General features: G+C 42.8%; 1 protein-coding gene across 2 annotated transcripts; it reads right to left on the bottom strand.

The window, feature by feature from the left end:
- Positions 1-3,561: 3,561 nt before the first annotated feature.
- NEDD9 (neural precursor cell expressed, developmentally down-regulated 9) lies at positions 3,562-81,467 on the bottom strand. 2 transcript variants are annotated; one of them, XM_074871957.1, is made up of 7 exons: positions 81,295-81,467; positions 26,665-27,105; positions 10,973-11,074; positions 9,663-9,764; positions 8,000-9,223; positions 7,573-7,662; positions 3,562-6,214 (listed from the first exon to the last, which is right to left on the bottom strand). In XM_074871957.1, exons 1-7 carry the CDS (start codon positions 81,295-81,297, stop codon positions 5,705-5,707), a joined length of 2,472 nt encoding a protein of 823 aa, XP_074728058.1. In that variant the 5' UTR covers positions 81,298-81,467; the 3' UTR covers positions 3,562-5,704. The 2 variants fall into 2 exon arrangements, with proteins under 2 accessions (XP_074728058.1, XP_074728051.1); XM_074871950.1 differs by lacking the exon at positions 81,295-81,467 and adding an exon at positions 43,911-43,983.
- Between the last annotated feature and the right edge of the window lie 40,429 nt (positions 81,468-121,896).

Raw genomic sequence — 121,896 nt, 5'->3', positions numbered from 1 at the left:
TGCTGCTGCTGCTTGTGCCGCAAAGCCGAGGCAGAGCGTTGCAGATGAGATGAGCTTTATATATCTCCTGTAGACCCAATACTTTGTGCTCCCCCGTGCTGTTTTTGCTGTAGTCAGCTTCATGTATCAAGTTGCTGCGTGTACAGAAAAAGATACCGTGTCTCTTGGTGTTCAGTGGAGAAAAAGAAACCCCTGTCAGGGAGGCGATGTGTAGGCAGCTGCAGCAGTGCTCCTTGGGCGCAGGTTTCCCAGGCGCTGGGCTTCGCTCTTGGCAGGGACTCGGAGCACTCATGGAGATGGAGGGGACAATAGCAACAAGGTGGACTCCTATGAAGAATGTTGACTTGATGGACTTTGCTTGTGGGGATGCAGGGCCAGAAGCTAAACCCAGAGAGGTGCAGAAAGAAGAAAGCAAACTGCAGATCCACTCTGGGTTGAGCCTATCCCAATACTGTCTGCAGAAAAGACAAAATTGAAGCACAGACTTGTATGAGGAGGTTGCTATTGCAAATTACACCCCAGGAGAGGTGGGAAAAAGTCATGTTCTGCTCAGCATTGCCTCTCCCTTGAAACATTTCAGCTTCTGCTCAGAAATCCATGACAACTGTGAGCCAAGACCATGTTGCTGTAGACATGGGGTTTATCAGGAGGCATAAGGAGCTTTTGTCTCCTTGCTTCTTGCCATGGATCTGCCAACTCCTGATTTTCCTGCTGCCCTGCAAGGCTGAAGAGGAGAGCTCTGCAACAGCCAGCAGTGTGCATGCCCAGCCATGCTCTGATGTTTTGACCTGACACTGCCCTTGTTAGTCCTTTGCTCTGGGAGGCCATCCCAAAGTGGTCCTAGGCACTGACCTGGAAGGTGGTGAGATGAAGAGCACCCTGCTCTGAACCCAGCAGCTCCCCAGAGGCACAAAGCAATGCTCTGGGAAGGTGTCTCCTCTGAGGTCAGGCTGCTGACTGATTATTTCATGCCCTGTGTAACTCACAGGCATCAAAGACTACATATTTGGTTTTTGAATGGAGATTGATGTACTTATGTTTCCTAATTGATTCCAACAGCCGGCAGCATGTCCAGTGTAATCAGGCCTTGGCAATGATGTGAACTGCACTCCAAATTTAGCTCTAATTTAATCAAAGTAAAATTGCCTCTGGGCAGTTCATTGGAGGGAAACTGAGGTGGTATGAGTTACTATGAGTCTGTGGCCAGCCCTCATGCTAGCTGTCAGGCAGTTAAGTTTCATGTCACTCCTCCTCTCTCTAAAGTCAGCATGTTTATGATAAGGCTGGATTAGATGTTTCTCCTGCAGCTGTTCGCTTTATCCAGGTACTCTCAAGCCTGGATTCAACGTCCTCTTTGAGTCAGAAGAACTTTTGGGAGGACTTTGCAGTGCTAGATATAACTGTAGATTTACTCTGATATCGAAAACCACACAGCTATATCCAGGGCTCCTCAGACAGAGAAAGCTGTCTTAGGTGGAATTCGGGTGCAAAAGAAATCATTAAAAATAATCTGGACAGTCCATCTCTGAGATTGAAAAATCTTCTAGCAGAAAAAGGGCTCTGTTGATTTAAGAGTGATGCGTATATGTGGCTTTTGAAAATGCCAGCGTAACAGGTTAAGATGAAATGAAAAGGCATGTTTCAGAGTTGGGAGGAATGCTCTGTGTTGTCCTCTGAGACTGGCAAGACCCCATCTTTGCCCTGGAAATGTTCCTGTCTAAACATGGACTAATGCTGTGAACATTGTGAGAGGAAAAATGGGCAAGGAAGGGCTAAGAACTACCTTTGGTGAAATCCTATGACTTTCTAAAGCCTTCTGATTGAGACCAAGGCATGTTAAAATGGAGCAGGCAGGCTGGAAGTGGGGTTCAACAGGGAAAACCTGGATTTGGAGCAGAACAGCTACAGATGCTTGGCTTGTGGGCAGAAGGAAGGTGCTGCTGGTGTAGCGCGATACTCTGAAGACCACTAGCAGTAGATGTGGGAGGGACATTTCTGAAATGTAACCCAGATGTACACGTCGGAGAGTGCCAAAAGCTCTGGGGTCTAGAAATTACAGGTGATGTGAAGGTGCTGGGGTGTAACGTAGCATCATGCGATGGTGTGGGAATTTGGTTTCCTTCACCGGTGTTGGCTTTGCTGCAATGGCAGACAGTGGCTTTGCCAAGATGGCAGCAATGCACAGCTGATGAAAACAGAAGTTGTGCAGCCCTGGCCTGCAAGAAATGGTTGAGGTAGCAGCAGGGGTTGTGCAGTATGGGGTGCAATGACATATGTCCTGTCATGTACCAGTATGAATTGATAATTTCTCTAAAATCTGCCCTCTTCAAGGGTGGCTTTTGTCTCTCCACTTTCTCCTTCACTCATCACCCTGGAAGAGAAAGGGAGCATTTTTCTAATTAATATGAATTAGTATTTATTTAATGTCTGGAGTAAGGAGCCAAGTGTGTTCTGCATTTGCCACTAGTGTGAGGCAAACTTTTTTCCTACGCTGGACACCAGACAGTCATTTCACACTGGCCATCAATTGGTTGCCAAACAGCAGCAGTTTCTTGGCAACTGCGTGGGGACACTGTGGCTCAGGGAGGAGAACGAAGAGGCTCTGGTTTCTATTCTGAACCATTTTGGTTGTCCAGTCCCTCCTTTGTTGTTAGCTGACCTTTTTAAATTTAGCAGAGGAACAAAATGGAGCATGCTGGGGAAGCAGCCCTGCATCACCGGCTGCCCCCTTGTGAGGACACAATGAGCCAGACCAGGCACTTTGCTCTCGAGGTTTTCATGGCACTTCCGCTCCCCAGCAGGAACGTCTCTCGTTGGCAGCCGAGAACTGGCATAAGCACAGAGTCACCCCCAGGCTTTTTCTCCCCTTGCACACCCAGGGTGTTCGACAGGAGGTAGGGCAATGCCTCGGCAACAGCGAAATGGGAAAGTAACTTTTGGAAAAGACTCCGTGATCCTTAAAGCCTCATGGTTGTTTCAGATGGAACCCAGTCCCAGATAATGCTCAGCTTGTCACGTAGCAGAAGAGGGGTGCTCTTACCACTGGGCTGGGGGGAAAGGATGGCTACATGGAGCAAAGTTGCTCTTCCAGTTCCTGCTGGACCGCGGCCTCACCGGTGAGTGCAGGCCAGAACGGGTGGACAGTCTGTGTCCCGTCGCCTCGCCTTCTCGTGGGACTGTGTTGAGAGGAGCTGCCCCGTTCGCCTCAAGGACCCCTGCTCCTGCCATGATAAGGGGATGCAGCTCGCACAGCAGGAACAGACACCGGAAAGGAGGCAGGAGCGCAGCCCGGTGCACTGTAGACCCTGATGGTCGTATTTCGGACTTGACGCCTTGTATAGTTGAGTTGGATAAATGCTTCACCTGCTTCTGGGCGGGCAGAGAAATTGTCTGTCCCTTCTCTTATACCCTCACATTCTCACTTCAAGCTGTAAGCACTGATCAGTGGAAAGTGAACTCCTCATTTTAGAATAGCTGTGATAGTACTAGCAAGCAGCAATATTTCCTTTTATTATGCTTAGAGGACTCTGAAAACAAGCAAAAATGAGACCAAGAGCTGCCTTTTTTTATGTAAAAAAACCTAGTCATTTAATCATTTCAAAATTACTCTCTACAAGACAGCAAACTATAATACAGGCTTGCAATAAAGGTTCTCTTTTTGAGAGCTTAAACTAACATAACCACTAAGCTTCAAAACGCGTTTTCTCTTTCTAAGAGTATACAGTCAGAAAAATGGACACGGAAAACCAAAAGAGTCTCAAACATCCCACTAGTACAAAACAGGTTAAACATGGACTGCTTGTCAGCAACCGGTTATCAGCTATGATAGTGTAACTGTCCTTTCTGGGTGTTACGTCAGAGCCAAGCCCTGGAGCTGATTCTGAGCCAGCTGAGGTCATGCTGGCTCCCGCTGCCCTTCCAGAAACATTCTGTAGGCTCTGGAAGCGACGTTATGGTAGCTGAAAGCAGTCTTCACTCTGAGACAATACATTAAGGCTGCAAGACTTCATACGCTGCTGAAATGGTTTTGTTATCTAAGACAACAAATCCCAGTTCCATACGGCATGTGTTCAGATACAAACTGGGAAAGTGAGAAATTAGGCAGAAGTGCCTGTTTTCTAGGTGCTGCTGATCTCACAACTGCTTATTTACCAGTGTTCTGCTTGCTGATCCAAATGCTCTGACCACACCAACATGTGACAACCCTGAATTATCCAAGGGCAGTACTGCTTCTGCTTTAAAAATGCCAGAATCACCTGGAATTTACCAGAGTTATTGCTTGCTTTTACAGCATGGCTTTTAGTCTGAGGACCACAGGAAAATGGTGTTCTGTGACTTTTTTTTTTTTTAGGGGGTTCACTAAAGGCAGTGAAGACAAATAAGCTTCTATGTCTTTTGAAGCAGACAGCATACATTATGTTTCTAAAGGAGTCTACCACTCTGCTAACAATTTTTAAGGGTCTCAATTGAAAATTACTGGGTAGGACTATGTGTATGTACTGATGGAAAGGCCCCGTTAAAACAGGAGGTCATTTTTGGCAACAGGGTAGTGCAGAAAGACCAGCACCTATGCAACAGAATTTGGAAAAAAAACCCAATAGTTGAATGAAAGTCAGAATTGAAGTAGATGCAATTAATTCCAAGAATACATCCTAGAAAAATAAGTGCTATTAAACCTTGTATATGCTATAGAGATGTTTAAATATCTGTTATTTCAAATTAAGCTGTTTTCTTTCCATGCAAATTACAATTTGTATGTTAATCCCTCTGGAAGGGACTGGTATTTTGAGACACTGCTCATCTGCATCCTCAGTGATGAGCGTGGTGGATCCTGGGATGCTCTCAGGATAACTCGGAGTCCATGAACAACAAGGCTTTCGAGCCTGACTGTTAAACTTAATTGCCAAAGCAAGGACATACATGGTAAACATGTATGAATTTACATCACTGGGAATCCATCCACGTTTTGAAATCCCATGATGCACAATTAGAAACAGCAAAATTTGAATGCCAGAAGATATTAAATACATACAACTCTGCCTTCCTCCTTAGAAGGTTCTGCTTCTTGCACGGCCTAAGAATGCTTTTCTCCCAAATGCTGTACACTTTGCTTGATGTGTTGCTTGTTGCAGTTGCACATACATGCTGGTCAGAATGATCAAATGCTGTACATAACAAAGTAACATCAAGAGGAGAGTTAAATTTCATGGAATTAACCTATAGAAAGTAATTTCTAAGAAGGGAATGGAGTTCTATGAGAACCATTACACTTGCTTCATGGATTGCTACAAGTAGGTTTCACAACCAAGTCCATGTGCCAAAATCCAGATGGAATGAAAATCAAGATGGAGTGCAGCATCCAGTTAACAAATATACTGAGAAAACAGGCAGTATATACAAAATACATGCACTGTTTACCCGACGCGTAATTTTTAAGGTGCTTAATTGATGTTTAGGGAATGTAGCAATATATACATATATGCAGTGTATACAACTCTAAATGTGTATTAGAAATATAATACAGAACCACATATATTCCCAGATCCCTGATTTCATTAGATTCTCTAATGCATAAGTATGTATTTAAAATATTTCATAAAAAATATCTAAAAAAAAAAAAAATTAATGATAACATTTACAAAAAAATAGCTCCAGTTCGTTTGCTTTTCTGTTTTGCTGCTCATGGGTTGGATTCCAGCGGGTTTCATAAGGATGCCATCTGGACCAGCGAGAGTTTGAACAACTGTGCGTGACGCGACAGCTCTGTTACCCGGTCCACCATCTTCTGCAGGGCTGCTGTGTTGGGGTAATGCAAGGCAGCCATCTTGGTAGCCAGAACAACACTCTTCAGCAGTTCACACAACTGGTTGCTGGAGTTCATCATTTTGTTGCGTATGTCCTGAGTCGTCACTTGCCTCGTGAGCGTGTCCCCGATGAACACAAGTTTGTGAGCGCTCAAAATGACAAATTTGCTGTGAGCCACAAAGATCCGGGGGGGCTGAGAAGTGTTGACACAACTGAAAAAGGCATCAATGGCGTTTAGGAGGGAGTTGAAGTGAGTCTCGCATTGGTCAGAATAGAATAAAAGCAGCTGGCTGTCACGGGAGGTGGCAGTGCTGTTTGCAGTCTGGAGAGCTTGAGGTGGCTTCCATTTTGAGATGTCGTTCTCTACTGGCTTTGTGATTTCTTGCTCCAGACGTTGAAACTGATTGATCTGAAAGGCAAATAAAAAGGCTCTCTTCAAAGAACATTCTCGTAAGACATTATGTATTACAACTTCACTTTATGCCTCAGGACACTCCCAGGTATCCTAGATTGACCTTATGCTAAATAAAAAGTAGTACATATATTTTTTTCTAAGATCTTTTATTTTGGAGAGTGAGGGGTAATCAAGTACTTTGGTTACCATAAATCCAAATACGCAGAGTTCAGAAGAGAAAAACATCTACAATACTTTTTTTTTTTTAAAAAAAAGCAAAAAGACTGTTGCTCATTTGGAATACTCTGAAATGACAAGTGAGAGAGATGGATCCAAGTGGCAATGACTCCTACACAATCTTTAAAAAGCTGCCATCTCTGTGGGATTTTGAGATGACAAACCTTTAACTCTCACCTCCACATTGCTTGTACAATTTTCTGCCATACAATACAGCAACAACATATTGAAGAATTAATATGAGGGCAAAGTGACAGCCTTCTACCTTATATGACCTACTTGTCTAGCATTTTAAGTGATGTTAAGCACAGTATGTAAGTTGACAGTATTGACGTTCGCTGATGTGCAAGTGGCATGTGTATTCAGTGTAGTCAAGTGATTAAGGCACTGTGTTGCAGGTCAGGAAAGCCAAGTTCTCCAGCTGGCTGTGACTGACCCACTGTGAGACGTTGCAGATGTCTGTGTCTCCTCTGTGGTAAACTTCTGGTGATAGAGACTGCTTTTTATTATACGTATGGACTGGGCCCACCACAATGGTGCATTGTATAAAAAATTAATTAGTTTCTTCAACTGAGATGCTTGGAAATTGTTTTCAAGGGGTTTATTCCTGTCACAAGAGATGTTGTTTTAAACACTGAGAGCTGTGGCTGTGCTTCCACTCAATTACAAAGTGGCAACAAGGAAATGAACAGGGCAGCGAGGGTGATCTTCAGAACAGCTACTTTGCAGTAAACACAATTTCTTTGGCATAAGCAATCGCTGACACATATGCACAGGGCCAGGAAGGTGCTAAAATCCTGATGCTCACCATTTCCCATTTGGAGCATCACAGTGCGTGTCCTTGATCTTTGCCTTGATAAATCCATTAATGGTGGAGCCCGATGGGCACAAATCCCCCTTGGAAAGAAACTAACCTAGAGCCACTGTTTAGCCAAGACCTCACACCTGCCGTCTTCACCATCTAGCACCTGGGACTTTCCAACTGCGTGTGCTGGCACTGGGGCACACCTCACAGCCATGATGCTAGCAGCTGCACACTGCTAAGGGAAGGGCCCCTCCTGCTTTATTCGACCGGTGCTCCCTACGTGCAAGGAACACCGCATTTCAGTGTGATTATTGCACCTGAGTGAACATACCTGATGGTGCTCTAGCTCCAGTTTGCTCTGCTTGATGATATTTTCTTTTTCTAGCAGCTCCTTCTGTTGCCTTTCAAACTCTTCTTTCCCCTGTTTTGCATAACATAAGACACTGTGTTAAATCAAAACCGCCCCTGAGCTAAATGACAACTCGTAAGTCAAATAACAGGCTTCTTTATATTGGCTTTTTCACTGATAGTGCACCACTAAGAGTATAGAGAAGAAAAGGACAGTGTGGCAGAGCAAAAGGCTATTGTTATTATGTATGCAACAGTCCTATTTGAGAGGAAGTAATCACCCTGGTGAAATTACTCCTGAATATGTATTAGTGTGACAATCCAATTGCTACTTTCCTGCAAACAGCTTCTGCAAAAACCAGACAGCTCTTACTTGGCCTTGTGCAGAACAAGGTGTTAGGTTTACCTACCTGCAGGTGAACATAATCATAGTCATCCATCCAGCTCTTTTCTGAGCTCTCACTGGTGGTACTGTGAGGGTGCTGACCTTTACTCAGGAGCGGAGGAAGGGAACTGCAGTGGTTCTGTGCTTTTTCTCCGTGACGCTGCATATGAGGGTTGTCATATACATAGTCGGGAGCGTTCATGATACTCTCTGGTACATTTTTGAAACGTGAGCTGCTCAATGTCTGTTTGAAAAGCACCTCTGCATTGACACTGATGGTAGTGGTCAGTTGCTTGGCATCGTCCGGGACTGTCCTTGCCACCATAACAAACCGATCCAGGTCATCACACTTGTTCTGCAGTCTGTTGACAGCTAGAACGTTCAAAGACCAGTTGTAGCTGTTCAAGTCGTGACTGGTTTGGGTAAGGATCTGGTAAGAGTCCTCCAGCCTTTGCACCTCTCTCTTCATTTTGTTAAGGAGGCTGAACTCAGGGAGGCAGGAAGCATTGGCCGCTGATCCTTTTGCAAACTGGAGGTACTCCAGCAGCGACTGCTCTACCTTATCCACAGCAGTGTGAATTTCATTGATGTGTTTTTCCATATATCCATAAGACCGCCAGTCTGCTGTAATGAAGGCCATGAGGTTATTAACAGCCATCTCCACCATCTGCTGGAGGCGATAAAGCCTCTCTATAGCAGTGTCTGGATCAAGGATTAGTCTTTTGTCCTGTGCAGTTGATGCTGAGAAAGAAGAGTCTTTGGATGTTGTTGAAGATGTGGACATGTTACTCCTTGTGCTTCCTGTGCTGGAGAAAGATAACCTATTTATCCCATCAGTCACATCCTGTAAGCCTTTAGTGTCTTGGAGGACTGGTGGTGGCACATCATATACACCTTCTCTTCCTTCTGGGATGAGATTTTCACTGAGTCCTGTCTGTTGTCCTGGGAATGCAACTCCCCTTGGGGTATCATAAACATCCTTCTGAGGTGCAATTTGCTGTCCAAGAAAATGGTTTTGATGGTTCATAGGGATGTCATAAACATTCTGTTTCTGTGGCGCTCCATCTGGCAATAAGAGGCTCTCAGGAGAAAATTTATTAAGTTCTTTCCCAGTTGCTTTGGTGATGGGAGGAGGTATATCATATACTCCTTCTGGTCTTACACTGTGGCCCACTGCAGATGAAAAATCCTGCAAATTTTCCCTCAGGCCTGTATCATCTCGGCATGCAGATGGAGGTGTAGCATAGACCTGAATCACAGAAAGCAAACCATGAAACCTTTGGCTAGAATAGCAAAATATTTTCCATCTTCCATATGGCTTATAAAATGCTGGGATGGCAGATCTACCATTGACTTTCCTGGAGTCAGCTACTTATCCTGAGTTTGACTGAGCATCAGTTTTAATATCTCACTTTTTAACATTCATCCTCATGCAGGTTCTCATAAGTAGCAAAATCCAAAAAGGCAGCATGCTGACACAATATAATGTAGGTCTAATTAGCAATTCACGCTCCATAACATTAATAATTTTGATGCAGTGCTTCACTTTATCAGTTTTAACAGTTTAAAAATCTAAGGAAATCTTTAAAGTACTGAATCTCCTTTTTATTCATGATCACAGATGAACTCTTGTTTAAACATGTCTTTGGTCAAACACAAAAATCTTGTCAAAACAGTGTAATGCTTACCCCTTTGGCAGGTGGTATGTCATAGACTCCTAAAGCTTTTGCTTCTCCCATGGGAACTGGAAGTGCAGGCCCCTTAACTGATGTGGGGGGAATGTCATATATCTAAAGAAAGAATACACTGGTTACAGAAACAAGTCACCTCAGGAAAGTTCTGATCTCAGATGTGTTTTCTTGGTTTCCGTGTCTCCTCTCAATCAGCCTGAAGATAATCAGAGCTCTTCAACTTCATTTCATATGGGAGAGCTGCTTGGATTTGCCTGGCATTTCGGACAGGTAGGAGGAAATGCACTTTGCTAGGTCCCCTCTGGGCAACTGTGTGAACAACAGGCTGGAGAGATAAAGTCACAGCTGACTTTTATCCTGAGAGTTAAATCAAGGCCAGTCTATTACAGATACCTATTGGGGTGAACAGGGGACCAGTATATTTGTGCGACCAGAAGTGATCACACCCTTACTGATAGAGATTAGAGGGGTTGAGGAATAAGCTTGTACTAGTACACACTAAACTCTCTGAAATTAAGGCTGCCCCTGTCAGCATCGCCTATCTGCTTTATCAGGTGCAAGCATGAGCTGTCGTACTAGCAGAGAGTACAGCTGTCAGATGTTTCCAGCGTCCCACACGGTGGCAGGTCCTACGTTACAGTGGGTTCCGCGTGTGATCTGAGGCCACTGTCTGAATGTCTCTTAACCCAGACTTGGCAACAGGTCCAGCCATTCGGTGTCAGTCTGTGTTATGTACTGGTGGGCTTCAAGGCTGTTCCCTAGAGGAGCTGCTCTGTCAAAGAGCCATGGTGAGATGCAGGGTTGTTGAGTTACAGGTCCTGCAAGCATCCACTCTAGATGTCTGTGGTCTTGGGGATTGAATGCTAAGGGTGTTCCCCAGAACAAAGATATATTTCAAGTTCAGTGACATGGTGCAGTAGATATGTGGCGAAAACAACTCCCTGCATAGTAGCTGTTCATCTAGGCGATAATTTTACCCTTTCTGAGTGAATTACTGTCAACTATGCAACAACAAAGTAAGGGGAAAATAAATTGTTCCCAGGCAGCAAGTTTATTCTGTTTAGATATACCCTTTGATCAAAACACAGAAAACAAATGGGACTTCTGCGTTTGGTGTGCTGCCAACTCTTAGTCAACATCAAATACAACTTTGAAATACTTCTGCGCTCTGTGAATAAGCCACAGCATCTAATTAAAACATATTTTCTCTCTGAAATGAGAGAACTTGCTTTGCTCATAACCTTCTGGTAGAAATTCATCACCTTTTGTGCCCTATCAGTGCTGTTGGCAGTTTTATTGGTACCTACCCCTTGGAGAGGGCGAACAGGGGGGATATCGTAGGTATCCTTCTGGTATTTGGAAGGGAATTCATAAACATAACCTTGTCCTGACCTGACTGGAGTTATTACCTGTGGGATAAAAGAAAAAGAGGAAACATAAGTCTCTGAGGATTTTGGCATGTTCTCTCTGTAACTGCACAGGGTATAAACAATCCAGTACTATTAACATTCACGCTTTATGTGGCAATGTTAGTAACACAAATCTACATATACTTCTGACAGTTGAACATTGCAAAATGACTGTTAGTAGTTACAAATGCACCATCTTTTCTTTCCAGACCAGTTCTGACACAGCTGCTTGCTAGTGCTACAGTACCTTCTGTTTGTCAAGCACAGATTCCCCAGCAGGTCTAAGAGAGCTTGGTCCCTTCTTCTCATTGAGCGCCCATTAGCACAGACCACACGAGGTGATGGTTACACCACCCGCTCACCGAGATCTGGGCTATCTACACGCTGATCCTGCTGAGGTGTTGAGTATTCCCACTTACTGACAGAGGCTTAAAATACTACGTTTGGGCTCTGGAAGCCTACCCCTTTGCTCCTGGAGGTATTTCTCACTTACTCCAGCAGGATGTCGCGCATTATTGTGCTCCACAGCACAACATCCTGGATAACTGAGTGTGAGCTGTGGCTTTGGAAATTCTTTACATAGAAAGGCCACGTGTAAACCTTCCAAAGTGGGACATTCAATTTTGCTATGTCTGTTTGGTTTGTCTATATTAGCAGCTAAGAGATAGGAAATATTAAGCCATTCTTCAAGTACATAATGCAAGAACAGCCTCTGAAAAAAAAAAGCTTAGAATTTACATTTTTTGTCATTTTCTAAACCATTAACTACCATAATGACTTCAAATAAAATCTGGTGAAAAATAAATACCTTATGTCTTGGACAGCATCTGCACGGCAGAATTTCAGTACAGCATGATATAAAAAATGTTACCTAACCCCACGAAAGAGCTGGGTTTACAGTGGAAATGCTGACATCTTAACCTCTGCTGGTGCTATTTAGCTCTAACCAAAAAATATAAATACCGTAACCCAAAGGCATAAAATGGCAAATTACATAGGCCCGTGTAAGATGTGGCTTTTTACTCAGCTGGGAAGAATTCTGTACCAGAGCTACCTAACTGTCTTTAGAAATGTGTGCAAGACATACAACAGAGTTTCTGCCCAAATGCTCAGTAAAGATCCTTTAACAGTTTTTGCTGTAAGGAATCCTAGCATCCTGGCCAGATTTCACCGTGAGTTCTGCTTGACAACTTGTCTGCAGGGCAAGTCCCTGATGCTAACCTGCTACCCCCTCTCTGCTATGTTAACACCACAGCCTTTCCTTCTTTTTACTTTCTGCCCAAATATTGCTGTGTAATCTCTGGCCCTGTACCATGAAACAATCGCTGGATTTCCCCCCTGAGGTGACTGCCATACCAGCATACAGTACAGGTCTGATTCAATGTCAGTAGCCCAAGGCCTGGTAGCGCTGGCCACTGCACTGCCTGCCCGTGCCCTCAGTGAGGGAGGAACACCCGCGCCTGGCAGGAGGGGAAGACAGCAGCTTTTGCAGCTGCTTTTCCTTGAATTAGCATCAGAGGACAGGAACTGGAAGCAATACAGTCTCCAGAGTGCTGGGTCAGTTTGCTGCCTATGAGAGAAGCTGAACTCGGTATGGGGTTTATTTTATTTATTTTTCACCTCTTAAGGGCTTATATACATAAGAGTTTTTTTAAAAGAATCTAAAAATTTAGTGAATTTAGGACAGACCATGCCTCTCTCACAGAGACACCTACCGCATTGTAAAAGGTACCTATAGACAAAACTTTTAATAAAGCTCTCCCTTAAGTTACTGGAAACTTTCCATAATGGATCACTCCAAACATTATCCCTCCCAGGCCACTTTCATGTAATACTGGGATTATTTTGTTTGCCTGAGAAGCTTCTAACTTGTGTCAATACCAGTTCTTCATGCTTTTTCTGACAGTGTGAGCTAGTGATCAGACTAGCACAGTTCACTGTATATTTTTTGCAGTTTTATTTTTTTTTTCTTCAGTTGGGTGCTGCTAGTCAAATGCTTTCCACCCAAGTCAGGAACAGAAGGATTTGGTTTTAAGCAATGTTTACTCAGAAGTTCCTTCCAGGGGCTCCAAAATTACAACCATGGCATTGCTTCAACAATGAGTCATTGGGTGTTTAAAAATGATCCCCCGGGAGAACAGACAATGCACAGTGAAAACAAAGGGCTGTTTCCTGGGCATCCCATCTCCATGAAGGCACTAGGCTGCTTGCTAATATGCCGGGAAACTGCTTGACCGTCCCAGACAAAAAACCGACTGTTCACGGCAGGCAGCCAGAGGTCCCCCACCAGCCCTGGAAGCAGGGAGGACCGGTGCACCACTGCAGTTCGTCTCTGCTTTACCTGCTCACCATTTCCCAGTCAGACAAGGTGGGAGTCAGGCTGTGTCAGGCTCCAAAAACCCTTGCTCAGTCGTGGTCTACTCCAGAAGCTGAACTCTATCCTAAATCCAGAGCAGGAGTAAAATTTGACCAGATCTCCTCCAGGCCTCAGATATGTGTTCCTTCTTACAATCCTGCCCACGGAGGCAATGTATGGCACCCCTGGTAGAAGCTTTATGGCACCTCAGTTCTCCAAGGTTTGCACAGCACTTCAGAGAAGCGCCTTTACGCAGGCTCGCAATAACTGTCCTACCCATCTCATGCCTAAGCTCATTCAGGATACAAGACACCACCACTCTCTCCTTGCTCCATTAGAGAATTAACTTCCATGAGCAAACTCAAAGTCACAGGTCTCAAATATAAAAAAATATATATTAAAAAAAGGAGTTGAGCACAGGTAATAAGGCACAGAATCACAGGTTAGACAAGACCTTTAAGATCATAGAGTACAACCGTAAACCTAACACTGCCAAGTCCACCACTAAATCATGTCCCTAAGCATGCATAAGTAAAACCACTTGCTCTTGTTGTTAGAGGTAAACATGATACTTTGCTTGTGTAGAAAGAAGCCCTGGTGGCAGAGCAGATGATATCCTTACACCGTGGAGCCTGGAACATAAGTGGAGGAGAAGCTGTGCTCATGCCCAGTATTTACAGAAAGATTCTCCCTCACTGTGCATACAGGAGTATTATGCAGCTACAGTTATTCTTGTAGCTCATCTTGAGAGGCCTTTCCCATTTTTCAAAAAAGGCTGACATACCAGATGCTATATGAAAGGTTTACAGTCCTACACGGCTGCTGCTTTTATTTACTGTGCTGTGATACAATCCTAAATAACTACACTAAAGCTAGACTGGCCAGATAAAGGAAGCCAGTTTCACTCAGCGCTGCAGGACTTTCTTTATCATTGTATCTTGACACTTTCGCTCTTTCCCAGGCTTGACTAACATGAAGTTAATGGCCAAGCAGAGTCACTCCTTTATCTGGGTGAAACAAACCCCAGCTCTGGGTGCTTCCGGCTGTTGTCAAAGGAGGTGAGAGGTTAAAACATGAAGTGTCTGATTCTGGGTATTCATCAGTACAGCCTGCCTACATGGGTGACTGCAGACAGAAGACCTGAGCTGTCTGCAAGGCTGTGCTTAGTAGTGCACTCTACTTAAGGTGGCATTTATTTTCCAAATAAAAATGCATCAGAGGCTTTTATATCTGCTCCTTCTCAGGCATCTGAAAAAGCCATACAAAAGACAGAAAATAGGGCTTTAAGAAACCCAGCAGCACCCAAGGTTTGTTGGTAACATGAAAGACAACTTTCTTCTCATAGTGACTCAGGTATATTTTCCCATGTGGAGGATTATTATCCAGCAACAAGTTCTGAGTGATTTAGTCATAAAATCCTCTACAAATGCTGATCTGGTCTGCACTCAGTACAAGAACGTTTCCTGTCGTACCTTCACTTGCTCTTCCCTTCCAACATGTTTCACAAGGTTAAACGTGCCTCTGGACTGTTTCTAGTTATTTCAGAACAGAAGCAGCAAATCACCAAAACACATCTTGAGTGAACATTTTGTAACAGTAATTAAAAGAAAACCCATGCTACCTGACATAGTGAAAATGAGGAACATTTGTCCCCAAGACATGACCTCACATGGGAAGCCAGGCCATGTAGTCTGTAGGAGGAAGAGGGAGGTAGCTGGGTAGGTGAAGTAAGAAAGGTACCAAACCTAGTGTTTTCAGAAGTAACTTTTGATTTTGGGTATTCATCCATAAATAAATTAAATGAACTTGCTGATTCTGAATGGGATGCTCAGCCCTTTCAACACATTGTTGAAGCATTTTTTATGAATTTGAATGTTCGATGGCAGTTTAGTTTTGAAGATGGACTTCAGAAGGAAGGAGGTGGATGCAAAAGAAAAGTTCCCCTTCTTCCACTAACAGGGATAGCAGCCCCGTCTAGTACTTGGGAATTTATTTCCTAACAAATGTCACTAAACTTCAGACCTCATGAGGATTCTTTTTCCTTTTACCTCTTCTCTTTTAAGAATGCCTGTGGTCATCCAAGTTTAAATAATCCTGCATTTCAAACCAGCAATTTTCCTTGTTTACACGTTAAAGGAAACAGATGGTGTTCCCACAAACTATCTAGCCCAACATTCTCAAAACATTGTTAACCACTTAATCCATGCAGAGCAACTAGCGGGGACCAGGTCTGGCTCTGGTGAAACATGTAATGAGCCTACTTCAAACTTTCAATACTGCAAAACAAAGAGAATTGAGCAGAAAGTTTGTTCTGTTCTTGCTGAAGACCAAGCTCTTCCAAAAGCAATTACTTGGGACTTTTCCATGCCAATGGCATGTTCCTAACCAAGAAAAAGAGCTGAATGTGCATGTACTTTGCAAAATATCCAGTCCTGTGGTTCAATAAATCCCTCTTCCTTAAATATAAGGAAAAAAACTCCATTCTATTTCTTACAGGATTAAAATGGACATTAGGCTGCAATAGAGAACATTCCTAACTAAGGCAGCAACAAGACAGTTTTTGTGCTTATAGCGGATGCAAAATACTGTAGTTTACATTGTTTAACAAGGTCAAAGAGCAAATAAACCTACTGAAGCCAACAGAATTACTCTGAATTTATAGCAGCACTGTGGAGCGCGGAATTCAGCCTGTGCCCATGAACAGCAATGCTTGATATGCAGAATGATGGGAAACAAGCTTCACCAGGTGAGAGAACTGAAGCAGAGGTATGTTGCACCTCTGCAACACCTTGTCCCAGCAAAACCATGGGCAGACAGGGGAGCTGAAAAGGGCAGCCTGCTATTCCCAGCATGGCCTCTTAACCCCAAGACCCTACTGACTGCTTTTAAAATAGATCAGTGCTTTTTGGAGGTGGAAAATAAGATGCACGTGACATAAATTTTATATGTTTATTTTCAATCTGGATGAAGAATTGTATTAAAATATATTTCCTCCCATGATGCTCTCTTCACCCCATGGGTAACTCTCAGCAGTTGATGAGCTCCTGCCATCAACTGCTGCTAATCTCACCTGTCAGTCCTGTGCCTATTAAAATCAGCTGTAGCTCACCCTGGGAAGAGTCCTGCCCTGGAGGAGGTCAAGTGGTGGTGTGTAAAATGAGGTTGTGATAAAGCTTGGATAAGGGAAAAATGAATCAAAACGTAAGTAAAGGAAAAAGAACAAATTTGTTTTCTGTTGTAAAGTATTTCTGTAAATTTAATACAAAACTCTTTGTTGTTGAAATTCTGTTCCTAAGGCTCTTAGGCAGATATACAGTGGCTACCTGGGCTTTCTTAGGCTTGTAAGGAGAATGAAATAGCCAAAGAGAATATGGGGAAATTTTAAGAGAGAGCATTAAGAGAAAAAAATAAAAAAACCTAGTCCCTACTCTCCTGAACTCCTAGTCCTTTGGAAGGCAGTGGCAGGAGCCATTGAACGATGCTGGATCAGGCAGTGAGCCACCTCTTGGCCCTTTCTGTTTTGCTGTATGTACTTAGGAAGCTAGGTGTGTTTCCTTACATGTTTTTTCTTGTGAAAGGTTCTGTGGCTAAGTTGAACTGCAAGAAGGTTGTGTTAAAGAATAGAGTCTCTAAGGTAATCTGGTATTTGAAAGAACCTGGCTGGCTGGCTAAAACTCTGTCCTTCTTGCAGAAAGTACATCGTTTCCTCTCCTGTCTTTTGCAAGCTGCATCAAGATTTCCAGTGACTGATAATGAATTTCCTGACAGTAATACCTATTGTATCACTCAGTATTGTCTGCTGTAAAAAAAAAAAAAAAAAAAAAAAAAGGCAAAAATGTTTTTATGAAGCAGTAGCCTTGACTTACTTATTTGCTATATACTATGACATACAATGTGTTGCCCAGCTGTTGGTGAGTAAAAAATTGGGGTTTCATTCTCACGTGTGCTAAGGATACTAGTTCTTATAAATGCTTATTTTTGTTAAGTTGCTATAGGTCTTAGGTTTATGGAATCATAACACTTTAACCTAAATAATGTATGAACATTAGACCACTATAAAATGCTCTAGTGGAGTATTTTCTGCCAAGACTGAACTGTTGGAGAGCTTTTGATCAAGGCTCACAAGCTGAAAGAGGGGAGGAAACTTATAGAAGTGTTTCTTCTAATGCACCAGGCTTGTAGCTGCAACTCTGAGTTGTTTCTAGTGCTATGAGCCCAAACATTTTTGCAAGGCAAGAGGAAATCAATAGAAATGACTATTCTTTTCCCTGGGCTGAGTTATCACTTCTACTGCATGGCGGAAAGAAATGTGGTATCAACACGCATAGTGACACCGCTCCTTGTCTTTGATCGGGTGTTCCCCAGTGAATTTTCTGAGAAGTAAGATTCAAGATGTGTGAAGATAAGGATATATGACAAGCACTACCCTGATACAGAACTGATTCATAGTTCTTGATGTTTCCATCTTTAAAATACCTGCTTATTTTCTTCTATGCTTTATGTCCGTATGTTGCCCAAGACTTTTATATACCTATGAAGATCTGCTTTGCTGCTGTAACTGTACATGCTCTCAGGGCTAAAGCATGTCCGGATGTCACTGATCCATGGTGCACTGAATTAAAAATGCTTAACTTTGCAGGCTCAGGGATTTAAACAAACTTTTAAATGTGGCTGTGAAATGCCTCACCAGTAGATGCCCAGTCTTAAAAAAATGCCCCCATGGTATTCTAATGCAAATAGCAACAAGTAATGAAAATGGGTGTTAACACTTTTCTCCTTTTGAGATCATATTATTTCAACCACACTTATGCAAGTTTGGGTTTGTGAGTCTTGAAGATGTAGCGCAGAAGTTGTGAAATCGATTTAAAATAAAAAAATGTAAAATCACATGCTGGCCTTGATTCAGACCCTCAACTGCTGGTGATACAGGTATAGGGTATATAGCCAACTCCTTTGCAGCTAGCCTAATCCTGACTCTTCAACTTATGGTCTGAACCTTTCCATTAACCAGCACACAAAACAGATTCATTACAGTATTTTTCAGTTTTGTATTTTTCCTAAATCTAAAGTGCAGGTTTATTGTCTTTCCAAACAACTTTTTTTTTTTGTTAAATCTATGGTGTTACATAAATGACCTAAGCTCCAAATAACATAAAATGACAGGCCTGTATTAAGTGTAGTGGAATGGTGCTGACTTGCGTGAGCTGTAGTTTTGGATTATTGTGTTTAATTTTTGCTTGCTCCTGGTGTTCATGATCATAAACTAAATGCAGATACAAATGTCCATCTCTCTACAGACCTTACTGAATGAGCAGTGCAAGGCACAAAAAAGCTCAACAACTTTGTCACTGACAAAATTTTACTGTTTTTATTCTTTTTTTTTAATGATGGTTTCGTGACCTGATCTTGCTCTCGCTCACATCAGCTCTAGGGCTTTCTGCCAGTTGTGTTATGAGCAACACTTCTGCTTGCTTCAGTGGAACAGACTTGGTGCTGGCTGGCCTTGAATTGCAAGGCTGACTGGGAAGGGGTATTTCCTAGGTTCTGGTGGAGTCATTCTTGCTTATAAAATGTGATTAAAAAGAGTCAAACCAACACTTCTGAGGATGTCCCATTTTTTGAGAGGAAGAGAACAAGAGGGATGAACAAAACATACCCGTTATTATTAAATTATCAGCATTTTTAAGAGAAGTGTGAAAGAGGGTACTTGTCCAATACTCTCACTAAGAGTTTTGCCAGTGCCATACCCATGACAATTAGTCATTTTTAGACAGTGACATCACCATTTCTGCATATGTTGGCCAACAGGGCTAATGAGCTGACACGTTACAGTACTGGTGATAGAACAGGCATGTACTCTGAAACAAATGTATGTGGATGGATCTTAGGGAGAAACAAAATCCCCAAATTACTGTGTGTCAAGTTCTTCTAGTAGAGAAATATGTTTATCTGATAAAGCATTCTCTGGAAACCCATGATTAAATTTGAGCTGGAGTTTTGATTAATGACAAGTGTGTGGTGAAACTTGGCACCTCAGTGTTTTGATATCTTTACCCATGATAAATACTTAAAGCAGCGTCTTCCTTTGGCCATCCCGGTCTGTCTAGTCTTACCACTTTAAAAAGGTTGTTCTGCAAAGAACCATTTGGCAAACACTCGCCTGTTTTCTATGCTGGTAATACTATGACTGCCTCGTCTCAAAGACAGAAGCCTAATGAAGAAACGAAGAAAAAGGATGAGGAGATGAGGTGCTGGGACAGGTAGGGCAGAGCGTGGTCTTGCTGTTGTGAATGACATAAAAGACTAAAGGCTCACAAACAAGTTTGGTTCAGTCCAACAACTCATTTTAATTCTTTTGAGGAGCTTCATCTTATTTCTGTTATTTCTTCCCCCCTATATTTAATTCTTAGATGGAAAGTTGCAAGGGGGGAGGGTGGGGAAGCCTCATTTGGGAATTGTTGAAGTAGGGTATTTCCATGACTTCTTGTTTTCCTTCAAATGTTTCCTTTCTTCCTTTAAAACATTTCTCAGAACAGATCATTCCCTTTCAACAGTGTCAGTTTTGGTGAATTGGCATTTCCAAGTAGGCAAAAAAGAAAAATGGTTGAGATTGGCAATGCTTAAAGAGTTTCAAGTCTGTCAGAGTGCTCTTGGAGGTATGCTTGGGCAGAAACAATGGAAGTGTCCCTGAATCATTTAGGTTGGAAACCATGTTGCTCTGAGAGAAGTAGGCAATGAAAACCTTCCATCAGGAAGAAGCTTTATTTAATTTGATTTGTAGAGGTTCTCTGGCTCACAAGCTATATTCTGGCTCTGTTTTTGTATGGGTTTCTCAAGGCAGCTGTACAGGCAAGTGTTCCTATTAACTGGTGTTCAGATTAAGCATAGCTTGCTTTGGCAAGTTTATGGAAGGTGTATAGGCACCTCTTAAACTGATATAAACTCCATCCTTAATTGTCTGCTGCATCTATATAATAATTATACCAGACCTCAGTCAGGACTGATTATGCACATAAAAAAGTAGTGATGATAAAACCCCATGGAAATATGTTGGTGTCTTTTAAGGGTTAGGGATGGACTTTCTTATGGAAGGTTTCTGTCTCCTAAGAACTTAACTACATGAATTTCACTGATTCTATTCTAACAATCTGGTTTGGGAAAAAGCTTAATTTAGATTCTCTTTTTTAAAAAAACTGATGTAATATTACCATGGCTATTCAAAAAAGAAAAATTGAAACATGTTATGCCAGACATGTGCAATGATGATATTCTGATGCTAATTAGTCTTCATTCAAAACAAAATATCTACAAAATCATAGAATACCTGCAAAGCCTTTAGATTTCAATAGAACTGTTTTCTGACTGTCAGCAATCAGTCTTCATCTATCCATTTCCTATCTCCAGAAACCACACTTCCTCCTTATAAGATTCATTTTTTGAATAATTGGTTTTCTACTCACGTTTCTGTAAAATGCTCCACTGCTGTACTTAGGTTTTAGTACTTACAGGGAAATTTAGATTACCCATTAGTGTTCTGTTAGTGTGCTTTTTAGATGTAACCAAAGGTCCAGTTAGGTTTCTAACCACCAAGAAAGAACCCGTAAGCTCGCATTTTTATTATTATTCTTTTTTTAGCTAAGGCTTGATCCTGCACTTGTGCCTGTGCAGGCAGATTAGTGTCCCTGGGGACCTCAGTTGTTGGATGAGATTGCAGGACTGGCCTTTTTTCTGGTACTACAGGGAAAAATGCATGCCTCTGGTCTACAAATAGAACTGATTAAAGAGAGCCCTGTGCTTAGGAAGAAACAGGGAGTAATGTTGAGCTCATATATTTGCTCAGCCTAATAAAATGCAGTCTTTTTCTCAAAATACTTCTCTACAGATCACATCAGTGACTAACTACTGCTTACTCTGACTCGTGGATGAGAGTTTATTCACTCAGTGGTTTTCATGGAGACCACTGAGGATAGATTAACTGCACAGGCTTTTTATCAGTAAAATGCCTTTTCTCCTATTAATGTCACATGGAAAGTTACAAGTGAAACTTTCGAGTCTAAGGAAAAGGCTGTGTGCTGTTTTACCACTGAGTTGGCATTTAATTTGAGGGAATTTCATCCTTTAGAGTGCACTTTCTGAAACAGAGCTCCAAGTGTTGAGGTATGTGTTGCCATTCCTGCTGCACTCGGCAAATTTGCTGTGTGTTCAGCACTTTTAGCACACAAGCAACATTTTGTTACAAAGGATACAAATCCGCAAAGTAGAATTTGTAATGTGAAAGCAGAATAGGGACTATAAAATGATTGTTTGGGACATTTAAGTGAACCACATTGCAGGAAGCTGTGGTATTTCAGTCTTGAGGGTAAACAGGGACATTATTCTATCTTGGAATGTAAATACATTTTGCCAACAAACTACAAAATACTAGATATGCTTCTGTTCTTTTTAATGACAAAATATATCTGCCACAGAACTCTTTACTATGCTTAATGTATGTCTCTTCTTACTTGCCTGTTTTCACATTTATGAAGTACTAATATGAAGGCAGGCTTATTTCTGGAACAAACGTTATATGCAGCCATTTGTTTCCTACCAGCTAAGACAGTACTCGTTTAATTGGAAGGAAAAACGTCATACTGTGGCTAACTGGCTTATGCTACTGAAGTCTGTGCCAGAACTGTCAGGGTGGTGCTGCTTGTGGGGTGGTGTTTCCATTTTCTCATGGATTCAACCAACATGACTCTAACATAAATAAAGACCAGGGAAAAAAAGGTTCCTTTAGCTGTGGCTTACACAAACCTCCTGCTGAAGGCAGTGACCTCTTGAAAAAGGTGGAGATTGCAGGATGGCAGGGTGTGAAACCCTTGATCTGTCAAGGGCATGTTTATACTTGGAAATAGGCCAGGGATGTCCATTTGTGAATATGAGTTCCTTCCTTATTCCGCTTTATCCACTTTTAAAAGGTGGCTAAATCTGAATATTTCCTGAACTGTAAAGTTCTAGTTCAAACAGACCAACAAACAGAAAAGCTGACTGTGTTCCAAGCTGGCATTAATCTCTATTTGCCCAAGTTAGTCCATGCCTTGTGGGAGTTGTAGTTCAGGGCTGGTAAGCCCTCCAGTGCAGCCTCTTCCCTGGTTGAACAGCTGTGGTGTATCAGCCTCATACTCTGTTTTGTGCTGATTTCCCTTGATCAAAGGTTCTCCTGAATGCTACTGGTTCCTACAGAAAGCTTTCAGAATTTGTCAAAACTGTTTTCTAACAAGGAAACGTTTCCCTTAAATTTTTTGGCCAATGCTATTTTGAGGATAGCAGGGACAACACAACAGATCAGTTGGGGGAAATGCTGAACCAGAAAAAGTGTTTAAATTAGTGGTGACTTTTTTTACCTGTAGTTTTCCCTAGTTTAAGGCTCATGTGTGAACTAATGATTAATCACTTATGCAAAAGAGACTTTATGCTTTGACAGCACCGTTCCCAAAGGATGTTCACAAAGCAGTCTGTACAGAATGAGTTCCCTTATAATTACCCCACATATTTTGCAGATGAGATTGCTGAGGTGCAAAAAAACCACTCAAGACTATGCAGAAGACTGTGGCAAGGATAAAACCCAGGTTTCCTGAATGCCAGATTTGTTTGAAGGTTCCTTCTCTTTGCTGATTGCAGCAAAAGAGAGTAAGTTTGAAATCGGAGCACAGAAAGGAGGAATAAATTCTAAGATACAGCTTTCATATCATTATTCTCCTTCAGACACTCTTCACACTTCAGGGTGTTACCATTTCCTGACTAAACTTGCAGCACAGCTATAAAAGCTTGGGGCTAACCAAAGCTAATTTTAAACCATCCCTCATTATCTCTGTCATTTGTAGGGTGAGTTTTAGAAGGTGGTATTTTTATTTGATAGAAGTAGCAGATACAGCTCTGTTGTCAACAACTACCTTGGCCAGAATCATTCATCATTATAATTACCTGCCTCAGGACTCCTTTTTGACTTGCTTTGACTTTCTGGCTAACGAGATGCGCGTTACCTCAGCACAGCTTTATAACAAGCCTGCTGTTGATTTACTGTTGCTTGAGGCTAGACAATTCTTGCCTGACAGCAGTTCCTAAGCTTTGCCTGTAAAACTTGCATGGCAGCCAAACCACACATTTACACAAAGAAAACAGGCAAACGTGCACAGAAATGGATAGGATATAAACTGCTGCTGGTCCTGCTTAGAGTGGCGTCTAGAGGACACAGTCTTCTCTAGCTACTGCTACCAGAAGGGAGAAGGCTTACATGCAGGATGGCCTCGTAGCAAAACCCTTCAGCATCCTTAAAACTGCCAAAACACACAGCTTGCTAACCAGCTGTTTCTGCTGCTGGAAGAAGGCAGAGTGGCTCCATTAAGCCATGGGGGCAGGTGTCACAAGTCTGAGAAGAGATTCATCATTTCCTAAGTCAAAGCAAAGATTCCCAAAATCAAATCTTCAGGATTTACAGCATTCCTTAATACTAAGGATTGTTTTTACTAATCCCTAGAGGAGGATTTGGAGGACAGACTGTTTCCTCAGACAAAGGAGACAAGTGCTAAAGTGCTTCCCCGTACTTAGGCTCTTCTTTCACAGAGACATTGGCAGATAGTTGCAGCTGTAGCAGTAAAAAGCAATTTTGCAAGGTTGAGATGATGAAGGATGGAGTACCTTTTACCTCAGACTCCCTTACTAATAACCCTACAGTTCTCCCTAGTCTACTACCATAGTTTCAATCCCAGTGGGCTCTTTTCAGTGTAGAATTGAGCAATTCCAAGGGACTAGACATGTCTGCCTCTGATCAAAGCAGGACGCTGCCATGAGGTTTGCCACCTAGCAAGCCTGCTGGTAATACATAGTGAATCCTGAGACTCGGGGCTCTTGGGTGAAATTTAAAGTCAAGACTAAAGCGATCCTCTCCTAAGTAACAAGAATTGGCTAGTGCTAAGCATGTTGGTAGCTGCTTTGAGGGTAAAATGCTTTACAAAGGTGTGTGTAGTTTATGCTACAGTTGGTAGCGTAGCCATTTGGTTTTTATACAACATAGCTGACCTGTCATAGGTTGCAAGGAATTAAATGAAACTAGTTATAAGCCAGTCAAATAAATGGTCTTGATTTTTCTAAACAAGGTGACTTGAATTCAGAAAAATGTATATTCAAGCTTGCTGAAAAATTTCTAGGCAGAAACTTGGAGAAAACAGGTGCTTTAGTGACTCTGATTTTTGCATCTCAACAAGAAGTTTGCATGTAAATTAGAACAGAGATTTCAGTTTCTCAGTGTATCTAGGATTTTAACACAGTCCCTGGAGCAACCAGGTTTCTGCACAATGTCCTGTTAGTTTCAGTGGAGCTGGAGAGAGTGGAGGGAGGGAGAAGAGACTTCACATGCAATTGGAGAATTTTTTCCTCTCAGGCTTAGACTGTGCAGAGTACACACACGCTTGCCTTATGCTAAGTAAACTATGCTAGCGGTCATTTAGGCAGGTCAGGTCCTAAAATTAAAGTACATAGCACTTATTCCAAGGTAGTATCCTGGGCTTCCCAACAGACTTCAGTGCAGCTCTGCAGTATGGCGCATCTCCTGCGGCCCAAGCTGGCTACCTGAGGCATCTCTGCACCATGCTGTAATGTTTCATGCAGACATACACTAAAATGTGATCTCTTCTGTGCTGTCCCATCAATAGGCTATTTACCAGGTGTTCACTAACTACCTTGGAGGGTATCTAGAGGCTACTGTGGGCAAGTGAACTATACTGCCCCAGAAAAAAATTTTACTTTATCTAGCCTACAGGGAAAGGAGAAAAGGAGAGAAAAGATGTTAGCTTTTTCAAGAAAACCCACAAAATTGCTCCAGCAAAGCTTCTATCTCTACCTGTGCAGCAAGTGCAGTTTTCTCATTTTATCTACCTGCGCACCATACAAAGCATAATTGTGGAAAAGCTGAGAAAACAAACCTCTTTATAACTTGACTTGGAATGATATCACAGATCTTTTTCTCTTGCTCAGAGGAAAAAAAAATTTCCTTGATAAGCATAACGGATGAAATTGTAACAAGGAAATAAAAGCATTAGAAGATGTCTTCCAAAGGCCTGATGTGAAAAAGTCTGAGTTGGGGGTGAGGCAGGGGAAAAACCTGAAACAGACTCTCTTGCCAATCTAAATTAGGAGATGAAAGTTTAAACCAGTCAGGAACTTCCTGACAGAGACATCATCTGCTCATGTAACTTGGATATAAATACTGTGCTTTAAGCTCTAAAGGTAAGGAGGATGCTAATAGCTGGAACTGTTGAGCTGAGAATGGAGGGACTGTAGGAACATTTTTGGCTTGGCAATAAGGGGTCTGGAAGGCCAGGAGAATCTCCTTCCTCCCTCAGGTACCTTCCTTACCCCTTTTCAGCCACCAAGGCACTCTGTGACACCAGGGTACGAAGCAGGTACCCTGTGAAGGTAAAATGAGGGAGTGACAGGAGATGGGGAGAGCCTGAGAGGGACAGCAGGAATAAGGGGGGACCCACATAATGCAACATCTCTCACTGGAGCCTTGGGAGCTCTCAGCTGGTGCCATAATGGCTGCATCATGGAGCTGTTGCAGCTCCCACTTTCAATCAAGAAATTTACATGTAGATAAATATCAAATGCACCCTTACAAACTTTAGGTTTCGTCTTAAAACATCGCTCATTATCATCATCCTCTTGCTCCCTCACTCTTCCAAGTACGGCCCTTGCAACATCAATCATTGCTTTCTCTTTGTAGTTTAGACCCACTGGGACTTCTCCAGCAAGGCAGTACATCATTTTTAATTAAATGAAAATTACTTGGGCAGATGATGTAACTGTTCATTAATTTGTGGGAGAGTTAATCTTCCTGCAGCAACTATCTTTTGAGCATATAATGCAAGAGCACCAGAAGCCAGATGTGCTTCAGCCTCCCTGGAGAGCCTGTGAGGACACAGGATCACATACTTCCCCTCACCTTTAGCAGCTGTGGTAGCACAGCTCCAAAATGCTCTACTGTGCATCTCAGTTGCAAATTAAGGAAGCCATTAAGAAGTGGGCCTTTCTTTTCCTCTCACAGCAGTAAAGTTATTGCTGTAACTTTATACAGTTTATATTTATCCTTCCTATGTCTTAAGTCCACAGCCTATCACTAGACATTAACCACTTCACTGATGGTCAGCACAAGTGACCTGCTTTGCAGCTATGAGATGAAAGTAAATGCACTCACCTTGTTAGTCAGAGCTGGACCGTCAATACATCGCTGTGTGGAGGGTGGCACCTGGTAAATATCTTGTCCCACTACACCATGACCAGTGGGTATTTGGTAAATTCCCTGATTCAGATGGGAAGGTGGCACTTGGTAGACGGGGTCCCGTGCTGAGGCATGTGAGCTTGGTACTTGGTACATCTTTTGCTGGTTGAAGGATTGATGCATCAATCCTGAATTGGACATATCCTGGCCAGAAGGACTGTCCTGTACCACTGGCCCTATCAGGAGTTTCACACGGTTGCCTGGAACGATGCCTTGCCGGCCGTGTAAGGAGCAGAGCCACCATCCTTCAAGACCTTCAGTATTCTGTTCTATCACCGTCAAAATGTCTCCTTTGCGGAAGGCCAACTCTTCTGCACATTCAGGGACGTTATCATAGAGGGCTCTTGCCATAAGATTCTGTGGAGAAAGAAGGGTAAGAAAAACAAATAAGCTGGAGTTTTTCTAAAACTTCAAACACATTCTAGGTGGAGGAAAAATAAGAACTGAATTTGGAAGTGTGCAGGAAATCAAAATAACATGGAAAATAATACAGCACAAGATTCCTCTGTCCTGAGTTGGAGAAATGAGAGGTTTATGCATTAGCAACACTGCTAATGAGAACTTTTCCAGTAATACTAGGTCAGATAGAAGCTCTTTATATGGTCTGTTCACCTGAACAGACAGGAAGTCAGGAGAATTCTGCTCTTGACATTAAGATGTTCTTCCTGTGAATGGGGACATTGACTTCCCTATAAATGTGCTACAGCTAGCTAGCTGATATTTAAAATAAAACTTGAACAAGACTCTCAGGGACTTAATCCAGAGCAGTTGTTTCACAGAATCACAGAATCGTCTAGGTTGGAAAAGACCTTGAAGATCATCCAGTCCAACCATTAACCTAACATTGACAGTTCCCAACTACACCAGATCCCTCAGCGCTATGTCGACCCTACTCTTAAACACCTCCAGGGATGGGGACTCCACCACCTCCCTGGGCAGCCCATTCCAACGCCTAACAATCCGTTCTGTAAAGAATTGCTTCCTAATATCTAGTCTAAACCTTCCCTGGTGCAACTTGAGGCTGCTTCCAAACATTTTACATTTGCAGGGTCCCGAAAGACTTTCCACTAGAGGTGCAGATCCCATTAATGTAAAGACAGTGGGATGACTTTTCTTAGCTGTCACCTGCAGGCTCCTTAAAGTCAGGGATCTGTAGACCACCTGAAGGGAAGAACTGGTCTAAAATACAAATTGACAAAATGTCACAGTTTTTGAACTACAATGCTCACATTGGTATGTAGCTCTATGCCTTCTCATTCTTTCTGTAACCTTCCTTGGTGGCACAGCACAGCACACCACTAGCTTAATTAGGTAGAAAGCTTCCTCCACCCACTGCCTCAAAACCACCACCACCAAAAAAAAAAAACCAACCTCAAAGGACAAGGTTCCTCAGAGTCCTGCTCTCTGCAGAAAGATCTTAAATAATGTGCCCATTGACCCCAGCTGGAGTTGTGCCTTTGCCGTGGGGAAAGCTGTATCACTCTACGTGGGCCTGTCCTTATGTCAAAGACCGTTAAGAATTTAGGTACCAAACGTTACCATAGAGTGCATCTATGTGTAACTTGGGAGGAGTCTAAGGACAGCCAAGAGGTGTCTTTGACCTGTGTCAACATAGTTTAAGCATGCTTATATGCATTTTAGTCGATTATGTCAAGCAGAGCAGTAACATTAACATAGGGAACTTCACACAAGTCTACTCCTGAGTGTTCGCCTAGTGTTTCAGGCAGGCTTTGCAGCTTGCCCTGACCTCTGTTTTGTTGTGGCTATGCTACTAGCAGTACTGCTGCTAAGTTCTATGCCAACTCCGAGTTGATGCAAGATTGTGGTCTGTGAGGTACAGATGTGTTACTAACAAGTGCCACTTCCTCTCATGGAATGCATTGGCTCCCCTCCCTCTTTCTTTGCAGGCTGGTATGGCACATCCAGTCCTGAATAACTGGCCAAGCTTAGGCATTCAATGGAAAGTAGGCAGGCTGTCTGTACTGACATTCTTGGATCCCTCGCAAAGGCCGAGTACATCTAATTTCTTGGCTCTGGTGACATTTCCAAATGCGTTGGCAACAACTGCTCCATACTTGCTTGTTTTTTGGTGAGTGCAGTCAGCATTGACTGTTATAAACTAATTGTAAGCACTTGAAAAAATATAGGGAGCCCTGGATCTGGAGCATTCTAGCTGAAGTATTTGGATGCAGTACACGAACTGAAATGGTGCTAATCCTCTGCAAGATAGGATATGCAGCTGTCTTGAAGACTTATCTTCCCTCTGTTAAAGATATAGTGTCAAGTACAGTTTAGTGGTTTTATCTGTCATATTTATCCTCCTTGGATGTATCAAAACTTTTTTCTTATCCCACACTTGTTATATCTTTTCCCATTGAAACACACTGATGTTTTCCCATCATCTCTATGCTTCAAGACAGCAGACTTCAATTTGACCTTGTTCAGTTCAACTTTTCTCAAGCGTAGCATATGGCCAGGAGGTTGTATGAAGGGCTGAGATGTGGATGGAGAAAGGGTAAACTCAAGATGTCACATAAAAGGTAGATGAACATGCTTTTCCCAAGACATGTAGTGTTGAAATGGGGTGCATGAGATCAGTTTTCTCTACTCTGAATGGGGAATCAGCTTTTAAAGGTGAGTAACACTGGCTTTGCCTTTCATCAGCATCATTAGTGAGGTCAGTATAAATTAAGCTTTGGCTTGGAAAAGCAGGACTGCCATTTTGAACTCCCATGTAAACAGTGGCACTGGGGCCCACCACTCTCTCTGATGTACGTCTACTCAGCTCATCAGTCAGCAACACTAAGAAATTAGAATAGAGATAAAGCAGGGAGCAATTTTGTCCATCCCTTGGCAGAACTGTAAAACTGTTCTTTAGCATGGTCAAAACCAGTGGTCTCTTCTTGAACACTACATCTGTGCTCTTGCTGTGTTGACCTGGCTGCTCAACTGAGTCCAAGGAGCTCAGAAAAGAAAGTTCCTGCCTAGTCTGAATATTCAAGTTAATATCTTTTTTTTTTTATATCCCTTTCTAATGTGTCTTTCACAGAAGAAATCTATGAATGTGACTAGCTCAGCCTGTCCAACTGACTATTTAAAGGAGGCTTTAGCAGAGAATGCCGTTTAAAGAAGGGGGAAGATTACAGGGGCTGGGCACAAAACAAGCAGGCTAAATCAAAGATAAATGCGTATTCTTCTATACTTCAGTGATTAAAGGTATTTGAAAAGCCTGATTAGCTTCTACAGCAAAGCAATTCTCAGAACAAAGCTGGAATGGTGGTAGAATTAGAGCAGATAAAAGTTCCCATGTGAAGTTTTTTCCATTGCTCATTATCTCTGTCCCAGTGACCTTCTCACCACCTGGCATGCAGCATGTTAATACTTTCTGGATGTGCTTCAAGACCTTCTTCGCTCCAAACAGCTTCAGATTCTCCTTGTCAGTGTTAACTCAGGCACCAGTATGTGAATTACACTAATTGGTTGCCACTTGTTTCACAGCAGTTTCCCCAAGGCCTTTTAAATAGCCCAGAGCCATGCCACCAGCATCAGTCACTGATGGAGCAGTGAAGCAGGCAAAATGTTCCTACAAATAAGCACCGGGATCAGAAACACTAAGCCTTTTGCTGTAGTCAGCAACACGGGCACTGTTCCTGCTAAGCAAACCTTCTGTGTTTTTAGCATTTCTCTGACTGCATTCTTCCTTCATGGGATTTCTTAATACAAGCTTTAGGAACAGTGTCACAGTTGCTTTCATTAGTCAGCAGTCAGTCTTGAGAAAAATGAAACTGTCACCACAGAAGATCATTGGGAAATCTTTTGAAAACCATAGAGGTACCTTTAACTTGCTGTGGTGATCAAGATGGTAGGCCTCTACTTTTTCACTCACAGAAAGAAGTCCTGATCATAGATACCCCTCAATGCTTGTGGGCTTTATCTAGACCGATTTGACAAATTAGCAGAATTTTTGGATGCTGTGGGCATCACAACCCATGTCTTGCAACACTCCCTCTCGTTGGTCTCATCAGCTCAGAGACTGGGGAGGGTTATCTGGAATTAACTGGATTTGCTCCTAGAGGCATAGATCTGTCTGTCGCTCATCCATCTGAAATAAGCACTAACATCTGATATGAGAAGGCAAAGGCACAGCAGTGACCCTTTTTGTATGACTAAGTGCTAAAGAAACCTTGGCCATTTCCTAAACAAACTGGCAATAGAGAAAGGGCTGATGAGAAACTTGGTGCTCGTCTTCGCAACTGGCAAGTTGCACAGAAGTCCCTTTATATTTCTAATACAAAGAGAAAAAAGGAGGGCAACAGATGTGGAGCTACAAATTCAAGTTCTGTAATGGCAGGGGAGGAATTATCTGATACTAAACAGGGAAAACAGTTTGCTATAGAAATCAGCTGCACTTCATAAAATGGACTGGCAGCTACCACTTTCTTTTAATAAGATTAAGGATGAAAACCTCTATTGCTCTCCTTGGGTCCCATTAATTTAACTACATGATAGGTGCAGTGGTGCTCTCCTCAGAATCTGAAAGTACCTTTGGCCTATATACAGCTCCATTCACCTGAGCTCTCAGTGTTACAGCAGCCATACTTCAATTAGTAAGTGTTTCTCTACAACTAATGGTTGACTGGAAAGATTCAGTACAGCTTTTGTATCCCCCAGCCTTACTAGCAGTACTGGGATGTTTGGAAGTCAAAGCCAGGGTCAGGTCCTCACTGTGTTAATACTCCGTACAGGCAAAACAAAAAAACCCCCACATTTGTTCTCAAGAAGCTTAAATTCCTCTTAACCTTGGACTCTTGAGTGCAATAGAAAGTATCTTCTGTAAAATCACTGAAAAAAAGGAAGTTTTTCAGTCTTCTGTTAAATAAAGTGCTATCCCAGTCATCAGCAGGTCAAAGTGAAAGGGAGTCTGACCCTAATGACTGCTGCCTGGGGATTTTAGCTGGAACATTGCTGCAGGAAAGGCTCAGCAGACATGATGCCTTGTGTCAGAGACTCTGTCAAAAAGAAGTAAAACTGAAATGGATACTCTCTAGATTAACTGCAGATTACATTGCCCATGGTCCCAACTTTCTACATTGGTTGAGACAAAAGTAAAGCTTTCAAGCTCTCTCTAGGTAAAGTGAACCTGGGATTTGAAACGTCTATCTGAATTTTCCTTTAATGCCAGTTGCAAATGCATTAGATAAACCCTGGAAAGGTGCAATTCTTATTCTCTGCACACCTTAGATTTTTCTCTCTTTTGCATCCAGGATGCATGTCCTACTAAAAGCTGACAGAGAGCAAAAGATCCTGCCCTGAAGGATGTCAGCTGTTCTACTTACAGAACCTGAAAGAGAAAAAAAAAAAACCTCTATAAACTATTTTTCTTCTCAGATGCTGAAGAAATTACTGGCCAAATTCAGATGCATAAATGTGGTCTACTATACAACAGTCAAAGGTGTCTACTCTCTCCTTAGCCTGCTGCAATTGATGGTTGACATGTCTGCAGCTGAATAAAGACACACGAAAATACTTTGAAGAATATGATCAGTTTTGGCTAGCCTTCCCTGCACTGAAGGGAACTCAGAATTCCGCCACTTGTGGTTTGGAGAATTAAAAGGTTGATTGATTGTTGATGAGGCTGTGGCAGAGGAGGGAAGAGACAAGAGTTAGAGTGGTGGAAACATCTACTCTTTCTGTTAGAGTAAACACGTTCAAGTGACGTGGGTAACAAGAGCGTGTGAGGTGCCCACAGCCATGGAAGCAAACATAGGAATAATAAATGACATGCTATGAGATTAAATACAATGGATTCTTTAAGGGCTGAGTGTCGTGGTGCCAAACTCCCAGAGCAGGGCTGCTGACTTGACTCCTCAGCCAACTCTGCAATGAATGAACGCTCAAGGAAAAGGTTCAACCAACCATAAGCTCAAAGAATTTCAGTTGCTTCCCTCAGAGATGCAATATGAGGATGTTCCAGAGCATGCAGGCTTGTGGATACTGATCCCTGCTCTGTGCTTAACTGGTGGGGTGTTTTGTTTTGTTCTGCTTTGTCTTGTTTTTAAGTATTGCTTCCTATGTGGAGAGTTTATGTGTAAATAGAACTAGGGAAATCACCTCTGCTCTTAAGTGAAAAAGGGTGGAACCCCTTTTTTCTATTATTGGACAAACTTTCTTAAAACAGCAAATGGCTTCTCTTCTACGTTTAGCTAGCATAGAAGGAAGGAAGAGAGGAACAAAGGAAGGAAAGGTGGGGGGACACACCCCAAAGAAGTGTCTGTACACAAACCAGTAGTTTCATTTTGGTTGGATCACTTTTAATTATCCATCACATAATATTTTAATACAGATTCCCCTGTCTTTTAGGTTTCTTTAAAATGAATCACTGCCATTCCCAAGTAAGCTTAAGCATTTATGTACCCCTATATGGTTGCAGTAGGCCTAATAGTAATGATTTGCCTGTGAGACTGAAGAACCAATATGAAAACCCAGAAAAGAGTGAGTTTTATTCTGAGAGAAAGTTTGACTACAAGCAGTACTGGTAGAAGAGAGGGAAGTTTGTGCTCTGTGCCTTCTGACAGAAGGGCTTCAGTGCAAGAGTCACTGGACAGTTTAAACATTGGTGCTTTTTAGCTCCTATCTCCTTTTCTATTTTTTACTGTCACGGCCCCTGAAATAAAGAATTTATTGCGCTGTGTTTGCAAGGAAAGAAGCTATCAAGGCACAGTAGGTAATATGTCTATAACAAGCAACTTTTCATGAAAGCTACTTAATACAAGTTGACAGAGGTGACTGAATAAGCCTTGAGCGTTGTCTGTTGCTGGTCTCCTCGAACCTGGAAGAAGGCCATGTAAAAAGCAAAGGAAGTACCTGGTACACATAAAGCTGCACCGTCACATTCTTAGACATGTCCTTGGTCCCTGTGTGCACTGACATGGGGCATGGACTACAAAATGGTGCCTTGCTGCTTGGCTATAACAGCCCTCACGTGTGCAGACCTGTAATGGCTAATCACCAGCAACAAGCTGCGTGCAGGTACTTACTTTTTATCTTAAGTTGATAGCTACATACAGGAGGCAGGAAGTGTTACCACAGCACGTACAAAAGAGCTCACTACCAGGGTGTTCCAGTTACCGCAACTTCGGCAGGAGGACTCTGAAAGGCTCTGAGCATTTTGTTCAGCTGTGGGTCTGCCCACTGGCTCTGGGAACCGTGAGCTTCCTTGGCTCACAGCTATTGACAAAAGAGGGAGCCTGGTTGCAAATGCTCAGCATAGTAATGTTTCAGTTCACTCTTACAGGCAAAGCTCACAGTTCCACTTTTCAGGCACTCTCTTGCTTTCTTCCACCAAAAAAACCCAAGTTTTCTGGTCAAGCGTTGCTAGTCCAAATAATTACAAGTCCTGCTGGATGGAAATTAAAGCAGTTTTCCACGCACAGATTTGGAAGGCTGGCTTTACAGCTAATGAGAGCGCTATGAGGTAACAGCCTGAGCAGATCCCTAAGGAGGACAGGTCTTAATCCACCCTAAGTATCCTTGCACTCTGGTCCTGTGCATCTCTGGAACAGAGGCTGTCAGTCATGCTAAAGTATGCCAAGCTGCCTGGAGGCTGTGATGTGGAAAACCTTGGGTCTGCAGAGGAGAAAGGCAAGTGTCTTATTTCAGTGTTCCACAGAGCTGTCCCAGCCCCTCTGTCTGGCCTTAGAGGTCTGAATTTCAGAATTTGTTCTGCCTGGGGTTTTTTTGGTAGTGTGACCAGTTACACAGAAAGTTAAGGATGAAAAATGGGAATGTCTCCCCTTACTGGATCATACCTGGATAAGTCTTATCTTAGTCTTAGGGTTATGGCTGTCATGCTCTTGATATATTCACCGTCAGTTCTTGCAGGCACATTATTTACCCAGCAGAGATGGCAGGCAGGCAGCAAGCAGAGCGACTGGGGCCTGGGCATTTCGCACTCCTGCTCAAGATGCTGATGCGGTTCATCAGTTCACCCAAAATGTAACATAAACATGTGAGAGATGGAAGGCTCTCTGGTCTGCGAACATTATTTGTTTCGGTGTAGCTGTTCCACTTTAAGGAAATAGGAGATATTTGTGTATCCTGGTTTTTTTGTAAGCAGTCTGCAAAGTACTTTAAGAAACTGAGGCACAGTGGTGAAGCTGCAACTCAGGAAGGAATCCAGACACGTGAATTCAAAAGCAGGAATTAGGAGGGTAGAAAAGGTGAGGGAAGTAAAAAAGGAGAAATGCAAAAATGAAGGTTAGAGCAAAAGATCCTAACTGAAGCTTTGGCCTGTGTGAATAAAATACTTCATTGTTCTGCACTGACACTTCAAACTGGGTGAGTTGAAAGTTTTCTGGCTCTGTATCTATACAGTGATAACTCTACATTGGCTAAAAGGACAATAAACTAGGCTTCATCTCTTCATTTGGAAGATATTCTTTTGTCTCTTGAGTTTTGTGTTTTGGCTTGGCTGGTTTTATTTTATTTTAGTTAGAGGGGAGGTGAGGTGTGGGGGTGCTGCTTTGCTTTCATGGGCATTACAAAGGCAACCAAAGAAATAGAATTTGAGGTCAGATGGTAAATAAGGAGTTGATTTACCCCTTCTGTTTCTGATGCAGTGAAGGATGGATGTATTCTATCACAAACACCATTTAAATCACCCAAAACGTCTGAGGCACTCAGTGAGCTTGTAGGAGCAGTTTAAGAGAAGTGACAACTCCCTTTTACTACATAGCAACCTTCTGTTTGGAGTCTGTGCAGTGAGATGCAACAGGTCATAGCTATGCTAGAAATGGGCATATATGTGAGGTAATGCTCTTTGCTCAGCCCCGGGGATCACCCTTGAGGTTAATGCACCCTGCTGCGGTGTTGTCAGACCACCCACCTTGTTTTGCAGCTACTGTAGAAGACTGATACGATTTGCAGTGAAGCAGCGTAGTGATCCACTGATGACACATCCTGATCTTACTTCCCTGCCCTCTGAGTTTCTGGGGTTTTACGGGAGTGCTGAAATACCATTTTCTATGCTCTTTCTGGGAATGCAAACCACATCGCCTGACTTACCTTCAAGACCTATTAATATTTTGGGAAATTCCACCACACCTAACTCGCAAAGCTTTCTGTGTATGTTTTACCCTCATAAACAGTTTCCTTTCCCCCCCACCCAAAGAAGGGTGTGATCTAGTTCCACGACTTTAAAAGGCCTTTTCAAATCTGTCTGAGGGCTGTGTGCCTTCTGTGACATCAATGGGAGGGGGGGGAGATAAAGGAATAAATAAAGCATGCAAACAATAGCCTTAGAGTAAATATGATCTCACTGTGATTAAACCGCACTATATCAAAATCAAAAAGCAGATGGAAAACCTGACCTCTTTCCCTCAGGCAAGCAATTAAAAACTTAATGAAAGGAGATCGGATGTTGAATGCTTAAGAATTGAAGGAGCAGAGCAGAAGGGGGGAAAAAAAGAAGATGGAAAGAAAGAATCTTGAAATGTGTGTTTTGAGTTCTCAGTTTTCCATTTTCTGGCATTGGCAAGCAGTTTTCTCCCAAAGTTTCCTAAAAAAAAAGCCCCTCCTCCCAAATTTAACCCTTCTCTGTGCAGTTCTGGGGAAACAATCACAACTTGACTGTCATGAAACCATAGCTGTGTACATATAGGACCTCAGAATTGTCACCAACTTATTTCCATCTGTCTTCAGCTTTGGAAAGTATTTTTTAATTTTATTTTTTTTTAAAGCTAGAACTTAGCTGAACTGGGACACATTCTTCTTCCCCCAAGTTTCCCCAAAAATTCTCCACAGAAGGGAAAGCCACCCTTCTCAGCCACTTCAGTGTCATCATCTGGGATACTACACAGCAGCTGCAACTTGGGGTACCCTACAAGCCCAGCTTACTGAAAAAAACCAAGCTTGGGACCTTGTGTTTCCAGGCTCCTACCAGCCCTCAGCCGGCTGCTGCGGAGACAGGCAGCAAGTTGCCTGTGAATCAGACACACTTCCAGGGGAGGAGGGCTTGGCTGGCAGATGAGGCTTGCCAGGTCCAGTCAGGGTCTTCTCCATACCACAGGGCAGCAGCCAGAAGTCAACAAGCCTCCCAGAGCAGCTCTGTTTTGGCAAGCTGACATTTTCTAGGAAAGCGTACACCGGCAAAGGGAGAGGGAGAGCATGTGGGTGCGTTTTAACCAGTTATAGTTACTATGTTTAGTCTCAGATTGAAACACAACTTCAGCTGTATTCTTGATCGCATGAGAGATTAGTTTGTGCAGTTTCTGGGCTGCGAACAAGATAAAGCAGTATAAGCAGGGAGGGAAAAAAAAGAGAAGATATCATCTGCTTGTAAACTAGGCCCTTCTATAACAGTAAAAATTGGTTTATTACCCTAAGTGTTTTAACTGGATGTAAAGTCCACAGGACAAGGGCATTCATGACCCTACCTACTGCAAGCTGTAAGTTAAGCAGAGTGCACACTTCCAGTTGGTTTGTACATAACCCTTTGGATCAGAAAATTCCTTTGAAAGAGAATCACTGAGTTTTCATGGTCTGTTATTTTCCCTCCCTGCCCTCAACTAAGCAGGACATTCATTGGAGGAATTAAGATTTACTCCTGGGATCCTTCAGCATTTTCTAAGATTTGTTGTCACCAAATGATTCACAGTACTGCTATTGCTAAAATTTTCAACCTTGCTGTGAATGAGGCCTGCTTAAGAAAGGGTTTCCGATGCGCTGACTGCATTCCTGTAGAGTAAATCCGTTCTTATTACTCTTCCTTTTCCGGGCAGGCTAATCCACTCTGACTGTGAATGAAGTGTTTTTAAAACAAACACAAAAATAGAAAGGCAAGAATGGGCCTCATCCCTACAGAGAAAAAAAATATACATTTTTTGTCATGCTATGCACTTGTGTTTCTAGAACTGCAAACTATAGCTTTAGCAGTCCTGTTTCTTGTCAAACGCAGGCTACGTCCAAATCTACTGTGGAAAAATGAACTCCTTAACTTTAAGACAGTTTCCACTACTGTAATGTCTAGACCAAAAGGCAAAAGAAAAAGGTCACTTGCCAAGAGCAGCCTGTGATAAACAGGCAGCAATATTCAAGGGCTGTACTTCTAGCTGCTGTAGAGTGACCCAACTTCACTGATACTGAGAGCTGCACGCATTTACAGGCAGCAAGGGGGGTACCTCTAAATGCAGCTTTACTCAACAGTAGCCTGACTTAACAAATACTGCTGAATAATATTGCCATAAATATTATTTTGTAGTACAGTACCAGAGGACTGTCTGATCAATTCTACTGAAGACCTAGCATAAAGCATCTTTCAGGCGTCAGAGTACTGTAACAGGTAAATATATCCATTGCTTTCATGGATGCTCAGAGAGCACATATTATGTAAAGAAGCATCTTGAAAAGTGGCTTGCACATTTACCATTCCAAATGTCACTGAATGCGGGCTCCTAGAGAGGTGTGTGGACTTGAATATCTCAAGAAGTTCAGCTACTTGTCTCCATCAAGTGCAGCCAGAAATGAGAATAGTAGAAGATAAGGGTTCTCCACAATCGTGGCAGCTAAGGCAGACACCTGTGCATGCTCCTCTTAAGCGCTTATATCGCTTTAAAAATGAAATTAAACTTTAGATCTTGGAGACAGGCAGGTTCCTAATTCCCATTGGTATGAATGGGATTTAAATACTTAAATGTCTGTGATAAGCTAGTCCAAATAAAATAAGCAAAACAAAAGTGGCTTTACCTAGGCTCCTAAGAGACGTATGCCCATCTATCGTATGCAGAAGACATTCCCATGCCCCAACATCTTTGATAACAGCAACATGACAAGGAGGAAGCCCTGTGCTCCAGTCACGGTTTTCTTCTTTTTGTATGCACAGAGACACAAGGTTGTTTGCTGTTTCCAGGTACTGAGAGAACATCCTCTTCTCCTGTACTTCTGTGCAAGAAGAGGCCCTCATGCTTGGCTGAGGACTACCATAAGCGCAAGCTCTTTGCAAGAGGACGAATAGGTTTCTTGTCTCCTACTGTTTCTAAAGTTGGCCAGAGTAGCCAGTAGGTTTACTGTTCCAGTAGTGGGGCATGGTGGTGTGACTCAGGAGGATTGACTCATTCCAACTGGTCACTGGATGCACCTTGACTTGCTGCAATGACTCTGTTATTTGTAATGGAGCACAGACAGTTCAATAATATAAACTTTTCCTGAGCCACCCCACACATGAGTTCAATGTTCAGTGATAAGATATCAGTGCAAGTTTAATTTCTTCTAACTCCACTTGTACTTGAGATCGTAAGATTCCAGAGGTAAGTCGGTGCGTGCTTTTAAGAATTGTGCCCAACACTTAACAAGTTCACAGTAACGCTTCATAAGACTTCTCCAAAGTCTGGCCTGTATTCTGCAAAATGCCAGTTATCAGCTTAGAAGGGCTGCAGAACTCTCCTGAAACGTACTTTCATTTTTCCTTTGCAGAAGATGTTTCCATAAAGTCTCACTATTAGGGCAGTTCTCCTGCTCTCTGATCTGGTAGGTCCCCCTCTGATATCAGGTCGGTCTTTCGAATAGTATGGCACTGCTTTGGAATGACTAATGTTGAGTCAAGGTTCCCCAAGGCAAAGTAATAGTCTAATGTGACTGCAACCTTAGCATGATCTTAAAAGCATGAGTAAAACTCCCAGATTAGTATCCAGTGCCTCTTGTACCATCTAGGGTCAAACTGAATCGCAACGATAAAAAAATATAAGGAAGACTGTTCATCTGGCAGCTCTGCTTCCCCATGATATACTAAGAACTACTGGACAGAGACAGATTAGGCTACCAATTTCTTGATGAAATAGATTTTACAGCTACATTACTCAGGAACAGCTGTTAGCATAAAAACAGAAGTTTAGAAATCATGCAAAAACCTGCATGCTGTTAGCTGTAATGCTTTGTGATGGCTCTTCTTCCTCTGAAACAAGTCCTGTAATGTCCCTAAACCTCAGCACCTCCCCCTGTGAAACAGAATTAACAGCACCTTGCTATTCTACCAAACCTTTGGGAGGGCAAACAAATTCTGTTGTAGGAATTTCTCAAATACCCTGAGGTATTGAGGCAATTACCTCTATTAAGCATACAAATACATACTTGACCCAAAATTGGAGGCTTATAAGCAGTACATAAGTTGGAGCGGGTGGGGGAGTGGCCCACAGAGACCACATGGGGAAGAGTGGCAATCTCAGAATGACCACAGCCCTCCAAGCTTTGGGAAGGAGACAGTCCTACTGCTACATCTCACTAATGCTGCTGCTGATTTAGGCCTGACCCTGCTAGACTTCTGCCACCTCCCTCCATATGCACACAGAAGAGAGAAGAATCATGGAACTTCTATTGCAAATTCACGATGGTTACAGAGGTGGCACAAACTTGGACTGTTTTTCCCTTTGTTGGTTTGTTCCTCTAGTATTACCTTTTACAAGGTTTTACAGTTCCTATTTAGTTCTAAGTTTGATTGTCACCCTGTGATTGCTGAGACACCAAAAAAAAGGAGAACAAAGAGGAGTGTAAGGAATAAATGAAATGGAATTCGGTTAGTAAAGTACAGGCAGTTCTTTTCCCTTTACATGGCCCAACGCTCAGAGTCTTTCATTGCCAGGGTTACAAGCAGCTTTTCACAAGCATTTCTGGTTGGGAATATAGTATTTCTTCCCAGTGACACTATTTTGTTTGTCTTGGCGTGCAGGCATTGTAATCAAGTCTATATATTACAGGACTGTGCCTTAGCACAAATGGCAGGCATTTCAAACCCTATTTACTTAGGTTTCTTCCTTGCCCAAAAAATTATCTAAAAATAGATAATCAGGACCTCATACTTTACATCTACGTCACTGCTTTTCGCTTAAATGAGGTAAGGAATGTAGCAATTTTTTTTCCTCTCCTCTTTCACTAACTGTTTGGATCTCTTAGTAAACAGATAAGTCCCCCTTTCTCCTTCCCCTCTTTTTTTTTTTGTCTTGCTTGTGAACAGCCAATAAGCTACAAAAGCCTTGTTATGATAATGTCTTCTCCTTTTTGCTTCTGTCACACTTTCATTGCCTGAGATAAGGGCATTGGAATTGCTGGCCAGATACATCCTCTCCCATCCACGTTCTTCTCTGATCAAGGTAACCCCCTGGTATTTCTGTTCCTACCTATAGTACATTTCAGCTGTAACTGCTTCATCCTTGGAATCACAGTCCGGGTTTGGTTTCAGGAAGGGTTGATCCTACCTTCTGGACTGCAGAATACTGGAATGGCATCCTGTGAGAACTTGACAGGATGCAGTTTTGTGGTACATGGAGCTCTAGCACAAAAAGGATGCTGTGGTCATTAAATGAAAAACCGGGGTGTTGCCATAATACAACCTGCACCATTTCTGAAAGTAGCTTTTAGAAAAGTAGGACTAATAAATGCTCACAACTAACATGTAAGTACTTGTTATGCTCAACGTTTCCTATCCTTCCATGGCTCAGAATAACTTCTGGGTTCTCCAATATTTAACTAGTACATGAATGGTATAACAGGACCTAACCTGAGGTCAAATTTGCTTTAAACAGGCTCATCTTGACTGAAATTCACACAGTGCACAAAAGATAGAAGTGTAGAGACATATATAAGGTAAAATTCTGAACTTGCTTAAATCCACAGGGATTTTCCCAGTGGCTTTCAGAGGATTTAGACCTGAGTATTATGTTGGAAGAATGTTTAAAGAGTGGGATGGACAATAAAAGAAGCTTATGTGAAAGAAGAGAGAGAACAAGTTTTTGAAATGTTTATGAGTGGTAAAAAGGGTAGACTGAGTAGCAGAAAGGCTTTCTAGACAAGAAAAGACCTTGGGTTTAGTCACACTGAAAGTGAAGCCACGAGTGATGGAGAGATGTACTCAGGGTCGCACACATGAGTCAGTTCCTGTTCTGTCCAACTCTTAATACTCTAAATAAACTCTAATAAGCATCTCAATCATTTCATTAAATGAGGCCTTATCCTACAGACTATCAGTATAAAAGTAAAGAATGACAGGCCCAAATATAACACCAAGAGTAGTTAAATAGACCCAACTCTGCACCTGGAAGCTAAGTCACCTCTGAAGTGATAGTATGTCCCAAGGCAGGCCATGAGCACACTCTGTTCCTTTATTTTCTGTATACAATAAAAACTACAGGACTTTTGTCTTCCTATAGAAAAATAAAAGAAAGACAGAAAATAAAGAAAATAGGAGACTAAATGAACAGTTATTTTCTTTATATGTTACTCCAGGGATAAGAAACAGATCTAAGGATGTTTGTCCTAGTTAAACAGTGTAAGTAACTACTTCACATTTCCCAGGGAAAGTAAACACCCTAGTCTGACAAGAAGGTTTTTGAGGCCAAAACCCTCAGTCTTTTTTTTTTTTTTTTTTTTTAATGGCTTGTCCTTTCTTTGTCTAGCTTTCTCTGTCTAGAATTACATAATCAGAAACCCAAACCTAAATGTTCATTCCAACCAGACAGGGCAAAGAAAACTATAGAGCAGGGAAGACTTCCCCCTTTTGAGCCACCTTATTGGTTCTTGCAGTGCCACTGGGCTACATAGGAAGCAGTATCTCCTTGAAGCAGAGGATGGATAGATGGCAACACAAGAAGTTGGGAAGCTGTATAATTATGCAGGACCATTATTTTGCCACTGGAATACAAGTGTCACTTAGCCATGGGCAGCTGGAAAGCAGTTCATGAGTTCTGGACTGAGATGCTGCTCTTCTACCCCCAAGTGCCTCATGTTTTGTGGCGAGAGTCACAGCTTCTCTAAGCAGGTATAAAGTCTACCTGAACTGATCTGAGGGGGAGTAGAAAGGGACAGATAAATTTGATCTCAGACTTCAAATCAGTCAGTTGTTTTGAGACAGAATTAAAAAAAAAGAGGCCATCAGATCCAGATCAAAATTTTCAAAGTCATGGAGCATTTTGTCTATCTATATCTTACACAATTTCTTTTTCCTGGTTATTCTTAACCACCATGAGGTGGAGAAACTGGCAGCAGCTTTGGAAACTTAACTCTGACCCTTCCTTAAGTTTGGGTACGTGAAATCCTGAAAGCTTGGGCTGAGCTCCGAGATAAATGGAAAAGCACGAAAATCTGTGTATATTTACCTAGGTATCACTCGCACATCTCAATCTGGCTGAGGTTTATAAGCCTTAAACGTTACAGCATCAGGGCTCTTTTACACTACACTGCCTAAATTCAGCAAGAAGGACTTTACTTTCAAAGCAAGTTAGTCTCCAAGTAAGTATATAACGTGTGACATTTCCAAATCACCTTTTTATTGATGCTGAAGTTATTTTTGGCAGAGGAAGGAAAATTTTTTCCTTGCCTCCCCCTTTTTTTTCCAATCACACAAGATTATGGTATGTCTGTACAGTAATCTAATGCCCTGTGGGCAATTCAGCACCTTGCCCAGACGTTTTTAAGTAGAGTAATACTAGGATGAAAGCTTCCATTTGTGTCTTCCGGGAAGAAAAACCTCTGGTAAAAGGTTAAGCTAAAATCACTTATTTAACATGGAAAAGGGGGCTACCCGTTTTTTAAAATATACAGTTGTGTTGGTTTTTTTTTCCCTGCTTGTGACCCATCAAACCGACCGCCCTGAAAAACTGTCCTGTGGTAACGAGACGTTGACAAAAGGCTGGAAAAGGGGTGCATTCCACCACGGCGAGAAGCAGCGATACCTGTCCCAAAGCGATGCTGGGCACGACGTACAAACCCGTCTTTCCCGAACCACCGGGCTCATCCCGTCACCAAGCGCCACCGCAAGCGGGAGAGGCGCGGAGCCACCGGGCGCGGGGGGGAAACCCCTTCCCCCCCCCCCCCACCGCGAACACCCCAGAGCACCGGAGGGGTCTCCGCGGACTTGCCCCCCGCGTTTCCCCCCTCCCCGAACACCTTCCTTGAGGCTCTGCACCTGGAGACAGCACAGAGCGGCAGGGGAGGCGAGCGGAGGCCTGGCCGGGCCAACGGCTGCACCCGCTTGCCCTGAGGGGAGCCCCGAGCCGCCCGCCCGCGCTGCGGCCCCTCAGCGAAGGCTGCCCGGTTGCCGCCAGGGAAGCCGCTGATAAGCCGGTGAGACTGGGAACGCCCGACCCAGACCCAGACCCAGACCCGGGACGGCGGCTCACCTTGTACTTCATGGCTGCGGAGCGCTGAGGGGGCCGGCGGGGAAGCTCCGCCGCCTCCCGCCGCTCTCGGTGCCCCGCCGCCCGTCCCGCCGCCAGGATACCCCGCTCATTTGCATAGCGCATCCCCCATTGGCCACGCTGGGGCGGGGGGTCAGGGTGGGCCCGCCCAGGCCCCGCCCCCTGCCTGCCCCCCCGCCCCGCCTGTAGTGCCGGTGGCGGCGCGCGCCGGGGCCGTTAGCGCGGCGGTGCTGAGGGGAGCGGGCCCGGGCGTGGGCCCGGCGGGGGGAGCGGCTCCCCGCTGCCGTGTAGCGGGAGAGAAATCCCCGCAGCGAGCGAGGGCTGACGGCCCGGCGTCCTGTGATCCGCTGGCTCACCACCACCACCCCCCGTGCCGTTTCAAAGCCGCTCACCTCGAGGTCTCCGCATAAAACGGACGCTCGGAACAAAAGGCCTTCTGTCTAACGCCCCCGCCCCGGCTGCTGCCTCCTGTGCTGGGGGATTTCTGGGCCTGTCGAGCTTCAAAGCGCCCAGGCTGTCGGTGAAGGCAGCTCTGGGAAGAGGCACCAAAAATGCCCCTCACAGCCTAGCCCGGGCCGGGGCCTGCCCCGCCGGCCGGGCTGCGCAGCGGTCCGTGCCTGCTGCTAAACCGCCTGGTGCTAAACCTTCTCCGACCATCCCTTCCAGTCACCTTTTTCGTGTGCAGCTTTTGGTGGAGTTGAATACATCACGTTGCTCCATTCTGGTCTTTACAATCGATTTTTGTTCTTGTTTGTCCGCAAAAGATGATCTTTTAGCTATCGCCTCTTGAATCAAAACACCGAGGGTTCACTTTGCCTGAGAAAGCCTGCTGTTTAAACACCAGTTAGGTACCAGGGGCTAAGATGGCTTTAGTGATCTAGAGGTGTCCATTATAAAGAGTGACCATGGCAAATAAGGATTATTTAGAAGAGAGTAATAATTAACTCTCATATCTCGGGGGCAGGGAAGAGCGGGGAAAATAAATGTGTGGTGATTCTCCATGCATTTTAAGTCAGACCCTTTAATCAGGCATGATTAATATGGTGCACATAATAGGAATCTTTGTGTATGGGACATACTCCAGCTTGTTTAGATGAACAGGAAATAAATTCTCTCCTTTTCACCCGAGTTGGATCTTACCCAACATTTCTAGGTCGCAGATGGACTCAAAGACTATTTCTAGTGGCCTAAGGAAAAACAGTAAAGAATAATCTTGTACTACCAGATTACAAACATAACTTCATTCCATAGTACAGTGATATCCTTAAATTCTCATGTGACTAATCCTCTAGAGAGGGATCCTATTGCTAAAATGGCTTCATGGCTTCTAAAGAATGTCATACTTCTATCTGCAATCTCCTTCGTTCTCTAGTTTCAGTGTAAAATAAGTGGCTGTGCTATACAAATTTACTAAATGAATGCAAAAATTGTTTTTTTTCTATACAGTCTTCTTGGCTGCACAATAGTTCATCAGTATGAGTCCCTGTCAGTACAAAAGTTGTCTGAGTTATTAGTGAGAAAAGTGAGCTTCTGCTCTCTGCAGTGCAGAGCACGCCACTGTGACTGGGCTCCCTATGCAGTGCTATAGTTTCACTGGCTATAACCCCTCGTAGGAGTTTTTCTCTGGGTTTTTCTTTCCGCTTTTGTTGTTGCTGTTGATTCTTCTGATTTTCCAAGAAGATACTTGTAGCATAATATTTTACATGCACTGAGTTTGGGGCAGCATTGTTTTAAGTGTAGCATCAAAATAAATGTGGGTAGTTTGAAGAGAATAAAGCTCGTTTGTATGCTGTGTCCTTAGACACTTTATTTAAGAAAATAATTCTTCCCGTGATTATGCATAACCAGCTTACTATTAGGAAAGTGCAAATCTCTTTGGAGCGTTTCTTAACTGTAGAGTTTGACCTTTGGTTTTCTTTTTGTGTGTTTTTGCCCTTCATACTCCAAGGATAAAAATTTCTCCTGGGAGGAGAACGTTTCTCCCAAGTACAGAGGATGCAATGGCTAAAGGATTAGCATGGTATTGGACTACCATCCAGATCCTGTTCCCTGAATAAACTCTGTATAATCTCTTTATGTGGCACCACTGTCACGAAGATAAATGCATGAAAGATTGTAAACCCCCATTAATAAGAACCAGATATGTATCAGAGATAAAAATAAGAAAAGTAGAATCACATTTCTGACTTCACCTATGTTTAAATGCAGAGTGCATCTGGTTTCCAGTTATCCCACCAGTAGTGATACTTTTCACGTAATTGGTGTTTTTCCTTTCTCAGAATGCTTTACAATCACATTATGAAACCTAAGCACATTTAAAAAGCTGTGCCTTCTGCTTTTGTTTTAGCTTGCATTGCTTTTAATGTACGTAAAATGTCCCTGACCAATCTTAATATGAGGTAACAGATGTGTTAATGTAAAATTCTAGTTGGATTGTTCCCTTGTATGTATTGTTTTGCCTTTATCGCTCTCCATAACTCATATTAAACCTCTTAATTAGATGCCACTGGAATGACATTTTGGGCACAAAAACACAAAGTCTATCGGTGTTGATAGCTATACTTTACAATTCTGAAGAAGCAGATACAAGACTTGGTATTTTACAGGGAGAAAAGGAGATTGCCATTGCACACCACGTCCTCAGTGAAGTCCCACTGCTCATTTTGCTCACGCACCCTCCCTCCTCCTCTCTCACCTACTCCATTTACCGTCTTAGGTTTTCTTTGCACTTTGAGGGGGTTTTTAATTTCCCCAAGGATGAAATACTCCCGCTTAGTGCAACACTTCTAGCAGATCTAGCAGCGTGGTGGAGCTCCCCAATCTATCAGAATATCAGGAATTAGATATACCTTGAAAGAGAGATTTGTAAATAAGATCCTCTAACCTTGACGCGTTACTGTAAGAAGTCAGGATTGTGGTAAGCACGCATTTGTGGTTAGTGCAAGCACTTTGCTTTTCCTTATGACCTTGTCGACTGCTGTGCCTTTGCTATATAATATTGTGTTTCAGGCATAGTCTAGGAAAGTTTTGCGTTGGTTGCCTTGGATAATGAGCTCAATTATACAATGGAACATGCTGATGAGGAAGCCAAGACCTGGCATTACTGATGTCTGTGTTGTAGAGGCAACTTGAGCTATATCGCCAGGATTTATAACTACAGGGTCCTATTGAAGTTCTCAGGAGGGTAATTCATGTAATGTGTCTTTTTGCTTCACAGCACAGCAATGGCTTGATTCACCGCCTCATATTTTATGCTGCTCCAATTCCAGTGGAGTAGCAAATGGGTTCTGTGACTTCGTCTTGTGCCTGCTTCAATGGCTTTTGTTTGTTTCTTTGCTTTTGCCAAGGGCAATTAATATTACTCTCTGCTCAGTTGGGCAACCTACTGCTTGTCTCCTACTCTCATACACCATCTTGGGGAGCTTATCGCTTGCTTTATTTCTCGCCACACCAATGGTCTGGGTCTTCGCGGTGCCCTGCTGATTGCCAGTTCTGGCGTATTTGGGGGGCGGCAGCCAGTGAAATGGTAGGGCAGCCAAAAGGACTGCTCGTCAGCCAGGCTCTGTGGCTTGCCCGCCACGACTCTCAGTACATAACATGAAACGGAGCTGTCGGCTGGGCTGGGAAGGGAATACCCACTGGAGCAAATCAGCCAGCTATCACCCAGTGACAATTGATAGGAGAAGAACACAAGATAGATATCCTGCTCTGAAAGGTTACTCAAACAAAAATCCCTTGTTCCTGTTTCCCCATGACACAACCTGAGAAAAGAGAGACACAGCAGAGTGTCTCCCTCACAGTTGAGAGAGTCTTTTCAGGAAGGGTCTGTGAGCTCTGTGTTTGGGGAACACTGACCTATCTTTTTTTTTTTTTCCTTGCACAAAGCCCTAACTATTCTTTGGATAATATTGTGTGACATCTGCATCACTTCTTGCTGTGATACTTAGCCAGGGGATTGAGATTAAATTTAATTTAGTTATAGTGCTGCTGCACTTTATGAGCAAAGGAGTCGTAATTAGCCTTGGTCCTGCCACCTCTGTAACGCTACCCAGACTGGTTCAGCGGGTATGCAGTGGATGGAATTTCTTCAGTATAGAATGGTTTTGTACACACTCAGAGTGGTGGAATTTGCTTGCTTGGACAAATCTGCTAAAAAAGATGAAACACTGCTGTTTCCTGAAAAGAACGTTAAGAAAAATTCACCACTGACGTGGGCAGGCTTCTGTGTCTGTCTGCGCAGAAAGGCCCCTCTCCCACCTCACTAGGAGATAATGAGAAAAAGATTTCATTCTCACCCAAAGAAGGAAATATTTTGCATTTCAGCAAACCAAAACAAAGTCTGCTCTGGTTTTTTTTTGACCAGGGATGGAAATCTTTGCAAGCAAGCAGTTTATTCCATTTAACAGTAACAGAAGTCTGTCCTGGCAGATGGAGGGGTGGGTAGTGATCACTGTAGCAGTCAGGTTTAAATGCAAGGGTCAAATTGTGAGAACAAAAATTGTTAATAGAAGTATCTTTTTAAATTTGACTGTCCTTTCCCATTCTACCTAAGACACCTCTTAACCACAGAGCTGGTTCACTTGCCTTGCTCTAGAATTCCACATTTCCTTTGATATATATGAACTAATCTTATAGGCATCCCACCTCCTTTCATGATAAAGCACAAAAGCTGTTCATGTTCTCAAGAAGGGCATTTTATGCAGTGTTTCTTCAGGAATCGCTCATTTAACTTTGTAAGTCAACCATCAAGGCCCTGTTTAGTGACCCGCCTTCAGATAAAGGGAATAAATGCAGCTCCCTCTGTCCTCTCTGTTTTGCTTCAAATGCCAGCCAGAAAGAAACATACTGGTGTCCTCCCACCCAAAAAGTTTTGAAAGTGAATCTGGCCTTTGTTAGTTTGAGAAATCATGGAAGGTAGTTGGAGTTTAGATATTCTGGCACTGGCTATCCCTGAGCCATCAGCCTGACCCAATGAATAAAACCTGAAAAGTCTGTTCAGTTTTAAAAAACAAAAAAGGAGGAAAACAAATACTGCTACAATTTTCACTTGTTATGAGAAGCAGGCGTTTGCCTTCTCAGGGGGAAATGGACATGGGAAAGGAAAACAGTGGAATCACTATTAAAACAGCATGACCCATCTCACACTGGAGAAAGGAAAGGAGAGAACAGAAAATCAAAATCTCTGGTCCAATGCGGCGTACTAACTGCAGATGAAGATGGAAAAGAATCTCTTTTCCAGCTGCAGCACAGCAGCTACCCAGCCATGCAGCTGGTGTAGAGCACACAGGTCAGGGGGACTTCATGTTCTCAGCAGCGTTGGAAGGAGTTTGTGGAAGACAGCAGCAGTCATAGCTGAGCTGCCCCGTGCACTTTGCAAAGCCGAGGCAAGTAAAAGTTCTGCGAACTTGAGATGTGCTCTGGTGCAGATAACATTGGTGCATTGGGTAGGAGAGATGGCAGAAGCCACTGGCTTCAAGATGGGTGTCGGGCTGTGGCAGACTGGGTCCCCAGCGCTTGCCTGCCCATGAACTGGTGGTGTTGGGAGGGCAAGAGGAACATGAACAATACGGGGAAGACTGGAGAGGGGAAGGAATGTCAGGATGGAACACGCAGTGGCCTATTCCTTCCTGAGATACTGTCAAAGGCTTATTCATTTTCCAAACAAACAAACCAGTCTAACAGTCGTGCTCGCAGAATCCACTCCTTTATTTTCCCCTCCGGCAATGAATATTTTTAATACATGGGTTAAAAAATACAGGCTTGCTTCCAGACGTGTGGCATGCATGCCATTCAACCTACTGATGCCAAAAGAGGGGGGTTTTTTGTTTTTCTTAAGAAAAGCTGAGAAATAGCACAACTATGGAGTCTGCAAAGGGCTTCTGTTCTCTCTGGTTCACAATTGTGCAGATGAAATATGATAAATGTAATACAGGGAGGTTGCTCAAGAGGAAATGTATGTTTAGACATCACAGCTCGTTTGAGATGAAAGGAATCCAGAATTGGAACCGGAATTGCCTCAGATGAGAAACTTAGGCACAAAGCTTAGGCATGTTAAGCTTTTCATGCAGTCATAAGAAGTCATAGTGCTGGCATCCAAAAGTTCAGGTCTTTACCTGAACTTTCTATTTGAACTTCCCCTGGTTTGGGCAAAACTCTGGAGCTGAGATTTTATCCATGTGGATCACGTTATTCCACCAGGTATTAAAATCGTTAAAATAGGAGTGAATTGAGTAAGGTTTTTATTTTCTTGTTGGTTTTGGGTCAGGTGGGGTTTTGTTCTGGAGGAGGCCAACCAGCCCACAACAGCACTATGATCCCAGATTGGAAACACCCCAGGCTCTTTTGAATACATGCGTCTGTCATACTAGGTTTGTGGGAGCGAAGTCCTGACTCAAATAGCACATAACCCACCCGCAAAGGAGTTCCTTCATAAAAGCAGGAGTGTGAGTGTGGACAATTAAGTGGTCCAGAGGAAAAAGGTTCACTTTCCTGTGACATCCTGTTTGATGTCTAGAAGGATAAGGTTTTCTAGACTAGCATCAGTAAGGTTTTTTTCTCAGCAGTTGCGATCTCTCTCGCCTCCACACATGCACACACGGAGTAATATGCAGTGATTTCCATCCCCAGAAGCTCTGTCCTGAATGTGGTAGTGCACAGTTCTGCTCTTTCCAGTCTCTGGTGCCCTGCTTCTGCCTGCTCTTCCTGCCTGCCTCTCCTTCCCCTCCTCCTGCCTTTCCAGTCCTGCAGTTAACAGGGTGGAGGCCGCCACTTCCAAACACACATGCCAGCACTTTCCTCTGTATTTGTGTGGAAGGAGGTTGTACAGAGACATGAGCTACAAAACGGTGTATAAAGAGGGGTGTGCGTTGAAGTCCTTACACATCTACTAGATGGATTTAAATACTGTATCAAAATGCTTGAAATCCCATGAATCCTCTGAGCAGAGCATTTCTGCATCTTAGCCCCATCTCAGGGAGCCAGGAAACCGTTGTCTAAACACTCTCCCCTTCACCCTGATTTGCAAAATGCACACCATTTTAACTTGGCAAAAACTCAAAACTGACCCTAAAATACTGTCTCTCCTGACTAAATTATCTGGCAGTTTTACATCATCCAAGAAATCGTCCTGTGACTGGACTAGTCAACTGTGTCCATTTTGCTTGCAAAGTCTGTTATTTTTGTTCTCTCTGATTTTAGGAACATTTTGTTGCATATCTCCCATGCTTCTTTTAGTAAAGGTAATCTGCTGTTTTTTTATTTTATATCCTCATGTTTTCCCTCTCACCAGTAACTCTTTCATAGCACCAAAAGCATTTCTTCCTGGTAGGGACAGCAGCTTGGTTGTTGTCCAGTAGCCAGCAGCCGATTCTTTCCAGTGGGAGGAGGGGAAGCAAAAATGGAAATGCAATAAAATGCAAATTAGGGATTTAAAAAAAAAAAAAATCAATCCAAAGAGGAAATTCCTGATTTGCCTTTACCACCGATCTTCCCATGAAGTCCCATCCTGGAGGTGTTTTGGATCTTGAGGAATTTCAGGGAAACTTGCTTCTTTTGGAGGTGTTTGGAGGGAAGATACATGATAGGAAAACAATGACCTTTTTCTCTCTTTCGTCTCAGCCAGATCTGTGGAGGTCAGATGATATCCATAACAACAGAGAATGGCACGTGAAATGTCTCACACTGACTTATTTTTCTCTTCTTTGGGTATTGGTGTTTAAGCTCTCATCTCATACTCAGTGTAAATTTGCATCTCCACAGAACTGCCAAAAATGGTTATCTTTGCTGCCATATAAATCTGTTTATGGTCTACTCTCCCAAAATCATTCTTTAAAGGAAAATGACTGATTTCCAAACCCCTCCTCCTCTTCTGTTATTTTTAACAAGCACTTCAGTCTGATGTCGTTTAAAGAAAAGATCATTGCATTACTGCGTGTTGCAGGACTCTCAGGAAACAATACTAGAAGAGAAGGAACGTGGGAACTCTGTTCCCTCTCTTTTCCATTGCTATCGTGTGCAAACTCTGAATGCTTCCAGCAATGGGGTAGCCAAAGACGGGGTGAAAAGGACAGAGCATGTTCCCATTGGCAAAGCTTCCCTCCACTTCACTGGGACCAGGATTTGGCCCACGCCACGTAACATCCCGAGCCTTGGCTTTGACTTAATTGGCTCCTGATAGTAGACTGTCTCTGCTGAGGGAGGCAGTGCTTGCAGATAACTTGGCTCTCATGAGTAGCCACAGTATCTCACAAGTTACTCTTCTGCTTGCTTCAGTCTGTATGCTTACACTTGCACAGCTGATAAAAGCACCAGCCTTGGGATCACATGAAAAGAAGGCTCCACGCAACCCTTTGCTGGTCTCTCCTTAAACACCTACATTCTCTTCTCTGTCTGCCCTTTCCCTCACATCCCAGTTGACTCATAGTGTTTGCTGTTGAAGTCTGATGAGGACTTGAGTCATAGTGTTGACACAAGGATTTGACTCCTCACCTCCTCAGAGTTCAGTCCTGTCTGGGAACTGTAAAGATCTGTCTCCATGCATACTCATGGCTTTTGAGGAGGGGCTTAGTTAATTTGTTGTGCCATAAGGTCCTGGAGAATGTATGTCTGGAAGTCATGGCTAAAAATCCCTGGGAGTGTCAGGGTACTGGAGAGGCTCTCCTTTAAAGTCTTGAGATAGAGTGTGTTGGCTCTGGCTCTCTAGACAGTAAGTAGGCACTGTAAAAGGACCTTAGTCATGCTTTCAGAAGTAAAGCACTGTAGCACACCGTACTGAATGCAGCTGCTGTGGGATGGGTCCACAGTAGCTATTCCAGAAGTTGTTGCTTCCAGTGAAAGACCATGGTATGGATGAGTGTTTGCCCAAAAAGAAGACATGAGGGCTGTACGTATGCAATCCCCTCTCCCCAGAACATAAGCAGTTGTCTGAAATTACTGTCTAGTGGTATAAACGCTGTTTCAGAAACATGAAAGTCAAAGATGTGCTGGGAGAGTAGGTTTCAGGTGTATATGTGTAGATAGGGTCAAAAGGTTTGGACTAAAGCTTGTAGAGTAAGCTCCTTAGAGTGGTTATATAATTTCATTTTCCTCATTTCTCAGAGATGGATCTTCTGGTGCAGAGATCAAAAGTGGGAAAGCATAAGAAATGCAAGGTCCCAAATGCTGACTCCTGACCTAAGCACACGAGTGAAAGAAGAGTCTCTTGGACCAAGTTGCATTTGTAGGAGCTGTAAACATCATGGGGAGGAAGAGAGGGAGCTATTTATTTGAATTTGTGGGAAAAGGGAAAGAGGGCAAGAAAAGGAAGATGGATAGAGGAATAGACTATTATTAATCAAAATAATGAGAGATAAATAGTCAGGGGCATTAGGGATACAAAGCACCACACACCGTATGTGGATCAGCACAGATTATAGCCTTTTCTGTCTTTTGAGAAATCTGTTCTCCTCCTTACTTTGATATTTAAAACATTCTACACTTGATAAATAACAAAAAATATGGTTCTTAAAGACTAAACCACATTCTGGTAGCAGCCAAGATAACTTTATGAAGACAGACAAACTTGTGTGAAATTAAAAAATATATATATCACGCTAGAAAGTTATGTAAGATTCTATTTTAAAATCATCTGGTCCTAATTTACTAAATTTACTGCCTCAGAGCTAATGCCAAACTGCTACATTTGATTTATAGAAATACTTTAGCACATTTTTCCATCAGGCTATTGTAGAGTATATTTACTGCCTTTTTATTATTGTTAAAAAGGCAGACTTCTTTAAAGGAAAGGAACATTTTGGAAGAGCTTATTGATAGTTTCTCACAGGATGCCAGGAGACATGCAGATAGTAAACAATGCTGTGTGCTTAGGAACATTCCACTCGATTTTCAACTCCTTCACCATCTTTTTTTTCTTTGTAATTGAACAAAGTGATCCATCTGGTAAATAGATGTTTGAAAATGTCCAGTTTGTGCCAAACCACTTTTCTTAATGTTCTTAAAGCACAGACTACATTTTTTTCAAGCAAATATTTAAACAGCAGCCGTACTGTGATGCATTGCTAACCATTAAAAAAACACACACTAAACCCAGACAGCAGGCAGGGGGGAGTCAGGGTGGAAGAAAGCTTAACAAATATTCCATTAAAAATCTATCTAAAAATATCATGCTAAACAACCCCCCTTCCCCTTTCTCTCCCTGACAAGGGTTTCCAAATGGGAAATGACTGCTAGGGAGTAGAACCTGTGCCCTGTGTTCAGCAGAGTGATTGAACACATGCTTAACTTTACACACATGCTTAAGTCCTCCCTTATTCATCTGTATGTGTGTGATTCACTGAACTGGGTCCTTGATGAGTCTCTGTCCGCTTCCGCAACAGAATTGTGTTTCACAAACCTAATCTCCTTCTACGACAGGGCGACCTGCTTATTGGATGAGGGAAAGGCTATGAATGTTGTCTACCTTGACTTTAGTAAGGCCTTTGACACCATTTCCCACAGCATTCTCCTGGCAAAACTGGCTGCTCGAGGCTTGGATGGGCACACGCTTTGCTGGGTAAAAAACTGGCTGGATGGCTGGGCCCAAAGAGTTGTGGTGAACAGAGTTAAATCCAATTGGTGGCCGGTCACGAGTGGTGTCCCCCAGGGCTCGGTTTTGGGGCCACTCCTGTTTAACAGCTTTATTGATGACCTAGACGAGGGGATCGAGTGCACCCTCAGTAAGTTTGCAGATGACACCAAGTTGGGTGGGAGTGTTGATCTGCTCGAGGGTAGGGAGGCTCTGCAGAGAGATCTGGACAGGCTGGAGCGATGGGCTAAGGCCAACTGTAGGAGTTTCAATAAGGCCAAATGCCGGGTGCTGCACTTGGGCCACAACAACCCCCAGCAGCGCTACAGGCTTGGGGAGGAGTGGCTGGAGAGCTGCCAGTCAGAGAGGGACCTGGGGGTGTTGATTGACAGCTGGCTGAACATGAGCCAGCAGTGTGCCCAGGTGGCCAAGAAGGCCAATGGTATCCTGGCTTGCAGCAGGGACAGGGAAGTGATCTTGCCCCTGTACTCAGCACTGGTGAGGCCACACCTCGATTACTGTGTTCAGTTTTGGGCCCCTCACTACAAAAAGGACATTGAATTACTCGAGCGTGTCCAGAGAAGGGCAACGAAGCTGGTGAAGGGTCTGGAGCACATGTCGTAGAGGAGCGGCTGAGGGAACTGGGGTTGTTTAGTCTGGAGAAGAGGAGGCTGAGGGGAGACCTCATCACCCTCTACAGCTACCTGAAAGGAGGTTGCAGAGAGCTGGGGATGAGCCTCTTTAACCAAGTAACAAGCGATAGGTAATGGCCTCAAGTTGCGCCAAGGAAGGTTTAGATATTAGGAAGCATTTCTTTACAGAACGGGTTGTTAGGCGTTGGAATGGGCTGCCCAGGGCAGTGGTGGAGTCTCCATCCCTGGAGGTGTTTAAGAGTCGGGTTGACATAGCGTTGAGGGATATGGTGTAGTTGGGAACTGTCAGTGTTATGTTAATGGTTGGACTGGATGATCTTCAGGGTCTTTTCTGACCTATATGATTCTGTGATTCCAGAAGAGTTATGTTTTTCAAGACCTTGAGAAGTCATTGTAGCTTTTTTTCTCCTGCATCCATCTCCTGTTGAATTTACCAGATGCAATGAGTTCTCAAATTTATGGATATTAAATAGAGCTCTTGTTCAGGCCTTTCCCTAATTTTTATTCATCTCTGTATACTGATCTTCTGAACCCAGAAATGCCAAAATACCACAAGCAGAGGGAATTTTTCTGGTATTTTCAGCTTGAGTGGAAGTAGGTGGTATTAGACAGCCCGTCTTCTTCTGTGGTAAACTCAGACTAGTTCAGATCTAATATAGCAGTCATACCAATACATCTTCTCCAAAAGTCCCCATGCAGTTACCTGAAACTTGTATCGTCTTCTTTCATTTTGATACCTCTCTTTCCTTGTCCATCTGTACAACTGTCCTCTGTTGAATCTTAGATTCAAGTTCAGTTTCCTGAAGTCAAGCAACGAACTAGCCAACTTCAAGGACTTTAACTTCAGCCCTGCTTTGAGTCCATAAATTCCCACCCATTTTAAATCCCAAATCTCTGAATAATTTTGAAGCTCAAGGGTTGGATATTTTTTGCCTTGATACAGCAAGGCATCAGACTCTTAATGCCAGCTTCAAAAAAAAAGCATCAGTGCTTTTAAAAAGTGTCTGTTCTCAATAGCAGTACTTCCAGATGAGTCAGGTTTGCATAGCTGAAGAGGCTGTTACTTCAGTAAAAGAATGAGAGGGTGTAATCCCAATCTTAGCAAAGCTGACTCAAGGGTAGCTGTGAGTCCACGATATCATATTTAGTCTCATGATACAGAAGACTTAGTCAGCTATCCCAGTCTCACAGTGCCAAGGCAAAATTGATGTCTATTTTGTATCCATGAATGTCTTGTCACTTTGTCTGCTTGTAACATCCCAAGATTTTAGGGCATTTCAGTTTTGTGAAACAGGTTACTAGGCTGTTGTGGGTTTTGTAGTTGTTGCTATGGTTGTTGGTTGTTGGAGAAGGCCCATCAGAAAAGGAGGACTGTGTGTGCTGCCCAAAATGAAAGGTTCCCTGCAGCTCATCAAGTACAAATACACCGAATCTTCTCAAATGCTTCTGTGAGATGAGAGCCACTCATGAAGAAATGGACTGACATGAAAGGGAAGGAGGGTAAAAGCGTCGCAGCTGGGAAAAGAAATGATTCAGCGCTGTATTTTGTGGGCTGGCATTTGTGTAAAGTTGTAAATGTTCTATGTTCTGCTCTGGAAAGGAGATAACAGCGCAAAAGAAGCAAAGCGCTAAAGTCTAAATTTAATTTGACACACCATGAAAATGAGACAATTGTGTGCTAGCTGGTTGAGGTCCAGAGATGTCACCTCCCATTACTATCATTTGTTGAGTGGTTGCCAACATTTGTCCATTTTCACAGTCCCATCAGTGCTATAGAAGAATATTTCTTGGACTCCTGGCAGTCTGAGGAAGAGTGGAGCTTTGTTTTTCGGGAGCTAATCCCCTTAAAGCACTTCCTCTTCCCATTGGAGTGAGGTTTTCTTAATGCTTTTTTGTTTTGTTTTGTTTTGTTTTGTTTTAATGACCAGTGCTCTTGGGGCTGTTTCCAGGTCTCCCTGAAAGGTCAGGTCTGCTTTTCTCTTTGCTTGCCATTCATACGGTGAGTAGCAAGTGCTCCCCCTGCTCCCTTCCCTCACGCCTTGAGGTTCTCTGTTTGCTGACCTCAGTTCTCTTCTTCGAGGTTGACAGTGGTTATTTCATTATTTCACTTTTTAGAAAAATTAAATTAGTTCCTTAAAAACTTGTGCATTTATATCCCTTTTTGCTGTTTATCACTACTTCACCCAAATATCTGGGTAAATAAAAAGTGCGTCTGCATCTTTCAGCCTTTTCTTTGCACAGTGATAGAGTGAAAGATCTGATGCAGAGAGGAATTTTTTCCACCTGCATCTCTGGAGAGCTTTCAGCTCTGCTTTAATGTTTGCCTTTGTTGTTTTCTCTTGCAGGGTTTGTTCAGCATTTCAGAAAACAAAACCAAACATGCATGTAATGTTTCTATAGTCATAGTTCTAGACTTCAGATGTATTGTGTGTAAGCAGGTGTTCTTGTATAATCTAAAATATGTCAGGCATGCCATTTTTATAGATATGTATGATATAACTACTTAATTAAACTAGCCATACATCCTAAAGACTGTATCTGTCTTTGATTCTTTCAAGATCTTGGTGGTGTTGAGAACCCCCAAGCTATAACTGGAGCTGCTCAGTTTTATGAGTGAATACTGGCTCTTGGGACCAGTCTAGTTGATAAAGCCTATGTTGAAGTAGGTGACAGTTGCATTTGTATGTGTAGGGTAATAATTCTCACTTACTACATATAGATGACTTCATACAGATTAATTCTACATGCTCACCATGAATGATGTTGTTAGATACAAAAAAATCTGTTGGGGTATGAGAAAATTTAACATAAAAGTGAGTCCAGCCTTCAAAGCAGCAACTACCTCCTCTCTAATCAAGGGCCTGTCTTTTTATAACATTATTAAGTTCCAAAGTTCAGACAGATAGCTCATATGAGCTGGATGAATTTTGCTTCCTTCTTGCTCCATTACTTATTTACAAACAGTTTGTGCTATTTCTCAGGTTGGCTGTTTTATTTTCAAAATAATTTGGGTTTTTTTTGCTCATATCATGGCTCCATTTCTTTAGAAATGTAATCTCTTGGGTTTTTTTTCCTTGCTATTCATAACTCTATTCCCCTTCAAGATTTCAAAAATGAATTGATTGCAGACAGTGCCACTTTTGGACCAGATGAGGTTAGAAAACAAGGGCTGAGGTGCTAATATGAACCTGTCTCTGCACCACAATGACAGCTGACATGAGAAAAGGAGTACTGGAAAAGAAGTTGGTTCATTTAGCTGTGTTCTTTAGCAGAGGAAAATAAGGGAAGGATTACATACATTATAGTCTGTCAATGGTTTATTGACCACATTGTGGTTGAATTTTGGTTAAAAGAACATATTCCAGTGTTTAAATATATATTGACCTAGAACTATATATGACAGAGATGTAATACACCTGTTTGATCATGTAGTCGCTTGCATTTAAGAAAATTTTCTGCCTCCTCCACTATAGGTCTTTCCCTGGTGTATGTGGGGTGTGGCAACAATCTCTGAACTGCTGGCTGTTCTTTGAGATGGAGTAGTAGTATCATCAGTATTTTGCAGGAAGGAAAACTAAAGCACTTGGTGATTTTCTCATGATCACACAATAAGTGCAAAACAGCTGAGGTACAGACAGCCATCAGCTGATTGGCAGAGGGAGAATTGGCTGCTTGACTGCGACAACATTGCTTAAAAGGGGAGCACAGACATTGCGCAGTGAGGCTGCTGTATCTTCACTGAATTTCCCCCATTATATCCTTGGCTGTGTTGTAATGCTACAAATAACACCTAGGTGGATTTCTTTTTCCGTTTCTTGAGCCTGTATCATTCTTCTCCTCAAAAATCAGTGGTTTGGAGGTTGGTTCATTCAGGCATGTGAATGTTCGAGGGCTAGATTTTCAAAAGTAAATGTGGGTCTACCAGGGATGGGAGTGGGTTGCCTGAGCATAGCGTCTATGGACAGATCTATCTTAGGGTATCCCAGCTGACATATTGTTTTGCTGATTAAGGACACCAATTAAACTCGGACACCAGAGTGAAAAGAGTAGGCGTATTTTACTGGTGAAAACCAAATAATGTAACAGTGTAATACAGAAAACATGCAATAAGAAAAAAGCAGAGTAGTGCACTTAAAGCAACAAACAGGAAAATACAGGGTAATGCATCAAATCATTACTACACGAGAGAGAGAACAGTGATTAAGAGAGATACATCACCACTTGCATATATCACCATCATCCAGATCCGCAGACACTGGGGAGCCCCAGTTACAGCGAGGATTTGGAGAGCCTGTCCCGGCAAGTGGGAAATCCTACGCGGTGCATCCACCCATAGGTGAGGCAACCAAAGTCGCTGCAAACGGGCCCAGCCTTATATACTAGAGATCGACAAGCCAGAATAGCTGGCACCTTTGTTTTGAGCGGAAAATTTCTGGTTTCATTCTCCTGTTGGATTCCAGCCAAAGCTTGGCCAGGGCTCGGGGGGAGAACCAAGGGAATTTCTAACAAAGCCAAATACTTGGGTTCTCAGCCTTGAACAAGGCTGCGAAATGAAAGTTGAATACATTCTCTCCTCACTACTGATTATATTTTGTCTTTCACTAGCGAGTTTACATATTTTATTAATGACTACATGCTAAGTTAGCAGCTTCAGCTTGGGGCCTGTTGTTCAGGCTGCAGTATTTCAATGCTTTAGCACTTTTTACACCAGCATAAGTGGGTTGTTATAACTTAGTACAATACCTACTAGCACAATGGTTATCAGTTATAAAATATACAGGATTCATCTATAGGTCAACTCTGGCTTGGGCCTGTTGTTCAAGCCTTAGCACTTCACATATAGCTGCAACTCCAGGAAAGCAGCGGTATCCCATAGGTCCTATTGCATTATATCCACCCTTGCATAGGTGGTTGAGAGTTGGGTGCCTCAGGCTTTTGAATCCAGCCCCTGAACATTTGTTGGGATCATGGCCAAGATACCCAAACGTCCTGGCTCAGCAAAGCTGAGCTGGAGTTTGAGACCTGTATCTCCTCCATCCACATATGCATTTCTTCTGGCAGAAACCAGACATGCTCAGGAGAAAACATAAAATAATAATCATCACATCTTCAGAATATGTTTGAGCTGTTTCCAGGTAAAATTTTGGTCCAGGAATTCTGGGAGCAGGAGAGATTTGGTAGTCAGAGTAATAGTAGTAGAAAAATCTGGGCCAGTTTCCGATCCCTAAGGTTCAGCCAAGTGAAAATTCATCCATTGTGAAATTGTCACAGCCTGCTTGCTTAGGTGGCCGCGACCTCTGCCACTTTTGTCCTTTAAATACAAACTAGCCTCTTCCCTGGTCCAGCAAGGAACAGAAAATGATTCATGACAGTCAAGCATCTCAGTGCTAAAAGCAACCAGTAAGCTTTTCCCAGGACTTCTGAAAAGCCTGTTCATTTGATGGAATGCACACAGAAGGCAAAGACACAGTAGAGGGAAGCTACTCTTTTCAGTTGTTTTCTGTTTCTACTAATCTGTGCCATACTTAAAGACCCCTAAATCCATTACTGATTCAGTAACTTCTGCACCAATATCCTGCTCTCTGCACCAGCAGTCTAGCTACCTTACTAGCTGCAGCAACAAAATGTGTCTTTCTGTTTTTTTAGAGTAAAATCACACCTCACACTGGCAGTTTCTAGGTCATATGTTCACATTCAGAAAGGATGTGGTTTTCCTGTTCTGTAGGTTGCAACACAGAGCTGCACCAAAATGGACTCTGAGAAAGCTTGCTGTGTAGTGCCAGCTGTGACAAATGCTTCAGCATTATTCCTCACAAAAGGGTGAAACCCACTGTTGTTGTCTTCTGAACTGCAGCTAGCCTGCTGGGAAGGCTGGACTCAGGTTTAACTTGCATGCTGGGCACAGTAGGACAATAGGACAATAACTAGAAGGACAGGGGATGAATGGAGACATTCAGCGCAATGATTCTCACCCAAGTGCTTGGTAAAACTGGCCCTTACTTACTCTTTGCTTTGGCTTCTGCTCATGTTGAAGGTGCCACCACAGTACATCTGGACTCTTTCATCCTCTGTGGCAGGTACCTATCTAGACTTTGCATCCTGACTTGACTCCATATCCACAAAGCTGCACTATACAAGGAATCCTTATGTGCCACCTTTTTGCTTGCCAAACATCTGCTAAGTCCTTGTCAGTGCTTAAGAGGTCTAGTCTGAGCCCTCCAGCTTTGGAGTCTGCAAAGGGCCTCACTGTGCTCGCGGGAGCTAGTTTCTGTAACCAGTTCTCATTCAGTTACAAGAGGCTTAGCAGACTTCCCAAAAGCATGGAAGAAATGTAAGTGGGGACATCTGCTCCTCGAGCCAAGTGATGGGGAAACACGGGTGGAGTGGTTCCTCTGAAGCTTCTTCCAAAAGGTCTACACATTTCTAGGAACACAGGGCTAGTTTGGCAGGGACTGGCTGTGTCACTTGAAGAAGCTTCACGTATTCACTCAACCCTGCTAAATGTTGTAACATTGTAACATGGAAAATACTGTCTTTAGTTTTTGCTGGCAGGCAGTCATGGTTCATCATCAGTGCATTTGTATCTTCAGGGAGGGATACACTCGTCTTTGCTGGCAGCTCAGCAGTCTGTGGGTCTTTATGCATGAGTACCAAAGGTTCTCTGTCCTCCTTCCTGACATATTTGCTAATAAATTGAGAAGAAAAAAGGCTCACTGCATTAATGTCATTCCTCCACTCGCTGCCAAGCAGTGGACACCTCTTGTGCTAGGTGCCAAGGACAGCCCTGATGTGACTAGGAGATGTACACAGCTGTGCAATTAAAACATCCACCCACATCCTGGGAGCATTTGCCATACTCGCTGCTGTAGGCCAGAGGGCCTGTGCCTGCTAATGCTCCTTGGCAAATCTGTAGCAGCACTACATTTGACAGAAATGGAACTGCTGAACATACTCAGCATGGAGTTCTTTACTGCTAGCACTGAAATCATGTCTCCATCTTTCTTCTCCTTTAGAGAGTAAAAAAAATTAGCTTTATAATCTAAAATCCCTCAAAATCATGGTTTGAAACTGCTACCAAAGAAAAGTTTTAAGGAAATATTTGCCCACCTATTAGTAAACTGATCTTTAAAGACAAGCTTTTGATACTACTGCATAATTCCTGGTCTCCAACCCCATAATGAAAAAAAGCAACCCTTCTCTAAAACCACCACCTGTCTATAAATTATGATTTAATTTTAAGGAAAAGCTGATATTAAAATAACAAGACCAATTCTATGTATTACATTTTAATAATCTTCCAGACCATCTCATTTATGCTGAAGTGGCTTCCCTTTTTCTCAAAGGAAATTGTGTAGAGCCTAATCATGCATAGGTTAGGTTCTTTTTCCCGAGTATGTTTTAAGTGTGAAACATGGGCTTCACAACAACTTGCTTTTGGTCTTGATTTCATCTGGGTTTTTAATGGGATGCACAATGATGTCAAAATGGCTTCTGACCTAAACAACTCATCATTCTGGTATGGCTGGAGACTGTACGTTGTGACTTAAGAGACAGTAGTTGCTGGTGGATCTCAGATATCTTCTCACTCTTCTAACAGAAGGTAACGTTTTACATACAGAAGACGTTACTGCAAAATTTCAGCCCATATTGAAAAAAACCCTGAGTCAAGACAGACATAGTAGTGTAGGGGACTGCAAAAGCAAAAGACTATCTCAGGGCATGTTTGCAGTAACCCAAAGGAACTAGATACATTCTCCAACTCTTTTTTATTTCAGACAGCCTCAGGTCTGTGGAATCATTCATAACATTCAACAATGGAAAGTTTCTACAATCTTGCATTAGTTGAATTTTCACAGGACATCTTCCAAAACTACCCATGGCAGTATGCAATATTTATATCTAATCTAACATTTACACCCCCCTTCTGCAACTGTGCAGCTTCTTCCTGGAACGGTGAAATTGCTTCAAGGTGGCTCCCACTCATGAGTGGATCTTGTGGTTAATGTGCCAGGCCCCCAGTTTAAGAGGGAGGCAGTTTGGTGCACTAGCATGTGAGCGTCTCTTTTCTCTCTAATATAATTCTCTAAGTTCAAAGAATACCAAGCACAGATGAAAATGGCCCTGACCTTTCCACTAAGCCAGCAGTGTTGTTCCATTTTTGCGCTCTAGTAAGCAGTTCTAACAGCCTGAAGCCCACCTGATTCTATGTACGTTTAGCTGTGTTTTGTTCTGTTGATAGTGTAATTTATTTCACATTGAACAAAGGGTGCTAGGGGAACTGGATGCTCTTCCACTTGAATAGCACTCTCAGGATCTGCTCCCAAGTTGTTCTTGTCTCTGCATGTTTTCTGAACACCTACGTTTCAAATTTTTCCTACCAGCCTGGCTTGTAAATAAGTGGTGATGACTGCAGCAGGTCTTGGAGAAGTCTTATGGATGTCCATAGGCAAAATTATTAAAACTATCTCTATTCTACTTTATTTGTGAAGTATCATAACTGATTTCAATGATACTACTCATCAACCGAGGTGTTTTCAGTCAGAATAACAAAGTATTTGATTCTGTACCTTCTAAAAAGGATTCCTGCTTTCAGTAATCTAGTTTCTAATTATAATGGATCTTAAAATGTGTGCATATGTGCAAATTATATCCCCATGTTAAGATACTAATTTTACAGTTTATCCTGTTTGCAGCTGATATGGTAAAACATTCCTCTGCTTTTTAAATACCATAAATGTATCTCCACACAGTCAGTAAGTACTGACTGCATGCTTCATGCAAAGCACTGGTATTTCTTTACTCATGTTGGGTAATATCATTCATCTTAAATTGTCTATCTCCTTTCATAAGTCCAACTGAGAAGTAAATATTCTGGTTGAGAAAGAGTAACCAAGTCTGACCCAAGCACCTGTGTTGATTAATGTAGTATGTAATTTTGCAGCAAGCACCTCAAAGAAGAAGGAGTGAAATTAATTTGACATGTTTAATTCCTATTTTATGCCATATTACATTGATTATTGAAAGGTTGAGTTGAAGATTCCAAATTAAAAGGTATCCTCCTCAGTAAGGAAAAGAAATGGCTAAAAATTCTTTGGTTTTTTTAAACAACAACCCCTAGAACTTGATTTATCTGAAATATAAATAAAGCCCCACTTGTTGTCAAGTGCAGACTGAAGAGTGAGCAAAAAAATGTCAGGCTTGTCCCTCGGCTTAGCGCAATTCATCCTAGTTCCACTGATTTGAATGGCTTGACACACATCTTCACTAACCAAGGATCTGGCCTTTAGAAGTGGCTGTGTGAAATGACCTCTACTTTCACAGTATTCAAGACTGACTATCCATTCATTTGAACTGGATTAAGGTCCAGTGTCTTTCTACTAGATTGCAATAGATACCAGACCTCTAGCGCATGCTGCTTCCCACCTTTCAATTGCCTCTACTTAAAGATTCAAGAAAAAAATCTTCTCTTTCTTTTCCCTTCTACTTCCATTTAGATCTTTGACTTCTGCAGTTGTTGCTAGTCCTCTGCAAAAGGACAAAAATCAGATGGTGTTTACCCAGTTGTTTCTGGTCAGAAGTTGTCTCTAGTCCTTGATGGAATGGGCTTCTGGGTGGCTACCGAGAAAAATTTGTCCCTTGCCCCCTTTCTGAAAGTTGCGCCTATGAATCTTTCCATCATTCTAGTTCAGTATTTAAAAAAGCAGTAAATGGATGGGGAGAAATTTAACCTGATCCCCTTCTGGGTGATAGAACAAAGGAAGATCTGGAAATGTCAAGATCATCACCATTTTCCCTCTGTAGGTTTTCTTTAAAGCTAAGAAGTTGTTTGCTGAAAGTCATTGTCCTACCTTCTCATGCTTCTTCAAAAAGTGTTTTAGAATTGCAATTAACCCAGCGAAAATTGCGTATTAAGGAATTTGGGAATTTCCCCTTGCCTCTGCAGGTGTTTTTAGAATGGCAAGCCTTCATTTCTCCTGGAATATGAAACACTCATATCCAACTGCTACATAGTGTTGGGAATATATCTATATTGTGTTGTTCCTCTATGCAGATATGTAAATGCTGCTATTTGAGGACACAAAACTGTTTAATTTGGTATACCTTAAGATATTTTTCTATGAGCTAACTTAACCTTATAGAAATTACCTATTTCCTCCTTTGCTATTGAAGGAAGCCTTTAAGACAATGCAGAAAAATATTTCCTCTTCTGCTCCCTGCTATATCTATGAATATTGTATTTCCTATTAATGTTGTCCCCTTATATTGAAAACGCAGGCAGATAGGGTAGGAAATAGCATTCACATAGCTCCTTACGAGAGCCTAGCTAGTGATGGCAGTGTTTCGGATTTTTGGTATAGGAAACCAAACGAACATAGTATCCTGAGGTTAGTGACACAATGGCAACTAAGTTCTGTGTATTCAAAATGACCTGTATACTGCAGGTAATGATACTGAGGCAGACCGAACAAAAAAACCTGTGCTTTTCTACATGAAATTGCTTCAGTTTTGCTGGCAGAGATTTTAAAACAAAGCCAGATGACCTTTCTTTCAATGTAATTATTTAGTTTCTGGGAAGAGAAACAATATGCTTGTATTTGGGGGTATTTCTACCTGATTGCTCTCATTTTTCTCTCAGCACAAAAAGAAGGTGAAAATGTGGGGTTTCTAAGTCTGAGCAAGTACCCCATTTCTAGTTGTGAAAAGAGAACGGATGTTGTGTGAAAGGGTTTTATTCCCTTTGTCTTCTAAGATTTTAAACATATTTTCCTTCATTTTTAAATGACACAATAAAACCTCTATAATACCTGGGGGTTTTCCTCTTTTTTCTTTTTTCTTTTTTTTTAACATGTAGAGAAATGTAAGCTCTTGATCTACTTCTCTCTCTTCCAGGGAGCGCTTGCACTGTTAGAAGCTCTCATTCCTCTAGGCCAATCTTTTTATGAGTGTCCATCACTGTAAACACCATCCACTAGAAGACTGAAAACTTCATGTTTATTGATCATCATAGCTTTGCTTATAGCTGAAGCAGTCTAGTAATTCACATTAACAAAACAAGATTAAAGCTCTGTCCTACTACCTAGCAGAACAGTTCTTGCTCTCTCAGGTAGTGCTGTAAAGGACCTATGTCTGTTGTGAATAAAACCTTGTCTAAAATTCAGGCTGCCATAAAGGAGGTAGCTAGAAGCATTTGCAGGACACCGTAATATCTGGAACTCATCCACAGAAATGCAATGAAGTATTTTAAAATACATATGAATCTTCCAAATCTTTGGAAATCTGAGCAGTTTGCTTTGAGAATACCCATAAATTAGATATCTCCCAGACCTGCAAACCACATCTGTTGCCAGAGTTTAATCCCAAATACCAAAAGTGCAGAAAGAAGCTTGCTCATAAAGTATGCAGGGCTACTCCTGTGTGCTGATAGATCATCTACTTTTGCAAAGTCCCTGACAAATCCCCAAAATTTTCAATATGCAGAATCAACTTACATCTGCATAACTGCTACAAAGGGGATTTCTGCATAGCAAAGAAGTGGTTTTCTTGGTGGTATTTTTTTATGTACACCAAGGACTTCACAGGCATCTCACTGGGTTAGACTCTGGAGGAGCTATCAGCCTTAGCTCCCTGAAAGTCAAGAGTCATGAGTTTCTTAAGTTCAGGTAAATGGTCATCCATGCACATGGTGAAGTTTTCTAAAAAACATATACATCTACACTCACAGACTGTTATCCCTTAAGCTCTCATTTCATTAGGAAATCAGGCATACACCCCCCCACACACAGGTGAACAGACATACAGATAAACATTTTGTAGATTGATTTAAGAATCAGTTTGACAAGTTTACCAAACTGTACTGGTCCCTGAAGTCCTATTTCGTCCTCTTGCACATTTACATAAGCTGCATTGGTAGCTGACTTTCAGAACTAAATGCAAGGGAATATGTGTGGTTGCTCTAATGCTTTCAACATACATGTAATTGCAAATCTCTGCTTCTCTATGTGTTAACTGGTCTTGTGGGTTTGGTAGCACTTTTGCTAACTTCTATTTGTGCAGCTGAAAATCTCTCCTCTTCCTGCACAATCAAGTTCTGACCATTAAAATCAGAACCCAACAAAAAAGGTCAGTGTTTAACAACCATCCGTTATAGAAGATGTCCACATGTTGTTTCCTATTCCCTCCCTAGATAACAAGCATGGATTTTTAGGTACTTTTTGGCTGACAGTTAAGACATGTTCATCGTATAGTTTGTGTCTGTATTCAAGTACTTTGAATCTCAGCTTGACTGCTTTTATGTGATTTCTTCTGTAAGGAAATAAGGGTTAGACTTTTCCATCAGTTTCTCAAGAATAAGCTCATTCTTCTGTTGCTGCTGGTGTATATGACTATTTATATTGTGCTGAGGTAGGACCGAGTTAGACTGTTCAACTAATGTTTAGTTCCTTGGATCCTTCCAGCAAGTAAGATGTGCAATTCCTCAACTATTCAGTAGGATAACATTATGAAATCATATATTTGTTTTACCAGCCAGCAGATAAAATTACAGCTCTCCCTGTGCTCTGGAATGTCATTGTGGTGGCCTCTTTTACAAGTTTTGTCAGCTTAAATAAAACAAATACCCTACTCATTTGCCTTAGGTTACAAAACAACAACTAGGCATTTACTGTTGTTATAGGGAACCATAATTATTATCAATTACTAAGTATGCAAACGTATTTTGTATACTCAATGGATTTAGACCTATTTTCATTCCAGTCTAATTAGAAAGCTACATGGTAATCTTCAGCCTCAGGCTTTTCCTACCCATTCTTGAGTGACTGCTTAACTTATCCCTTCAAAATAAACAAGGAGCTGCCACATCCACAGCAAATCTCCAAAAGGAGGCCCCATACACAGTGACACAGCATTAAGAGATTACTTTTTTTTTTTAGCAATTCCCTTCTATTTTGCTTTGAAAAATTGTCTACTACTAGCTTCAATGGGAAGATTTAACTCTGAAATTCAATTTCAGTATTTCTAGACCAAGTTAGTATTTTCTTTCATACATGCTAGGAAAGGAAGAAAACAAATTTGAAGCAAAGACTAGTTAATTGACTATCAAGCAAAAAAGATAAATTCTGGGAGTATAAAGTACTGAAGCAGCTATCTGAACGAGGTTATAGGCTCTCCTTTCTCATATGCCTTCCAGAGCATGTTAAATAAACATATGTTGGGGTTAGCTTAGGGATATCACACCCTGACTGTGAGCAAAAAATTATATTAGGTGATCCCATAAGGTCTCTTTCAGCCCTAGTTTTCTAAGATTAAATTCAAATTAGACAGGAGCCTGAGCTGTGTGGGTCACTGAACTTAATCTATTACTGCTAGAAATCAGGGTGCCCACCCTGAAAGATAAGAGCAGACCCTCCATTTGAGAACTGTGCTGCTGTAGGAGGAAGTAGACATGGAGATGAAAGGTTGCTGGCAGTACATCTCCAGGATGGAGGCAGGGAGCAACGCCGATCACAATGGGTCACTCTCCTGGCTTCTGGGACTGGCAAGGTATTAGAGGGAGAGTTCAAAGGGAGTCTGCACACTCTTCCTTCAGGAAGACAAAGAACTGGCTGAAAGAAGAGGGTTTCTAAGTTTTGGGTCTCTTACTCCCTGCTGGGACTTGGTGAGCGTCTTTGATGTTAAATGAATATTTGCTGGAAGGTAGCTTGATGCTGAGCTTCCACATCCCAGCTGAGCATCCAACTTGCTGGGTTATTGATCTACCCTCTCACTTCCTGTGTTGTCTCTGTCCCAGTTTAGGTGAGGGAACAGAGTAAAATAAGTCCATCTAGTGAGACAGTGGGAGGACCACTCCACGGTAACGTGTAACATAGTGGCTAAGGCAGCCTCCTAGGAGTTTGAGAACCCATTGTCAAGTGCCTGTTTCACATCAGGTTTGAACTCTCGCTTCTGGTGTTCCAGAAATAAGATTCAGCCATTGGGCGTCTTTCTAAGAGAGAGGCATAGTCCTCGTAGCCTCTTCCTGGGCATGGGTTTCGGTTGGGTGTCATAAACAAGCCTGCTGTAGGACCAGTATTTAACATGTATTAGGTACAAAACAGTTTGGAGCTGAATGAAAGAGAAAATGAGAGTCAGTGTCTGCAGGCTGAGGTCTGAGTTCTCAGGGTGAAAACCACAGGCTTTGTGCAGAACATGTCAATTGGGCACCTAAACCATCCACACAAATCTCATCCCATCAAACTGTGGTGTTTGTTTACGTTTATAATTATGGTTATATTTATATTTTAGAGGGAAACGAAAACAAGCCTCTTTACCAGAAGAGAATAGTTCATTGCACAAAGAATATTTCTGTCAGGAAGAAGGGACCCCATATGATAGAGATGGTCACACCACCTGATGTGCAGCCAGGAGGTGTTTGATACCACAGCAATGATGCCTCCATGAGAATTCGGGTAGTTTAGAACAGAAGTTTCAAGCTTCAGCAAAGGGCAGGTAAGCATATATATCCTCATGTTCGCTGTTGTGTGTGTGACAGCACAGGTATTTTAGCCACAGGATGGATATGCTTTTTGATTATGGGAGAAGCCAGAGCTGCTTGTGTCCATTTACAAGGTTAGGTAGCCTGACTCTGGCAAACAATCTGGCTCTATTTCTCTGCATCATGTTAATATTTCTACTCTGGGATATACAGTGACTTTAGGACCTCAGAAAGAGCTTGTTTGTGCAAATTACCAAGCAAATCAATGGTATGTGCATTCCAAGGGCTCATAACTCAGGCAGAAAGAAAAAAAAAATCATCAAATTGCTCAAAGGAACTTGTTTAGGGTGGCAATTTCCTTGCCATATTTCAGCTCTCTGTCTCCAGCTATTCAAGCTGTCTAAAATAAATCACTGTCTTTTTTTTTGCCTTTTTTTTCCCCTGAACAATGGGGGAAATGTGATCAGTTTGTTTGTGCTAACTCTTTTTTTTGTTTTTAATTCTCCTTTTCCATAAAACCAAACAAAACCTGTGACTGTTTCCGTTGACAACTCCACCCTAAGACCTAAACATGCAAAAACTTTCAGTGGGCTTAAAGTAGTGTTTTAACCAGGAGAAGTCAAAATAGCTTAGCTGTTTTACCCACCACTGGAATGTAACACAAGCTATGTACACAGACCAGGCCTCACTTATTAAAAAACATCAATAAGAAGACCCATTTCCCTCTTTAGAAGCTACGGATTTCATCCTACGTCAGAAAGATGCTGAGTCCAGACTCCTGTTAGGTGGCCTCATCCCAGACAGTGGTGAGCCCGTATAAAATCACAACCACTTGTGGGGTTTTTTTTGCCAAAGCTGAATATATTTCCCTTTGAAGTACTGGTGGTGAGGAGCATGTTTTTTTATGCATGGTGTTAACCCCAGTTCAAAATTTTAAGTCCTTTTTCATACTAAAATAAGAAATTGTGTCCATGAGAGCTTGAGACTGGCTTTTTAACTACAGGCTGCAACTCTTTTTTTCTCAAATGAAATAAATGCTCTGCTTGGGAGCAGGAGACCAAAAGGATGTTTCTAAGCTAAAAGGCAGGCAGAATAAGCTTGGCTTGTCACCAAGTTGCACTGAATTTGACAAATGAAATTTCATTAGAAGTGCAGGGGCGGTTTTGAAACTGCCAGTAAATAACTGTTTCCCCAGAGTCTCACACTTTTTCCAGAGTCTATTTACTCTTCGGACTCCATTCTGCCAGGGACGATATTTTAAAAGCAAAAACCAGAACTAAGCGTCAAGAGTTAGAAGTTAGTAGATAATAAAGGTCAAACATATTTTTTTCCAGGAGCTACTGGAATTTATGCCATTATTTTATCTTTTCTTCCTCCCTTGTGCTTTCTCTCACAGTTTTTACCACTAATGGGTCCAAGCCAAGGCCATGAATCTAAACAAATTCAGGGGTGGTTCCAGAGCTAAATTGTGTAGCTAACCATTTTCTCTCCAACGACCTGAAGCAAACCCCTGTGCCCATCACCCTGTGCTCTGAAATGCTTGGAGCTGTTTCAGACCTGGATCTGAACTTCATGGGTGATGACTCTCTCTAGTCATCATGCTTCAGTAATTCAAAATATAAATTAAATGCACATCATCATTCATCCCACCAAACCACATATGTGTATGAAGTACTTTTGGTCTCTCATGGCATTACAAAACCATGAAGTATCTCTTCTCCTGCTTGTTACTGAGCAAAGAAAAAGGGTTCTTTGTTTTGTTTCTTGCTGCTTCTGTAAGGAAGGTTTTCTACCCTTTCTGGCTCGGGGATGTAGAACACTTCCATTTCCAAACAGGAGGCTCTATCATGGCAGTTTGTGTTTTCTGTAAGGATTAGCTGTTGAAGTTATTCTTCTGTATCACCCCTTGCTGCTCCTCAGCTGGAATGTGCGCTGGAGTAGCCCTGACAATTCAGCTTCTTTTGCTCTGAAGCCAAGGCAGGAGGTCCAGTGATGGTCCAAAGTATGGGACCATAGCTTTCCTGCACAGATGCTAGCACTTGTGACTGACTGAGACTGGCTCGATGGACGACCCAAGCTCTTTTCATACGAGGCTTCCCCCTCATGACACAGTCTGTATCTCTTCTTTCAAACGGCACTCTGAAGGACACCTGCTTCTGAAAACACATATATCTATATCTGTGTCTCTTTGGTTTTAGACACAATGTTGATCATGTGTAGAAATGTTTTGCAAGTGAGCTCTTTCCTTCCCTGCACTCATTTTCTGTTTTCTAGAACATTAATTAGAACTTCAAAAAAAATCACTGATAACCCAGTTGTCTTGCCACTGCTCTTAGTAGAAGATAATCCTAGATGACCTTCCACAAATCCCTTTTAATTAGCCTCTTTCCCAGAGTGTGCCATGCCAGCAGATGATTAATACATTAATCTTACTGTATTTGCACCTGATTCTTTATTCTTTCTTTACAGATGGAGTTTTATTTTGAGGTCCCATGAAGTTTTAGGTCACGATCATCTACTGTAAAATCTATTCTCACCCTTAGAGAGTCTAGTCACATTTTGGGGAGGATGGAGTGGATTATCTAAAATAAAATCTTGCAGATGATATTGCACAAAACACCACATACAATTGCACACAGCAACAATGCTGCCAGCAGTCCCGCTGCTGGCAAAGAACAAAAATTGTCTCTCATGAAATCTGAATTTACAAGTTGATTGTAATGGTATTGAACAACCTAACAAATGCCATGCCATTGTACAAGCTCACACAGGAGGCAGTGCTAACACATTTGTTAATGGTACTAAATTGTGTAGATTGTGACATCGGATATACTTTTTGGTCTTGAGAAATAAGAATTTATTTATGCTGCTTTTTATTGAGGAATGATAGAAAATGGTTCACATGAGAAAAAATTCCCATTAAGGCACTTGATATTCACCATTGTACTGGATAGAAAGTAACTCTGTGAAAGAAAAATCAGGGGGATTTAGTTGAGCTAACTAGATTTGCTGGAAAATATGTCCTGCATATCACCTGCTGCAAATTTGATCTGAATTTGGGTCATCAGTCAGATATTAGACTGAAATGTAACATAACATTAGGGAGGCTCAGCAGAACATTGAGCTTTGTATTTAAAATAGTACAATCTATGTCAGGCATTAACTACATCAGCTGCTATATACGGCACTATGGAAAGCCTTTTGCAGCTGGACTCAGTGACTCTCTGAAAATATTTTCCCTGAAACTTTCTGCTGGGGGAAAAAAGGTAAAGAAATAGGTAAGTACACTTTTGCCATCTCTGGGCTTTATGAAGGTATCACTTCATGGATGGTCATGGGGAGTGTGAGGAGGGCATGGTTCAGGGTAGCGATTGGTCATGTGAACCATGGGGAGTCTGGAAGGAGGATCTATCAATCTCCTTCAGTCGAATTTATCTGTCCCAGTGGTAATCTGGTCACCAGCAGGTATTTGATGGCTTTATGGTAGGCGTGGGTTAGAAGCCACTGGAAGGCCTATAAATTTTCAGACTTGAAGCATGAGCTGACATGTAACTGACAGAGGTTAGGGACAAGCTTCTCCTTTGGGGAAACTGCTGGGTTATTTCTCTCTTAGCAAGGCGGCTGGTTTTACATCAAAATCAGCACATGGATTAGATGGACAATTAGTTGTCTCAAACACGGTGGTTCCTGTGTACTCCGGCCATCAGGCTGGGTAGGGAAGCTCTGTCAGATGGTGAAAGCACACTATAAAGAGATCTGCCAATAACTTCTTACAATAGCTGTATATATACCATACAGTTAAATGCTGAGAATCAGGTCCTGCAAGACCCTATCAGTGCTGTGGTTTGCTGAAGTTCCTCGTAAATGGAAAGTATGCCACACCTTGCAGAATGGGAACCTGGGGTACCTGCCATTTGAGTGTAGCAAAGGGGAAAAGCCAGAAACAGGGAAATCTGATGGCAAACAAATCTGAGAGACTTTCAGCAGTGGTATTTTGCACCATTCCCCACTACGTTCTGGGAGCCAGTAAAGATTTCTGAAGATATTTGCTTGATAGAACACCCAGTGCCTGTTTTAATTAGCTTGGTCTCATTTTTAATAGGTACCAGCTGAAAATTTTCAGTGGGATCTCACATGCATTTCAGTATTAATGCAGAAAGATCGGCCCGACAGAGTTTGAGCTTGCATCCTCATTATTGCCGGCGTAGTTCCATGGGTCTGGTCTGATGCAGCACAGAGGGAGCGGCAGGACCCAGCCAAATTAAACTTTGCAGGTTGGGGCTATCTTTTGAGTTTCACTTAAAAGACGTCAAAACTTATAAAGGCTGTTTAGGTTCCTTTTCACTCATCTCTGTTCAAGGCTGCTGAGGTCTTCTGTTGAAAGCAAGTAATGATTGCCTGTGGTGGATAGCTTTTCTGTTAAGAGATTAGTTAAAGCATGTCAGCAATCTTTGACTGATAGCAGACAAACCAAACTCCTCTCATGTTGCCTCACACAGAGCCTTTAAGTCTTGCTGACATGCCTGGAGTTGAAAAAGCCAACTATGAGCTGTGATAATAGCTTGTAAACACAGAGTATGGCCACACCTTACAGTGTCTACAGCCTAAGGGAACAGATCTGCTAACCTATATCTGCCCTTAAATGCTAGGAAACAAATCATTGGTAATAAAATACAATGGCTGTTCTCCATCTGCAATCAATTTCTGTTTAACTAATGAAGTTAAGTAGAAAATAGCCACAGACATCTCTTGTTATGTTCTTGAATAAACAATGGCTGTAGCTCAGACGCTTTGTTAACAAGGAGAGAAGCAGCCATCAGTTACTTTTCCAGGTGTCAATAGCAGCTAGGGTTTGTATAGCTGTGGTTAGACAGGAATGGCCCATGTTGCTGCTGTTGTCCTTTGCTTGTGTGATGGAGGAGAGCATGCCTCTTTGCTGCATGGCCTGGACAAGTATGGTGTGCTCATAACAGCAAGGCAAGCTCAGCAACCCTGTGAAAAGAGTAAGTCTTTCTGCTAGTTGCAAATGGTCTTGGGCTCCACCATAAAACAAGTCAACTAGGGTCTGGGAGAAGTTCTGGGTGTCTGGGGGAAAATTACGGAGCTGGGTCTGTCTCTAAGCTCTCAAGCAGAAAGCCTGAGACAAGCTGCCTTACATGTTTCCTATCTCCCATTGAGCAGGCTTGGGGTGCAGCTGCTGGTAGCATTGCAGTCCCCTCAAGCAGGCCAGCTGTATACAGTCAAGACGTTTCCTCAGGCTTAACAGCAGAGAGAGGTTCAAGATGTAATGTTGGATTTGGGGTCCAGTGCAACAGTTGTCAAAAGCTGAAGGTGAAGATATGGTTTTGATGTGATTCACCAAAAGCCATACATAGATAATGCCTCTCAACTTTTCTAGGCTTAAGGTTATTTACCTTTTAAGTTAGTTTTTTGTGCCATCTATAAATTACAGCTCTTTTATGTGTTATGTATGCGCACAGGGCTTGGCTGTTCTCTTACAATAAAATGCCATGCCAAATAAATAATCATGAGCATAAGGAAATGTCATGAATGAGAGAAGGGAGAAAAAGAATAAATCTCCTTAAAAACATTCTGGGAAATGAACAGGCTTTATGAGCAAAGACAGTATAATTTGTAGGCAGACTGGTGAATCTATGTTCTTTAATGGCATTCTAAGGCTGCTGATAAGAAATACATGTATTCATGGAACTTAAATAGGTGCTAGATCCTCTTGCTTTAGGATTAAAGTAAATAAAGCTTTAAGGTGTTTTCAGAGATCCCCTTCACTTCTAGCCTGCTCTCTGTTAGTTTAAAAAAACAAAACAGAAGAATTCCTAGAGGAAAATATTTATGTTCATTTGGGGCAACCCAAAGTCTTTCATTTGTTTTCATTTTGAAAGTCAAATGTTTACCCTGAGTCTGAGCCTAGCCTGCAGGTGTTGTGGCTGGCCCTGTTAACCTGCATGGGCCTGCTCACACGCAGGCGGCTTTCAGGGTGGCCTACCTCACTGCACTCAGCTTAGCTTCTTTCTTTGCTGGGCGTGTTATAGATCTTCTTGTGAAAAATCTGAGTATTTCTGGCTTGGATTAGGTTAGAGAAACTGTGTAAGGAAGGGGGTTTGTCTTGTTCTGGCTTTCCCTTTGTGCAATTCAGCGGTAATAGCTTCAGCCAGATCAAAATCGAGAAAAGCAAAAGGGTTTTCTCCCTGACTTCCCTCCGGTGTCTGACTGCTTCTGACTATGAAAACAGTTCTGAGAATTAAATGTTAGCACTGATCCATTCCAGCCCTTTTGTATGTATCTGTATTTAGTTTGCTGTTCTAGATCCCCGGTTCTCCAATGGAATAGTAATGGTAATCATACCATAGGGGTTTATGTAAAATGGGCATCCCAAAAATGCTATATATTACTACAAAGAGTGTTTACTTTGGCTGCTTCTTATGTGAATCCTAGTGATCCACATACACACTGTGGTAACCCTACGCAACAGTGAAACATGACTAGAGGCTGTCTTTAGTTGGGCAAGGTAATATTAAACAGTTGTACGAAGAGTCACCAAAGCTGGAACAGCCCAGCCCTTAAATACCAGGTTACTTGACACCTGATGAACATGTCAGCTAGGTCCCTGGGTTCTCCATTCTGCACTCACCTTGTAACTTGGTTATACTTTCTCCATTTGGTCAAGGATGCATTAATCCATAATTCAAACTTCAGCTAAATCTCTGTATCTCTGGTTCTCATTACTCCAGTAGGCTAGAGCTTGAGATGTGCCTCACTTGCACTTTGTCATACTTGGAAAGGAGAGAGGACTAAACTGGCTTTAAACCTGGCTGCAGTCTAGGAGGTACTGGGTTGAATGCAGACATAAAACAGGGTGGGCTTAGGCTTTTTTCCTCACTTTGTTTTGTCTGCCTGCATCTCCTGAGGACCACTCTATTGCGTGAGGATTGTCAGGGGCTGGACTCCCACTTATGAATTGTCCCTGAGGCCTTACTGCTTCATTGAAGAACAGCAAATGCAGAAGCTGTTCCCAAGACCAGGCGTCCTTGAAGGATTTCGTTAGTTAAACCAAGGCCAATGTGTGTTGAACAACTTGCACAGCAGACGGGAAACAAATGGAAAGCATACAAAACCCTCTATCCACATTACAAGTTTGTATATTTTTCTGCCTCTACTTCTAATCCAGCCTGAAGCTCTCTTTTTCTCCTTTTTTTTTTTTTTTTTTTGTTATTAAAAAATATATCCAAGCACTTGGTATTTTTCTTCAAGATCCATTATGAGGTACCCTGTTTTTCTTGCTGCTTCACTGGACACTAAACCCAAATTTCTCCATGGTAATTTTTAATGACCTAAAACTCTGTGCACAAAATATCTGTAATTGGGTATATTTCAGGCAGTTGCTACTTCAGGCCTTCATCTTCCCATATTTCAGTGGAGATGAAAATAAACCATCTATGTCAACTGGAGGTAGAGGTTAGAGATGGAAAACTATGGCCCACATGAATGAAAGAAGTATTCCTGTAGTGAGATGTAATCCCCAAAATCCAGTCTGGGAGAACCGTTGCTCTGCTGAGGCCACTTTTAAAACCTATAAGGCAACGTGCTTTCCCTGTAAACTAAGGAATTGGGTATAAATACATTTTACTGCACCTTTAAAGTACAAAACAGAACAGATGGTTGAAAGATACTGTGATCTCTTGTCCGCTCTCACCCTATTTACATGGACTTCTTCCAGCCCTCCCAGTCTTTATTTGTGGGTTTTAATACAGTTATTAATCTCAGCTTCCCTCCCTTCTTGGCAAGGGGCCTCTCCCCTTGCCAGTCTTTGGTCAGACAATACTACTGAAGCCTGATTCAGAACCTGCTGATGACACCAAACCTGGGATTAGCTATTGTTTGGAAACCGTGACAATTAGGCAGGGTGTATATGTTCAGCTGGAAGCCAACAATCTTGTGCAGAAGGTCAGGAGGTGGGGATGATTTGCTGGACAAGTGTCACAGAGCAGCTCAGTTGACTGTGGTGCAAAGCATTAGGGGATGTGCACTGAAAATCCCTGATGACACATTGGGAGAGGACATCCTCAGGAAGGGCGTGTTGTGCTGCAGCTGCCTGCACAGACCAGGTGAGTCGGCTTTGCTGCCTGAACTGAAGAAGCAGATAAAGGACTGAGAAAAAAATATATAGCTTTCTCTAAACAAAAAATGACTGAATGCTGGGATTCTTGCAAAATCTGGGAGCTGGCAGGGCACTGTAGAAACCAGCACGTATTCTTAGTCTTGTGCTCCAGAAAATGCATCGTGAGCTGGAGGTGCTGGACAGTGGAAGGCTCATAAGGATAAAATATTAATGCTGTGTGCTTTAAGGTGCTGCATGTCAAGAGGGAGGTACTTGATTCAAATATAACTTGCTTGGGGGTAATCTGAGCCTGCAGACTTGTTTCAGCTTGTTACTAACCGCTATGCCTTGTTTCTGCCATTACCATGCAAGCACTAAGGCGTGTTGGCAGAGCTTAGTCGGGTTGTTTGTTTGGTGCTAGTGTTAGGTGCAAATTATATTTCTTAGGGCAGGAAGGCTGAAGTTTATCCTGCCTAGCTGAGATGCTGAGAACTAGGTACCTCCAGGGCTTATTCAGTCTTAATACTAGTTTCTACTGACTGTGGAGAGAACAACCTGGGCTAGTTGGCTTTGTTATGTGAGGTAGATGCTAATGCCCCAGATCCTTGGGTGCAGGGCTGGCTGGAGAAATAAAACGCTGCAGTGCTAGCAAGATATCCAAGGACCAACTCTTCCTTCTGTAAATCGCAAATATGGAGTTAATTGATATAGTGGGAGGGGATGGTTGCAGGGGCATACACTGAGGCAAATGTGATTGCCTCCTTTCCATTGACGAATTGAGGATGGAGTGATCCTGTTCCTCTCTTTGATGGGCTGCAAGACAGAGTTGCCTCCTCTCTTCTAGCTGGGCACTTTGGCCCAAGTGCAGAGTGGTGGTTTTGGTCAGTTCCTGAGAGTAAGAAAAAAGCTCTTTCTGAATCCTGCTGTCTCTTCCCAGGCACACTCCCAATGGAAGCAAGCCTAAGTTTCTTACTTGACCTCAATTTATACTTTCCTAGAGAGAAATGAGGAGGGTCTACAACTGAGAGTTCTGACTGAAAGAAAGCAAAGTCTGACACAAGCATCTATCTACCTCCTTTAGTAACAGGAGAGAAGGGAAAGTTTCTGCTTAGTAGAAGAAAGAAAGTGAGCACAGCTAAAACCTTGCTAAATGTAGGGAGTCACTTGCTACCCTTCAGCGCCTGCTTACTGCCTGTGATTTGGCAATGCTCCATTCTGCCCACACAATTTCTTCAGTGTGACTGGGCTTTGCAAAAACCTCCTTAATCCAACACAGAAAGGTTTTATGTAATTGCATCCAGCACAGTCCTATTTCACTTGATTTAAATGAGAAAGTTAAATCTCAGTCTAGACGGAGTGCTCTCTAGCTCCTGTGAATCTTGCACCCGGCGAGATGTATCATCTATGAGTATGTTTCTCATTTTCCAGACAAGCCCAGGGGATCTGCACCCCCCTCCATAAAATTTCTGTCTGTGCTAAATTGCCTTTTACTCCTGATTTATACCTCAGTAAAACACATCGTGAGAAGGAGAAAATGTTTAATTGTATAACTGACATGACTTACAAAGGGCACATTTTTGGTGGTTATTTATGCACTTATCTTCTTTAAAACGGGTATAAAGACTCATGACTTTCATTTACAGTGGGAACAGTAGAAGGTGAGGAAAATAAATGCAGTGAAGGATAAGGAGTGAACTTTAGTATGGCTTCTGGAAAAGTATCTCTGTTAAAAGAATCACTGAAAAATATGAAGAGACGCAGGTTGGATTTGGGATCTTAAGGGGTTCCAAGAAAAACTTTGAGATTCCTCCTGTCCCCTATCAAACCAAGCCAGAAAACAATGTTACATTGGGGCTGTTTGATCTTGGAAGTTGGAAAACATTTCTGTTATCAAAGCAGTAACAAGTGAAGAAATATTTTATGTTGCTTATGACATCATTGATTCTGAGTTCTTGTTTGATTTCTTTCACCCAGACCCCTCCAAAATTACACTGTGGGTTTGGGGTTTTTTTAAACAGTTTTCTCAAGGGTGAATATGGTGCTGGAGACAAAGAGGCAGGTATGCAAGCCTGTGTTCAGGTTTCTGCTTCAAAGTTTCTACTGGCTACCCTGTCCTACTGATGACAGGAACCCTGGCAGCACCTTAAATAAGTGTTCAAGTGGCACATGCAAGATAAGAAGACTCCAGGATAATTAGAAATGGGTTCATTACTGGGAGGCCAGCATGATTCACTTAATTATATCATAAATGTTCTCCCTTATCTTTTCTATCGCCTGTGTAAGGATGTAGCCTCTAAGACTGTTCTTTGGGGGTGAAAGCTGAGGAGCAAAGTTAAGCTTGTTGTTCAGCTCCAATTTGGACTCATTACTGATAAAATGTTTATTATGGCATGGAGTTAGTGTTGACATGTGCTTTGTTCTGCATGACGTTACTCTTGCCTCAAGGGCCATCTAGACTTCAAACGCTGGAGAGTAGGTGCATGGTAATGCATGGACATGCCTATATATTCACATATTAGTCAGGCTGATAGAGAGAAATACTTTATCAGTATGTAGCTCAGCAGCATTCTTATATCCTTGCCTTCCACTGTCTCGGCCCTGAGCCTGCTTGCCCTACCTGTGGTGTTGCCTTCTGCATGGGAAGTCGGCCATTATGGTTCTGCAGACCAGCAAATGGGGAGTGTGAAGTCAGGAACTTGTTGTGATGGTTTAGCCCCTGCCGGGGTCTGAGACCACGCGGCCGCTGCCCCTCCCCCACAAAGGGAGTGAAATACAAAGCCCCGAGACTGAGATAAGGAAAGGTTTAATACAACAGAGCAACAGCAACACAACAAACAATAACAGTGATAACAATGAACAGAACAGAGCAAAGTATATACCGATACAGCAGTGAGAGAACCGGCTGCGCCAACCCACGCAATCACCGATTCTTCCCGAGCTTGCGCCAGGATGTGATGTCAGCACGGTATATGAATAACCCGGCTAGAGCTTCCCCCTGCTGGGGAAACTTAACCCTATCCTGGCTAAACCAGGACACTTGTGAAGCTTTCAGAATGGTGGGGTACAAAGCCTCCTAAAATGATTTTAACTGTCCATAGGAGATGCTGAATTTTTCCTGGTAACATCTAGAAATTTCCCTTAAATATGAGAAGTGATCAGCTCAATCTTCAAAAGCTCTCTTCTAATGGAGAGATGGACAAAGTGGCTCACATCATCGTATTTAGATACTGTACCCCAATGGGCTGTACCAATCCCCTGACATATTGTTTACTAGAGACAAGTCTTCCCCTTCTTCACCAGAGAAGACCCTCCTGGCAATATATTCAGAAAAGATGCATTTACTACCAAGGCTTGTAGCATTATCCCTTCCCAGGCTACCAGCTCTCACTAGCTTTGGCACTAAGACTGGTTGCAACCAAGCCTAACGAGGAGCGCTCTGCCTGACTTCTGAACATCGTGGGTGTTGGTCAGCCTCTGAGAAAGAGAGTATTTTCTTGCTGAACTGAAAAGAAAGGCAGTTGCACTTCTATTAAAACAGCTTTTGACTTTGTAGAAAGTAGACTTACCATTATCCAGTGTTTTTGGCTTCCACCTACAGTATGTTAATCGAAGGAACACAGGAGCTTTGTGCATCAGTGATGGTTATCTCCATACGAAATCCAACATTGTGGTTACACTGGCTGGTTTTTTGCCTTTCCCAATTGTAGGACTTCTTTTCACTTGCAGGATTTCCTTGTTCCAAATATTTCTTCACAGACCCAAGTTATTTTTTTTTCCCTCCTCTGAAAGAAAAGGTGAATGAAATGGAGATGATCAAAGGAGGAAAATATCTTTCCATTTACCTACTGTCCTGCCAATTCAAACAGTTCTGCACTGCACAGGGTTTCCCTGTGTGCCTCTCCTGATGATGGACAAGACTGACTTCAGGGAAAAACTCGGATTCTCTCTAAAATATGATTAAATAACTTTGCCACTGTCAATGATATGTGTTTTTAATCAGCGGCATGACCTTTTTTTATATCCTGGTTAAGGGTTGAAGAATTTTGTCAGGTATCATAAACTGATGCATGCTGCATGGCCTTACTTTATTTCTCCCAATGCATTTATCAGGAAGATTGATATTCAGAGTTCTTCAATAGCTTTGGAATGCTTGTTCCTTCATCTGCAGATCTGCAGCCTAATATTGCAGCTTTGTGCTGGAGAACCAAAAGGTCAAACAGACCTCATCCGGGATAAAATCAGCTACTTTGTGGGCTTCACTAAACAAAGCTTTGAAAGAAATGCAGCTGGTAAACCAAAGCACAACCAATCCACAATTGTGGATTGAAATTATGTTTTATGAGTTTGAATAGCTTAGCCTTTTTTAAAATATTTTTGTTGCTCTTCATATTGGGACAGTGCCTAGAGCCAGACCACCATATGGATTATACAAACATAAAATGAAGGGTTGATCTCTACACTGGAGATCATTAATCTAGCTTTAAAATGACCAATTGTGCTTTCAGAGGTCATTTTGGTTTGTTTTTTAAACCTGCTTGTTGTCTTGAGTAACCCAAACATGACATTGCTGAGGCCCTGCCCTTATTCTGATAAGGGACACAAAAGCTGTTATCGTGCATGGAATTTGCCTCCTGAGCATTCAGGTATATAGGTGATTGTCCACTGATAACCAGTTCCTCTGTGTGAATTTTCTGAGACACTTCATGTTTCAAAGAAAGACGTAAGCTGCGTGAAAAGAACACCAAAACCAACCCATGGGGGTTGTCAGGAAATAGCTGAGCAAGCTTGTGAGAAAACTGTGAGTTAAAGGAATATGCAAAGAGTTTATGCCACGTGTGGAGGGTGTGAAGTTTTAGACGGGCTCAGGGCATGGCTGCAGTAAGCCATAACGTAATCCTTCTAGCATGCGATCCGCAGGATGAGCTGGAGGTTGAGTAGAGTCACTTGGCTTTGGGATGTTTTCCATTTGCCAGGAGAGTCAATCTGAAGGAAACCTTGGAAACAGAGCACACTTACTTTTTTGGAAGAGCTCAGTAACTTTCGCTATTTGTACTTCCAAATCCAGAAAAGTGGTTATCGCAAACAACTCTGTTTCTCTGAGGTATGACAGTGGCTCCTGAACTTCAAAATGCTTTCACTGTCCTCTTGGCAGCATGCAGAGAACCCATGACTTCCCCCCCTGCTCCCAAATTCTTCTAGACAATGTTAATGCCTTGTCCAAAAATTACAGAGGACAGAACGGCACAAAATGAGGCAGAAATGACTGCTGCCTTAAAATATGCTCACATCATGGCACTAACACCTGCCCCCACTCCCAACCAAAATAGATTTATAACAAAGGCACTGAATAAGCTGTAGGGTCCTTCAGCTGACAGCGAGACTGCTGGTAAAGGTTGCACAGCAGTCTCCTTTCTCTGCTCCCAACAAATGAGGAAAACTGATGTCCTGGCAAGGACTTTTCCTGTCTGTCTGGGTCTTAAGCACAGAAGCAGCACTTCCCAGGGAAGAAAAAGAAATTATATTTTTGTGTGCAAGTAACAGCCAGCTGCTGGTTGTGTTTTTTGTTTTTATTCACCCTGCCCCCTGACTTCTAAAATGTGTTCAACACATTGAACCCAATTTCTCACCCCTCATCCAACCTGTAGAGGTTTTAAAGAACAGGCTCAAAAACTTCCCTGTATGTCAAGTACAGCAAGTGTCCTGAGGGATGAAGGGGCCAGAGGCGACTGGTTGCAGCAAGTCCAGTGTGCATCCAGAACTGCGATCAGACATTAGGCCAAAGAGTTTGGCCAGGTGAGAGACAACTTCAGGGGCAGTCTTCATGAAAGCAGTATGTGCTGTCTTGCTGCAGGACTGCTGATGTTGGCCTTACTTAATTCATCTCCCTGGACTCTGTTTTATAGAAGCTTTAGTAACTGCTTTTGCTTTCCTCTTCCTCCTCTCCACCTCCTGTGGTGCAAGCCATTCGCTGCTTGTGGTCCTTCCTCTCAGAGCAGAGGGCAGGAATGTTATTTCCCTCTCTGTCTTTCCACCAGGCCAACTTTTCTTCTGCAAGAAGAAGGGCAGTCTGTGCCCTTGAGGAAGGGCACAGACTTGAGGAAGGTCAGTCTGTGCCTGCCTTGTCTCCCATCAGGGGAGTGATGGGGTCAAACAGCTTGTGCAGGATTTCTTGTTCCTGCTGAACGTGCATCTCTCCTGTGACCTGGGAGATGTGCTGACACTGCTGGGTTTTATCTAGGTGTGGAGAATCTTACAGGCATAGCTGTAGGGTGCAGTTATGCCATTGCAGTAATGCCAGTGTCAATTCCTTTTCTTCTGGATCAAGAGTGTAGTTCAGGCTGTTTGAGCTATTTCTGAAGTAGTAACTCTCAAGTATGGCAGGACAGGCAAGGCATTTGATCCAAGCAGTGCCCCTGCTCTCCTGATATGCGTTACTGACCTGCTGGTGTGTACTCAGCAGCTGGGGGGAATTGCTAGCTGAGGGATCCGTACAACAGAGTAAAACAGGATGGCCTTTTGCTAAGGGCATCAGGTAAGAGTCTGAAGTCTGTTGGCATGTTATTTCATCTGTTGATATGGGATTTTTTCCACTACCCAAGAGTGAGGCATGAAACCTGCCTATGAAGTGCCTACAGCATTCATCCCTCTTGCTTACTTAAGAGAATTTCGAAGGGAATTATATTACTTGCTTTCATGTTAGGCAGGGGTAACCTTGTGCTAAATCCCATAAACTAAAGGCTGCAGCGTACTTGATCTTTCAGCCAGCACTTGACTTCATAGCTTAGGCAACCAAATAGCACTCCAGAAGTAAAACAGGGTTTCTCAAACGAGTGCTTTGGGTTTATTACCCTTACATTTCAATTAATACGTTCATTCCTGTAACACAGTCTGAGGCATACAGAAAGCATTTGTCTTGCCAAATGGTATCAAGAGCAAAATTAGCCTTCTATGATCCATGTGGTTTACAGGGGTAAATCATAGTACTAAAAAATGATGGAAAGACAGATCCAATTAAAATCCTTTTTTAAATAAAAACACTAAAGAAATCCTTGTCAGCTGTGTTTAAGGAAGAAAGGCAAACATAAAATCTTAAGCCCCTCTCCTCTAAAGAAGGACAACATTGTACTGAAAGGGCTAACTGCTTCTCTATATATTGCATGATTTTACTTTGTAGCCTTTCATAGCACTGAGGAAAGAAAACAAGGTACAACCCACATGCCTTAAAGATCTGCCACAAGGCATTTTTCCCCCCTTCTTCCTCCATAATGAACAAATGCTCTGTGCCTTTGCTTCACAAACAGATTACTTATTGCTTGACACTGAATCCCCCTTTTATTTGCAATATTATTTGCACCAGTGTATTTCGAAAGTTGCTCTTTCACGTACCTGCTCTTCTAGCTCTGAAAAATGCCTCTCTGTGCTGAATGAATTACTAGAGGAAGTTATTAGTTTCTAATTAGGAGAATAGCCTAAGGGACAGGCTACACAGGCAGCCCTTGTGACCTGAGCAGGTAACAGGGAGAGAACAAGCACTGATATGAGGACCTGAAGGGATTTGTACAAGAGCTGGGCAGAAGATCCATGGTGGCACCTGGAACAGAGCCTACATTTTCTGCATCGTAGGAGGATCTTATCTTTGACAACTCTGGATGGCAGGATTTTCAGGACCCCAGAAAACAGTCACTGTTGTAGCTGGAAATAACCATCTAACCTTCTCTGCTCATGGGAGAACTGGTCAGAAGAGTTCTTCTGACCAGATGTGGAAATGGAGAGGAAAGTGTTAGTAGGTAGGGGTGAAGAGAGCTGTGAGAAGTTGACAAAGAGCAGGGATATATGACTGAGATATAAACCTCAATTAATGGTTTATATTGCAGAGCTGCATTTAATTTAAACTACAGGGAATGTACCCGAATTCCCAAGTAACCTGCAGTGAGAATCGCCTGATGCTTCTCATTTGGAATGTCCAGCTTGAAGGTGTTCACATGTCTACCAGGCTTTGACTGGGTGGGTTGATGACTTTGGGGTCAAGCCACAGGCATGGATCCTGTGATCGGCCCCAGTGCCTGAAGCGAGAGCCACTCCTGCCGTGGCTGCATGGGGTGGGCCTCACCTGATGGCTGCTACTGCACTGCAGCTTTAACCACCGCACTTTAACCATAAATAGCTCTCAGTTTATTAGGCAAGCTGGAGCGTAGCTGGTTGAAGAACATTACCCCGGAGGTCGTTCTCCTTCAGGGGTTGCAGCAGAGTCTGCGCTGCATTTCCTTTCTCTGCAGTAGGCTGAAAGCCTGCTGGAATCTGTCTGTCTCACCTTCTGGGAGGAGGACCATAAAGGGAATAATGATGGGTTATTGCATTAGCTCTGATAGAGACGTGTAAATGTTGCTCACAAGAGCCCATTTCACAAGTGAAAATCTGTTGTTTCAACACATTTATTGTAAAATATTAAGAAAGTTATGTTAGAAGCATCCTATTAATGTTGTTTGGTGTGTTTTGATGATACTAATGGTACTTGTAAAAATGAATCAATGTCAAAGTCAAGGTCATCTGTATGACCTTTACTTGAGGTTAAGTTGCTTAAATCATAAAACTTTTCTCATTATCACTCAGTGTAGTCATTCCCTTTCTGTTTCCTTTTCATGCTGCCTGGCTTCATGCATTATCTGGTATATACTGTATGTACTCCTCAGCCCTGAACTACATAATTACTTTTATGTTCAGCTGTCAGGTAGTGCTGCTGTTGTAGATGTCCATACAGTGTTTATCTGCCTAGTGCTGAGAGGTGATTTTTTGAAAGAAGCAAAGAAGCACAGAAAGTTAATTCAGCATCATCCAGGGCAGGATGTGCTGTGCCTCCCATCAGGCATCTCATCTGAGCTGCTTCTCAATGGATGGGTAAAGACATTTCTAAAACTTTTTCAGCTGAAATCTACTTCTTTTATAATTATTTGGGGCAGGGAAGACATATGCAATCCAAAATACTGCTTTTCATTTCCATTTAAAACATGCTTTGTATATCAAAATTTAGGCACCTGAGTTGTTAAAGAGTTTTGTTTGGAAAACAGTAAAGCCAAGTGTTTGAATTTCTGTTAATATTGGCTGACAATTATTTTCTGACTTTGACCCAACTTTGCTTACAGGCTTACTTAATTGAAAGCCAGATTTGTTTTCAGGTCAAAATGGACTGTGAAATTGAGAGGAGAAAATCCCAAACCCTTCTTACTTGTACATAACATTTTTCTTATACTACTCGATTACTTTAAGTATAGCCCTTTGCTTTTGGTTGTTCTTATGCTTGCTTACCATTCTAGCAAAGCAGGCCAAAAATGTTTCAGTGTAATTAATTGGAAGTAGATGAATATGAAGTATCTATTTTCAAAACATGGGGTTAAATAAGGTAATAGGCATTTTGTAGGAACTGTGCAAATGTTACGGATGCAATCTGAGACTATGGAAACTTTTTGTATAAGAGACCATGATTTTTCTTTCAACAAACTGCGTTCACGATTTCAGCAGCACGTTATGACTTTACAACAAATAAAGCAGGAGCCTTCTAGACAGGATACTTACTAGGGCACAGCCCCTGACTAACACTTAAAGTACTGGCACTGAATGAGGCAGGGGATTTATGGAAAAATAATATGTGATAAAATGCATATGGGTGAAGACTAAAAGCTAAGAAATGCAGATATAAAGGCTATTTGCACAGTCTGGATTCAGAGTACTTGACTTCGTAGCTGTAGTATTCTTTTAACTTGTAGTCATTTTTGATGCTAGGAGTGCTGGACTGAGATGTGTGTGTGTGCATATATATATCCATATTTAGAACATATATGTTGGTCTAAAACCCATGCTTAGTTGTTCTTCCAACCTGTATTCTGTCTGTGTGGAGAGAACTGAGGGAGCGGGGACCTGAACCTTCTCAGCCTTCCTGAGAGGTACAAGCCACCAGGCTGGTGCAGAGCCCTGCAGTACCAGCCGTGTGTGGCACACACGATGTCAGACAAGATATTTGGGTCAATAGGACTCCCTTTGCCACAGAGCTTCACTTGGATGAGGAAGAAGAGCAGTTCTAGGGCCTGCCTGTGTTATTTAGCCTTGTTAAGTCATGAAAAAAACAGTGGGCAGCATGTATGTTGCTGATGCAGGGTGCTTAGTTCTGGTGACAGGTTGCACCAGGTTGGTAACTGCCTTGCCTGAGGTGAGCAAGAGGAAGGAAATGAAACCAAAGATTAATTTTTCTAGCCTTTTACTCCTGGAGGTGGATGAAATTTGTTTGTGTTTCCATGTCAGATCAGCACGGACATTGCAGCCTCCATCCACGTGCCCTGTGGCACAGCAAATGCCGCTGACGCTCTGTTAACAGCGTGCTCTGTAGCTCCCAGGTTGAGCCCTGCCAGCTCCCTGAGCAAACCGTGCCAGGCCTGTTGTTAAGTAACAGTAGTTCAGTGCTCAGAAAAAACAAGCTGGGCTAAGTCTTGGGAGTGTTTGGCAGCTTTTTTCCCTTCTGTCGCAGAGCAGTAGGGAAATGTAACTGCCCATGCTGAATTTCCCCACAACAGATGGATGCAAGCTCTGAAATACACTTCTGTACTTTGCAGTTTCGTGAACTTTCAGGTATAAGCTGTTGCTTTGGGCCTCTCTCAACATATTTGCAAATAGGAAGCAATGCTAAAGAGATTGATAGGGATGAAATACTGCACCAGTAGGTGCTCAGTGTGTGCCAGGCTGTGCCACTTTCTCTGTTCAGGCACATCACGCTTTGGGAGGTACAACCTAATAATGGAAAAGCCAGAGGCATACCTCGTCGGTAGGGTTCAAACCCATGCCCCTGCTGAATGAGTTGCCTAGGGAAGATTATTACACCTGTACATGTACTTGCTTCTGGACAAATCTAGAGACTCGTGTTATCCCATCTGCAGTGCTGTAAGCATGATGTTTGCCACCCACCGAGTCTTCAACTGTGCATGGGGGTAAGAGGAGGTAAGTCATACAAAACAGGAGGTAATAAAGAGCTTAATGAACAGCAGGAAAAGCAGACATGAGTTAATGTAAAAGCAGAGTGAGCAGTGTAGTTAAAGGAAAATAAAGCTTTGGCTGTCCTGTTGGAAGTGCATGTATCAGCAGGAGACCCCATGTTCTAATTTAAGTGAAGAATTAGTCACAGGTGGCAGAACCTCAGGGAGGTGAAGCGATGCCTTCCAGAGCCCCACTCTTCCCATGAGCACACCAGGAGCCCTCCTGGTGTCTGCTGGTGGGCAGACAGGGATCAGCCCTTGTCCTGTAGTCACTGCCTCACAAGATCAATTTATCAGGGACCAGCTTGGTCCCGGGCAATAAATGAGCAATAAAGGTTGTTGTGGTGGTGGAGAGGAGCTGCAGGCACCCATTGGGTTCTGTCTGGGCAGCTGTTAGGAGGAAGGTGTTCCACCCTGCTCAAGCTCATGCATTTGTAAGGGGGATGGGAGTGCTCTGAGTGGCACCTGTGGCATATGGACAGGATCCTTGAGGAAGTCGTCGTCACAAACCATTGTTGCCTATGTGAACATAACCTAGAATTACAGCTGTGATCTTCCACCTGACTGTACACTAGCTAATGCTTGCTGTACGCTGTGCTGAAGGCAGGAGAAAAGGTTACAGGTCAGTAGCTCTGTTTGGCTTCAAAGCTGATGCTAGAAAGAAGTGCCTTTCCCCACCCACCTGCTCCTTCAGTTAACCGCTATGAATAAGCTATTCTGAGTTAAGGCAAGACAAACATCAAATACTTAAATTTACACACGCACCTCCTTCCTGAGTTTGAGACATTCCTTGCAATTCCTGTCTGGTCTAGTTGCAGCAGCAGATGATGATGTTGCCGTGCTGGTGTGCCCAGCTCCTCTGCCAGAAGTTACTGCCACCATGGCAGAGATGACAAGAGAAGCACCATGCTCCTCTCTCCCCAAGGCAGTTTGCAGCCTCATGCGCTAACACCAGCTGAGGTCAATGCCGGTGTGAGGGCAGGTGCTGGGCTCCAATGCGTGCGGCTGCAAGTCATGCTTCAAATATTTCTGTTGTAGCAGTAGTAGCTGAAGTTTACCCAGCCCTTGGCAGGTCAAGAAGGAGCTTTCAGTCAATAGGGATTGCAAATTGCTTCTGGCCTTGCTTGGTCTACCTCAGCAGTTTTATATTATGGGAGGTAAAATAATTGCTATGCAGACCTCTTCCCCAGCTCTGAGGCATCCATTTCATCATCCCTGGTCAGAAGTCATGTGTTAGGGCATATCACTGAGATCCAGTCCCTCATTCTGTCTTAAAAGCTTTATGTTCTTAAACTCCTGTGGACCTCCTGCTCAATTTACTTCCCATATTATGACTTCACCTCTTCCCAGTTCCTGTTTTACTTGTCTTCTCTCACTTTCTTAGGATTTCTTGGCTGCCTAAGTCCATACTCTAAACAAAGCATATAAGAAAAATGAGCAAAACCATAGCAGAGTTTGGCTTTGGATGTGTAATTAGCAATTGCATTGCTTCAAGAACTTTTTTTACAATTGCCATTGAAAGCTCATTACAACTTGCATTTCTTTTTCAGCAATGATGCATCAGCTCATTGGATTAGTAGATGTAAATGTCACTTGGACTTGACAGGAGGAGGACAAATAATCTAGTTAAATAGTTTCATTCTAAGATGCTGGGGTGAGTAGTGGTGGGGCCTGATATGAACTCCATAGGGGAAGGAGAATGAAATTAGAACTATAGAACTATAAAGAAATGTAGAAACTGCCGTAGTTTGCAGGATAATGATTAATATCATCACTTGGCTAATTGACAGTTTTTAAATTTGGTGCCTACATCCCCTCCACCTCGTGAAGTGAACTGTGAGCCTCAGCATGGCTCTCCTAGTTTTGCACTGTGTCAGTGATGACTTGCTTTGTGACTCTGGCCTGCACACTAGGGCACTGGTGGGTCAAGAGGCTAGACTTGCAGCCAGATAATATTGAAGAGCTGAAAGCAGACCAGATGAGTACTCCTTCCTCCTTTTCCTACAAGATTTACAACTAGGTTGTTGAAGTATGTTCACAAGAGTTGAGGCATGGGTGACCAAGTGAGACAGAGGAACAGAATTAAACATTGGTTTCCTTGCATCGCAGCTGGGCTGTAGGGTACGAGGAGAACCACAGCCTCCTCCAGTTTTGTTTTATGCAAACCTGTGAGTAATCGCTCTAGTTCTCTACTAAACTGGGCCTCTTGGACAAACTAGGCAAATGAAGTCTTAGTCTGTGGATCCCCTCTAAATCTGAACTTGAGCAAGCCAGCAGGTTGTTCAGCTGTAACTTTGTTGGCCAAGATGTCTGCCACCCCTGCTTTGCACAGTAATGACTGCCATAGCGACAGGATATGTTATACAAGGTAGACAAGGGTCTTGGCCAGCAAAATCCATCTTCCAAACACTGTGTGTTACAGTGGAGTAGCTGCCTTTGACCAAATGCTCCTATACCTGCAGGCTGGCAGAAATACTCTGGTTCCCTCCACTGCTGTGAATGATTTTCCATATGAGGTTAAGAGACTTTGGACTATCTGAAACACTGTGACGTTAGTGAAAGGGACTTGCATCCAAGGTGACGGTAGTTTATTAACGACATGTCTTATGAGATGAATGACTGCTAATGAAGTCAATTATGGTTTGAGCTGTCAGGATGGTAACTGCAGACAAAAGGACTAGTTTGGACTCTCATGTGTTTAAAAAAAAAAAGGTCCCAAGCATACCTTTTTATTGAAACCAAATATGTTTATGTGAAAGGTGGGAGTTACCTAAGAAAGATACATATTTAAATGTGCATAGTTAAGTGTCAGTTGTCAACTGCTCATTTGAAGCCCTATAAATAGTACCTCATCCATTTTTGTGTTATGAGATGTGCATATGATAGTTGGAGGTTATCTTGAGTATGCTTTTCTCTTGGGGCCAATCCAGTTCTGCTTCAGGATCAGTTCATTCCCTTTCATGTTTCTTTTCCCCTGGCTTACTTGCAGCACTATCAAATAATCAGAATTTGAAAATTTGCCAAAGGGTAATTGTTTTCAGCGTCGGGATAGATATGAAAACACCACTTGTGACATTTTAAGTTTCATTTTTGTTTTGCATTTTTGTGGGTTACGTCCCTAGATAAATATCTCACTAGCATACCAATTAGACAGTCATCCAAGCCCAAATGTATACGTTGGGTTTGCTGACAAAAAGAAGGGCATACCACTTGGCAGAAAGTGCTTCTCAAAGTTCAGCAAGCCTCTGACATAAATTTTTATATATATAAGGGGGTTTTGGTTTTTTTTCAAGGTTCTGGAAACCATTTTCCTTAAACTCCAACAATAATGAAAAACACTTGTTTGTAGCAAGGTCTGCACTGTTGCACAGGAGGCTTGCCTGGAATTCACTGGCTCGGGGGGTCAGATGAGCTCATGGCAAAGATGGGGAGGTGAGCGCGAGGTGGCAGGCAGGCCCAACACCCTCCAGCAGGCAAGTGGAGCTGCCCACGCCATAATCAAACATGGCGTGTTAGGTGGCTGAGAAGCCCGGGTTAATAACCCTGATAGTCACAGTTTTCTCATGTACAAAAGCAGCTCTCGAGACTTTCATGCTCCAGCAGCTCCGCTGCAGAGTGTACCACCTCTAGGACATGGTATGAGGAACTAACACCCCACCTTGACTTGGGCCTGCTCCAGGGGAATTCAGCTCATGAGAGCCCTGGCCACTGCTCAGCATGGGTGCAGGGGCTGGGACTGCTCTTGACCACAGTGGTACAAATCTGTAATCACTAGAGAGTCAGATAATCAAATCAGAGCATTTCCCTTGCCGGGTCAATAAGCCTACGTCACGTTTACATTGGTGCATGGCAGAATGTGGTCTCAGTCCAATGGTATGCCACATAGCTCTGACCAGGAGCAGGATGTCCTCTGCTCCTCTTGTGGGGAAGACCTGTCCCTTTCACCTGGTGTGTTCAGGACCACACACAGCCATGTTATTTCAAGGGTGGGAATAAGAGCTGTTGTACCTGTTGCTCTGATCTCTGGGCCATTTGGTCTCAATTTGAACAGTAATTTCTGTGTGGAAGAGTTATTTCATGCACTGTGTTTCATGGCTACAGATAAATCTGATAATTAATCACTTCAGTTCATTGCAGTATAGTTGTGGAGAACTAATCTGGGCAGAACCTTGGACAGGGTGTCATGTTTTCATTGCAAATGGTTCAGTGGAGGAAAAAGTCACCTACTGGAGCACCGTGGAGAGTTGTAGTTTCCCTCCTCCAGACATCTGTCTCTGGAAGCCATGTGTTCAGTTGCAGCTGAGACTGATTTAAAAGGGAAAAGTCAGTAGCAAATGAAAAGAAAAGGTGGCAATCTGTTTGCTTGTCTCAGCTGCCCTGGCTGTATCCATAAAAATGTGTGATTCCTCTTATATGCCACAAATGTGAAGCAGGTCTAAAATACTGCTTCTCAATTTTTCCCTGAGTTGGTCCCCTGGTTCTGTAGGGACTGTCTGCCTTAGGAGGAGTGAACCGCATTGCTTGTGGCAGCTCTGTCAAATCTGGCAGCAGATTTGGGAGAGAGGATATGGATTTGCCCTTTGTCAGATGGCACATTTTTCAAACATGCTAAGTGATTAAGACTGGACAAGATTAGGATCTGTATGTAACCTTCTGGTGGTCCTGGTAGCATTTGGATGCATGCAGGGGCAATCAAAAAGCAGTTTCAGTATATCTGCTTCAGTTTGCCAGTGGTCACAAACTCATAGTTGCATATAAGCATTTTTTTTTTGTTGGACAGATGACAGAGGAGATTGTGCATTCAAAGGAGTATTACAACGGGTCATTTTTTTGGTGGCGTTGGTACGTGCTTTTCTAAGCGTGGAAGCTGTGGAGGTCAGAGGAGTCTCTTCCTGCTTTTGCAATAGCAGTAAGTTTCAGTTTACAGAACAGTTTCCCTGGGACACCACCACAAGGCATTTGACAGCCTTGTTAGAGATAAGTTGTTTGGGAATGTTTTCTCCAGATCATTTTTGTAAAAAAAGAAAATCCTACTTTGTCTAAAGCTAACCCTTTTCATGAGAATTAATAATTATAAGAGACCTAGCCGTAAAAAAATCAGATTTTTTTTAAATGCCCTGTTTTGATATTTTTGCGTAGAAAACTCTAGCTCAAAACTAAAACTCTATCTCAAAATTACCTTAACACTTGCTTTGTTATAAGAACCCTGAAACAAGAAAAAAAAATATTTTTAAGTGCTCAAAGCTTTAAAAAACACAGTGAGGGAAAGAAGGGATAAGTGTATTTTAGATTTTCATTTCTTATAAATCTAGATTTTTCTTTAGAATAATTCTTTCAAAGCCTCAAATATTTTCCCCCATGTAGGATGATTGTTTCTAGTCCCATTTATTATGGATTCAGTAGTAAAGCTGTGTCTTCTGCAACACATAACTTTGCAAATACTGTTTGAGAAGGGAAGGAAATCTGACCCAGTTGGTCTCTTAGCAGAATTACTCAAAGAGGCGGCCTTTCCTACATGATATTATGGGTACCTGCTTTCTCTCTGATGCTTTCCAGACAGCAGTCATAAAAAAAAAGGGGTAGTGTCTCTGAACAGAGGGGTATGGAGAAGTTTGGGCTGTGCACTGGAGTGCCACTGAATGCATGAGCATGTACCCAGAGGCTGGGCAAAATGAAAACTGAGTTTTGCTGAGCTCCACCCCAGTCCTACCTCCACTGCTCTCTTTTAGTGGCTCTTTTCCCCTTCAGCCTTTTCTGAAATCTTCAGCCTACAGTAAGGGAGAAGAGACTTCCCTGGAGAAACTGGGGGCCCAGCCACGGTAGCTGTGCCTAGACCCTCTATGCCATGCTGAGGAATGGGGTGAAACAACTGGAGGTGTTTCCCCCACACAGCACAAAAGATGCATATCAATAAGGTGGAGCATCTTTGAGATCTCTTATGATGGACATAAGGCTTTTCAGGTAGGCTGTAGTGCCAGTGGTGTCCCACATTTAAGAGCTTCCCAACAATCCAGGATTACCATGTGGGACTGAAATCATTCACCTTCCCTGCCTGCTGCTTGTCACACAGCCACCAGTAATGCTGTGTGGTCTGTAGGGCTGCTGGCATCACTTGGAGATGGGCTTGTGAATGATCCAGACCAGATGCTGGCATTGATGATTTGTTTGCTGATGGGGAGATGGTAGAGGAGTACCTCTCCCACATCCTGCATAACTTTATTTCAAGAAGTCTCCTCTCTGTCCCTTTGCTTTGATGCTTTATTCCCCTCTGTTTCCCTCCTTCAGAGTTTAATTCTTACCACTTTTATCCCCTTTTGCTTTTGTGTTTTGAGAGCCAATGATGAGAACAGTCACAGCCTAGGACTTGCTATGAACAGGGCCTGAGCAAATCCATCCATCGCTGCAGTCATGGGCTTCTTTATTATTTGCTTGTTCCATATCGAAGTTTTTAAATTTCCAACTTTAAGTTTTAGAGGACTATCTCAGAGATGGGAGCATGACAGTAGCATCGCTGGGGAAGTCCCAGAGGGCTTGCTCTGAGAAGACAGCACGGACTGGGTTGAAAGAAGCTTTATGTAATAATGCTCTCTCCAGCTTCCCCTGACACTTCAGATGAGTGGTCCTCGCCCTTTCCTGAATAAAAAAAGACTGACTAAAGAGGTCCCTTCCAGAAGGTCAGCGTGCCTGCTGCTTCTTGATAAACATTCTTTATGTCAAACAACTTAGCTCAGTGCAAGTTTTCCCTGCCCCTGAGCCGCTCTCCTGTTGCGATAGCTGTTGCTGCCCTTCCTGCTGGGAGTGAACATGTTCATCAAGGGGAAAACGTCAGAGCAGGTTGTGGGAGAGGAAGCATATCCCTGACAAAGAGGAAGAAGAAGGTGGAGACCAAGACTTTGCACAAGGCCCCCTCCCAAAAGCCCCTTAATCATCTTGTGTCACAGCCCTGGTGCCTCATGTTTAATTCCAGGAAGTCCTTAACTCTTACCTAGTTTTCCAAATATTGCCATCAGCAAGAAAATGGTGCTTAAACCAAGAGCTGCCGGGGCCTCTGGAAACCTCTGATCTTTTCTGTCTTGACTCTGGAGCCAGCTAAGGCATAGTGGATCACCTCTTGAAGGCTGGCTATCCTCAGAGTAGCCCCGTAAGCTAAATCCAATGAGCACATTGGCGTGGAATGGCTCCATGATGCAAAGGCTGTTTTGTGTTGGTTTAAACTCAAAAGCTGGAAAATTCAGCACTAAATATTTGTTCCACTTTCAAAGCTGAGCATCAGGGAGCCATTCCTCAAATAGTGGATGTCTGTTCTCTGAGCCCAGATGTGCTTATGCATGGGTCTTGCCAGCGTTTTCCCTTCCTCATGCTTCCGCACAAATGTACATGCAGCTTTCTAGCCATCTGTCTTTACCCTTTAAAGTTGATGTGAGGGGTAGCAGCTGTTTGTTCTTCAATACAGGTGGCAATAACATTGTACAAATTGTTTTCAACCGTAATCAGTAAAGCTTGCCACACAAGTGATCCTATTTCTTGCCAGAAGTGATAAATCGGACACAATTTTGGAGCAGATGAAATGTTAGACAAAATATATTAGTCAAAGACATTTCAGAGTATCAGTTACTTTCCCATGGTATGTAAGTAATAATTCAGTTCTTAAAACCTTCCACCTGGATTTGGAAGGTGACCTGAGCTCCTGTTGCAGGCATTTAGCAGTGAGTTAGTGTGAGGTAGCAGTGTTAACTGATATGTGAATTGATAGATAGCATCATGTTACCATTTATGTAAATAGAAACAGCAGCAGACTCCAGCCTGGAATTTGGTATACTGGTCTTTACTAATCCATCTTACTGGGCCCAGGCTGGGATGTTCCTGTCACTTGCTATCATTTTACAGAGGCAGCCAATCTCAAATTATCACAGCTTTATCCCTTCTTTAAATAGCACAAGCTGGGCAGACCCAGGGTAATGACAATGCACAAGAGATGCACTAAGCACACATGGACATCTCCTGAAGGTCAGTCGTCCCTTCCTTCCACCTTTGGTGACTGCCTTTGCATAGTGCATGCAGTGGAGAGGTTATTCTGAATGAACCACAGGACTCAAGAGCTGAGGTGCTTAGGGAGGGGAGCTTTTTCTTTCCATAATGCTTCTGCCACCTCTTGTTGCCCTGAGTAAACCCATTGCTCCTCTCAGGGAAAGAAAGTGCTGAAGGAGGGCAGTAGGGCTATCCTCCTGTTACGGGTCACGTACACTGCAGGTGTGAAGGGATCTGTCTGACTGGGCTTTGTCTTAGGTGCTACACAAAGCTTAATAAATGATGTGAAGTGATGGAGTTGCATCACTTCAAGTGAACTCAGTAAGAGTTTGGTGCAAAAAGAGATAGATTCCACCTGCACCTCTTAGAGCAGGTTCCTTCCCCTGACCTAAAGAAGAGCAAAGGTGAAAGTTTTGAGATTTTTAACCAGGCTTTCTACTTTTTTTTAAAAAAAAAAAGCAACCATGCTTGTGCTTGTGTGTAGAGATTTTATTTCTAACCTAGCTGAGGGGAAAACGTGTAGAGGAAGTCAGAATGGCCAAGACAAAATCAGTTTTCTCTACTGCGGTCTGAGGAAAAACATGTTCTTGTTTACTGCACCTATACCTCCATTATATTTCTTCACCAAGATTTGGAAAATAATGAAGTCAGTTGTCAAGACATTGAAGCCAAAACCAGCCAGCTGAGTCAAATAAGCAAAAGATGGGAGAGATGACTCCAATAGTTGAAGAGGAGGTGGTAATCTGCTCAGTTCTGGGGCAAATCACAGGAAGGCTGATATGGAGTTAGGAAGAGGTTAGAAGAAGGTAATAAAATGCATGGTAATCAATGTAGTTTTATGAAAACTGTTTTGTTAAATAATTTAATCTAATTTTTGTAAGATGCCACCTGTTTGGTGGTAACAGAGGTAACAGTTTTGATATCTACTTAAACATACAACTACTGAAATTTTATAAGGCATGTGATTTTGTTCCACATGAAGTTCTCAGTAAAAAACAGAACTATAAATATGTAAGACTAATTAAAGACATTAAATGAATTGCAATCTGGCTAATAGTCACACTTTCTAAAGTAATTATAAATGAGGAAGTATTCAGAATGAATGTTCCTGACAGATATACCAAAGTGCTCATTCTTAGGCTCAGAACTATTCAGACACTTGGTTTTTGACTTGAGAACACATGTCATATTTCATTAGGCAAAGACAATAATGATGATACAGCTGTTGATGAAGTAATAAAGGACAATGTCAAGGACAGAACTGTTCTTCAGGGTTTTCTGGGTTGTCTAGGAAACTAATCTCATCCAAAAAAAAAAAAAAAGTGTATTTAAATCTTCAGTCAAATTCAAGGTACTTACAGAGCAAAAAAGGTACTTTTAGAGTCATGCCATTTGACTGGGATATTATGTGACTTAGTCAGACTCATTGTTATAATGGATAATCAGCTAAACATGCGCTCCCAGTGTGATACAGTATACCTGAAAGCAAATGCTACTGTCTCGGATTAGAGCAGATTGCTGAGTAAAGGTCAAGGAGGTGATATTTCCATGTGTACAGCATTAATGAGACCATTACTGAAATACTGAATCCTCTCCTGGTGTTTACGTTTTTAAAAGGATGTTGACAGATGGGCAAAGAACAGAGAATGACTGAGCAGCATGAGCATAGGTTGAACTGTGACGTCTGAAGAGAGGCAAGAGAAACTAAATCAATTTATTTTGTTGAAGATGAGATTTTATATTCTTCCGCTAGCACTTGAAAGCAAAGAGATAATTAATAATCAAAAACTACCTCTGGGTATAGCAAGGTGGTTAGGTGCTGAAGGTGGAAAAATTCAGGGCAACTAAAAATGCCTTTTGCTTTCAGTGTAAGCAACTAACCCCTTAACTCAGGATGTGGGGCTTGCCTGTTACATGAAGTCTAAGTAAACACTGAACCTTTTTTAAAAAGATAGGATGCTAGTAAACAAGAGTTTGTGTGAGGCATAAGTGATGTGATAAAAATACAATAGCTGTTATAGTTCAAGCAGGTCAGGCTAAGTGAATTTACTAGTTTCGGTGGCTCTAGACAGAGAGAACTGATTTCTCCCACATAATTTTTGCAATTTGGAGTAAAAACACCAAATGCCTGGAAACAATCAAATGTTCAACTGTTGCAGCCAGTGGTGTAGGGAAACTTGGTTTCATCTGAGCATCGGAGGTGGAAAGGGCAGAGCAGGCAGCAACGTGTCATCTTTCAGCTTGCCAACCAAACGCGAAGCTCCTCGGGGATGATGCCACTAACCACCAAGAAGCCATCCGGTACTCTGTGTTTAGCTTAGTTCACCTGCTAACTCAGTGACGTTCCTGGTGTGTTAAAGCAGGCACGAAACCCCCCTGTGTCCTTAACTTAGGGCTGTTTTCCCTTGGTCCCTTGAAGAAGGGTGTCCTGCACTCAGGAGCTGTAACGTGTGAGAAGACCCAGCAGAAGGGTACTGGCATGGTTCTGTGGTACCAACATGGAAGCCTTAAGGGAAGAAAGCCTGGCTCTATGGATGCTTTATGCTATTTTAGTGATTAAATTCCCTGGAGAGAGGGTAAGCCAGACTTTGGGTCAGTATCTCAAATCTGTTCAAAACACAAACAAGAATGAAATCAGGACCAAATAATACCTTTCACCTTATGGTTGTCAATTATGTTTATGGTTCCACAGCCAGGATGTTACTATTGGGTTTGCTGTACTTCTGAACACTGAAAATATTGAGTAAAGGTGAAGTTTTCTGGGTTGCAGATAGCCTTTCAAGAGGGCAGTGAAAGAACAAAGTTCTCAATACCCAGGAAAATACCAGGATGGCTCTTTTGTGGATCCATGAGGCACTGAATATTTATGTCAACTTACAACTGGTTTTGGAATTTGGTATATCATCAGAATATAAATAATGTAGAACACAGTATTAGGCAAACTGTGCATAAATACACTGAAGACTGAGAGGTAACAGATGTACTGTACGTATATATGTAGGAAGGCCTAGATCAGGATGACTTCTGGGTTTACTGTGTGATCTGAATCCTAGTTTTGGGACATCAGGAACCCGTCAGTGATTGAAAGTACTGGCTTGTACACATGTGAAGAAACACCATCACCAACCTTCCTCCACAGCTGCAGTAGGAACAGAAATGTTAGATGTTTGGCTGCACTTGAATGCAAGCGAAGGCATTTTATGTTATGTAGCATATGCAGCCTGAAAATCTATTCCTTGCTAGTTTAGGGGACTGAAAGGAGTAGGCTAGTAGGCACACCTATCTTCATGATATGGTTTATATGAAGTAATTGCACTCTAGATAGTGTGATGTGTGGTGGGGGTAAAGTAGGAGAGAGGGGCAGGGGTTCACTAATCTCTCAGATAGGGAGACAGAAGTTGAATGAGAGAGGCATAGAGGGTCATTACTCAGTGTAGAGATAACTGGCTTTCTCATAAATTATCTGCCTCCACCACCACAGAGGTCAGCATGGGCAATTTATGAAGCTCGTCTGGCATGTGTGAGCTGCAATGGTGCAATAAAACGTGTGTGTGTGAGTATCCATCCTGTATGTGAGTGCTTTGTACCTGAACAACCCTGCTTAAGGTGCCGTGGGTTAGGAATAAATGCCTGCAGATCAAAACCACTCAAAAAGTCTCTTGATTCCTTCTGTAAGACCTTCCTCTTACCTCCAGCACAAACACTGCAGAGCAAGGCTTTTTGCACAGGCAGTGAGATACTTTGACTTCTTCAGAGGCTGAAAGAACTTTGACTTTACATCCATTTGTACCTCAGATTAATTTCCCAAATGGAACTTTACCAGCAGAAGAAGGACTTCTGATGTTAGTATGATTGTGTCTACACCGGGGCTTTGTTATGATCAAAATCTTTGATGGGGTGATTTTTTTAATGTATTCATTTTCAGAGCTATGTTAGAGCCAAAGTATAGATTAGGTTTAAGGACTGGGGTCCTACATATCTTTCTTTCATAGCAATGGCATTGCCCACATGTTTGTTCTTCTTTGTGGGACAAAATTAGAAAAGCTTGTTTTGATAAACTGTTTGCTTGCTTGGCTTGGCATTCCCAAACACCGTGTCAGCTTTCCACAGAGCTGTCTCGTTTGAGTCAGTTGGGGAATTCAGCCTGCTGCTCGGCAGCACTCAGCTAGCAAGTGGTATGACTCAAGGAGAAGATAATTGGGTTTTTTTCTTTTTTTTTTCTGAGTAACTACACAAGAATTTCAAAGCTACTTTCCAAATGTGGGAAGAGAGGGTCCAGAATGGATCTGAATTTTATGCCGGGTGTTTAGGAGTTGAGAGCTGCATTAGGCAGTGGCTAATGATGGTAATTGTAATACTTTCCTTTGGGTGGGGGGTGTTTCTAGATGTGTGGCTTGTCAGCGTGTGTTTTTCTGTGGCTATGTCTGCAGCATAAACCACAGTTCCTTGTGTGGCTGCTGCCAGCTACTTAGAGAGCAAGTGTCGGGGAGTCTGCTCTCATACCAGCAGGAGGAGAGGGGGAAAACATTCAGGGAGAAAGCTAGAGATGAGACCTGAATACTGAGGGACCAATCTGTATCAAAGGATTTCTGAAGTACAAAAGACAAGTATCTTGGCTGCATGGAGGACCTTTATGGCTCGTGTTGTCCCTCCTGATCATCTCTCTCCCATTGTAATGCTTTCTCTTATGAGCTTCATTATGTAGGTACAGAGGTGGAGGGTGCCTGGAGGGTGGGTTAGTAAACATAGGAAGAATAAAGTGATCAGCCACTATAAAACTAAGTAAAATAAAATGGGAACATGGACAGTGGGATCTGGAAACTAAACAACACTGAAAAGAGAGGGAAGGCTGATGGGGTAGTCCACAACTTCTGTAGGCTGGCATATTTGCTAAGAGAAAACAAGTGGGATTTGGGCACGCAGCATTTCTTCAGACCTATGTACTTGAAAGCTTGTCTGTTGTTTTCCTAATTTCAGTGTGCCCAACACAAGCTGTTGCTTCTCTGAGACCTATTTGTCGTTTACATCCTTATACTACTGTGGCTCTGCCTGTCACTAGGATGCTGACAGAGAAGTCATTTTGCAGGGAACGCTAACGGTGGGTGGATGCCGAAGGGATTCTGGTTTGGGCATTGTTTTATTTGTGGAAACGAAAATGCTGAAGACAGAAGAAAGTAAGTGAAATGAAGAGGAAATGAAACCTCATTCTAATTTCCAACCTAAATGTATTACTGACCAGGATAAACACATTTTCAGGGTGTGGGAATAACACTGTCTTTCATCTTTGGTCATTTGCTCCTTTCTGCCGTGTTCCCCCACTGGGGGTGTTTTCAGGCAGCAGTTGGACCCTCCTCTACCTTTCCTCACCCAGGCTCAGCTCCTCAGCTTGCTGGATTTCCACCACAGCAGGTCCCAGCCAGTGCGAGCTGGTGGCTGCCGAGAGCAGTGGTCCCACCCTCCATCCCACTCCCCTCGGGACCGCCGCCGCCTCCCGGGCATTCGCCCGGCTGGGAGCAGAGCCAGCCACTGCCCTCCTCTCTTCACTCTCCAACCTCCTTCCCCCTCCCACGCCGTTATTTTTAACTCGGATCAGCATCTGGATTCACTTCACCCTGTGGCCTCCTGCTTCTGCCAACAGAAACAGGCTGAAACTACAGAGTTAACCCCAACTTCTTCAGGCTCCCTGCAGCCCTTCTCACCCTGGGCAGCTCATCCCCATCTGCTGCAAGCATCTTCCCTGGTAACATGGAAGATGGCATCAACTTTTTACACTGCTATGGCACATGAGGACAGGCTCATACAGCCTTTGTTGTGGACTCAGGAAGAAGTCTGGCACAATGTACATAGGCTTTAGTGAAAAGTTATTGGATACTACAGCATTCATAACTTGTAAGATGTGCTAGTACAGTTGGGTATTTTTCTCCTCTGCTTTCCTCATGTTTTTCACTATGAAATTTCACCCAATCTCTTGTTATAGTCCTCAAGACTGTTCCACCCATGATAGTCAAGAAGGAAGATATCTCCTCAATAAATAACTGTTACAATCACAAATTTGTGGGAGTAAAACTCTAAACTGAAAATGCACCAGAAATTTATATCTGCATGGAATTTGCATATTTCACTTCTGAGACTGACTGTGCTGACCTTGACAGGTTCCAAGCACAATCCACACACCCTACTGAAGTCAATGGGGTGTGATCCATCTGATCTAACTTTACAGCTCAGGTGTGCACTATACACAGCTATATCTGGAGTAGTCAGACTCCCGCTGTAGTCAGGGGAGAGTAAATGTGTTTTGGCACTAATCAGTCTGACCTATTTTAGACTTCTGCCTAAGTATGTGGACTTATATCTTTTCGCAGAGGGTAATTCAGTTGCCAATAATGAGTTCAGATTTGGATATCTACATCTCAAGTCAGCTGAAGTGTACCCTCAAACTTTCCAGTTACTTCACTTGGCTCCAGACCAGGTCTTAGCAGATCAGCATTTAGTCATGACCACTAACATAGTTATAATGATGATAACCTTTGAGTTCTTGCCTCAGAAGATCTTTAACTAAATGGATATGATGCTTTTGGAGAGAAGGCCCAGAGGTTATTATAGTTTAACTGTCCTGTGTGCTCTCAAGAGCTATCCAGTGATGACTGGCAATGTTTCTATACCTTTAGTGACAAATGACAGTTTACAGTATGAGAATCTCAGAATAGTTTAGTCAGGAAAGGGACCTCTTGAGTTCACCTAGCCCAACTTCCTGCTCAAAGCAGGGCCAGCTATGGGATCAGCCCAGGTCACTCAGGGTTTTTTCCAGTTGGTCTTGAAAACCTCCAAGGGTGGACACTTCATGGTCTCTCTGGACAACCTGCTCTGCTGCTTGTCTGTCCTCATGGGGAAAATTACCTTCCTCACATCAGGTCAGAAACTCCCCTGTTTTGATGTAGAACCTTTGTGTTTCATTCTCCCACCATGCACCTCTGAAGAGCCTGGCTCAATGTTCATGATAACCTTCTTGTAGATACTGTAAGGCTGCTGATAGATCACCACAAAGCCATCACTTCTCCCAGCTGATTGAGCCCTGGTGCCTCAGCCTCTCTTTACAGGTTAGGTGCTCCAGCCATGACTATCGTGGTGGCCATACACTGAACTCACCATAGGCTATCGGTGTCTTTCCTGTACTGGGGGTGGTGGTGGTGAAACTGGACACAGTGTGTAGATACGCTCTAATGAGCACACAGCAAAGGGGAATAACCACTTCACCATATCTGCTGGCCATGCTCCTGCTGGTGCAGCCCAGCACTCAGCTAGCTTTCATTGCTGCCAGTTTGTCCTGCTGGCTCATGTGTAACCAACCCTTTACCGGGGCTCCCATATCCCTTGCAGCAGTCAGTTGCTCCCCAACCTGTACTATTCAATTAGCAGGATTTTGGCAGAAGTTTTGTAGCGATTGAGAGCTGTGCTAAGAAGTAGGAGTCACTCTTACTAATTATTGTTAAGCCATGCATTTAGAATAGCTCTAAAAAATCAAAAGTCCATTGGTATTTATTTGGAATACTTCCCTGAATCAAAATGCTCACTGGGATTCATTATTTAGCTGAATCCTGATACAAAAATAGAATTAAGAATCTGATGTGGGAACTCTCAACAGCTCAAATAAAAAGAACAGTTTATTATATTTCTGGGAGATGCTGGTGCTATTTCGAATGAAAGCTGTGAAGTGCTGAGGTGCTCAGGCTGGTTGCGTACAGGCTTTTTATTTTCTTTTCAGCGCTTGGTAGTGCACTGTGTGCACAACGTAGGCCCACTGTTGTGTTCAACCTTGTGACTCCCTTGAAAAGGAGGAATGAGTTGCACTCACTCTTTAAAAGGGAGAAGCCACGGTGCAGAAACTCAGACACCTCTGACCTAATTTTAATTGTCAGAAAGTTAGACATGCAGTCCCAGGCTAGCAATCCACAATCCTTCTAAAAGGGAGAAACAGGTTTCTCTAGAGGTTCCTGGATTTCATCTCTTCCCTACTTGTTTCAGGGTGAGAAATGACCTGTCTGTCTTCACTGATGCTGGCAGAACCTGAACAGTCAGTCTAAATTATTAGTCTTTAACTGAGATTTGGGGCTAAAATCCTAATTAAAGCTAAGCCTTGGCATTACCATTTAAGTGCTTCACCCCCAGACTAGTCGTGGAGAACTGTGAGTGCTTCTAGGTTTTCCTCCAAATTAAACAACGCCTCCAGACTGTTCCTCATGTTGCCTGAGGGATGCCATGGAGATGGGGTGGTGCTGAGGGAGATGATGAACAGGTTATTCTCCTCCTCCTCCATCACTCCCACCTTTGGCAGGACATTTGCCCTCCATTGGTGTTGGTTGAGTTCGTTGCCACTGGGGAGGCAAATGGGGGGTTGTACTTAATGTTTCTATTCCCATCTCCTTGCATCTGTGGATGATCCTGGCAGTGGGGTCAGAAACTGCCCCCTGCTCCTGTTGAAAAGGGACCTAACCTATTTCACTGGGGAAAATGTTGTCATTTAGCTGCCAGAGTTCTTGGAAGTATCCCAAGTTATTTCAGTAGAAATGGCACTAAAATATCCCTAATTTTCTGCCCCATGTCAGGAACTTTACTACTACTTTCAGTGACACAGATGTCACAGCTGAACCACTTGTTTTCTTCAACACCTCTGCAGACGCCTAGATGAAACCCAAATGCTAGTGAGTTTTGCTAGGGGATAGAAGGCTTTGGTTTTTGTGTTGTACAGTTCTCGAGAGAGAAGCTGAACTCTCACATTGTGGAGGAAAAAATCACCCATGTGTATGCAGCACAAAGCAAAATGACAGCACCCTGGGACACAAAGCACTGGTTTTATTTCCAGTCTGTGGGAATCCTGGCTGGGTTACCCTGTTCACAGGTTTGACTATGAGAGCACTTCAAACAAAGAAACTTTAATACTGAAAAGGAACTTTGTTTGCTTTTTCCTAAGTTTTAAGAGATCCCTTGCACAGCAGTCTCACAGTAATGAGAAGGGCTAAGGGTCCCTGTCCCAGTCCTTCCTCAAAGGTGCCCTGGTGCTTTGGTTAGAAGAGTCATGTAACTAAATGATAGCAAGTCTCGACTTAGTTTGGAGGCTAAAAACTATCCAATGATTTAGTCTCAGGGATTAAGGAAAACAAAACCTTACCGACGGCTGGATAAAATTCACATTCCTTTCAATTGTGATCATCCTACATCAAGGAAATGTTTGAAATGTTGGCAGTCTCCTACAATATGCCTGCAAAAGTTATTATATTGCTTTAAGTAATTTAAGAAAAAGGAACCAAGAGCTATAGCACAAATGTGTTATATAAATCTTCATTGGAATTGCTGTTGTTTTTACAAAAATAGTTTGATTGATGTTGGGTCCCAGTGGGTGACCTTTAAAAGAGACCACATCAAATGGAGGGGCAGAGCTGCAGCTCTCCACCCCCACACTGGCTCTTCTCCTCCTTGATTCTCTTCACCAGAGTGCCTCTAGACAGCTATGTCATCTGTAGCCATAAAATAAATTGAAGAATGTCTGTCTTGCTAAAGACAAAAAAGGAGCCCTTTTTTCATGTCCACTGAAGTGGGCCATGTCCCTGTCTGGGCTGCAAAGTGAACTGTGTACCTGCACGGGGGCTTAACTGACCGTAAAATCTCTTCCTCCTCCTCCCTCACCTCGGATCAAGGCATCCTGTGTTAAGAGGGATGTTTTTGTGGAGCCTGGGCAGGGAGTGACAGAAGTCCTAGCTCTGTGCCACCCTTAATTTGCTGTTTAATTAATGCGGGAACAGCATAATTTACTTCTCATGTCTATCAACATCAAACTGTTAACGCTAGAGGAAGGAGAAAGTTTGATTTTCAGAGGGGCTTTCTGAAGCACAGCTCCTCCTAGGAAATACATGTGGGATAGTTCATCGTCAGTGATGCTTCTTACCCTGAGTACTTATACTCAAAAGAAGAGTTCAGCACAGCATTGAGGGTATGCAGCTCACTAGATCGCTTGTCTGATATTTGAACTAGGCTGCAGGGGTCAAAACTCACAAATTATTGTGGTAGAAAATCTGCTTTGGCATTTTCTTTCCATTTTCTTCAACAATGGTCTGCTTGGTTGCAGCTTAGAAAAAGAAAATCTTTTTTGTACCACTTTGAATCAGAAAGGTAAGTAGAAACAATCAGTGCTATCGTTACACAGGGTGTCTTATTTTTAAAAAGCCATACAAGAGGCAATAATATAAGGCAAAATAAAGTCCTGCTGAAATGTCCTGTATGAGACGTTTAGAGATTTTGTATTGAGAAACAAAAGATCATCTACTCAGATAGAAATGGCACTGGTGGAACAAACCATTATTCGGCGGAAAGTGAAGTGTTAGTGAAAACAAATATGTTTCCTTGTATCCTATGGGCAAAGGCAGGTTTGGGGATGTGGGTGCTTCACGGCTACCTGCTCCTCTATGGCCAAGTTTCTGCACGAGGCCATCATGTGATCTTCAATGCATCAGGTGAAACTTGTGAAGAAACAACACACTGGTGCCCAGCTAGCCAAGGCAGCCTCCCTCAACCTGTGAATCATGGTAATGGAGGTAATTGCTTGCAGTTCAGATGATTTTATAAAATAAGATTCCTTTTCCCTTTTTGAAATCTTTCCATGACCACATGAACAAATATCCTTTCCTCGGATGTTTCAATCCCTAGTACTCCTTGTCACCCTCTAGAAGAGCCCTTCAGTCCCTCTCTAGCAGCAGAAACCAGCAAGAGGATCCAACAGGTTTAGAAGCTACCTTAGAGAAGGGGGAAAATGTTGTAGAGCTTAGACCAGCTCTGGTTTAAGCATCCCTAAAGGTCACAAAATCCTTTGGAGTTTTCCCTGCTTGTGCTGAATGAATGGATATTGCAACAAGTAAGGTCCAGAAACCAAGATTAAGCTTTCTGTGAAAGATAAGAAGATGCAGCAACAGGCACTTGTTTGGATGCCCTTTTGGGCAGGGACCCTAGTGCAGTTCAGGCACAGGACAGGAAGATCTTGACCAGTAATTGGATGGAGGGAAGAACACGAATATACATCTGGGTTTGATCCCTGCTTGCTCCTTACCTCAGGGAAGATGTCTATGCAGTATCTTGAGAGTCTCTCCAACAGGGAGAATCTCTCAACACAGGGTGGATCAATTATGGGGCATGTTGCACTTACAGCGTTTTTTCTGGCCTGCCATGTAGATGCAACCACTGAGTTTTAAATCAGAGGGATTGCAAAGATTAACTGAAGATCATTAATTTTTGCCTTATGATATACTGGCCTGCCTAAATCTTCTGGGAATCTGTTTGTTTAGATCTCTTTTTTACTGCTGACAGAGGAGAACTGTTGATTTGATCTTAGACAGGATGTCAGAGGGTCTGAGCACAGCCGACTACATGCTTCAAATCAAGTAATGGCATATATTATACCACTCACAGACAGAGAACAGTCTCTTCTTTTCAGGCTGTTCCCCAGACACTGTTGGGAATGTTTAAGTATTTGGTATTCATGACACACTCTTTGGTTAGTATTTGATTCATTCAAATTGTTTTTCCACTGAGTCGCAAGAACAATAGTTTCCAGTTTTGATTCTTGAAAGTACAACTTTAAAAGTTCTTTAAAATATTCTGCTTCTGATAAAATGCCTGCCACTAAGCTCGTATGGTAGAGCACTCAGAGAATGCTTTGCACTGAACGCAAATTTAGGTAAGAGAAAGTTAATGAAAATTGTTTTGTTTTTAAAAAAAACAACCTGTAACCTACAACCAAAAATATTCTGAGTAGTTATGGAATCATGTTAACTATCAATCTCAATTAGCCTACCTTGATTCCTGGGGCAAACTCTGCAGGAGCAGAGGAAGCCCATAAGTTTGAACTTAGGAGGATAGGCTAGATATATAGTTTAGTGCTTTAGGGGGTGCTAGTGCAGCAATCAGTTACATTTTATGTAATAGCCCCTTCAAGTTTGTGCTCTCTGTGGAAACCATGCAGATCAAAGTGCATGGTGTAGTGGTAAGGAGAAAATTCACTTCTGGGGAAAAGATAGGCAGGGCGACTGGCAGAAGAAGTTCATGGGGACTGTTAAGAGGGTGATGGAGAATGCCGTACCTTCCCCTAACTTCTTCAGCCTTCCTCATCCCCCTTCCCCCTCGAAACACCAGATTCTTCCTTCCCTATTTGCACTCCTCTCACCAGCCTCAATTTTGAATGCTCCTGCTGCAAGGTGTTGTGTCTCACCAACCTTCAAAACTTGGTCCCAACATGTTCATTTATCTCTGCTATCAAGTTTGGGCTAGCCCTCTATGCCACAGTGGGCCTCTGGCTCTGAAGGAGAGTCAAAGCTCTTTCCAAGAGGCAGTGTGGCTTGTCTGATGAAACACAAGTTGCTATTATCAGCCTTGTTTTGTTTTCCTGGGAAGCAGACAAAAAATTTCATGTTCCAGACACTTGGCCTCAGCACAACACTCCCATGCCCATCCTTGGTTAAGCTGTGCCTGCTGTTTATATGATGCTTTTACCAGCATAGATAATGCTTTTAACTGACCCTCTGATGCAACGTTGCTTCAGAGGAAGCCTCAGCACTGAGCTGGATTTTCTCTCTGTTACTTCCTGGCTTAGGGAGGGCTGTCATATCTACAGCTGGTAGATACAGACTTCAGTGACCTACAGGGAGGTTGTTGAGGGTTGCTTTCAGTGAGTTTTGACCACTACACAGGTGTCTCCAGGTTCTTCTTGTCCTTCTGGCTGAATATGGACAGCTCTCAAAAGGAGAAACTGTTCAGTGAAGTAGAAGCAGTAGTCCCTCTTTAAAAATTCACAGGGTGTTGCAAATTACTTAGCTGAATTTGCTCTACAAGCATTCTATCCAAGTGTATTTTTTAGCCCAGGGAATGATTCCTTCAAAAAGGTCAAAAGAGGACAGAACAATTCATTTTCTTCTTACAATGCATAATGTGACCCAAATCACATCCTTTTGTCATATCCTCTTGCACCCTGAATGGTGTATCTCAAAGACCCTGGCCTGCCTGGTGCAGGTCACAATGTAATATTGCCTGAGTATTTGTCCTTGGTGTCTCTACAATCACAGATCAGTTGCAAACAGCTGCAGAAAGTGAAAGAGAGGGACATGTACCGCTGACACAGCTTTGCAGTCATTATTCAAATAAAGTTCACAGATGGTTTCTTGTCAAATTTTTTTGCTTTTTAAATCGAATGCCACCAGCATTAGAAAACGGCTTGCGACCACAGACTAGCAAGATGGCAATCATGTTATGTTCCTGCATCACTATGAATTGTCTAAATAAAGCAAAAAAATTGCGATGTAAATTCAACCGCATGAAAATCTATAGGCTAGGAAGCCTAGGAATGAATGACTAAGGCAGACCTATAGTGAAATCTGCACTTGCAAAAAATGATCTCTTTTGTCTTTAAAACTGCATTTTAAAATTATCTTTGAGCTTTCTCACATCCTAAACTTCTGTTTAGAGAACTACCAATATGTCCTGATGCATCCAGGACTAATTCAAACAGATTTTACTGTATATTCAACACTAAAAAGGAAATTAGAAACCTCCTGTCTGATAAATATAATCAATGATATAATTAAGAGCTGATGATCTGTTTGGAAATGCATAGCTTAGAGTAAGAATGGGCTTTCTCCAGAAATGTTTATAATGTGTTTCCTCTAGGCAAATGACAGGTACATGGGTTTTGGCCCCTTCTCAAACAGTAGTGGCAACCCTGCAAATAAACTAACTGCTGCCAGCCAACTTCCTGATTTGCCTTTAGAAATGAGGCATGATTCTCCTGATTTCTCATGAAATGCATCTTCATTAAAGAACCTACCATCATCCAAATAGTCAGAGGAGGAAAATTGCAATGCTCGGTGTCACACAGAAAATATTATTTCAACAAAAAAAGCCAATGAGAATAAAACGGCAATTAATTTAGCCTTTAACAAGCACAGAGTTCAAATTAATTGGTAAGGTTGTTAAAAAAAGTCAAGACAGTCACTGCATATCTAAAGGAAGAGGGACCAGACTGTTTATAGACTTGCAGGTTCAGGCTCAGCTGTTAGACAGCAGCACCTCTCCGAAACACCAGCAATCGCAACAGAGGGGTTTCGTTGGGCGGCACTTACCTTGCCAGGGACGCTGCTCTTAATGCCCTCCACCAACCCTTCTCATTGGGTTTCTCACATCCGCAGTAGGGTTAATGTAGCCTGAGGAAACACATCTGCCCATTGGCTTGTTAGGGAAGGCTTGGTTGTAGGAGTACATTTTTACTCCGTCTCCGCTCTTTCTTGTAAAAGAGAGAAACCACAAATGTTTTTCTTCCGGTTTTAGTAACTTCCTCTCTGCTTGGCAAACCTTGTTTTTTGACAGGATCTCTCAGATATTCAGGCTGAGTGCTTCTTGAATAGGAGAGCCCACAGGGAGAGTTCAGTGGTCGTCTGTGGTTGTCTTGTAGGCACCAACTTCAGTGGAGCTATGCCGAATAATAATTTCATTTTACTATGATGATTTACTTGGCAGTCCCAATTCCTGAGGATATTTCTAACCTTGCTTCAGTGCTAAAAAAGAGCTCTGTAGCTCTGGAAAGTCAGACCCTAGGCTTTGAGCTTTCCATGCTGCTGCCCAGCATGCCATGTGTTGATGAGATGTCTGCTGGTTCCCACAGCTCAGCACCACCATGGATTACAGTTATGGGTGATAAGAAATGCCTCTGTGCTTCAGAAACCTCACTTTCATTATCACAAATGATTAAGAAGCCAAGAGCGTGAGTTGCTTTAAAAAAATGGAGTTAAGGAATAGTGGGATTGCTGCAGACAGAGGCTTCCTTCCCACGCAGGTAGGGATTGGGAGTGACGGAAGTTTGGTGTGCACCCCTTTACCGGTATGGAGCTGGGACAAGGCCTGGCCATTCATCTAAAACCACAAAGTGGGAAATTACGATTAAGTGTATTACCTCTTTCTCTGGCGGCAAAATTCCCATCGGTCATAAAGCAAATAACATCTAATGGAGGAGGGAGTGTGAGGGAAACGCGCATGTTTTATGAGACATCACTGTGTCCTGACCACAGGTGCTAGTAATTTCTAGAGAAGCAACAGATGTAATATGACGCTGACAGTAGGTTTTTCAGTGGCAGTTTCAGCACCTGAAGGGAACAAGCCATCAAGCAGTGGCCATACAACCATGCTGGCCAAGCAAGCAGGGGAAAATCTAATTGAATCAGGAGAAAGGCACTAATGTCTATCATGCAAACAATACTGAGTAACTGATCTCTCCGTATTGAAATATCAGTCAGTACGGAGGAGTCTCTAAACTCCCCTCACTGCATGGTGGAGCATGGCTGAAGGGGGAGAGAGGGTGGTATGGAAAGAGATAAAGTGATGGTGTGAGAGAGTAAAAAAGTTATACAAATTTATTTGTCAAGACAAAGTCTGAAGAGCTCTGTCAGTGAGTGGGAAAATTGAGTCAGACCTTTGAGGTCAAAAGTGGTGGGCAGGGGGGAAGTGGGAAGCACCAGGGGTTGACAGGCTGCTGGCAAGAAAGTTGGAGTTAGCAAGAGGAGAGGAAGAGAGAAAGGCTAATTCATTGCAGCTTCTTAGTCTCAGCGCACACGACTTCAGAGCAGGGTACTTGCTGAAGCCCTTCCTGGGGGAAGGTAGTACAAAAGGTAAATTTACTAATTTCTGTGTGTCTCACAGCTACAAAGAAGCCTTTCAATCTGTCCGCAGGTCTATTCTGCTCTTATAGAGATAAGCAACCAAAACTTATCATATTTTTAACACATTTTTAACATTGTTAAATATTTTTGATCTTCAGACATAAATATGGTTGTTAAATTGCTTGTGGAACACTGTGCCAAAGACTGGTCTTTGCATCTGAGATAGGAGGACCCAGACCAAGCTCTGTGCTCACTAATAGCCAGCAGCCAGTCATGCTGGTCTCCTTCCTGAAGTAGCATTTCCCTTGTGCTTCATGAGCCAAGCTGGCTGCAGCTTCTAGCTCCATGGGTGCTAGTATCTGCTAATTTATTTCAAGGTGGCAAGATCAGGACTTCAGGTTCAGGTCCACAAAAGTGGATTGCCTGCCTTGCCTGGTCCAGAGGTTATCACCTCTGCAGATGCAGCAGCCTGGCTAATATATCTGCTCTTATATTTTTAGGAATGACCACGTATACGAATGTGACTAGTATCAGCTTCAACCTGGACAGAAGGCCTCTTAGCTGAGCTTTCTGGGTTGCAATCCCTGCTGCACTGGGCTGCTGCAGCTGAAACAGGGGCAGTTGTCAAGCTCTAGCAGCAAGGAGTGCTCCAGCTTTTGCACCTTTTCTCCCTCGGACAATGATCCAGGCAGGCACCTCAGTGCCTCTGTGGGTCATGTTTGGAAAGCCTGCTTCCCACAGAAACGAACCTTCTTTAACAGAGGTAGGAGTTGCAGCCATGTATTAGTGCTGTGGGTCCATGTTACCTCCAAAAGAACAAGGCAGGTAGGAGGCAGAACGGGTCCTCAGGCGTTTGGAAATCCTAGAAAACCCAACTAGTTAGAGTACTAGTAGAGTCAGACCTGGACAGGCTGGAGTTGTTATTGATGAGGTATGAGTATTATTTTCCTAACTTGCACAGTCCTCAGGGCAAACTGACATTGACAAAAGATGCCTCTTGCTGGTGAAAACCAGTCATCTTTTTGTATGCATATAGGAGCTTTTTCATATTTATTTCTGCTGCACTGGGAAGATTGCTGTTTTCTGTGTCAGTGGAGAGGTGAAGAATTTGCCTGGTCCTCAAAAGTCTCATCATAGGTTTGTAAACTCTTTGCAGTAATTTCAGATACGAAATCCCAGCTAGGATGTGGATAAATGCTCCTGGTGAAGTCAAATAACAGATATCTTACAGTAAATCCAAGGTAACATATCTGAGGACCCTCCTTCATCCAGAAATGAAAGGTTAAGTTTAGATGAAAGGGAAAACCCAAATGCTTTTTCTGCAGCGTGGGGAGCACATTAAAATAATTACTTGGGTTTTCCCATCTCTTTCAAGTCAAAGTTTTCATTCCCAGCTTTTCATTTTCCTCAGATGGACAGACTGATGCGTGTAACCAAATTGGTGCTCTTCCTTTTTGGGTATGACAGCTGTGTGTGTCTTGATATTTGGAAGGGACGTGTAAATAATTTTGTCCTTTCATATGTGAAACCCATTATTCTCCAAAATTTTTGGTTGAATAACAGTTCCAGGCTTACTTGTCCCAAAAAGAAATTTAGCAGTCCTTCCTGATGGTCACCGAGTTGATGAAAAATGCTAAGAAAGTGTTGCTCAAACACTGAAAGAAAACAGATTCCTCTTTCAGGCAGCTTCAGCACATTTCAGAATGCATCCACATTACAAACATCAGCTACTGCCACATTTCAGCTCACAGAACCTTCTTCTCCCAGAGAGATTCTTGGTATAAATGCCACTATTGAATAATTTGCTGTCTGTTAATTCTTTCGCTCTCTTACAGCCTACAGTGTTGCTTGTCAAAAGTTGTTTCCAGAGATATTCCACCTTTAGAAGAAAACCTTTCCCTATTCAACTCTGGTCCAATGGTCCATTTATTCTCCCAAATAGTAGCTTGTACCCCTGCTATCGCCATCTGTAATCATCTTCCCTATGTCCAGTGGCCATCTCTTTCTATTTTTCTAAAGATACTTTTTTCGCCAAATCGTCTTCCAGCAGCCCCATGAATCTGTATGTTTATAGCCCCCTTTAGGGTAATTATTGCCTTGTAATGTTTAGACTCATCAAGTTTTGTCTGAGCTTCAGCTTCCAGAGCTGTCTATGTATCTGCACCCCAGCTTCTCAGGAAAAGGATGTTTTACATAAATCGCTTTTACATAGTGCAGTTGTTGCATGAAACATGACATGAAACAAACATTGCACAAAATGACAGCAGGCTTGAAGACTTTTGTATCTTGCTCCTTTCCCGTTTTCATTGTCTCAGGCATGCGCCCATCATGGCAGGCAGCCCTGTTTAAGCCCATGCCTCTCTGAGCCGGAGTCTGCAGACCCTGAGCTGCTTCTGGAGCACTTCTTAGCTAATTAAGCATAACAGAGCAAGCCTCTGGTTGTGGCTAGTTTGTGTCTTATTTTTTCCTCCAGTAGCTGCTTTGGCATAAATTTGCCTGTGATGGAGCTTGCAAGCCGGACAAATACTCAGGGAGAGGTGGATGTGTCACCCCAGTGTAAGCTGGGGGGTTCACAAAGGTGATATAGCTGGTTGAGGCAATGGACTGAAAACCAAAAGGCTTGAGGCTCTTTTCCCAGCTCTGTCATGGAGTGTGGTCTCTGATAAGATACTCTGGCACCTTGTTAATACCTTCTTTCTACTCTTCGCCTTGGCAATATCAACTGCAGAGTCCCTTTGTTTCAGGATTGAGTTTTGGCTTATTTTTTTTCAGCATCATTAAAAACTGCTTCCTCTCCCCTTGGCCTATAAATTAGATTGATATATTTATCCATCTAATCAGAAATGATCCTTGGTACAAACCTTGAATAATGACAGCAAGAAAGAAGGAACTAGAGAGACTTTATCCTAATGAACACAAATTACACTTCATGGGTGTCTGCATTTGCATCAGTGTGTATCAGTGAGCTCTTGGGGACAGCTTCCTTTGGCTTTCCTGAAAAACTTCTGTTTCAGACACATCTACGTTTCAGGGGTTTGGGTCTGACCCCACCAAACACTCCAAAAAGCCCTTTCCTCTTTCATTGGAACAAAAATCTACATGAAAAGAATCCCAAACGTAGAGATATTGAAACCAGGTACAAACTCTCCACCTTGGGTGTCCCTCTCATTTCAATGCACTGAGTTCATTTCTCTGCTGAGGGAATGAAGCTGTCTTGAAGCATCAGCAGATACCAAAAAGTAAAATCATCCATGGAGTTTCAACTGGGCTAGTGTCAAAATTATGTGAAATGATAAGTCTCACTGGGCTTATGAGTGAGACTGTAATGATTGCTCAAAATTGTGCTCAGGACATTGGAGATTTGCTGGAAGATTCATGGCCCAGAAAGAGCCTTTTACAGTAAATCTGGTCCCACATCTGGTTTGACATTGCAGTCTGAAAATGGGTACGATTTAAAGAGTTTTGTGTCTTTCCAAGAAGGCTGTAGCACAAAGAACTTGGTATGTTTTTCACCCACTAGAAACAGAATAGCCTAGGCTTCTGTATGTCTGGATGCTGACTAAAGTGGTGGCTCTGGGAGAAAAGACAACCGTGGCTTCTGGGTGTTTTTTACACAACTGAAAATACATGTCCAAGAGCCGGATTGTGGTCATGGTCTCAGCAGTCGTGTTGAATGACACTGCTGGGTTATGAAAGGGTAAGCGGAGTCCTTTCTGATACAAGTCAGCACCAGGGTGGATTAAACACAGGAGCAGTTTGCATGAAACAGTGCAAGCGGGGCTGCTGCTGTGCTTAGCAAATGAGACCAGGCTGGGACCAGTGGGGAGAGAAGGCATAGCACAAGCCAAGTCATTGCAACTGGCCTGGTAGATCCATTTCAGTTGTGCTCAGGGTCCTGATTCACCTCCCACCTTTGGGATGGTTGCAGTCAAAAGAAATAATAGAAATAAGTTACTGTAAAATGGGAGGCTGGGATCAGCTTTGTAATTTATAGTCAGCTGCACTTTAAATTCCTTTTTTACTGCTTTCTAACTGAAAGCTTCTGAGGCATGACTTTCTCTGAGGGCAGATAGATTATTGCACTAAAATGTCTCTGGGATACTTTGTTTATCTGTGCTAAGGTTAGATTGCTCAACATGCACTTAAGAAAATAACATAAAACCCAAGGACTATCTTTAGCTACTGCAAAATATTTTCCCTAAAATAATGAAGTACGTAACTGGCATTGCTTGAGCAAGAGTTTATTATATTGTTTCAGTATTTTTTAGTGTACTAAGAAGAGGGCAGAGTAGTAGAGAATACCTGAGAGTAAAGCACTTACCCTTTTTGTTGGTGCTACGAAAGGCAGCCAAGACTGGCTCTGAGGCAATAGCAAACCTCACCCCACAGATGTCTGAGTGCAGACGTCCACGTGTGTACGTTGTTGTGACAGGACAGGGGTGAGCAGGGTGGGTGGGAGACCTGTGTTGGGGGAAGCATCAGATAGCAGTGTTCATGGAAAAGAAAATGGGGAAAATGTAGATGTGACATTCATTAAGGTCTGTGGGCTGTTGTCAATCTGGAGGTGCTCACAGGCAAAGATTTATTTTGGGTGGAATATCCTACATCCCTCCAGAGCTTCATTTCTGGGCCAAGGCTGGTATAGGGAGTGAGGGGAGCTTTAGGGGAAGGAGTTTGGTGGAGCAGCCTGAATGTGACTTGTCAACCTTCATGCTTGGTTTTCATAGACAGGGAAAGGAAAGATGTGAGTTGTACCCTAGTTGGGTACTAGCTGATCACAGATCACCCTGAGTCACTAGCACAACCTGCCATGAAAGAAAGAAAATGTGATCTCAACATGAATTGCCAAGAGGGGCATAGAAATATCAATGCTATGTTGTAAAGCACCAACAAGATGTAATCTAGAAATCTAGTCACCTACTTCCAAGAAAAATCAATTCATACTGGGACAGATGCAGAGACAGATCATTAGATTCATTAAGTACATGATTAGGGGTTGTTTTTTTAATTAGGAAAAGGTATTAAAAAGCCTACTGGTTTGTTTAGCTTAGCAAAACAAAAGCTTCAAGGGGGTAAAATAGCTGTCTATAGATACTTCAGCAAATACACACCAGAAAAAGAAGAGAGCTGTTTAAGCTAAAGGAGAGCTCTGACACAAGAACAAATGAACCTCAAGTGCTCATGTCAGTCCTGAAAGGAGACCTCTACCCTCGAGAGTATTAGTGTGATAAAAACAAACCTCATTTGAAGGTACGGATGGAGAGGCATTGTATGACCTGGGACAGTGAAGTAGTTTACAAGCTTATGTCCCCATTTTGCAGCAGGGTTTACATTGTCTGGTGGTGAGAACAGAAGCTTTTTAGTTGGTGGGCAGTTTAACATGGGAAGTATTTACAATCTTCCCTCATCTTTCTAGTGCCTTGTGCTTGCACAGTTTTGTGCTGCTGTGCAAAGAGCTGATTGCAAAGAGCCATTGTTCTGACTTACCTTTGCTTTGGGTTTATTTGGACAAGGTAAAAGTCTGCATCAAGGCTGAGCTATCGGTTCATATGGAGACCAGCTGTGAAGAAATGGAGAACTTCTGTGAAAGGCTGAAGCATGTGCGAGGTTGCTTGCAGCAGTTCTGTTGGTTGCATGTCTTGTTAGTCTTTGCTGTTTATTACCCCATTGTTTAAGATTAATGGGAGTTGTATGTATCTTGTAAATGAACATATAGGATCATTTCCAAACTCTCTATCCATTTATTTCTCTCCTAAGTAGAAACTAATGAGATCTACAGGAATTGTTCATTGTAAATAAACTCCTTGACAAATATTTGAATGTTTTTGTTTTATAAGTTAGTTGTAAATATTTTTGTCATTGTTCGATTGTTACCAGAATAACTCGGTCCTGGAATTCACTCCCTGATAATATGTTACATCTTCCTGGAATAACTACATTCCAGAGGTCACATTCTGCGAATAGCTTTCCTAACTTAAATTACTAGCCAAATAGTCTGAAGGGTCCTGTATGACTGCTATTGCAAAACCCAGCTTTCCTGGTAGCCATCTGCATTTAATCACTTTCAGGGAAAAAAGTTACGTGCAGTGCTTTTGGACTCATGCTTTTCTTTTGAGAGTGCATACCTGCAAGTATGTTCATTATTCACGTTTTATGTTCATGTGAAGCATGTTCATACCTCCTGTTCCCAAAAAACCCAGTGGGGTACTGCTAATAATGACCATTCTTCAGTGTCAAGTTATACTTTGGCAACAGCTTCAATATTATCACTATGATGCTGTAAAGAAATGAGGAATATACATTTGGGCTTTGTTTAGAACAGAGCACTGCAGTTTTCATATATGTTCTCGTTTCTGTAATTCAAGAACTTCCAGGCCCGGTAAAAGTTAGAAATCAACTGGGAGTCTGGAAACAGCACAGGTAACAAAAGGAACAGTTACTCCTTAATTCAAACTAAAGTTATTACTATCCTTAGGGCAGGACTCAGTTGGCAGGGAGAAGGATGCGAGGTAAAAAGAGATGGATGGGGAGCACAGATAGAGTGATGTTATTCAGGAGATACCATCTGAATTTAACAGAACAATTTCACCTCATCTCTTCAGCATGAAAGGCATTCAACTTGCTAAAAGAAAACTTTACAGGACTAAGGACCAAACCCCCTTTCTCAGTTATACCACCTAATTCCAGCAGCTCTGTGAAGTTAGTGAGGCAACTGGAAGGCAGAAAGGGAGGGCCTTGGCACAGGGGTGAATGTGGCCCCAGAGAATGGAGCACCACGGAAAAGCATCAAGTGAGCGGGACATTGCTAGTGGAAAAATACAGGAAATTCTTCCTGCAGTCTCCAGGGAAAAAGGCTTATTTCAAGATCAGAAGAAAGCAATTGTCTCTATTTTCTTCCAGGTAAAAAAAAAAAAAAAAAAAATCCACAAGCATTTATCTTCCTTTTTCTTCAAAGTATAATTTATCATGAGTGCACAAGCAGAAAAAAGGCTGATTCTGAACAGCCTACATAACTTTTTTGTTTCCCTGCTAACGGTAAAACACTGGTATGATCCTGACCATTTGATGAGAAAATAGGAAGGTGAAAGGTCCCTCTAGAACAGACACTACTTTTTTTAACATTTTGCATGAAGAAAGCTGAGTTGGGCAGTGTATCAAAGCTTGCAGTATTTTGGCTGAACTTTTTTGAGTTTGGGAGCATATGGGGTTTTTTCCCCAAATGGTAACATTTTACTCTCTATTAGAAGTACAGGATGGATAATTTAATTTAATCAAACCCCTGTTTTTTCCATAGGAAACCATTTGCACTGGAAAAAGGTTTTGTTTCAGCTCAAAGAGCAGGCGATGGGCTGCACAGCAGGAGGACCAGGTACCTAACACAGCCTCAGTCCCAGCAGCAGGGCTTATGAGGGGATATGTTTTCCCTGTAAGCTTTTATAAACTCAGCAGTGTTTCTAACAGCAAGCAAGTAGCTACCAGGACTTAAACAGCTCTCTGGTGACCATCATGTTCCTGAGGCTCTGCTTGACTGCAGCACAACTTTATATAGCAATTTATTCCTTAATAGCTACAGGGATTGACCACATGGAACAGCATCCTTGGAGCCGGCACTGCGCTGGCTCTGAGCCTGTGAGGCCCCCTAATTTCTCCTGTTACATCCTGAGGTTGCTCTTTTTGGAAGGCCCAGGCCTGCCCCACCAAGCTCAGTGGGATTGGTTACAGTGCAGCTGCTGCCAAACTGCTTCGTGGTACTGCTCAGGAAATAGTCTCTGAACCGGCGAGTCTTGGCTTTTCTAGCAGAGGAGCAGTGAGGGACCTGTGCTGGACTGAGTCCACCAGGGAAGACAATATGGACCAACACGTGTCCAGCTCCGGGGTCCCCAATATAAGGACATGGACCTGCTCGAGCGGGTCCAGAGGAGGCCATGAAGATGATCAGGGGCCTGGAGATCATCTTGGGGGCTGATCCAAGAGGACAGGCTGAGAGAGTTGGGGTTGTTCAGCCCAGAGAAGAGAAGGCTCCTGGGAGACCTTATAGCGGCCTTCCAGTACTTAAAGGGGGCTACAGGGAAGATGGGGAGGGACTCTTTATCAGGGAGTGTAGTGAGCGATAGGAGGAAAGGTAGCGGTTTTAAACTGAAAGAGGGTAGATTTAGATTAGATATAAGGAAGAAAAGCTTTTCTGTGAGGGTGGTGGGACACTGGAACAGGTTGCCCAGAGAAGTTGTGGCTGCCCCCTCCCTGGCAGTGTTCAAGGCCAGGTTGGACGGGTCTTTGAGCAACCTGGTCTAGTGGAAGGTGTCCCTGCCCATGGCAGGGGGGTTGGAACTAGATGATCTGTAAGGTCCCTTCCAACCCAAACCATTCTATGATTCTATGACAAGGAGAGGTTTCTTCGTTGTAAGCAGAGATTTATACTGTGCACCAGTATTGCAGTGCAATGCACATCAGGCTCTCAGTACACCCTGGGGGACAGTTGGGAGTTAAACCTTCAAGTGGTGGGTGTCCTCAGGATCAGGGGTCTCAGGCATCTGTCTGCACCTGATGGGGGCAGTTGACTGAAACACCAAGCCACTGCTTGGTGTGGGGAAGGGTTTTCTGCTTGGTTGGGCCAGCAAGTGCCTGATGAGCGGGCATCAATGCTTTTCCCTCCCATAATCACTGTGCAGATGTGCAGTGTGCAGTGATGGACAGCACAGCTAAACCTGCTGAGGCCCTGGACCACCCAACGCTATGGATTGTTGTTGCAAGACTATGTGGAGTGGTCACTCATCAGTACGTACTTGATCCCCACCAGGGAGGGACACACAGGGACGTTTGCATGTGGTGGGTGGGCCAGGCCCTGCTAGGTCAACCAGAACCTGCAGTACAGGATTTATCCTGATTTCATGCTCTTATGGTGGCTTTGTACTGATGGCAAGGTCTGCTCCAGCATGAATCTTGCCAATGCAAGAGTAACCATCAACACTTTTTAAACAATTTAAGCCAGCAAAATGAATTTATGTCAGATCAGTTTTTGCATCACATGGTCATACAGTTTCACACACAGGACTAGAAGTATCTGAATGTACTGTTTCTCCTAAAATGTGCTCTGCCTGAAGAAAGCAGCTCTGCTGATCAGCTGCCCTTGCAGAAAGGATGGGGAGGAGGAGGGAGAGACCAAGAGGATGAGTTTGCCTGCTGGGGACTGAGGACTTGCAGTGGTCCTAGGAGAGAGTTAACCCTGGAGCTCAGCTCTCCCACCCTACAGGGCTCTCCTTTGCTTGCAGAGGGGCTAGTAACCCCTGGATGGAAGTGAGTCTGTAAAGGATGGGGGAGGGCAGGGGGAGTTTTTATTTAAGGAACATTTCCAGAAAAACTGCCCGTGAGATTATTCTTTCACTGTTCAATAACACACGTTGCAAGAGAGAGGGAGTACGATATTTTCCAGATTAAA

This window comes from Strix uralensis, chromosome 1 (genome assembly GCF_047716275.1).
Source record: "Strix uralensis isolate ZFMK-TIS-50842 chromosome 1, bStrUra1, whole genome shotgun sequence".
Taxonomy (NCBI): Eukaryota; Metazoa; Chordata; class Aves; order Strigiformes; family Strigidae; genus Strix; species Strix uralensis.
The sequence above is the reverse complement of the archived record's forward strand: the minus strand, read 5'-3'. Positions and strand labels throughout refer to the sequence as shown.

Excerpts from the sequence above, each read along its gene's own strand:
- NEDD9 (XM_074871950.1), bottom strand. Across the intron at positions 9,224-9,662 it reads ACATACCACCTGCCAAAGGG|GTCTATGCTACACCTCCATC; the intron begins GTAAGCATTACA and ends TCTGTGATTCAG. Across the intron at positions 7,663-7,999 it reads ATGATTATGTTCACCTGCAG|GGGAAAGAAGAGTTTGAAAG; the intron begins GTAGGTAAACCT and ends TATGCAAAACAG.